The sequence below is a fragment of the Triticum urartu genome, chromosome 7 (assembly GCF_003073215.2).
Source record: "Triticum urartu cultivar G1812 chromosome 7, Tu2.1, whole genome shotgun sequence".
Taxonomy (NCBI): domain Eukaryota; kingdom Viridiplantae; phylum Streptophyta; class Magnoliopsida; order Poales; family Poaceae; genus Triticum; species Triticum urartu.
Window position 1 is genome coordinate 16,256,071 of NC_053028.1, and position 144,179 is coordinate 16,400,249.

Below are 144,179 nucleotides of genomic sequence, written 5' to 3' on the forward strand. Positions count from 1 at the left end.
TGAAAGTTGAAAGTTGGCATGGGCCAGGGACTAATGGTCATGGTATTACGAGGGCCGAACCATAAGACATGAAAGCATTTCAAATGAACTATGAAAAAGTTGAAAGTTGGGATGGTATCATAATTTCACCCACATAGCATGTTCGTGTGTTACAAAGTTGCGGGAGAAAGTCTTCACTTTTTCTTCGCTTGTGCCATTTGCTTATTGCGCCGTAACCATGGATAATCTTCATTGTTTATCAGGATGCTTGGGTCAGCCTTGACATTGAAGGGAGGAATTTCATGAAACTTTTCATAATCTTCAGACATGTCTGTCTTGCCGTCCACTCCCAGGATGTCCCTTTTTCCTGAAAGAACTATGTGGCGCTTTGGCTCATCGTATGATGTATTCGCTTCCTTATCTTTTCTTTTTCTCGGTTTGGTAGACATGTCCTTCACATAGATAACCTATGCCACATCATTGGCTAGGACGAACGGTTCGTCACTGTACCCAAGATTCTTCAGATCCACTGTTGTCATTCTGTATTGTGGGTCTACCTGTACCCCGCCGCCTAACAGATTGACCCATTTGCACTTAAACAAAGGGACCTTAAAATCAGGTCCGTAGTCAAGTTCCCATATATCCACTATGTAACCATAATATGTATCCTTTCCGCTCTCGGTTGCTGCATCAAAGCGGACACCGCTGTTTTGGTTGGTGCTCTTTTGATCTTGGGCGATCGTGTAAAATGTATTCCCATTTATCTCGTATCCTTTGTAAGTCAATACAGTCAAAGATGGTCCCCTGGACAACAAGTACAACTCATCACAAACAGTGTTGTCACCTCTGAGACGTGTTTCCAACCAACTGCTGAAAGTCCTGATGTGTTCACATGTAATCCAGTTGTCGCACTGCTCCGGGTGTTTGGAGCGCAGACTGTTCTTGTGTTCATCGACATACGGGGTCACCAAGGTAGAGTTCTATAGAACTGTGCAGTGTGCTTGAGACCAAGAATATCCGTCCCTGCATATTATTGAGTCTCTTCCAAGAGTGCCTTTTCCAGTCAGTCTCCCCTCATACCGCGATTCAGGGAGACCTATCTTGTTAAGGCCAGGAATGAAGTCAACACAAAACCCGATAATATCCTCTGTTTGATGGCCCATGGAGATGCTTCCTTCTGGCCTAGCGCGGTTACGGACATATTTCTTTAGGACTCCCATGAACCTCTCAAAGGGGAACATATTGTGTAGAAATATGGGCCCCAGGATGACAATCTCGTCGACTAGATGAACTAGGACGTGCGTCATGATATTGAAGAAGGATGATGGGAACACCAGCTCGAAACTGACAAGACATTGCGCCACATCACTCCTTAGCCTTGGTACGATTTCTGGATCGATCACCTTCTGAGAGATTGCATTGAGGAATGCACATAGCTTCACAATGGCTAATCGGACGTTTTCCGGTAGAAGCCCCCTCAATGCAACCGGAAGCAGTTGCGTCATAATCACGTGGCAGTCATGAGACTTTAGGTTCTGGAACTTTTTCTCTGGCATATTTATTATTCCCTTTATATTCGACGAGAAGCCAGTCGTGACCTTCATACTGAGCAGGCATTCAAAGAAGATTTCTTTCTCTTCTTTCGTAAGAGCGTAGCTGGCAGGACCTTTATACTGCTTCGGAGGCATGCCGTCTTTTTCGTGCAAATGTTGCAGGTCCTCCCATGCCTCAGGTGTATCTTTTGTCTTCCCATACACGCCCAAGAAGCCTAGCAGGTTCACGCAAAGGTTCTTCGTCACGTGCATCACGTCGATTGAGGAGCGGACCTCTAGGTCTTTCCAGTAGGGTAGGTCCCAAAATATAGATTTCTTCTTCCACATGGGTGCGTGTCCCTCAGCGTCATTCGGAACAGCTAGTCCACCGGGACCCTTTCCAAAGATCACGTAGTGTAAATCATTGACCATAGCAAGCACGTGATCACCGGTGCGCATGGCGGGCTTCTTCCGGTGATCTGCCTCGCCTTTGAAATGCTTGCCTTTCTTTCAACATTGATGGTTGGTCGAAAGAAATCGACGATGGCCCAGGTACACATTCTTCCTGCATTTGTCCAAGTATATACTTTCAGTGTCATCTACACAGTGCGTGCATGCGTGGTATCCTTTGTTTGTCTGTCCTGAAAGGTTACTGAGAGCGGGCCAATCGTTGATGGTCACGAACAGCAACGCCTTAAGGTTAAATTCCTCCTGTCTGTGCTCATCCCACGTACGTACACCGTTTACATTCCAAAGCTGTAAAAGTTCTTCAACTAATGGCCTTAGGTACACATCAATGTCGTTGCCGGGTTGCTTAGGGCCTTGGATGAGAACTGGCATCATAATGAACTTCCGCTTCATGCACATCCAAGGAGGAAGGTTATACATACATAGAGTCACGGGCCAGGTGTTGTGATTGCTGCTCTGCTCCCCGAAAGGATTAATGCCATCCGCGCTTAAAGCAAACCATACATTCCTTGGGTCCTTTGCAAACTCATCTCAGTACTTTCTCTCGATTTTTCTCCACTGCGACCCGTCAGCGAGTGCTCTCAACTTCCCATCTTTTTTCGGTTCTCACTGTGCCATCGCATCAACTTGGCATGCTCTTCATTTTTGAACAGACGTTTCAACCGTGGTATTATAGGAGCATACCACATCACCTTCGCAGGAACCCTCTTCCTGGGGGGCTCGCCGTCAACATCACCAGGGTCATCTCGTCTGATCTTATACCGCAATGCACCGCATACCGAGCATGCGTTCAGATCCTTGTATGCACCGCGGTAGAGGATGCAGTCATTAGGGCATGCATGTATCTTCTCCACCTCCAATCCTAGAGGGCATACGACCTTCTTTGCTGCGTATGTACTATCGGGCAATTCATTATCCTTTGGAAGCTTCTTCTTCAATATTTTCAGTAGCTTCTCAAATCCTTTGTCAGCCACAGCATTCTCTGCCTTCCACTGCAGCAATTCCAGTACGGTACCGAGCTTTGTGTTGCCATCTTCGCAATTGGGGTATAACCCTTTTTTGTGATCCTCTAACATGCGATCGAACTTCAGCTTCTCCTTTTGACTAATGCATTGCGTCCTTGCATCGACAATGACCCGGCGGAGATCATCATCATCGGGCACATCGTCTGGTTCCTCTTGATCTTCAGCAGCTTCACCCGTGGCAGCATCATTGGGCACATCGTCTGGTTCCTCTTGATCTTCACCAGCTCCCCCCGTTGCAGCATCACCGTATTCAGGGGGCACATAGTTGTCATCGTACTCTTCTTCTTCGCCGTCTTCCATCATAACCCCTATTTCTCCGTGCCTCGTCCAAACATTATAGTGTGGCATGAAACCCTTGTAAAGCAGGTGGGAGTGAAGGATTTTTCGGTTAGAGTAAGACCTCGTATTCCCACATTCAGTGCATGGACGACACATAAAACCATTCTGCTTGTTTGCCTCAGCCGCATCGAGAAACTCATGCACGCCCTTAATGTACTCGCGGGTGTGTCTGTCACCGTACATCCATTGCCGGTTCATCTGCGTGCATTATATATAATTAAGTGTCCAAATTAATAGAAGTTCATCATCACATTAAAACCAAAGTGCATACATAGTTCTCATCTAAGAACATATAGCTCTCCAGAGCATCCAATTAATTAAACCATACATTGAAACTATGTAAAACATTTCAATGCGAAAACAAATGCGATCATAATCGCAACCAAGGTAACAATTGATCCAACGGCATAATGATACCAAGCCTCGGTATGAATGGCATATTTTCTAATCTTTCTAATCTTCAAGCGCATTGCATCCATCTTGATCTTGTGATCATCGACGACATCCGCAACATGCAACTCCAATATCATCTTCTCCTCCTCAATTTTTTTTATTTTTTCCTTCAACAAATTGTTTTCTTCTTCAACTAAATTTAACCTCTCGACAATAGGGTCGGTTGGCATTTCCGATTCACATACATCCTAGATAAATAAAATCTATGTCAAGTTGGTCGGCATAATTTTCATAAACAATAAATGAACCAATAGCTATAAAGATAATATACATACCACATCCGAATCATAGACAGGACGAGGGCCGACGGGGGCGGATACCAAAACCATCGCACTATATAAGATGCAATAATAAATGTAAGAAAATGATACAAGTATCTATATAAACATACAAGTAAGAATATTTTTCCTTTCAGAAAGAAGATAAGAACAAGAGGCTCACCACGGTGGTGTCGGTGATGAGATCAGCGCGGGTGATCGACGGCGGTGAAGACGGGGATGGGGCGTGACGGACCGCTAAATCTAGACAGAGGAAAATGGAGCTTGGAGGTCGAGCTTCGAGAGGAGAAAGCTTAAGTAGTGTGGCTCGGGCATTCCATCGAACACCTCATGTGCATAGGAGGTGAGCTAGAGCACCACAAAGCCCTCTCCCCCTCGGCCAGAAAAAACAGAGCACTGTGCTCTGCTCTTGCGCGAGGGGGTATATATAGGCACCTCATTGGTCCCGGTTGGTGGCATGAACCGGGACTAAAGGGGAGCCTTTGGTCCCGGTTCAAGCCACCAACCGGGACCAATGGTGGTGGGCCAGGAGCGAGGCCCATTGGTCCCGGTTCGTCCCACCAACCGGGACCAAAAGGTCCAGTAGCAGCAACCGGGACCAATGGACCGCACGTGGCCCGGCCGGCCCCCTGGGCTCACGAACCGGGACCAATGCCCACATTGGTCCCGGTTCTAGACTGAACCGCAACTAATGGGCTGACCCGGCCTAGACCAAAGCCCTGTTTTCTACTAGTGAATTCTTCCATTTCTTTTTGTTTTTTCTTGTTGGATGATAGTCGTTGTAATTTCAGACCAGTTGATGACTTTGTTAATTTAAAGTCAGGCCCTTCTTGAGCCTTTGTTCTAAAACAAAGCGTATTATCTTTTTCTTCTGGCTATGAACTATTGGTTTAATGGGAGATATGCAGAGTATGGAGATGGTTAAGTTCAGTCAGAAAAATCATAGACTTAATATAGCATGCAAACATGTAGCTTTATTTAGACAAGTGCTTCATTCAGGAACATCTGTTCATTATTTCCATGTTGCAATTAGTACTAGGCACGCATGATGATGCATGACATTTTTATTTTGCCACTGCTACATTGATCAACTAACAGGTACCACCGGTATAGCTAGATGTCATGGTAATGCTATAGGGGGTGGTGGTGGTGCTTGGGCATTTTACAGGGATGTAGATTTTGCACATCGACGGTAGGGCGTGAAGTGACATCCTCAGGACCTCAAGTTGTGCTTCCTGATGTGGTTGGTGATGTTGTTGTTGCCTGATAGACTCTGCCACATTATGGATGGCTTGGCAGCGGAATTGCTCTAGGATCTGTGCTAGCTGCCGGCAGCATTGGGACTGCACGTTCTGGCAGCTGGTAGGCTTATGCACCGGTGTATGGGGAAATGGCGCTGTCATTGGGCTACATTGATGTTGTAGGAATGTCGCACATGGTTTTAATTGCTCCTGCAACTGTTGTTGTTGTTGTTGCCCCAGTTGTTGCTGTTGCTGGCATTGTACCGGGACGTAGATGTTGCACATAGACGGCAGGGTCTGAAGCGACATCCTCATGCTCTTAAGTTGTGCTTGCTGTTGGGGCTGCTTCCATTGTTGTTGGGGTTGTTGTTGAATGATAGCCTCTTCCACGCTCTGGATGGCCTTGCACCGGGTTTGCTCTGGGATCTGCACCAGCTGCCGACAACATTGGTGTTGCACGGTTTGGCAACTACTATGCTGCTCCCCCTGTGTTTGGGGGAATGGTGTTCTCACTGGGCTACACTGGTGTTGTACGAAAGCCACACATGGCTTCATCTGATCCAGCAACTGTTGTTGCCCCGATTGTTGGTGGTGTTGGCATTGTCCGAAGCCCTGGCTACAGATGGTTTCCAATTGGGCAATGGTGGTGGATGCTGCAAGGGCGAGGAGAGCGAGGATGAACATTGTCTTCATGGTGGCTAGCCTCAAGCTAGTTTGCTGATTGTGGTCGTCTAAAGGTTGATGGAGGGGATCTTCATGGTACATCCATACTTATAGCTGTCATGGTCTGGTTTGCTGCATTCTATTCCTATATTACTTTACAAAAGCAAATGGATGCTTTTAATCTTGGATGATCATCAAATGTACTTTTCGGCACATATCACCTGCATATGACTCATCAATCAGCACTTTACATGTCAAGCATAGTTTGGGTCACATATCTTTTTGCAAAACCCATTCTGTAATCTTGTACATGAGTTAGGTATAAACTAGCTTTTCCATTCATACACTCCATGCTTTTTAAACTGATCATCTCGTATTGTTGTGTTAGGTGGCACTACAAGTCTAATCTTGGATGATCATCAAATGTACTTTTCGACACATATCACCTGCATATGACTCATCAATCATCGCTTTACATGTCAAGCATAGTTTGGGTCGCATATCTTTTTGCAAAACCCGTTATGTAATCTTGTACATGAGTTGGGTATAAATTAGCTTTTCCATTCACACACTTCATGCTTTACTCGATTAATTGTTCCCTAGAACTTAGTATTTTGTAATGTGATATGGGTTGGTAAGATAAACATGCATTACTAGAGCACGCCATGACTCATAGGATGCTCTTTACATGTCAAGGATTGCCATGGAGCTATGCTCCGATGTTGTGAAACTGATCTTGTACAGGATGTACACATGCATCATGAGCTACAAATTTGTAATCCTCCAAGGTTGATATCTGCTGCTAAGCCCATTCCATACTCAAGCCGCCAAGCCCTTCTTTTAGTCAAAAGCAAATTCTATTGTTCACTGGGTTGGGTGGGCCTAGCATCAAGATCTTAACGTTGAATTGGTCACGATTTATACATGGGTATATATAAGATCTTTTTTAGATGCATTCAGTCATTTTGATGCTCAAGGAGAGATACCAGATGTAGTGAAATGTGAAATCTTCATGTCGGGGTAAAAGAGAAAACGTCGTGTTGAGACGAGGTCCTAACTCGCTTTGTTGAATTCGCCCAAGGACCGTTCACATAAACTTCGACGAACACATGCACACGAAAACTTTTAGTCAAGAGCACATCTCATACTCTGTGATTTCTCTTTAATTTTTTCTTAATTTTCTTGTTAAAACACTCACGCACACGCCCATTTTTTAACATAGTACAGATGCAAGCGCTCATATACACACGCATACACTCACCCCTATGAACGCACACGCGCACACCCTACTCCTATGAACACCTCCGAAAGATTGAGCCGGCATATCATTTTGAAATTTACAAAGTCATCGTAGGCACCTCATCGTCGACGGGAACGTCTCCTGCCACTGAATGCACATCGCCGGAAATCCTGAAATAAATGCGAGCACCAAGATTTGAACCCTGGTGGGTTGGGGATACCACAGTCCCTCTAACCATCCAACCACAGATTGGTTCGCATGCACACACCCATTTATATGTAGGACCAAGTTGTACACCTAGCCAGCAGACCTGACCCTAAACGCTAGACGTGCACGGACACAAACTAAACCGACGTTTTTTTTTGCATGGTAATGCGTGTCTCATTCATATAAAAAGATCAAAGTACAAATCACATAAGGACCGACATGAAAAAATTGAAAAGATAGCAAAACATCTCTGAGCTTGACACCAGCACCCGTCACCTGTCTTCGGCACCACCACATCAGCCACCAAAGAAAAGATTGACGGATCACCTCCTCACCCGAGCTCGCGACGCGGCTCCATCGCTGATATCAGCTTTGTGGACCTCCAAGGTGGCTCACCAGAAGTGAAGTCATTGCCGTTGAACGAATCAGACCCGGGCAACACCCCGGACACGTCGTCAAACACCTGATCTAGCACCCCACCAAGACTAAGGCGTCGATGGAGGAAACCATACCTGCCATCTATCAACCACGAACCCAGCACACGCTCTGTCTTCCAGATGTCGTCGACGATGCAGACCACAACCTGCATCCGCTTCTAGACTACCTCCCAAGCTCCGCACCGATGTTGGAGCAGACGTCGTCGCAACGGCGGAGCCTGACGACACATGCCCACCACAAGGATGCCGTCGTCACACCATCCTTGCTTGAACGGACTGGTTTCCCAAACCATCCCCAACCATAGTACCGGTCGCCTTGTCGTAGAACGATCATAAGAATCTTTATTCAGCGCCATCATTGCCGCTGCCAAAGCCAAGACGATGAACAACCTAAAAATGAAGCTACTTTAGTTTAAAACTATCCACACATGTGGATCCGGCGACCCCCCTCACCACTGACAACCGAGGTCGTCGGCGAAGGGAAGCTGCCGGAGGAACGCGGGGAAGAAACTCGCTGGTGGTGGCCAGGGTTTTCTAGTCACGTCCCGAGAGGAAAAACTTGTGTCGGTTGTAGTGGAGAACTAACTAAACCGAGCGTAGACTAAACATGCATGTATATGTGCATGTACTACTAGGATAGGGCTATACTACTCTTGAATAGACTCAAATTTACTTACTTAATCTAATTACATGGCAATCACTTCCATGTTAAACCAAAATCAAACACAAGTTAGTATTACTAGCATGTAGGCATTTTGGATTACTTCAACATTCACCTCCTAATCCAAACTTTTGACTAATCGACTTGGAACCAACACATCATCAAGACTGCCAATCATGCTGCCACATCTTAGCGTCCTACATGCAAACCAAATGCATGGCCTTATGCAGGAACTCAACTTAACTGGTGCACATCCATCTTCACGCTTGTCTTCGTCTTCTTATCAGTTGTGACCTTTATAATCATATGAGCATCATGCTATGTGTGTGTATAAATAACATGTATCACACCACAAACTCTACGACTCAAAGAATATACTATCCAAAAGCTCTAAAGAGCAAACATAACAAAGTTATTACAGGCTAGAGTCACATAACCAACAAACATAGAAGCACACAACTAAAGCAAATTGTGTCTTAGTAAAGAATAAGTTTAACAAACAACCTAAGAGGCTTCAAAATAAAGCAACACCCTCCCAAGATACTAGATTTCCTTTGGGACCTCCAAGCTACTTGTCGATATTTTATCTCCATGTATGAACCAACACTTGAGATCCATGATCTCCTCTGCAATGAGTTAATTAAAAGGAAGCATGAGTACTAATGTACTCGGCAAGCCTTGCATTAGAACTAGCTACATTATGCTTCAGTGTCAAGGGAAGGTATGTGGATTAGTTTCCAGAAGCGCTAGCTTTAACCTTGGCTACTCTAACCTAGGACTACAAGAAGATTGGTAGCAGAGGTAAGAGAGCACACATGAGTCCTTCATATAGCTTAATCAATACACCAACATGCATACTTCCTCGACTCGCCCATGCGGATGCAATTCAAGGTGGTAAGAGAGCACACATGAGTCCATCATGTAGCTTAATCACCACATCAATACACTAACATGCATATTTCCTCGACTAACCCATGCGGAAGCAATTAAAGATACTTAGGCTTATCTTGATAGTTTTTAAGGTAACCGTTAATGGTGTATATGATCAAGCATAGATCAGCAAGTAGTCACATAACTGCGTACATGGCTATTTGAAAAGTTTTAACCCTGCAGGGGTTGATACGGCTCAAGCGTATCTATAATTGGTTTCTTGTGTCATGCTATTTTTTTTATCATTGTTGCATAACATTGGCATCATTTTTATTATTTTATTCGACTAACCTATTAAGTGCCCAGTACTGCATGTTTTTGGAATTTGCATAGGTAATATTTTTTAGGACCAAAAAATTGTAATAAAAATCTTCTGTGAACTTTCAAGCCAAAAGAGACCTTGGGCTAGAAGCTCACCTGGAGGGGGCACCAGGCCATCGCATGGACCCATGATGCAACCTAGGGCTGGGGCGCGTAGAGCCCCTTGACCTCCTCCCTGCTGCCTCACGCCCCCCTCTCTCTACATATACTAAAAAATGCTTGAAAGGTTTTTCTGTCGTCGACACTTCTCGACCTGAAGCGATCTTCTTCAGCCCTTGTCTGGCACCCTGCCGGAGGGTCGAATTGATCCTCTTCAACCTCTCCATCATCCTGCTACTCCTATGTGATGCGATTTTATGGCCCACTCTCGTGGTTGAGCGTTTGAACCAATAGCAATATGTTTTATCTCACTCTTTTGATCAGCTTTCAATCTTGATTGTTTTCATGGGCTTGTTAATGGAGTCGAACTATGTGATGTATCCCTTCTATTCTCGTTGTAACGAATTGGATTTTGCTCATGCTATGAGTTTCTTTAAGTAGGATTGAATCTTTTGGGAATCAATGAGATTATGTGATGCATATCTAGTATAATTTCCAAGATGTCGGTACTCGCATTGGGGTGACTCTACGAATTATGATTGGAAATATGAAGATTATAAGGTGCTTGTTTAGTATAATTTCCGCAGTTGCCTGATGTGACATTGGGGCATGCCCTATGGATTAAGATCATAAACACAAAATTAGAGGTGTGCTTAGCCATACCTACGCAGCTACGCTATCTCATCTCACTTCAATCTGTTACGAACATTTTCTGAAATGCGAGGAAAATATTTTTCAAATGGTACAAAACACTTTTCCAAAACTAAGTGAAACTTTTTTACATTATATAAACATTTTTCTAAAATGTGATGAACATATTTTTGAAACACATGAACATTTTAATGTGATGAACAATTTTATGAATGATATGAATTTTTTTAAACACAAAAACAATTTTTTACATTACATAAATAATTTTAATGGTACTTAATGTTTTTTTATAAAAATATGTAGATTAATTTGAAGGTATTTATATTTTTCATTATTTGAAATATAAACAAAAATTGAAAAAAATCAACGAAAACAAGGGAGCGAAGCAAGCCAGCCGCTTCCGTTTTGGGCGGCCCGTGCTCGCTGTGGCCGAACATGTGCCCCTACTATCTCAGCCTGTACTGTGCTTGGGCTGGCCCATGGTAGCATTAAAGGCCGAGACGCTGGCCCAAACTGGAAAAAGTCCACCTCCTCTCAGACGTCTCTCCACCCCCAAAAAAAGTGAGAGACGACCACCGCCGCTCACCGACGACCAGTAGGCGGCGCCGATCCGGAGCCGACGGTTGAGGGGACGCCACCGTACGTGCGCGCATGGCTGGGAGCCGCCGCCGCCGCCGGAGAGCGCGGCCGCAGCAGGCCGCCGAAACCTCGCCGCCGCCGGCACCAGCCAGCCTCAGCTCCAGGTGAGCACGCTCGCCTCGCCCTTACCCTAACCTTGCTTGTCTCTTAGGTTTCTCAATCGGAAGCTTATTGAACAGATCTAGCCTAGTATTCCCCGTTGCTGCCTGTCCTGACTCCTGACATCCTGCGTGAAATTGTTATTGGCCACGAGATCTGTACTGTACTGTACATAGGGGAACTGGGAACTCTGAACAGTAAAATTGTTTGCAACTCGTCCAAGAAATTACACCCCAGAGTGGTTGAACACAACAATTATATACCATATACTCTGTTGTACAGAATATCATGCTGTAGGTGATCCTGATGTAGCCTGTTCTGGTTAAAGTTTAGCATATTGATATGCGTTGTTACAATCGAATGGGGAACTTAATTTACTTGTCTGTTCCTTGGCGATAGTTTGTTCTACGATGGTTTGCGGGTGGGTGGGCTGCCCCATCGCTCTCTCTTGCAATCCTATATGCGCAGCCTGAACTCTGTCAGTCTCTCTGTCTTACTGTAGTAGAAGTCCTGGCAGGATCTGTTCTCTGAATTCTTTGACAGTACCTCCCACAAGGCCGTGCAGTCCGTTTCACCCACAACCAGCCGCCCTGTAAACTTCAGATAACTGACGGAGACAAACCAACCACCACATCGAACAGCTTCAACCTCCTCTGCCTCAGAACACAGGCTTCTCTTTCTCCAGGTAGAAAGCAAGACCACTCCATTATGGTCCCTTGCTAAAGCACCAGCACGTCCCTGCCCAGTAGCCTCAACGAAGGAACCATCGGTGTTCATATTGAATTATTGATACATACATCTCACAATGGGAATAAATTTTGTTCAGCTAAACAGTCATTCTTTTTTGCTTTAGTGTGTAGTAAGAGCATATATACCGGAAATCCAATTCAACCTCCTCTGTCACATATATACCACATTTCTAATAAATTACTAGCTATATCTCTGTTATATTTGAGTTCTTTCTTCTGACCCTTGAATTTTCTCCATGACAGGGAAGTTGCTGGTGCAGCAAGGCCGTCTAAGAAAATCTGTGATGCCTCTGGATCTATTTCCTCACCCTTATCGGGATCTCATGCCTGGGAAAACCTTCTAGACAGCCTGCTCCACCAAATCATTTCGCTCATTAGCTCATTCCATGACTTCCTTGCTTTCCATGGCACCTGTCACTCATGGCACGCTGCAGCCTCTTCCTTCCCATCTGTATATACCTTCAGCTTCCCACCTCTCCACCTCAAACCAGATGTAAGCCAAGAGAGTTACAACTCTGATCGGAAATCACAGCTTGTTGATCCTGCTAAGAAAAGTTTATCTCATCGTTGTTTAGCGCCTGGAATTACTCCGCATCCCATGCGCTATCTGGGCTGCTCATATGGTTATCTTATCTTCTCTGATAGGAGACACTGCCATCTCGTCGATGTGTACACTGGCACTAAGGTGAAGCCACCAAAATTCCAATCTGAGAGCAACACTTTGATCTACCTTGGCATCCTTACGGCTCCACTGAATTCGCCCAATTCAAGTCTCATCCTTTTCTCGAGGATCTCCATGCTCCAGTGGCAGGTTGGAACAAATTCTTGGACAGAGCACCCTCATGTTGGTGAACTCATCCATCAGATTGTGCTCTTCAAAGGCCAGATGTTTGCCATGGACTTTGTTCAAAGGCTACATACCATACACATAGCACCTGAGCTCGGCATGCAGGAAGTAGCAGTTATGTGGGAACAGAGCATGCTCATAGGCCTGCATTCTAAGCCATGGTTGGTGGTCTGTGGTGACATGCTTCTCTTGGTAGATCTATCGGTAAGCATGGACCAACTGTTTGGCTTTCCTGGCACCTTTCAAGTCTTCCGCCTCGACTTCTCAGTTGAACCAGCTAAGTGGGTGAAGATGGATAAGTTGGACAATTGGGCTCTCTTCCTTACTAATGATAGGAGAAACCCTACATTTTCTTGCATGAACCCCGAAAGATGGGGAGGAAAGAGTAACTATATTTATGTTCCAACAAAATCAGAAGATTTTGATGAGCCATGGACTGCAATAGAGGTTGGACAGCCGGTGCCCAGCTCGACTCACCGCATGTCATTCAGTTCCGCAGCCACTGCCCATTGCAGTCCACTAAATAGCCTCTGGGTGCTTCCCAGTTTGGTTTACGGGGTTGACCAGTGATTGGTCATCGTTGCTTGTTGCAGTTGCAAGGCTTTTCTTAGTCTTTCACAATGCCAGTCCTGTCGATTCCTGCTTTTATATTATTCAGTTAGCCACTAGGTTCTGTGTAACTCCCATGGTTTCTTGACTTGGCAAATGTATTGTGTACAAGAATGTTTATCTATATTGTCTCCAGGAAATGATCGTCCTGCACTGGATCTATGGGGATTAATTGAATTCTTATGTAGCTGCTTGGTTGACATTAATTCTGTGACTGGACAAGAAAGCACATTCTGAATATGCGAACGCTGTTTCGAATCCGGTAACTCTTTATGTTGCTCATACATGTTTGTGGTCTTTGATCTGGTCTCTTTCCATATGTTCCTTGTGCCTCTATTATTTCTCCTTTCATGTTTTGAATTTCTTTTGATATAATGGGAGGCATACAATATAGAGTGATGGTTCATTCCAGTAAGATTCTGCTAAGATTTCTTCTACCGTACAGAACATGCAAATTCGGCCAACAGCTTTATTCAGGAGCAGATGTTTTTTATTTCCAAGTTGCTATAGTACTGGCCACACAGGATGATGTATGGCACTTTTATTTTGTCACCGCTTCATCGATCAACTGAACACTGATCTTAGCAGCCACCACCAGCACAGGTAATGGCCACAGGCATGCTGTAGGGGGGATGTGGTGCAATAATCCGAGATGTATGAGCTGCGCATCGACAGGAGGGTGAGAAGCACCGTGCTCATTATCTCAAACTGAACCTGCTGCAGAGGCTGGCCGTAACTCAACCATGTAAGAAGGTTCAGTAAGGTGAGAGGCTTTTGACATTTCATTTATCATGTAAAACATGCAACTTTATTCGGACAAAAGCTTTATTCAGAAACAGAGGTTTGTTATTTCCAAGTTGCTATAGTACTGGCCACACATGATGATGTATGACACTTTTATTTTATAGCTCTTCGTCGATCAACTAAACGGTGATCGATCTAGCTAGCACATCACAGATCTTAGCAGGCACCACCAACACAGGTAGCTGTCATGGGGATGCTGTAGATGGCGGGGGTGATGGTGCTGCACGGGGTGGTGGTGCAATATTGTGGGATGTTCACTCTGCACATCGACGGAAGGGTCTGAAGCACCATCCTCATTATCTCAACTGGAACCTGCTGCTGAGGCTGCCCGAAACTTTGCCCTTGCTGCTGCTGATGCTGGCCGAAACTTTGCCTGTGCTGCTGCCGCATGATGATCTGTGACACGCTACAGACGGCCTGGCACCGAGCCTGCTCCGAGATCTGGGCCAGCGGCTGGCAGCACTGTTGCCGCATCAACTGGCAACCGCTTGCCTGCCACATCTGTGATTGGACATATGGTGTCTGGCTGCACTGCTGCAGGAAAGCAGCGCATGTGTTCATCTGCGGCTGTGGCTGCGGCTGCGGCTGCGGCTGCTGCTGGCATTGCCCGTAGCCCTGGCTACAGGTAGTGTACAGCTGCGCAACAGCGCTTGTCGCCGTGAAGGCGAGGAGAGCGAGGATGAACATGCTCTTCATGGTGGCTGGCTATAAGCTTGCTTTGGTGTTTATGTTTGTGTGAAGGGTGATGAGGGAGGGTCTTCATGGTGCAGGCCTATTTATAGCTGCCATGGCATCATGTTGTGCATTGCATTCCTAGGTTCCTATGCTAAAGCTTTTGCGTGCTTTTCCAACTGATCATCTGGCACTTGTGTTAGGTGGCGCTACAAGTCCAATCTTGGATGGTCGTCAAATATACTTTTCAACACATATCGTGTAGATTTCAGTCAGCTTGCGCCTGACCCCGATAATCCATATGACTCGTCACTGATCACTTTACATATCAAGCGTATATCTCGATTGTTAGATATATCAGATTGGCATGTCCCGCACTCCATCTTACTGTTTTCTGAAAACTGGTTTTGTATCGTTCTACTAATTGGTAATTGGTAATACAAACGGCATCAGCAGAGCATTGATGACTCATAAATTTCCCTTTACATGTCAAGGATTGTCATGGAGCTATGCTTCGGCGTGTGAAACTGGATTTGTTGTTTTTTGTACGCCGAGTTTAATTGCTTCCTGGAACTGGTTTTGTAGTCTTGTATAAGCTGGTAGGAGATAAAATGCCATGAGTCATCAAATGAGTTTTACATGTGGGAAGTCTCTGATGTACCATTTTTGTAGCTTTGGCAAGTGAACCTAAACTTGTTTTTTTTTTTTGTAAAAGGTATGTGTTTTATGCATGTATCATGAGGAGAGTGGATTTTTTGAGCTTGAGCTCCATGGAGCTTTAAAAAAAACGAAAGTCATATTTTGAAGTTTGAAATTTTTTTCTGAAAAAAGACACATGGACCTACAGATGTATAATGCATCTTTTCAACAACAACAACAATAACAAATAAGTTGGGCTAGCTTGAGTTGAAGATCTCGCAACCAAATCATGGTTCTGACACATGGATAGCTAGCTTTCATGCACCCCTTTTCATGGCTAGTTCTTTGTTGATATTGCAGTTCTTCGGACTCCTCTCTAGTCAAGTTTGGTCTATCCCGGCCTCTTTTACATTATCAACACGCTTTAGCCGTCCTTCTGGAGGCCTACGCTGAATATGTCAAAACCATCTCAAATTGAACAAGCTTCTCTTCAATTAGTGTTACCCCAACTTCTATAGTGAATATTGCACATGTGTTAGAAATACAATGGTTTTTTCTACATCTCACACCAAAATGTATTTTGTCATGAAATTTTACAGAGATGTATACCAGTGTTCCAGTGTGTCTATTCTCTGTTCAGCCCATCAATCCCTAATCCCCAAATTATGATGTTCACTAGGATAAACTAGACCGGGATTAATGTTTGTTGTGCAGACCTAGTGTTGTGTTTTTTGTGGTTATTTGTGACATGTTATGGACTTAAATAGATGGACATAGGTGTTGAAACCTGGGGTTGTGACAGGTTTTAGTGATACCTAGATAGATACTTCATCCGTTCGGAATTAGTTGCACTCAAACGGTTGTATCTTAACGTATTTTAGTGCTAATACATCTGCTTGAGTGTCAACTAATTCCGGATGGAGGGAGCAATATTATAGAATTCGCAAAACCAGAATGGAACCCTTTGGCTCCGCCCTGATAATAATCTTGCGAACAAGGTGCTTAACCCTTTGCTATAGAATTATATCATGATATAGGTGACCATGTACTCCCTCCATTCCTAAATACTCCCTCCGTTCCTAAATATAAGTCGTTGGGGGAGTGTAAACTGAACTCCCCCAGCAACTTATATTTCGGGATAGAGGTAATATAATTAAGTGTATTTTAGAGATATCAATAAGAACTACATAAGGATATATATAGACATACTTTAGAGTATAGATTCACTCATTTTGTTTTGTATGTAGTCCATATTGAAATCTGTAAAAAGACTTATATTTAGATACATAGGGAGTAGTTCGCTAGAAAAATCATTCCTATGAAGTTTTGGCTGGACTTGTATCAAGTGTTGCTTCTCAATAGAGTTATATTCCAGTATACATATCCTTTTTTTCTGAATATTCAGTATACATATCCTTCATTCTTCTATCTTGTATCCAACCTTCCAACCAACGATGACAAAATGTGGCTAGTATGCTTGTTCAGTTTTTGGTACCCCCACGGTTTCTTGACTTGGCACCAAATGTATAGAGGACAAGAATATTAATATATGTTGTCTCCCGCCCGTGATTGTGCTGCACAATGCTCAATGGCTATGACATGTCGGCAATTAATCAGCTTCTGATGTAGCATTGGGTTTTATCGTGTGTGTTGGATAATAACTTTACGTGTGTCAACAATGTTATCAAATCCATTAATATTTTTATGAAGCTTGTTCATATGTGTATGTTCCTTGATCCAGTCTCTCTTCTTACGTATGTACCGTCCCTCTCTTCATGTTGTGAACTTTTGGTCTAATTGGTAGCCATGTAGAGTATGATGATTCTTCAATTCAGTGAGATGTGTCATAGATTTCATTTGTTTCACGGAAAATAAACCACTCCTAGAGTAGAAGGTTTTCCTAATGGTGTAACACAGTAAAATAAAATATGCGGGTGTGCCAATATTCATTCGTATATACGAAATAAAAAGACAATCATGTGGCTACAAAAAAAGTATAATTAGGAGTGAAATTATGAAAATATATCTTATGCATTTAGATATTATTCAGTTATATCTACTAGGTTTTGTAACTTCCATGGTTTCTTGACTTTGCATATATTATGCACAATAATATTTATCTATATTGTCTCCAGGAAGTGATCATCATGCACTGGCTCTACGGGGATTAATCGACTTCTTATGTAGCAGCTTCGTTGTCATCAATTCTGTGATTGAACAAGAAAGCACATACTGAATATGTCAACCTTGTTCCGAATTCGGCAACTCTTTATATTACTCATACATATTTGTGGCCATGTGCTGTTTGATTTGGTCTCTCTCCATATGTGCCTTGTGCTACTCTTTTATTTCTCCTTTCGTGTTCTAAATTTATTTGATTTAGTGGGAGGCATACAATAGGTTGATGGTATATTTCAGTCAGATGCTTCTGAGATTTCACCTATCACGCAAAACATGCAATTTTATTTGGACGACAGATTTATTCAGGAGCAGATGTTTGTTATTTCGAAATTGCAATAGTACTGGCCACACACGATGATGCGTGGAACTTGTATTTTGTCATAGCTTCATCTATCAACTGAACACTGATCGACCTTGCTAGCACAACACAGATTTTAGCAGCCACCACCAGCACACGTAGGTGCCACAGTCAGGGCTGCAGGCGGGGGGGGGGGGGGGGTGGGGGGGGGGGGGGGGGGGGGGGGGGGGGGGGGGGGAGTGATGCTGCTCCAGGAGGTGGTAAATGCAGTAATCCGGGATGTACACATTGCACATCGGTAGAAGGTTGTGAAGTACCCTACTTAGTATCTAAAACTGAATGTGTTGCGTAGGTTGATCGTAACTTTGCCATGCAACAAGGTCAATAATGTGAGATACTTTTGTGATCTCATTTATCATGCAAACATGCAATTTATTCAGACAAAAGCTTTATTGAGAAACAAAGGTTTCTTATTTCTATGTTGCAACAGTACTGGCCACACATGATGATGTATGGCACTTTTATTTTATTTTTCACCCTTCATCCATCATCTAAACTAAATGGTGATCCGTCTAGTTAGCGCATCACAGATCTTAGCAGGCACCACCAACACAGGTAGCGGCCATAGGGATGTTGTAGGGGGTCTGAGTGATGGTGCTGCATGGGGTGGTGGTGCAATATTGCGGGATGTTCACGTTGCACATCGATGGAAGGGTCTGAAGCACCATCCTCCTTATCTCAATTGGAACCTGCTGTTGAGGCTGGCCAAAACTTTGCCCTTGCTGCTGCTGAGGCTGACTGAAACTTTGCCCTTGCTGCTGCCGCACGATGACCTGGGCCACACCGCAGACGGCATGGCACCGAGCCTGCTCCGAGATCTGGGCCAGCGGTTGGCAGCACTGTTGCCGCATCAACTGGCAACCGCTTGCGTGCCACATTTGTGACTGGACATATGGTGTCGGGCTACACTGCTGCAGGAGAGCAGCGCATGTGTTCACCTGCTGCTGTGGCTGCTGCTGGCATTGCCCATAGCCCTGGCTGCATGTAGTGTCCAGCTGCGCAACGACGCTGGTCGCCGCGAGGGCAATGAGAGCGAGGATGAACATGGTCTTCATGGTGGTTGGCTACAAGCTTGCTTCGATGTTTATGTTTGTGTGAAGGGTGATGAAGGATGGTCTTCATGGTGCAGCCCTTTTATAGCTACCATGGCATCATTTTTTGCATTGCATCCCTAGCTTGCTTTGCTAAAGTTGTTGCGTGCTTTTCAAACTGATCATCCTAGACTCTTGTGTTAGGTGGCGCTACAAGTCCAATCTTGCATGATCATCAAAAAGTACTTTTCAACAGATATCGTCTAGATGCCGGATGAAGCCTGGCCTGGATGATCGATATGACTCATCACTGATCACTTTACATGTCAAGCGTATATCTGGATTGCGTCATTTTGTGAAATCGATTTTGTTATCTTGTACGAGTTGTTAAATATAAATCCGATTCGCACGTCTAGCACTCCATCTTATTGTTTCCTAAAAACTGGTTTTGTATCATTGTGTTAATTGGTGTTACAAATGGCATCCGTAGAGCGTTGAATGACTCATAAATTTCTCTTTACATGTCAAGGATTGTTATGGAACTGTGATTTTGGCTTGTGAAACTTAAGTAATTGTTTTTTGTACGCCAAGTTTCATTGTTTTCTATATTAAAAAAATTCTTTTTTGCGAGGTATATAAAAAGAGATTGCCATGGGAGCTATGCTTTGGCTTGTGAAACTGAAGTTGTTGTCTTTTGTATGCATAATTTGATTGTTTATACAAAAAAGGATTGCCATGGGAGCTATGCTTTAGCTTGTCATACTGAAGTTGTTGTCTTTTGTACGCCGAGTTAATTTGATTGTTTCCACTGACTTTGTAAAAAATTCCATGAGTCATCAAAATCGCTTTAACATGTGGTAAACTTCTTTTTACGAGGAGAGGGGGAGGGGTGTAATCATGCTGAAAGCTAGTATTACTTTTTTTGAGAGAGAGAGAGAGAGAGAAGTCTGCAAGCTCTTGATTCTTCGAAGGGTATTTGCTGCTGTGTTTTATAGAAACAAGTTGGTTTTTTTAGTGAAGGGTATTTGCTCCTTTCTAGAACATAGTGAAGGTTTTATTACTATATTTTTTTAGAGAATTTTGAGACATAGTAAAGGGTAATTGTGGGACCTCTTATCTGCCGCATTCTGCGGGAAAATGTCAAGGCTTCGCACAGGGTATTGCCTCGACTGGGCACGGATAAAATCAGAGAAAAACGCAGTGTATCAGCTCGGATTCAAGCTCACGATCGCACTCTAGTAGACACATGTAGCTAGCCACTGCGGCTGATTCATGTTCATTTGAAAAGACAACACAGATTCTTTAGAATTAGCCACATCGGCAGATCCGATTAGTTTTCCTTTTTTAAATTTCTTTAAAAAATTGAATATTTTTTTAAAAACTTCCAAACGTTTTTGAAAAAACACACACGAGAACCAAAATTTAAAACAGGAGCAATTTTGAAGTTATGGAAACTTTTTGAAAAACACGAACATGTTTTAAAATTCCGGCCAATTTTGGTAAAGAAGAACAAGTTTTTAGAAAATGTGAACAATTTTTGAATTTGTTAAAATGAAATTAAAAAGGCACATAATTTTTTGAATTTGTGAACCAATCTTGGAAAACGGGAACATTTTTAAAAATCCCGAACAGTTTTTCACAATCACGAACAAGTTTTGAAAAACAACTGAACAATTTTTGAATTTGTCAACAAATTTTCAAAAAGGAACATTTTAAATTTGTGAACATATTTTGAGAACAGGAACATTTTTCATTTGCGAAAAAAATTTGAGAACAGGAACATTTTTGAATTTGTGAACAAATTTTGAAAATTGGAACATTTTTTACGAATCACGAATTTGAACAATTTTTGGAAACACGGACATACTCAGAAATTCCAAAATAAACTTGAAAAAAATAGAAACCCGAACAAAATTTGAAACTCTAATATGTTTTGAAAACACAAACATTTTTTCATATTCCGAACAGTTTTTTGAAATTGCAAATAATGTTTGAAAACATGAACAAAATCATTGGAATTGTCGATTTTGTTTTGAGCTGTGAACATAAATTTGAAAACGGAATATTTTTTCATATGTGAGCAAAACTTTGAAACTATGAACATTGTTTGAAAATTATGAAGATATTTTCAAAACAAGAATTTTTTTCATATTCTGAATAAATATTTGGAAATTCGAAAAATATTAAAAAGAGAAATGAAACATTGCCACCTATAAATAATATTAGCCGGCAATTGCCCCAAAGTTGTAAAATATTACCCGGCAATGCCAGCTATAAATAATAATAAACGTTTCACACATGGAAATCCCCGGCCTAGGCCAGACCAGTAGGGACCTACTATACTGCGCTGTGCAATCTGGGAGAAGAAAAGCTGCGGCCCATTTGGGCCGGGCCATGTCTGGACGGGCCTGTTTTTGAAATTTCATTTTCTATATTTCTAATTTTATTTTCTGTTTTCATTGTTTTCTACTTTAATTAATTTGGGACTTCAATAAAGTTACCAAACTAAAATGTAAGATTTTGAAATAAAATATTTAATAAAACATAAAATGTTTAATTGACAAATTGCTAATTCAAAAATGTTCAAAATTTAGAAACAAATGTTCATGAAATCAGGAAATGTTCATTATTATTTTTAAAGTTCATGTATTCAAATATGTTACTTAAATTGAACAAATTTTGGCCAACTTAAAAAATGTTCATGAATGAAATAATATCCTAAAAATAAAAAACTGTTTGTGACTTACAAAGTAGTTTATTCATTCATAAAATGTTCGTTGATTTAAAAAGGAGATCATGCATTTCAAAAAATGTTCATTAAATCAGAAAATGTCATTAAATCAAAAAAAGTTCATGATTTCAAAAATTGTTCCACCAATTTCCAAAACAATGTTAGTCCTTTCTAGAAATGTGAGCCGATTCAAGACAGTTGTTAAAAAGATGTTAACCGTTTAAAAAAATGTTTGCAAATAGTATAAAATGTTCATGAATTCAAAAGGTGTTCTTTATTTTAGGAAAGGTTCGAAAATTTGAAAAATACTCATTAATTTGAAAAATGTTCATGGTTTCAAATATGTTCATGAGTTAAAAAATATGTCCGTGATTTCACGAAATTGCGAGTGTTAGGGCCCGTTCGGAAGCAGTCCACAGGCTAGCTTCCGAAAATTGCTCCGAGAAGCCGCACCGAACGCCTCCGCTTCGAGAAGCTGGCTCCGCGGAGACGAGAATTCGGCAGTGCAATAATCGCGGAGACGAGAAGCTGGGCTGGCGCAGCTTCGCAAAAAGCAGAATCGGGAGTTGCTCAAAATTACGATGCTAATGCCACTGCGAAGTATACGGAGTCGAACCGTTTCCCTCGACCCACCGGCCGACTCCTCTGCTCGTATAGAATGAACGCCCAGGCTCCTCCTCTGCTCTCGCAACCCTAGCCGCCGCCCCGTCGCCGGCGCGCCTCCGCGCCGCCGTTCGCCTCCGCCCCGCCGTCCGCCGCCGCCCCTCGGATCTACGCATCGCCCCGCAAGTCTCCGTCCATCGCCACTCGCAGCAACCGCCCAACGTCCCCGTGCTGTCGTCTCCCCATCTGCCGCCACTTCCTCCGTTGGTCGCCGCCGGCAGCTGCACGAAGGAGAGCTCCTGGACAGGCCTGGCAGCAAGATCCACTGTATGGCCGAGCAGGCCACAGCAGCCTGTTTTCGTGGGCTACCAGCCCTGCCTGCGATGCGATAGGAGGCACAGCGGGCAGCCGAACGGATCGCTCCTCCTTCGAGAAGCTGGGTCGCTCGATGAGAAGCTGGGGCCAGCGATTTTTGGAAGCTGGGGCACTTCCGAACAGGGCCTTAGTGTATCCCGGTGATGCAGCAAAATGTGATCATGGTCATTGGATAGTCTGAGTTTTTTCTCCCGTTGCAATGCGCACGCTTTTTGCTGGTAATAATAAACAAAAAATTGTAGGGTGGCTCGCCAGTGCATTGCGTCGACAATTCTACGCAACAAGCGGCAAATAGGAAATCGCGGTATTTGCTGCTTTTTTTAGGGGTAGGGTATTTGCTGCTAACTCCAGCGCCTCAAACTCCTGGGCCGGGCCGGCGTTATTATAACTGACCTGGGAAAAAAAATGACCTGTACCGTACCGTACTGCTGCGCTGCCCATCGGAGAGCTGGAAGAAACGGCGGCGCTCATGGAGGCGCCGCCACCGGAGATCGACGCGCATCCTCCTTCCTCGGCGCCGGCGACCGCTTTTTCGTCCTCGTCGCCGACGTAATACCCTCGCCTTGTACTCCTCCTTCTTTTTCTCCTGGTTATTAATTTCTTTCTGCATCTCATCTCGTTGCGTTTGCCTGCTGATGTTGTATTAGATGATAGATTCATCCACAAAATTAGTTATTACGCCCCCATATAGAACTAAATTAGGTGGATATTAGACAAAGATTGATTTTGCTATGCTTGAAGAAAAACAATCCAGATTGAGACTGCCCCTGCCCTAGATCTCCAACATTGCAGGCAAGAATAGAGGGTGTCAGTCTGACATCCCTGTATCAATATGCTAGGGAGAATCATATTTGCCTGTATCATTCTTTTTTCTCAGCCTGATTCAGTTTGACACTAGGTGCTGTCAGTCAGTATCAAGCACTCGGCACCTGACATTTATTCAGTTTGAGTAACAGGCGATTGTGGTGTATATTTCAGTGTACACAAAAATTTCTATGAAACTTCAGCAGTCCTTCTATCTATAACTTCTCAACAGCACCCTAATCATGTGCCTGCATCGCTGTCGATTTAATTCTAAGCTTCCGGGGAGTGACAACTCAAAGTGATCAGTACCTTTGTTCAGTTCAGTTTGTGATGCAAAGCGTAGTGTGGCGATATTTTTTTTATTATCTTGGTAGTTCCTGTTCTTTTTCATACAATTATGACTCGCTTCACATGCCTAACCTTTTGTCCTGAATTTGCTGCATTGAACAGGGAGCGCGCCGCCATGCGAATCAGGGCTAAGAGAACCCGCTATGCCTCTGCCTCCCCAGTCTTTGCTGCATCCAGGCCGTGTGGATGGGCAGAGCTCCCGGAAGATTTTCTCCAATCATTAGTCACTCGCCTCGGCTCCTTCCGCGACCTCCTTGCCTTCGGTGCCACCTGTCGTCCTTGGCGTGATCTATTGTCAGCACGCACGCCCTCTTTGCAGCCTCTCCTCCTCCACCCGAGTACCGACAGCCAACGATCTCCCTGGTATCACCAATGGATTGTTTTCCAGGAATGCACATGGAAATTGTCCGATCCGTGGAGATTGGCTGATTCTGCTGCCGCCTCATCCTGGCACAGTTTGCTTTCCTTGAGTGACCTCAGAAGAATGTTCTTTCTGCGCTGCTCCTACGGTCACCTCATCTTCTGCGACGAAGATGGGTTCTACATTGTTAATGCGTTCAGTGGTGCTAAGGTTGTGCCTCCTCGCCTCAAGTCAGGTAACTTCACTCGTGTTAGCTATGCTACCTTGACTGCCCCTGTTACATCTGCGGACTCGCGTCTCCTTGTCGGCAGTGGAGTCTATCTGTTCCAGTGGCGCATCGGGAGCGACTCTTGGTCAGAACACTGTCCTAAAGTTCTTCTTCTTAAGATTGAACAAATCGTGGCCTTCAAGGGTAAAACATACGCCCTAGGGTCTTTTGGATCCTTCTGCATCGTACACTTGTCACCTAGTCTCATAATTCAGAAGTTTAAACTTGTGTTTGAGGAAGATAGAACCGAAGATCTCTATTGGACAAATCAAAAAACATGGCTTGTGGCGTGCGGCGATGCACTTCTTTTGATCAAACTTGAGGCAGGAAGGAAGATATGCTCGGAGGTTGAGCCCATCCAGTTCAAGGCCTTCAAACTCAAGTCACTGGACGCCGTGAACAAGAAGGCAAGGTGGGTGAAGTTGGACAGGTTGGATAACTGGGCCATCTTTGTCAGCGCTGACGTGCGATGTGAGGCGTTGCCATGCATGAACCCGGAGAGATGGGGAGGGAAAAGCAACCACATATACTTCCCATGTTATCAGTCTGAAGAACCGTGGGCTGCAGTCAAACTATGGAAAAAATATAACGACCTTGCGAGATGTTTGCAGCTCGTGAATACTGGAATCCAGTTCCATAGATTGGAGTCAACCTGGATCCTTCCCGGCACATTTCCTCGCTCTGGTCAGCAATGATCTTAGGGCAATTGAGGATGCGGCCGGTGATTAGCTTCTGATACAGCTTTCTTGGGGGGATTCTACCATGTTACAGTTGCAGGATGGGTAGTTTACCGAATGTTCTTTTGGCTTGTCTCAGAACTTAAAAGTTTTCACTGTAAAGATCATTGATTCCGCACTATCCTTTTTTGGCGATTATAAGGGACCATATATTTAATTTCTCATCCACTACTGATTGTAGAGTTTTCTTGTACTTGGGTAACTTGATAACATGATCTGGGCTGCAACTTCCTTTCATACTAGATACCTAAGGTGTTCTTACCGCAACAGAGTATTTGTGTTGTGGTTGTTGATTGTTCATGTGATGTGCTTGAACATATAACAGTCGCACTGGGTGGAAATATGAATATTAAGAACATAGCTTAAGGAGGGTTGCAATTTTTTTAACTGAACATTTCACACCATTTTGGGATGGAGAGTTGCAAGAATCGCAGTGGGGATGCAAGTCCATAGCATTACCTATCAGCAGGTATGCGTTCAGGTTAATATATAGTGCAAAATGTTGTGCATTCGCACGCCAAGTTCAGCCAACAAACATATAAGCAACATACGCATTGAGCACAAAATTCAGAATTTGCACCAAGAAAAACCAGGCAGATAGATTGTTCAACAACCAAATAGCTCTGCATTTGTCCCTAGCTTCAGCAAACAGCTCTGCTTGCACTTTATTACCTCTGTTTTTAAAAGGAGATCAAGCCACATATAGATGTATGGAACAAACAAAGCACATAGTTAAATAAAAGCCCACACACAATGCCGAAGGGTGATAACCACCCGTATCTTTTATGCAAAATGGAAGAAATTAACAAGGTTAAGCAAAAACAACAAAACGTCAACATGTAGCACAAGTTTTTGGCTCCAGAAATGTACACTGTATAGCAAACATATTATTGCGAATCTTGATGTAACTACTCTTGGTTTTTGACATCTTTGAGCAGTATATTCAGGTGGAAGAACTCTTCCACCGGTGATTCCTCAAGAAAATGTCAGAGGAGCGGAAACTAGAACAAACCTAGAGACCCAAACATCAAATAGTCCCCAAGTGCAACCCGCGACAACCAGACAACTGCACGGTACATGGCCGCCCCTTAACTACATCCTCTCTCGGTTCACCAAGTGTCGTGGCTGGTCATTATCTTTGTCGGCGAAGAAGAATGCCCACTTCTTTAGGCCTCCATCTACCAGCTTCACATACTTTGCAGATTCAAACGAAAAGTCGATGAAGAAGGCTTCCTCATTGCCACAAAGTAGGATAAGCATGTCATCACAAGCCACTAACTCGCGGGAAAGCTTGGCTGGGTCCATATTATCACAGCAAACAACCCTTAGTGCCTCAAAGAAAAATTGGGGTGCAAAATGCATGGTGTAAAGCTTTCTAGATATCTTTGCAATGGTTCGGCCTTTGATTGCCACCATATGCATGATCATATGAAGGACGTAGCCAGGCCCCAAGCAAAAGGGGCCATGTCCTGGGGCATGGCGGTGAAACACTTCCTGAAAGGTCGCTACTATAGCGTAATGTAGCTACTTTAATTACTGTAGCTCTATGGCTTGCCTGGGGCATGGGCTGAGGCTGGTTACGCAACTGATCATATGCGCATTTAGAAAAATTGCAGGGCAACCAAGAAGGGCTCCCAACTCACCAAGCACGCAGGCAGTGCAGGTTGCTGACACCGTGAAGATATGAAGACTTTATAGTAGAGCTGGATCAATGGGCAAGGTGAAGTTCAAACCCTAGCACTAATGAGCACATCCATAATGACAAGCAATCTGCGGGGCGAGAAGATAGCATGACCATAAGAGCAACTCTAGCAGATTCGCCATATGGAGGGTGGGCGCGCAACGCGCAAACTCATAGTTGCCATATCTGAGCCTTCATATAAAATAATAAAAATATTGGTTTCCACATTCAAACACTTCGATTACCTCATAATTTAAACATTTAGCACATCAAGCAAAAATGCACATAGTTTTTGACAAGTTGCATGAACAAAAACACTACTTCACCAGCGACATATACTAATCATGTATTCCTGCCATACCCTCTTTTTGAGCTTCCTGTTTCGAATGATCAAGTCTCGCTACGACACCGAGAAATCTCGCACCACTGGATCCATTAGGTTCAGATCCAACATGATGAAATGATTATGCTCGGCTATGTGATGATCTCGCACGATCCTCTTCGATTTAGAGCCTATGTGCCTTCATCTCCTGTTGCATTTCGAGCCTACGCTTTTTTCCGAATTGCCTTTTTCTTCAATGAGCCGGAGGCCTCGAATCGATCAAATTACATATCTTGGATGGAGTCATGTTTAAAAAGCGACAATGATGCATCCTCAAGATCGACATTATTTGTCTCGGTGTATTAAGAAATGTTTCGTCATTGAGGGCCGGTCCCGACAAATTCAATAAATAATCACTAAATCATAAACATTGCACATGTACCACAATTTCCATGGCCATCTCGCATTCAAACAAACAAAAAATGAATGCAAGGTATAGAATGGCCTTCTTGACCTGGTCGTTGTTGCTGATCCGACATACGACTGGGAAGTTGCCAATTTCGTCGGCCGCCGTGATGAATCGAGGTGGGTGAGGGCCGCGGGCATCTAGTTTTCCTATCTTCTTCTTATGTCCCTTTGGTACTGGTTGGGGGAGACCCGCCGCCTTCATGTGGTCTCGTAGAACTTGCCACCTCTATGGCGGGCTTTTCGGCGACAATGTGGACAAGGTGTTGGCCTAGGTGGTGGCAGTCGGCCGTCGGAGGCATGTTAGCCACCGGAGCCGCGGGAGTCATGGAACGTGTGGGATCGGACGCGAGGGTCAAAGCACCGTCTAGCCCATTGTAGGCGGGGGCCTGGGACGTCCGGAAGAGGTGAAACACGACCCTAAAGCGAGGAGGGGAGGCGGCGGTGTGGGCAAGAAGAGCTGCGGGAGGGGGTAAATGTCGCTCGTGCCAAGCCGTTTTCTGGATGGAGCGCCCTCCAAATACCCCCTTTCGCTGTCAAATATGGTGGCTCACGAGCTGTATTCGAGGCGCGCTGCAATAATGATGCCGATCGAGGGCGGGGATAGCGACTCTGCTAGAGTGTGTTTTTTTTTGCCAAAATCGCCATAATAACTGTTATTATGATGATCGGAGCGGTGTTTTTTTCGACAGAGATTGGACCGATTTTTTTTTCCGACAAAGATCGGGGAGGTGTTGCTCTAAGAACATCTTACAGACGCCATTGTGTTCAAAATAGTTTTTTTTATCTATTGTGCTCAAAATAGTTTTTTTTTAGCGATGCGAAGGTGTACCATGGCTAGACTGGGCTGGGCCGGCGTTATAACCGGAAGAAGGAAATATCCAGGTGAAAAGAGAAAAACTGATCTGTAGTTCTGTACCGTACTGCTTTACAGGCCGCGCCGCCCATCGAAGAAGAGCTGGAAGAAACGGCGGCGCGCATGGAGGCGCCGCCGCCGGAGATCGACGCGCATCCTTCTTCCTCGGCGTCGGCTGCGGCGGCGGCTGCGTCCTCGTCCTCATCGCCTACGTAATACCCCTACCTCGTCCTGTGCTCCATCTCTCCGTCCCTCTCGTTCCCCTGCGGATGTTGCATCAGATCCGCCTTACATCTCCAAGATTAATCACACCTAGATATGGAACTGAATTGCTTGGATATTGTTAATGCATGGATAGATTCTGCTTATTCTCGAAGAAGAAAAACAGTCCAGATTGAGACTTTCCCTGCTTTAGATCTTCAACATTGCAGATAATAACAGAGGGAGAACCATATGTGCTCTGCTTTCATTTTTCAGGCAGTATCAACACTTGCCAGACATAGTATTAGTTTGAGAAATAGGCGATTGTGGTGTGTATAGTTCAGTGGACGCGAAGAATAGGGGAATTATATGAAACTCCAACAGCCGATCTATCTACCACCCGTGTAGCTTCTATGTACTTCCTCCGTTCCTAAATATTTGTCTTTCTAGAGATTTCAACAAGTGACTAGATACGGAGAAAAATGAGTGAATCTACACTTTAAAATATGTCTATATACATCCGTATGTGGTACTCCGTTTGAAATCTCTAAAAAGACAAATATTTAGGAACGGAGGGAGTAGTTGTTAATTTTATTCTGAGGAGCAACAACTTAAGGTGATAGGCGACTGTGTGTGTTTAGACTTAGTTCCTTTTGCAGGCTGGGAGGTTGCAATCCTGATGAGTAGGGGGTTCCTAGTTTCCTACATCGTTTCAGGGGCGCGGATCATTGGATCTGTCGATGTGGTGTAGGTCAGCAGCGTTATCTGTAATTTCGGTCTGGGTTTCTAGGACTCAGTGATTACTGATAATGGAGATCGGAGAGGAAACTCTCTTTTTCAACCCAAAAAAAAAAAAACTTAAGGCGATCAGTATCTTTGTTAATATTAGTGTATGATGTAATTGTAGTGACGCGATGATATTTGAACGATACACACAAATCATGTTTATTGAATCTTGGTAGCTCCAGTTCCTTTTTGTACAACTACTATACCTTGCTGCGCATGTCTAACCCTTGTCCTGAATTTTCCTTGTCGAACAGGGAGAGCGCTGTGTAAATCAGGGCGAAGAGAACATGCTATGCCTCTGCCTCATCTGGACCACGCGGATGGGCCGAGCTCCCGGACGACTTGCTCCGACCCATCATCGCTCTCCTCAGCTCGTTCCGCGACCTCCTCGCCTTTGGTTCCACCTGTCGTCCCTGGCGTGATTTCTCAGCGCACACGTCCTCTTTGTACCCTCTCCTCCTCCACCCGAGCACCGACCGCCAACGGTATCCGTGGTATGACTATGACTACTGGACCCTTTACCACGAATGCACGTGGAGATTGGCTGATCCTGCTGCCGCCTCATCCTATCCCAGCTTTCTTTCCTTGAGTGACCTCAGAGGCATGTTCTTTCTGCGCTGCTCCTACGGTCACCTCATCTTCTTCGACAGTAAGGGGTTCTACATTGTTAATGCGTTCAGTGGCGCTAAGGTTGTGTCTCCTTGCCTCAAGTCAGACAACTTCATTCACATTAGCTATGCCACCTTGACTGCCCCTGTTGCATCCGCTGACTCGCATCTCCTTGTCGGCAGCGGAGGCTATCTGTTTCAGTGGCGCGTCGGGAGCAACTCTTGGTTGGAACACTATCCTAAAGTTCCTTTTCTTAGGATTGAACAAATTGTGGCCTTCAAGGGCAAAACATACACCCTAGGGTCTTTTGGGTCCTTCTGCATCATACAATTTTCGCCCTGTCTCTTAGCTCAGAAGTTTGAAATTATGTTTGAGGAAGATAGAACTGAAGATCGCTATTGGACAAATCAAAAAACATGGCTTGTGGTGTGCGACGTGCTTCTCTTAATCAAACTTGAGGCAGTAAAATGGATAAGCTCTGAGGTTTTCCAGTTCAAGGCCTTCAAGCTCAAGTCGTTGGACGCCAAGAACAAGAAAGCAAGGTGGGCGAAGGTGGACAGGTTGAATAACTGGGCCATCTTTGTCAGCGCCGACGGGCGATGCGAGGCGTTGTCGTTCATGAACCCGGAGAGATGGGGAGGGAGGAGCAACCACATATACTTCCCAAGTTATGAGTCTGAACGACCTTGGGCTGCAGTGCAACTATGGCAAAGAGCTAACAACCATTCGACAAGTTCGTGGCTCTCGAAAACTGGAAGCCAGTACCACAGATTGGTGCCAACCTGGGTCCTCCCCGCTGCATTTCGTCGCTCCGGTCAACAATGATCTTACGGCCATCACAGGTGCGGTTGGTGATTGTCCTCTGATACAGCTTTCGTGGGAGAGTTCTACCTTGTTTGCAGTTACATGATGAGTATTTTTACTGAATGTTCTTAACTTTTTTCTAAAATTGCATTGCAAACAGAAGCTTTCGCTGTAGAGTTATTTGATTCTGCTTTTTTTGTGGGATTATAAGGGACCTTATGTTTTATTTCTCATTTACTACAAATTACAGAGTTTACTTGTACTTGGGCCACTTGATACTACACACCTAAGGTGATCTAGGTCTGACCCCAAAATGCAAATTCCTAATACCTACTCGCTAGCATCTGTGCAGTGCTCATTATTCATCAAGTTATAAGCTTGCTGCTGTTCTTCATCTTTTCATGTTGAATAAACTTGTGCTGTCTTTATTTAGTGCCATGGCAGAGCTTTTTGACTGCCATGGCAGCTGTTTTGCTTCTAATAAGTGTGCCATGGCAAAGGTTTGCATACTCACTGCACATGTGCATAATTAGCTGGTTAGGCGTCTTTCTCATCGTGTTTCGGTTAGCCAGGTCGTGGGATGGCACGATGGAGGTGGTCAGCTGGATAAGTGAGTCGGGCTTAGTCCACGCTCTGCACGGTCTTGTTCGTGGGATGGAATGAACGCCGAGGATCACTGCGAGCATTTTGTTCGGACTGTTACAGGCCATTTCCTTTGTACCATAATAAAAGGAGAAAAAGAGATACAGAAAAGCTGCAAGGGTTGTGCGCAGCGCAAAAAACCTGCTTGTGCCATTGTGTTCATTGTGTGTGAGCTGAGAATTGTTTTGTCTTTCATACTAGAAGCCTAATTAAGGTGTTTACCCTTACTTTTCATACGATTTTCTAGAACCATTTCGATCCTAATCCACCGTCAGATATCTTCCATAGAACAACTGTTCAGTTATTATCATCTTAAGACGGATTTATTTGGCAGATTACCATGTCGCTGTTTAACAATGACAGAATAAAAATCAGCAATATATATTCTGTGATTTCAGACCATTTGCATTTTTTTCCCTATGTGGCATTTCCCATCATTTGGATCCGTACAAGGCTTCAACATCTGCAAAAAGACAATCCATCTTGGTTCGAATAAATGGAATCTTGCTATGATGTCATTTTTTTTCTGTGCGTGATGAGTGATGACACCGTTGACATGTGTATGTATCTCCGCATTTGTATGTAGCTTCAGCAAACAGCTCTGCGTGCATTTCATTACCTCCGTTTGTAGAAGGAGATCGATCGAGCTGCCGATAGATGAACAAACATAGAACATAAGTAAATAAAAACCCAGGCACATCTCACCTGGTGCACACAAAAAATGCTAAAGAGTGATATGAAGACCCAACAGGCACTAAATAGTTTCAGGATGTAAACCCCTGTCTTTTTTATGCAAAATGGGAGTAATTGACAAGCTTTGGCGAAAAAAGCAACATGTAGAACAAGTTTTTGGCTCCAAGAATGTACATTGGATAGCAAACAAAGATTATTACAAATCTTGATGCACTACGTCAGAGAAGCGAAAAGAATAAGGGAGTGTTTGGTTCGGTACTTCAGCCTGCCACTCCAACCTGCGGCAAGCCGCAAGTGAGGCGGACGATTCGTCCGGCACATGTTAGGCACGAAAAAGCGCAACACAGTAGTTTGTTTTGCTATCACATACTACAGCGTGGCAGGAAGCAAACAGCTGCTGGAGATTGTTTGGCACGCGGCACATGTGGCTCGGCAACCCAAGGCGTGATCCAAACACGCCCTAAGTAACATAACAATGGAACACAAACAGCCCCCAAGTGCAGCCAGTGACAACAAGACAACTACATGGTGCAACAACATGATCTCATACCCAAGCTGCAAAAGATGTAGGATTGCGAGCAAGATGAGCATTTATCGTCGCAAAACAAGGTTCTGGCACCCACTTCTTATTTTGGTTGCCATCTTCAGGTTATGAAAATACTCAAGCATTTTCATCCAACTGGTAGACATGGCCATCAATTAGCCCCATCCCCTCTTGGTTCACGTGTCATGCCTGTTTTTGGCCAAAGAAGAATACATACTTCTTCAAGCCTCCATCTATCCCCTCACATAATTTGCAGTTTCAGTCGAAAAATCGATGGAGAAGGCATCCCCGTTACAGCCAAGTAGGAGAAGCGTGTCTTCACAAGCTACCAAATTTCCCGAAAGCATCTACCGGTCCATATAATTGGTGCAAGCAACTCTTAGTAGCTCACCATGAAAACTAGGGTGCCAAATGCACGGTATACAACTTTTGATGTACCCTCGTAATGATCCGGACTTTGAAGGCCACCATCTCTTGGATCAAATGTGCACTTACAAAATCACAGCCCAACCAAGTGGGGCTCCCAACCTCTCTTGTAGTTCGTGTGATGTCATGAGATAGTTCGAGCCGATGGTGGTTGTTCTACATTGCCAATCAATGTTTTTAGAGATAATAATAGAGGGTGTCGATCACTGATTCTCAATTTGCTAGGAAAATCATATGTGCTCTGCTTTTATTTTTCTGTCAGCATCGACACTTGCCAGATACAATATTAGTTTGAGAAATACTAGGCACAAACATTTATTTTCTATCTAGCGCATATATATAACTTCCCCATATAATTGATATCCAGTGCCTGCATTGTTGTTGATCCTATTCTGATATTCTCGGGAGCCACAACTCAATGCGATTAGTACATTTGTTCAGTTCAGTGCAAGATTAGTACCTTTGTACCTTTGTTCAGTTCAGCTCAGTGCAGGATGAGGTGGCCGCAACTCAATGCGATTAGTGTAGCGTTGATGTCCTAACGGCACGCACCAGTCATGTTTTTTAGAATCTTGGTAGCTCATCTTGGTAACTCCTGTTCATTTTTATACAGTTATATACCTTGTTTCACATGCCTAACCTTTTTTTTGAATTTTGTGTTGAGCAGGTAGAGTGCCATCGTGCAAATAATGGCCAACAGGACATGTTCTGCTTCTGTCTCCTCACTCTTTGCTTCATCTCGGCCGCAAGGATGGGAAAAGCTTCCGGACGACCTGCTCCAGCCCGTTGCCGCTCTACTACGCTCGTTTCGTGACCTCCTCGCCTTTGGTAGCACTTGTCATCCTTGGTGTGATCTCTTCTCAGCCCACAGGTCCTCTGTCCAGCCTCTGCTCCTCCACCCAATCTCCGTACCGACGGTGGACAATCTCTCTTGCCTAACTGTTGGACCTTATTCCACAAATGCACATGGAGATTGGCCGACCCTGCTGCCACCTCATCCTCTCGCAGTTTTCTTTCCTTGAGTGACCTCAGAAGCATGACCTTTCTGCGCTACTCCCATGGTCAGCTCATCTTCTACGACAACAATGGGTTCCATATTGTTAATCCATTCAGTGGCACTAAGGTTGGTCCTCCTTCCCTCCGTCAGTTCTCTTCACTTGCATCAGCTATGTCACCTTAACTGCCCCTGTTGCATCCGCTGACTCGCATCTCCTAGTCGGGGCTGGAGCCTATCTGTTCCTGTGGCGCATCGGGAGCGACTCTTGGACAAAACACAGTCCTAAAGTTGGTCGTTTTTCGATTGAACAAAATGTGGCCTTCAAGGGCAAGACATATGCCCTAGGGTCTTTCGGGTGGTTCTACATCATTCACTTGTCACCCAGTCTCATTATTCAGAAGTTTAAAGTTGTGTTTGAGGAAGATAAAACCGAAGATCTCTATTCGGCAAATGACAAGGCATGGCTAGCGGTGTGTGGTGATGCACTTCTCTTGATCAAACTTGTGGAGGCGGGAAGAGCGATGCGCTCGGAGGCCTTCCAGTTCATGGCCTTCAAGCTTGAGTCATTGGACACCATGACCAAGAAGGCAAGGTGGGTGAAGGTGAACAAGTTAGATAACTGGGCCGTCTTTATCAGCGTTGACGAGCGGTGCGAGGCGTTGCCGTGCATGAACCCGGAGGGATGGGGAGGGAGGAGCAACCACATATACTTCCCGAGTTATCAGTCTGAAAAACCTTGGGCTGCAGTGCAACTATGGCAAAAATGTTATTACCGTTCGACACAGCTCTTCGACACTGGAAGACGGTACCTGAAATTGCAGTCAACCTGGGTCTTCCCCGCGCGTTTCCTCGTTCCGGCCTGCGATGATCTTACGGCCGTGGGTGCAGTTGGTGATTAGCTTCTGATACAGCTTTGGTGGGAGGATTCTACAATGTTGCAGTCACAGGATGAGTAGTTCACTGAATGTTCGTTCCGAAACTTGCATTACAAACAGAAGTGTAGATTAAGTTATCAGATTATGTACTTTCCTCTTTTTTCTGCGGCAATTACAAGGGACCCATATGTTTTATTTCTCATTTATTACAGATTGTGGAGTTTTCTTGTACCTGGGCACTTGATAACATGGGCTAGGTCTGTAACTTCCTTTTCATACATAGATAGCTAAGAGTAATTGTACTATGGTTGTTGATTATTCACATGATGTGCTTGAGCATATGACAGTCTCATTGGGTGGAAATGTAAACATTGAGAACATAGCTTGGGCAGAGCTACAATTTTTTAACTGAACATTGTACGCTATTTTGGGCTCGAGAATTGCAAGGTCACCAAGAATTAGAGTGAGGATGCAAGTCCATAGCATCAGGTTATTATAAACTGCAAGTTCAGCCAACAAACATATAAGCAGCATATGTGCATTCAGCACAAATTTTATATTTCGCACCAACAAAAACTAGGCAGACAGAGTGTTCGACAACCAAACAGATCTGCATTTGAACATAGCTTCAGCAAACAGCTCTGCATGCATTTGATTATCTCTGTTTAAAAGAAGATCAAGCTACAAATAGATGTATGGACCAAACAAAGCACATAACTAAAATAAAAGCCCAGGCACATCTGACATGGTGCACACAAAAAATGCTGAAGAGTGATATGAAGACCCAAGAAGCTAGTATTGTTTCAAGATGCAAACCCTTATCCCTTGTATGCAAAACGGGAGTAATTAACAAGGTTCAGCAAAAACAGCAACATGTAGCACACGTTTTGCCTCCAGGAATGTACACTGGGTGGCAAACAGAGATTATTACAAATCTTGATGTACTCCTTCAAAGGAGCGGAAACTAGAAGGAACATAGCGACAAAAAGTCCCCAAGTGCAGCCAACGACAACAAGACAACTGTGCGGTGCAATGACACGATCTCATACCCAAGCTGCAAAGGATGTAGGATTGCGAGCAAGATAAGCATTGATCGTCGCAAAACAAGGTTCTGGCTCCAACTCCTCATTTTGGTTGCCATCTACTGGGTATGAAAATACTCGATAGTTTTCATCCAACTGATAGACAAGGCCACCCCTTAAACCCATTCTCTCTGGGTTCACTAAGAGTCGTGGCTGTCCAGTACATTTCGCGCCAAAGAAGAACGCCCACTTCTTCAAGCCTCCCTCTTCCACGCTCACATACTTTGCAGGTTCAGTTGAGAAGTCAATGGAGAAGACTTCCCCGTTACGACCAAGTAGGAGAAGTGTGTCTTCACAAGCCACCAAATTTCCGAAAAGCACGTACGGGTCCATATAATCTCTGCACTCAACTCTTAGTACCTCAACATGAAACTGGGGTGCCAAATGCACGGTGTATAGTTTTTGACGCATCCTCATAATGACCCGGCCTTTGAAGGACACCATCTCCTTGATTAAATGTGCATTTAGAAAATCGCAGTGCAACCAAGAGGGGCTCCCAACTCGCCAAGCGTACAGGCAGTGTGGGCTGCTGACAAATAGATATGAATCTGGTGACGCCTCTGGAGATATGAAGGTTCTGTAGCATAGTTGACTCAATGGGAAAGGTGGAGCTGCAACCGTAGTGCCAGTGAGAACGTCCATAATGACAAGAGATCTGTCGTAGCAGAAAATCGCATGACCATAAGAACATTTGACGACTGCCATTTTGTCCAAAATACTTGAAGGGGTCAAGCGACACAATGGAGTACTTGGATATACTGGATCAATGAGCTCCCATGTGTTTCCAATGTTAGAGCCAGCTGAGCTTGTCTGGTCGGCACAGTTCCGGAAAATAACAGGTGGGAAGAGCTCGCCTAAGGTAGATTTGATTGACATGAATGCGGCATACCAGCTAGGGCAGGTGGCGATGAACGCAAGAAGGTCACGAGTTGAACCCAATAGGACAATGATGGAGTGCAATAATCCATGTGGTAGGTCCGCCCAGCCTTCGGGTCCAAACATAACACGATGCACGAAGATGGGGGTGTTGGAGCTCCGGTTGATGTTTTGCATGATATCAGCTTCAAATTCTGCATTAAGGATCATGAAAGAAAAACAATTTTAGCAATGGAATTGAGTTAACTATATAATATAAATTGCTATCACTATTTTAATTCACTTGGTACTACTACAGCTATGATAATTATACAAACACGATAAAATTGTTTGTAGAAACTATAAACATAATACACAGTAGAGTTAGAGTAAAGAGTACAGTATTGCCATCGAAATATGCATCTGCATCAAGAAAATTCGATCATGATAAAATTCATCAACATTTGAAAAGAAAAGGCAAGTTCTGTATTTTTCTTTCCACCGAATGTTATTTATATGTGTTGCGCAACAGGTTTGGCTCTTGTCTCCACCTCTATTTGAAATTTCATCAATATTGAAATTCTAAGATTGTTCTACACCGATAGTGGTAAACCCTTGACCTATTTCATATTTTTCATAGTATAAACACAACAGGATCGCACATCCACCAACAACACATACACTCAGATCCCCAAATCATCCATGGCAGAGTCAGGCTAACAAGAACAAAAGTGTGATGAGCGCGTCAGAGGAGGTCGCCCCCAATGGGGGTGATGGCAGGCCATGGAAGATGATCCTAGGCAGCCTTGCGCGGTGGAGAACTCTGTCTGACCGTGGACCATGGCACCGGTCAGCGAATATATATAGTTGGCCAACCCACGAGACCATGTCCTACATGGAAATTGACTTAACCTAGATCACATCGTATACTACATATTTGTAATCAAGCTTGACTCAAACACGTGAATTCCTACTAGTACATGTACATGACTTTGGTTAGTCCCCAAAGAACTAAAGCCACGTTACATGCAAGCACCAACTACATCATGTTCCAAACAAAACAATCAAGATTATGCTAACACTAGCGTCGGCCCCTGCACCACCAATGGCTGTCATGGGTTCCCAACTCCAGCAGGAGGTGGGGAAGGTCTTGTCCATGATACTGGCAATCACTCCAAACCTGCTTGTATGTACAAATCAGAGCAAGGGGGTAGAACTCGACATCAACTTGGTTCCTTCCCTTGCCGGGGCTGAACCCGGAGGGCGGAGGTGATTCAAGGCCAGGCCTCCTCCATGAGTCCGGCAGCCCGCAAGGAAAATGAAGTGGGTGAAGTCAACCTCAGCAAGACTCCTCCCCTACCCCTGGAGCCGGTAACACGAAAGTCAAGCACCACAAAGATAAGAAATAGCCTCAAGGGTAAGCCAAGGAAGTAAGTTGATCAATCCCTGGTGAACACCGGGGCGGTGTTGGGTAAATACATGGGACGTGACGGTGAGTCTGGTAGTTAGTTTGTGGCGACACCTAGTTACAAGGGTCCTGGTCTGAACAAGAAGGCATGAGGTGAGGGTAATGGAGGTGGCATGAGCAACATAGTTGTGTTAGGCGGTTAGGAAGCTATCGGCCCATGGGTTACCGATGAATGACATGTGATAAGGAAGGCACCACTAGGAGAAATGAGTCGCCTGATCTAGAACTGTTGGGGCCTCGGGTAGTCCCGGATAGTTGAAGAGCTAGTTTGCCTCGTGCGCACATATACCACTTGATGATCGTATTAGTTCCTGAAACTCGGCAATGTGAAAAGAGTTTCAATAATCTTAGGTGGATGGTAGGCCGCCAGAATTGTATTGTGCGTGATGGTAAGGGAAAGGGTGCCTTGCGTTGTTCTCAGATGAATTAACTAAAATAAAAAGACTGCCATATGACCTGAGGTACATCGATGTCTTAATTCATGATTATTCCCGTGGCCCGAAGTGTCGGGCTACATGGTGAACCTAAGGAGTAAGGAAGACGTCACATCTGGAGTTTACTCAAAAGAATAAACCAGATGCTCATGAACACTTGTTGATGATAGGTGATTTTTATGAGACGATGTGGCAGCATGAGCACTTCTCAGTAGCTTGGATATCCGAAAGAAAAATACCAATTTCAGAGAAGCCTTGTTCTAGTGTGATCTTCATAATTGGGGCTATAAGGGGCCATCCTGGACATACGATAACAAACAGTATGGTAAAAGAAATGTGATCGTCGGGTTGAAAGTGCAATTGCATCGCCGGGTTGGTGTGATTTATTCCGAGTGTACAGTGGTACACACATGTTCCAACCACTTTCCTCTATGGCTGCAATACGGAGACAGACCAAGGTGCATAGCAACGTGAAATCCTTCCGGTATGAGTAGATATGCTAAAGAGTACCATCACTAGAGGGAACTACTGAAGTCCCTGGCCAATGACTGCACTAAGCTGGGAGTGCTGCAACAGGATGTTTAGTCCTGGACATGAAAGATTTTGGGTCCATGATAAGGAGTACTCACTGGCTGAGAAGGAATATTACAGTCACATACTGAATGCACCATTTTATTGGTTGCGGATGGTCGGGAAAGCATCTTAAGAAAGCAGGTCTTGGAAAGGAGGTTAATGCCTATCAAAATTGTTGGGGGAGCCGCGATGTCTCTAAACTAATGTTTGTTGATGACAGCCTTTTGTTCTTCAAGGCCGTACGAACAGAGGTGAGGGTAGTGAAGGACACTCCAAATCTATTTCAAAGGTGTACATGATAGCTTCTTAGCCCAGCTAAATGCTCTTTATTATTTAGTGAACACTGCCCGCCCCATGTCCAGTAAGAGATAATGGTCACTCTTGGTGTTGTGGCTTCCACTTTTGAGAGTAAATATTTGGGTTTACAAACCCCAGAAGGTAGGATGTTTGCCTCGAATTTCAGTCGATCATGGAAAGGTTCACAAAAATGTGCAAGGACTGGATTGAAAAGTATATGGCCCATGCAGCTAAAGAGGTCTTGATCAAGTAAGTGGTTCAAGCGCTTCCCACTTACTTCTTTGGATTGTTCAAATGTCCTTGGGCTGTTGTGATAAGTATGAAAAACTTATCTGGGACTTTAGGTGGGGCGATGAGTAAGGACATCACAAGTCCATTGGCTCTCGTGGTACCAACTGGTAAAACAAAAGAGAGGAGGTGTTCTAGTATTCTAGGATATGCATATGTTTAACTAAGCTCTCTTGGCAAGGCAAGGGTGGAGACTGATTCACAAGTCAGATAGTTTATGTTCCAGAGTCTTGAGATCAGAATATTATCCTCGTGTGGATATTCTGGACGTGGTCATTTCCTCATATGCATCGCCGTCTTGGAGTTAAGATACTCAAGGAAGGCATCATCTGGCGTATAGTGAATGGATGAAAAATTCAGATTCAGAGAGACAACTGGATTCTGAGACAGTATGGCCTCGGGTTGCCAAATTCGCTAGAATCTCAAGGTTGAGGTGGGTTAACCAGTTAATTGTCTCGATAAAAAATGAATGGAATATTAACCTTGTCCATAGTCTACTTTCTGACTTTTTTATGTAGAGGAGATATTTAGCATAAATCACCCTTCTACATGATGGATGACTTGCTTATAAATTGCCACCCAACTCAAATTCAGGTACAATTCCCCTGCTTCTAGCTCTTCAAGTACGACATATAATTGGAGTATTTGGGATGTGATTTGGAGAGCTAAGGTTCCAGAGAAGGTTAAAATCTTTGGCTGGAGGTTGTTATTGGCTCACTGGCTACACAATCGTGTAAATTTATAAAGGCACTGAGTATAACACCGTTTGTGCTATTTCTGGTAACAATGTGGAGCATGAATTCCAATCTCCACAGTGGCTTTGGGATGTTGGCTAGTGTCCCATCAATACTTCTTTTTTGAGGGAATTGGTGTCCCATCAATACTTAATGCCCCCCTGTCTAATGATTGCAATCAGTCTATAGTAATATACGAGTCTAGTGTTTTCCCTCAATTAAATAAAATAAACACAACTCGAAGATCAACTAATTTTTACCTTAATTTTTCTAGAAAAAATAGGGCGAGTTCTTCCCCTACCTTCTTCGATGTTGACAGCGGAGGGAGAAGTGGAGGCAACGACTACCTTCTCCGATGCCAGTCGTGGTAAGACGTGGCCATCGGAGATGGTATCCTGATTTCCTCCATCGCCAATCATCATGTTGGCTCCAGATCTGGGGGGAAAACAGACGGCTTCGACCGCGGTGACTCCAAATCTAGATGTGGTTGGTCGCCCACACCTAGGACTCCAGATCTGGACGGAAACACAGTAGTACCCCACGCGGTTGTCTCAACGCGTCGTCACCGCTCAACTGTGGACGGTTCTAGCGCAGTCGGTGTGGATGTCGAGGGGAAGGGGGAACGTGTGTGACGAGAGAGAGAGAGAGAGAGAGAGAGAGAGAGCGGGGGGGGAGAGGGGGGAGTGGCGTGTGGGTTTGTTCGTTATAGAAAAGCTTTAACAAAGTACCAAGGGGAACCTTGTCAAACTTGGAGTGATTTTTCTTGCTTTTGCAACTTTAAACCTTACTCATATGAGATGAACAAACTCTATTACTAAGAAAAGAGGGAGGGTAGATTGTGCATGCTTGTGAATCGTGCACTCGCTTTTCGACTATTGTATTTTCCCATTTGGGAAAGAGTGCAGCACCTCCTTGTTCCCATTAGAAGATTAGGTGAAGGCTTAATAAGAAATTAGGGAAGGCCCACCCTGAAATTCAATAGGAGAACGGATTAGATGGAGGTTTAATAGGAAATTAGGGAGCTCCCATCATGAAATTCTGGTTCGGACAGATTAGGTGGAGGCTTAATAGGAAGTTAGCATGGGCCCACCCAACTAATTCAAGGGGAGTTTACCTGTAGATTATTATGTGGGCTTGCATACCACAATAAGACCTCCCGTCCTCTCGTTCAAATTGCTCCGCCCTCTCCCACGTGGTGGGCCCACTTCTCACCCTGCCGGTCCCAAAAAAGCGCGTCGGCTGAGAGTTGTGTGTGTTGGTCAGTTTGCTCACTAGAGCGATCAAACGCCAGTGAGTCAATGTGAGGTGCTCCCAACTGGCAAGGAGACGAATGACACCATGCAACATGGTCCGGCCGTCCATGATTCCTGTATGCAAATAGTGAACCATTAGATGCCAATGTCCTTACCTCACTGTCACTGACCGGACACCCACGGCTCCACTCCCAGACACAGGATGTCAGCGTGAGGTACTCCATGTCCTCCTAGAAATCTTGTAGCTCTTCGCCCATATTTTTATTCCTGTTTCTCCTTGTCAACCAAGACCCCTCTACTGAATTTCCCTTTGTCTTGAGAATGACGGTTGTGACCTCTATAACAATGCAACACTCATCACCCGACCACTCCTCTTTGTCCTATCTGTCCTCCTTGCCGATGATAGCAAAGTGGACAACCCCAACGACGGTGATATCCGCTCGATGCCAAGGACAGGCACCGCATGCGAGGGAATATCTGTAATCCGACACCCACAACACAATCCATAAGGACGAGTTTTCTTCCCATCAAAACCTTCTCTCCCAGCCGAAGATGCACCCCCCCCCCCCTTGATCTATTCGTCGGCATCTGCAAAAGCAACTATCCTAATGGTCTATTAAGACTGAGTACAACGGAGCGCCATTCAGATATGCCGCCAAGAAAGGCGATGGAGAAGCTTGTTGACCATTGCGCGTGCATGGGAGGGAGAGGGGGGCAACCCAGTTTAGTAAACTGTAATAACGAGTTGTAGTGTGCATCACAATTATTGCATAAACATCCTTTGATTAATTATAAAAAGAGGATAGTTCAAAACCTCATATAAAATGCTATAAAACACACTCAAATAAGGGAAAAGCTTACCATCACCCGGCGACCCAGCGGATCGCAGCGGCAGCGTCTGCCACCTCTCCTGCATGACACGCGTCCAATGAGGGCATACCGCCAAACGCGCCTCTGCAACAGAGGCTATGTTTCTTAAACATATGCGGTGTTGCAATGGTCTACGATGAGTCATGTTTTACAACAAAACATCTGCCGAGGAAATTTTCTGCAACCAGACCTCAGTTGCAAAAAAAAAATTAGAACAAAACCGCAAAAAATTTCTGCAACAAGTCTTATGTTTCATAAATAATTCTACAACAAGCCCCGTGTTGCAGTGGTGAAGACACGCTCGCTCGCTAGATATGGCAAATCCGACGGCTCACGGCCCGGCTGATCTTTAAAGACGCGTAGCATTGCCCCTCAAATAATCAATGCACTGGTATAATCCCACTAAAAAAATACTGAAATATTTACCATAGTTTCCTTAGGGGGCGGCCCTCTCATTTAACTAGGCAGGCAAACCCAAGAAGCAAACACTCATCCTGTCTAAGTAGTCTAAGTTGAGCACAAGTAGCAAGCAAGTCGTTGTAGTATAGTGGTAAGTATTCCCGCCTGTCACGCGGGTGACCCGGGTTCGATCCCCGGCTCCGGCGAATTAATTTTGTTTTGCGGCCCACGACACTTGGGCCCGTTAATTCCCATGGCCCATCCTCTTAGGCCTGCTGAGAGCTCGCCTGGCCCGTCCGGGTCTATTTACCGTATGAACCCTGGAAAACGTAAGATGTTCGCTCTAGAGCCCTGCCAAGACATTTGCCGTCGTCAAAAAAGAATACTTTGTTGCGATGACAAGCATGGCGTGTGCTCAAGGACTGGAATCTAATCATTGTCAAATGCTTACAGTGAATACCACATTCCTTTTTTTATTTTTTTTAGGATACATACGAGTGTGTGTATCATATTAAGGACAATATAACCGAGCCTCTTCCCTGCCCTCTCACGCTTCCAACCTCCTGGTCCGTTGGATCTTGATTTCGGGTCTTTATCTGCCGTTGGATCTTCGTTTTAGGCGAGACTACCGCGACTTGGGCCGGCTGTCCGTTGAACCGCTACTCCGGTAGAAAAATCGGAGGTTTCTGGTTAACCGGGCCATCTATCCAGCCCATTTAGCCTCGTGCCCTTGAAAAAAAAGCGTAAACCACTCGCCGCAGCAAAAAAAGAAATAGCTCGCTCCCCTCCCGACCTGGAAGGAAAACGAAACCGCCGCATCGCCTCTCCATCGCCCCTCCGCATCCCCTCCACCTCATCTTGTTCTCGCGATCTTTGGGGAGAGACCCTAGCCACACTTTTGCGGCGGCGCCGCCCTTGCAATGCGCGTATGCTCCTCCACTGCAGCCATGTCCGGCGAGCCCAAGCTCGGCAAGTACATCGCCTGCATCATATACCTGAAGTCGCAGGAGGCATCGCAGACCAGGTTGAGGCGCTGAAGAGCGGCTGATCTCCGCTCATCGTGCACCTCTCCTCTCGCGAGCCCTAGGCGGAGCAGGAGATCCGTCGCTGCGGGAGGGGATCGATAGGAAGCAATCACTCATCATGGCAGATGATGTGCGCCCCTCGCCGGTGGGGATTATTGGATAGTTTTCTCTCTGTTCCGATCCTTTGCTGCCTCGGTACAGGTGCCCGATTATGTGCCACAAATCTTTCATGGCTTCGATGATTGTAAGGTCTGGTCTCCCAATTTTCCAACTCTTGCTCATCTGCTCGTTCCAGTTCGGCGTCCTTGGCACAAACAGGCATCGGCAATGATGATATTGTTAGCTCGGCCACCAGGTAGTCACGTTAGTTAAATCAAGTGCATCACAAAATATTTGTATGAAGATGGTGCTTTGCAAAATTTAAGTTTGTCTTTGTGATGCTACACTGGCAGCGATACTATATTTTTATCACACTCTACTACGGAAGTGCAGCAAAAGCATCCATCTACTCAAGGTGTAATACAAGAAGATCTAAGATGTTTGCACTGCTAATTAATTATGCATATTCGGGTGAAAAATTGTTTCTCTGGGCTCCTTATATTTTTTGTCAAATAAACTATGAACCCACACATGTTTGTTGATGTTCGACCATTAATTTTAAGTTTGGAAATGCTTATAATATGCGAGCTAACTTAAGATTGCATTAATGCTCACAAGGGATATGCGAATGCTGCTACTGAGAAATTGACCTTCTGACGTACCAAAGGCAAGTATCCCGCCTTTTCATTTTCCATCTTTCTTGTGCTATTTCCATAATTTTGTTCTTGCAATTTCCCCGTCTACGTAAATTGTGCAGACCTCATCAGTTTTGGAAACTAGCATCTTTCCATAGGTTTGTACAAAACAGGTAATTGACCTTCTGACGTACCATAGGAGTAGTAAATTGTCGTGAATGAATAAAGCATGGTAATAATCCAAAGCTTTGCAAAAACATGTTCACATATTATTTTCTTTAACATAGAGGTCACGATGATAGAGGTCCTCCTTTATTGGTACATCCTCTGGGGTTATGATTCTGCTATTGAAACACTGTATGTTGTTTTTATCTTCTATATGTCGACCGACATTTTTTTGATCAGTTTTGGTGCCTTTCTTTATGGCTGCGTTCATTTACATTGGAAATATCATGGATGCTGCTTTGTGGAGGAGATATTGCCATTAGCTTGAACAATGAGGATCTGTGTGGAATTAGGCAATCAAAGATTCACATCATATTGCAGGTATCACATGACCAAATATAATCTTTATGTTTCATATTGCATATATAATGTTTGCGATGCGTTGTTCCCATGGATATTGTTGAAGGCAGAACAAGAGTAGGCTGAGCAACGAACTGTTAAGCAAAAAATCTCGAGAGCTTAAAATTTACATGAGTGGCCATGCCACATCTTTTTCATGCCCATTTGATTTAGGAATCTCTCATCTACAAAAGATTGGGTAAGTTCCTATGAGAAAAAGAAAAAAATACATGATTATGATGGTGGTCATTTATTTTAAATGGTGCTATGCCTTGAGGCAAGTGCCCAATTTTACTCCACCATTAGCTCAAGGAAAGGTACCATCACAGTTTTTGATGGGCACATATACCAGGCTCAGTTTAAGCAATTGCAAAAGAGTGGGCCTACATTATATTTTCCTGCTTCATAGATTTAGTGAGGATGTATTCATAGGCTCATAGCCATACTCAATTCTTGTTTTTCAAATCTTATTTGATATTACGTAGGTATGGAAGGTGATGTTCTCTTTTGGATTTTCTTCGCCAACATACACCTTAGTCTTTGCTTAATATGGAGTGACTATAATTTTTTTTATCTGGGAACCTATTTCTGTATTGATTACCTTGGTTGACTGCTTTACAATTTTAAGACATTATGTTGCTTCACTGTAAAGCAAGTTGTCTTGCGTGTTCTACTTGAGTGATGATTATTTAACAACCTACTACAATTTGATAGTGCGTTGGAACATGATTTTTTGCTTAAGAAAATGTCCTTATTGTAGATTATATGTAATTAACCAGAGAAGAGCACCTCAAATTTGAGTTAGCACACCTTCGATCCAATTGATTAGATTGCACATTTGATGATGATTTTTAGCTTACAAAACTTTTCCTTCTTATTGCAGATCATATGGAACTCTTCAACCATAGAGTAACACTTAAAGTCTGAGTTAGCATACATTCAATCTAACTGACAAACAAATCTGGTGAAAGCAAGACATGTTAAAGGAGAAATGATATTGACCTTTACAGTCCACCGGGAAACGTTGGAATTGTTCATCTCCAGTTTCTATGAATAAGGTTGACATGTTTTATTAAAAACTTTCCTTTCGACCATCCAGATTTGAGGTATCTGTATCCGACTTGATCAGATTACCGCTTTCTTTTACTTAACTCCGGTAAGCTCTATTTTTGCTTGTTCATGCTATTACTATGGGCATGTTGAGAACTTATGCTACTCTACTAAGTGATGCGTCATTTTTTCTTTCATGTTGAATGATGAATTGATTCAGTTTTGAGATGGAAAATAGTGGCACTGGTAAACATAACACTTCTTTTCAATTCAGTCATCAAGTACTTGATATACTTATGGACACTTGCTACCATTATATTGCAAAACAGACACGTGCTGCAACACACCATCTTGGGTAAGTGGCTATGCTAATTTGCTGTCAGTTTGATTTGTATTTTCTGATTTTGTTCTATTCTAGATTGAATTAAACAATGATACTCCCTCCGCCCCAAATAAGTGTCTCAACTTTGTACTAACTAAGTTGTACTTAATTTGAGACACTTATTTTCAAATGGAGGGAGAGTAGTAAATTCTGTAAATGTTTTCCTTCAGATATAGTGGTTTTGAAGATTCAACATATTCCGCATGATACCAGCTAGCACACCGGCCATTTTGATACATCAACGGTTGGATGAGAAATCTACGCTATGTATTTCCGGTTTGCTCTGCTTGTATTTTATTCCAAATAATACCAGACGTATGTTCCCAAATAATGACATTGTTTGAACTAAATAACCGTTATGTTCTTTAAAATGAAATAGACATGTGCAACAATGCCTTTCTAACCTCCGATCCATATATTTGTTGAAATCACTACCAACCCATCGAACATCTTTTTTAGGGGTAAATCATAGAACATCTAAAATATAAAGATAAGAAATCAGAGAAGAGATAAGATTTGAGCTGGGGTCAATGGAACAATACAAAATATAAGTCCCCATAACGAGCCCAATGAATCTGATGGAACATTCATATTGCACTCTCACGTTGAAAATAAACTTGAACTCCATGTTTTTAGGAAAAAAATAACACTACCATATAACATTCAAAATGGACGGGCGCGGCAATGCGCGCCATCAATGATCTAGTATTAAAGAAGGAGAGGGGGGAAAGAGCCCCATCCACCGCAAATTCTTTTATTATAAAAAAACACTTGCTTTTAACTTGTGCATGTTACCTTGGTTGGTTTTACTGCCTTATATTTGAGCTAGTGTTATATTTTTAGATCAAATGAGCTAGTGTTATATGCAATGCATCCATGTCATTTTTCTCATGGTGATTGTGTCAAGATGATTCCTCATGCCAACTTTTTGGGGTTGCATAAATAGAATGTATAAAAATTTAAGTTAGACTCGTCTTCACTTGAATTTCGGCTCCAGATTCATAGTCAGACGTTATCTTTAATGTACTTACATATTTCTACCTGGATGCCTAACATCTTAACTCTTGGTTCCATCCATGGTATCCATGGTCGTGGTTGAGACTATACAACTGTCAGTGTGCATGATCAAGGTTATCACCTGCTCCGGGAGGGAGCGGTGGTGACGGCGACGGCGGCGCGTCCTCATCCCGCATTGGTGGTTACTGGATTATTGGTTCCTAGGGTGTTGATTGTAGTTTTCCTTTTTTTTTTGGGATGCTTTGTACCGCTGCTTAATTTTAATGTAGTCTGGGTCCCTTTCGCAAAAAGAAAAGAGACTATACAACTGTCATCTCCTCGTCGGGTGTTAGAGACATATGTGTATTTGGTAGTCTAGGATTTGTAATCTGTCTCTTACCTTATCTCTAGGAGAGGCGTCTTGCCCTTCAAGTATTGTACTCAATATATAGTCGTCATCGAGGCTTAATAATACATTAATCATACTAGAAGAACACCCGTGCGTTGCAACGGGGCCACATTAACTTTAAGAGTTCAATATTAATCATGTTAATAATACATTTAATATTCTCATACATATCAAGTGACACTGGCGACCTTTTTTGTCAATTTAGCAACGGGCTCTTTATACATATCAGACAACTCGCTACTACTTAAACTACAACTATGGCTACCAATATTTTTTTGTCAATTTAGCTCAGCAATAGTGCCTGGCTTAATAGACTGCTTTGCATTCACCCCCTCAGAAGACAGAGAGAACCAACTCAACATGTCAGAAGATTAACAGAAATTTCATTTGTATGGCATGAACATATAGCAGGAGCACCAACACATAGATCAGCAGAGAGCAGAGCACAGCATGCACACACTCAGGCCATCTATATCATACACACACAGCAACGCACACACGCATCACGCTGGCATACACATACAGAAAAGCAGGCACACACGCATCATGCGCATTAGCCGGTGCGACGCACGCAGAGCAAGTACGTACGCACGGAGAGCAAGCTAGCAAGCACGCACGCGTCCAACCCCGCCGCTGCATGCGCTGGCAGAAGGTGAGGCAGCAAGGGAGACTGCACATTGAAGTTGTCCATGCAAGGCTGGAGGTGCTGGGCCGGCGACGGCGGTGTCGGGACGGCGCTTGATTCGTTCCCGGTGGCGTGGAGCTTGGGGCGGCAACGCGGCGATAGCTAGTGCTCGGGGATGGGGGTTTGGGGCGGGGGCAGTCGACTCGATGACTGGCGAAGTTAACGGGCTCGGACGGCTGGAAATTTGGCGGGTGGCGGCGGCACAGCGCGAGGATGGGACAGGTGGAAAACCTAGCGGGCGTTCAACTACCAATACCCACGCCTTTTTTTAGGAGAATTGCTTGTGAAAATAACGTGCGACGACGACTTAACGAGCGGATCCCCTTAAAAAAGACATAGCGAGCAGATTCCCTTAAAACTGGTAGGAATGGATACGATTGATGACGTTGATAAATAGTGGTGAATGTTGGCCTAATTTACTATCATCATGCATGGAAACGAATCATCAAGAAAAAGAATACTTCCTATTACTACACTCGAAGCTTCCTAATCTCTGCTACCAAACAGTTTCTGCCCAAACAAGGAAGGAAAGTTATGGACGTGATTCGGAAGGAAACAAACGTTATGAAGATTAATTAATTTAGATTTGATCTTTAGAGATTGATTGTGATTGATTCTTTTACATAAAGACATTACTAAATAATTTGCGTCAGTATGGAAAGTTCTGATCCGTTCAGTTTTTTTCATTGTGTGAGACGGTGAAGTGAAAATAAACCGATAAAGTGGGGGAGGCGACGAAAAAAATCTACGACGGTTAACCTACGAAAAAAAACCGGACGAAAGTGGTGGGACGAAAAAAAACCTGGAAACGAGACTACCAACTGCTCCATTAGGAGTAGAGATTCCGCCAATCCCTCTTTATCCCTCTCTATCCCTTCTAATATGGTATCAACCTAACGGATCCAAACCCTAGCCGCCGCTGCTTCCGCCCCGCGCGCCGCCCCCGGGGCTGTCGGCCTCCATGACTGCCATCGGGGGCCGCGCCACCCGTACCTAGGGTTCATCCGCCGGTCGTGTTGATCGGCTGCCCTAGAGAGTCGTTTTTTGGAGCCCTTGCTCCAGGTTTTTCTCTCTCCGGCCGGTCATCTTGATCGACATTTTACTTTCTGGTTTTCCGATCTAAGATCGGTTTGCGTCGCCCGCCGCCGTTGACCCCCGTGCACCTCTACTCCAACACTGGCGCGACCGGCCGGCTTCTTCACCGACCCGGTGGCCTCGCGCGACAGGCGGCCCCTCACGGCCGTCGCCCGCGCGTCCGCCCGCCCGTCGCCTTGCGCAGACCATCGCCGCCCTGCTCCGACAGGGACCTCTTCATCACCACCCGCCTCTGCTGCGTCTGAACGACGGCCTTGCGGTCTGCCTCGCCGGCATCGTCCCCGACTGCGTCGGGCCGGCTGTGTCAGGCTCGTCGGCTGCCTCGAGTTCGGGCGCCGTTGCTACGTTGGTCGCTCGGGCCACGTTGCCCGGGCGCTGGCGTTGCTTTGGCAGCCCGGGTGCTGGTGCTCACGCGCTCGTCCGCACGTCGTCCAACGCCGTTCGCCGTCACCGGCTTCATCTCGGACTCCGCCGCCACCCTGCCTACACCAAGCAGCCTCCCTGACCTCGCGAGCGATCGGCTTGATCACCCGCGCTCCATCTTATTGTTTTTGTGAAATCCATTTTGTTATCTTGTACGAGTTGTTAGATATAAATCAGATTGGCATGTCCGCACTCCATCTTATTGTTTCCTGAAGACTAGTTTTGTATCATTGTATTAATTGGCAACACAAATGGCATCGGTAGAGCATTGGATGACTCATAAATTTTCCTTTACATGTCAAGGATTGTCATGGAGCTATGCTTCGGAGTGTGAAACTGAATTTTTTGTTTTTTTTTTGTATGCCAAGTTTAATTGCTTCCTGGAACTGGTTTTGTAGTCTTTTATAATCTGGTAGGAGATAAAATGCCATGAGTCATTAAATGAGTTTTACACATGCGGAAAGTCTGATTTAGCGGTTTTGTAGCTTTGGCGAGTGAAGCAAAACTTCTTGTCTTTGTAAAAGAAATATGGTTTATAGTGGATGTAAAAGATATGTGTTTTATGCATGTATCATGAGGAGGGCCAATTTTTTGAGGTTGAGCTCCATGGAGCTTGTTTTTTTGAAAAATCCGAAATCATATTTTGAAGTTTCAAAAAAAACTGAAATATACACATGAACCTGCATAAGCATACTACATCTCTATAAAATTTCATGACGAAATATGTTTTGGTCTGAGCTACACAAAACAATGATGGACTTTTATAGTGAATTGTGCATGTGCTAGAAATACATGGTTTTTTTTTTGTACAGCTCGCATCAAAACGTATTTCGTCATTAAATTTTACAGAGTATACCAGTCTTCCGGTGTGTCTAATCTTGTTCGGCTCATCAATCCCGAATCCCCAAATTATAATGTTCACTAGGATTAACTAGACCAAGGTTAATAATTTTTGTGTAGACCTAGTGATGTGTTTTTTGTAGTTATTTGTGTCATGTTATGGACTTAAATAGATGGAAATAGGTGTTGAAACCTGGGGCTGGGGCAGGTTTTAGTGATACCTAGATAGATAATATTGTAGAATTTGCACACAACTAAGCTAAATTCATGGGCAAATTTAGTTTGACTACTTTTGAAATTCATGAATATTTTGTGAATTCACGAATTTTTTGTAACTTCATGGACATTTTTTAGTTCTAATATTTTTTAAAATTCATGAATATTTCTGATTACGCAAAAAATATTGTGAACAATTTTTAAATCCATAAAACATTCAATCCAAACATTATTCAAAAATTGGAACATTTTAAAACTCAAGGATGTATTTTAAAACTGAAAACCCAAAGAATGAAAAAAGAAAACGGAAAAAAGGGTGCCCCACATTGCATCCGCCCAAAGTGTGCGACCCGCACTGCCCTACGCAAGGTCTCCATAGGAACATCTTAGAAACTCCCGAAATCACAACTTAAGGGGTATACTTTGGATTTGTTGCCCCATCTCCTGTGATGCTGCCAATGGCGCAACGTATGTGTGCCATATGTCACAATCTGCGAGTTTTTGTGGGATTTCATCTCATCCACGGAAGTGGTGGGGGGTTAATTTGTCCTTTTGTGTTCATTTTTTTAAAACAAAATATTTCTCGAACTATGCATCCAAATTACGAACGGATTTCACAATGTTCGCGTTGAGATCTTCAAACCACATGTTGATAGGTTCTAATATTTTTTAGTAAATTTGTGCTTCCAACTACATTACCATGTGCTCACAGCGTGAACTAACTCGTACTCCAACTTAGTAATAACGTGTGCCCCTCAACTTTATGATCCCAACTAGTACTAACATTTGTGCTCTCAACCCACTAATTTGTGCTCCAAATGTGAACTAACCAGTGCTCCTACCGTGGATTTGGATCCTCTGACTAGGGAAGAGAAGTCAGGGCAGTACCCGACTTCCCTTCGCTAGATTTCCATAAATAGCAACTTAACACAATGATTATGTGCAGTGGTTATCTACAGTAATATGTGAATCTACAGTGATGAGTGAACAATGCCAGCTCTCTGACTTTCTTTCCATGTTTTACACACATAGGGTACTATAGCCCCCTGACTTGCCTCCTGTATGTATGTTAGAGGATCTGTCTCCCTTAACGCGAGGCACAACCAGTGCTCCTATGTGAAGCACACATATGCTTCCATCACAAACTAATTTGTGCTCGCACCTAATACTAACTCGTGATCCACCTATTTCTAACCCTTGCTTTCGCACAAAGTGCATATGTGCCCCACGTGGAGACCACACATGAACTCCATAAAAAAAATGAGAAAATGGAAACCCCCCAAAAAAGAAATGCGAAAAGACCAGGAAAACTAAAAAAACATAAAGAAAAAAAACTCTCGTGCAGGATGCATTCTATGTGCGACACATGGCGATAGGTTTATCAGGCGCATGATGACAACTTGAAGCACCACTTGGCGACCGCGTGCTCTCACAACCCACAGAAGTGCCCCCACATGGGAACCCTTAATTAGTTGCTCCCAGAAACACGGGAGCACCTATAAGATGCATTAAGCGGCAAACAATCGGCCTCCCACACAGGGAAGCGCCTTGATTGGGCCAGCCCATTGCGCATTGTAGCGGCTCGGCTACTTTAGCTAGCCCGACTATTGTATCGAGCCGGCTGCTATAGCGTTGTTTTTTTAAGTTCCTTTTTGTTTTCATAAGTTTTTAGGAAAAAAATTCTTAGTGTGAATATTTTTTGAAATTTGCGAACATTTGTTGGAAACGCAAATGATTTTGAAATTTTGAAAATGGTTTTTGAAAAAATAAAAATGTTGTATAATTACAAATATATTTTAAAAAAGAAAAAATGAATTTGTTGAAACTTTTTTTGAAAACATGAACATCTGGTAATTCTGAATAGGTTTTTTAAAATGCAAAACCATATAATTCACAAACCTGTTTTGAAAAACAATAAAAACAAATATTTCTAAAAAAAGCGAACACTTCTTAATTTTTTGAACCAGTGAAGGAAAATAAAAAATTCCATGAATAAAACAACGAAAAAATGGATAAAAAAGAAAAGAAAAGAAACCGGAACCTTTTAGTGGGCTTTCCCGGACAGAAAACCTTCTAGAAGGTTCCTAAAACTGGGATTGGTGGAAGCCTATAATTTCACGGTTTTTTAGCGGTTAATTTTGCGTTAAATGGGCGAAGCGTCCACATAGGATTTATCATCGTGTCCAAAATAGTCGGAACTGGGCCAGGCCGTCATTATAACCGGAAGAGTTAAAAAATATTGAAAAGAAAAAACCCAGATCTGCGCCGTACTGCTGCTCATCTGAGAGGTGGAAGAAACGGCGGCGCGCATGGAGGAGCAGCCGCGGGAGACCGACGCGCATCCTTCTTCCTCGGCGGCAGCCGCCGCTGGGTCCTCGTCCTCGTCGCCGACGTAATATCCCCAAGCCCTACCTCGTCCTGTACTCCTCCATCTCCCTTTCTTTCCCCCCCGTCTTGTTTTTCTGGTTAATTTCGTTCGTGGAAAGAGTAGACAGATTTCAGGGCGCATGCTTCTTTCTGCATCCCGTCGCCTCTCCGTTCACCTGTGGATGTTGCATCAGATCCACCTATATCTGTAACATTAGTCATACTGTACCTCGATATGGAACTATATTTGGTTGATATAATTATTAAGGCGAAGATTGATTCTGCTTATTGTCAAAGGGAAACAGTCCAGATTGAAACTGTCCCTGCTTTATTAGATCTCCAACATCGCAGATAAAGAACAGATTTGACAACTAGGTGCTGTCACTGATTTGCCATGCCTGTATCAATGTGCTAGGAGAATCATATTTCCCTTGCCTGTCATTTTTTTTTTGGCTGATTCAGTTTGACAACTAGGTGCTGTCAGTCAGCATCAAGCACTCGGCACCTGCCAGATATTATTAGTTTGAGAAACCGGTGATTCTGGTGTGCACTTCAGTAGGCCCAAAGATTTATATGAAACTTCAGCTACCTGTATTTACCGTGTATAACTTCTCCGTAGAACTGAAATTCAGTGCCTGCGTCGTTGTTGATCTTATTCTGAGCTTCTCAGGGGCAACAACTCAGTATAACTATAATATGTATCTTTGTTTAGCTCAGGTTATGTTTCCTAGAATCTTGGTAGCTCCTGTTCTTTTTCATACAATTATATCTAGCTTCGCATGACTAAACTTTGTCCTGAATTTGTTGTGTCAAACAGGGAGAGCGCCACCATGCGAATCAGGGCTAAGAGAACCTGCTATGCCTCTGCCTCCTCTGTCTTCGCCGCATCCGGGCCACGAGGATGGGCAGAGCTCCCCGAAGATTTGCTCCAATGTGTCGTTGCTCTCCTCGGCTCCTCCCGCGACCTCCTCGCCTTCGGTGCCACCTGTCGTCCTTGGCGTGATCTCTTGTCGGTATGCACGTGCTCTTTGCAGCCTCTCCTCCTACACCCGAGTGCCGACAGCAAACTATCTCCCCAGTTTAACCGCTGGACGACCTTGCAAGGATGCACGTGGAGATTGGCTGTTCCTGCTGGCACCTCATCCTATCCCAGTTTGCTTTCCTTGAGTGACCTCAGAGGCATGTTCTTTCTTCGCTACTCCTACGGCCACCTCATCTTCTGCGACGATGATGGGTTCTACATTGTTAATACGTTCAGCGGCGCTAAGGTTGTGCCTCCTTGCCTCAAGTCAGATCACTTCACCAGCATCAGCTATGCCACCTTGACTGCCCCGGTTGCATCCGATGACTCGCATCTCCTTGTTGGCAGTGGAGCCTATCTGTTCCAGTGGCGCATCGGGAGCGACTCTTGGTTGGAACACTATCCTAAAGTTAATTTTCTTAAGATTGAACAAGTCGTGGCCCTGAAGGGCAAAACATATGCACTAGGGTCTTTCGGGTCCTTCTGCATTGTACAATTCTTACCCAGTCTCTTAATTCAGAAGTTTGAAGTTATACTTGAGGAAGATAAAACCAAAGATCTTTATTGGACAAATAAAAAAACATGGCTTGTTGCGTGCGGTGACGTGCTTCTTTTGATCAAACTTGAGGCAGCAAGAAAGACATTCTCGGAGGTCATCCAGTTCAAGGCCTTCAAGCTTGAGTCGTTGGACGCCGCGACCAAGAAGGCGAGGTGGGTGAAGGTGGACAGGTTGGATAACTGGGCCATCTTTGTCAGCGCGGACGTGCGATGCGAGGCATTGCCATGCATGAACCCAGAGAGATGGGGAGGCAGAAGCAACCACATATACTTCCCAAGTTATCAGCCTGAACAGCCTTGGGCTGCAGTCCAACTATGGCAAAAACGTAACGACCCTTCAACACGTTCGCAGCTCGAGGACACTGGAAACCGGTACCGCAGATTGGAGTCAACCTGGGTCCTTCCCGGCATGTTTTCTCGATCTGGTCGGTGATGATCTTTGGGGCAATCGTGCATGCGTCTGGTAATTAGATTCTCATACAACTTCTGTGGGAGAATTCTACCATGTTGCAGTTGCAGGACGAGTAGTTGACTGAATGTTCTTGACTTGTTTTCCAAAGTTACTCAAACTCTGCTTTTGCTTGTGTGGTGATTACAAGGGACCCTTGTTATATTTCATTTCTCATCTACTAGAATTGTAGAGATTTTTTGTAATTGGGCCACTTGATAACATGGGCTAGGCCTGCAACTATCTTTCATACTAGACACCTAAGGTGTTCATCTGGCCTGGGGCTAGGCCCAAAATGCAAACTCATACTGCCTACCAGCTAGCATCTCTGCTCACTATTCATTCAGTAAGCTATAAGCCTACTGTCATTCTTCATCTTTCCATACTACTAGAAACCTATACTGTTTATCCTTGTCTTTGTAAGATTTTACAGAACCATTTCGATCCTAATCCGCCATCGGAGATCAACTGTTGACCAACTATACAGATCTTCCATCTTAAAAAAAATGTTTGTTTGGACCGATTTCCAAAAGCATTACTAGGAAACCACCCAAAATATCTCAAAGTAAAAAAATAAGAATCTACTAGCACATCTCTTTTTCCATGTGGATGCGATCACTTTGATGACCCCTTTATCCTTTAGGTCCAAAGAAAATATGCTAGTTGCCAATATGGAAAAACAGAACACACATATATACACCATGTTGATGTTTAACAATGACAGGAATAAAGACTGGTCTAGCTCATCACCATCATCTTTTTGTGCTTTCAAACCTTTTGCTTTCCCTGTCTAGCCCCATCATTCGAATCCCCACAAGGCCTCAACATCTTGATGGCATCAAGGGAGAGAAAAAGACACACATCCACACCACAGGCATGGCGGGCACGGCGTCTATATGGGACTCATGTTAGACTTTAGGCTTTGAATCTTCTTGGCTTTGGGTGCCGATGAATCAATGCGACCGGCAGGTGCGGCACCCATGTCGCCATAGATTGGACAAGTTTCACAAACACCTTGATGAAAAAGGATTGGCAGACAACAATTTCTTCGAGTTTCTTGCACCAACTAGTATCCTGAAATTTTGATCTGCTTGGGAGAGGTGGGTGATTTACTCGTACTTCAATAGTATGTAGATATGTATATAGCTTCTCATCGTCATTCGGCCGCTGAGAAGTTCACTTCTTAATTTCTCTTGTGGTGGTAGATAAAAAGTTTTAGCTACCAGCATATGACATCCACTCAACATCTCTTTATGTAAATGTAAAGTAAATAAAGGAGCTACTTATCCGAATGAAAAGGCTTTTGGGGGGTCACATCTGGTGAGAAAACAATCCTTCCTAGACGGCAACAAGACAAACTTCACAACCGAATGGTTGGAAAACCTCCAAAGGGCCATAGAATTTGTGTTCCAATCCCCACACATGAAAAGGATATGTATGAGCAGTTGAAGACGGATCAGAATTTGGAACACACGAATAGATTTGACTTTGCGCAGCCTTGTCACCTCAGCTTTTTTTAATTTTCCTGTGTCAACTTTCTTATCTACAGAAGATATGGCTGCTGCTTGTGCTTGCATAATCTATCTTGGATCAGGTACATGGATTTTTGCTGGGGATGTCATTCCCTCCTTTCTGTACATGATGACAGCGTTGACACTTGCAGTTCTAGACAAGAAGATGTCATGTGTACTTTCTCCTAGGACTATTCACATTGAAAGCATACAGGTTGTACAACAACCCTAAAAATTTCAACCATATTCATTTACTCCATTCCAACAAGTAATCATTACTGCAAGAGAAAACTTGGTATGCTACAGTCCAATAACTGGTCACAATCTGCAAGAAGTGGGAAAGAAGAACATATCAGTGCCTAGTATAATGATTTTGAATGACCACTATATTTTCTTCTAATTCCATGTGTTTTGAAATCATTACAGACACAATGAGATGGAATTATTCATCATGACAACTCCAATAACTAATACACATAAAAATTACTTTCTTGCACATCAGTGGTCAAAGTTTTACAAAACTGAAGCACATATTCTTAAACAGCATCCAAAAAAGAGCAGAGAGGGCAGCGCAACAACAAATGCTAGTGATAAAATAAGAAAAAGGAAAGAGCTGTTCTTGTTGATCCATGTAAAATTGCAACTTATAAAGAGCCGAGAGGGCAGCGCAACAACATGTTATTTTCCTGAATCTACGGCGTCACTGAATTCTTGAGACATACTCATGCTGCTTGTTAAGTATGTTGTGGTAGTAGTGGATCTACACCAACTTGGGCACTCGGAATTAGGGGCTTTGTGCTTTGTGGTCAGGTGTCCTGTCGGGTCCATATATGTCTGCATTATCCCCCAAATGCCGGCTGTCACGGGTGCACAGCCGTATGCATCAAGTGATCAAAGAAAATGCAGGCCATCTCCTTCACTTGGTTAGTGGTCGCAGCATCTTGAAAGCTAGGCTTGTTGAACGCTTTGCATATACTAGTACAACCTGACAACGCTTGTGGTTGGGGCCACTTAATTTAATTGGGTCGACGAAAGTACACGATTAACTCCTAGCTATGTCGATGTTCTAATCAACTTGATGAGAGGGAAGGGGTGCCGACTAATAAAAATTACTCGTGTGTATCGTGTTTTGACCACTTAAAATTCAGGCTTCGAACAGCAACTAGCTAGGTCAGCAATATGCGCATTGTGTTACGAAACACTGACAAACACATCTTATAGCAGTGATTTTTTTTCAAGCGTTACTTTCAAAACTGGGTACAAAGTACATATATGACAATAAAAGTCCATGCATGCATGAACAATGAAAATGCACTCTACACTCCCAAACACAGGGTGCACATATATTCAGATAAACGGGTCTCTGGATCAAAGGACGACTTGGTTAAAATCGGCATCCAAGATAGTGCATTGTGTTGTGCCCTTTTTTCTCCATCCCTTTTTGTTTTTCAACAATATAGAGGAGAAAATATGTCGAGCGGTGAATAGGTCCTGCCACTAGTACGTACTACCACACTAATCAGTGAACGGGACAGCTTAGGATCTGGTGAGTGCGAATCTCAACTTGTTTTCTTTTTCTTTTTCCACTATAGTAGTACCTCTTTTCCTTTGTTGGGCGTTCAAAAAGAGTTGGCGCGCGCTCTTCGCTTTGATCCTGTTTTCTCCTTCTTTTCTCCGCTTCTCCTTTTTTCGTGGCGTTCAGCACCACTTTGCGCCCTTTGTGCAGTACAATTAGCCTGATCTGATGAATCTCAAGTACATCATCATCGTAAAGTAATATCCGAGCAGGGCCAGCTCTTTGGGCGATTCAGACAAAGCCTTGACTGTACTTGCCATCATCCTTAAGAACTGTAGCACCAGCATAATCACTCTCTCATTAGCACGTAGTTGAGTGCACGGTAAAACCTGACGAAGACAAGACAGGTGTCTTCCATTGGAATTGTATATGTCGTGCTACTACAAAATATCAAGTGTGCCCGTCCTGTAGATTAAGTAATGGTGGGAATTCAACTGCTACCGCTCCTAGGTTTTGTTGTGGAGCAGAGCAGGTAAGGTGGACAAGAGAAGACCCCGGGAGGGACAGACGTCAGTAGTAGTAGCAGCAGCAGCAGTAGTTAAAACAGCTAAGCTAAGCTGCTGCTAATTGGTACCCATGGTAGTAGTTCAAACGGCTAGCTAATCACTCTCACACCCGGACACACCTCTGTGCACTGCATATGAGTATATGACCGTTGGACCGGAGAGGGTGTACGTAACGGCTAGCTAGGTCCAAGAACCGTGGAGAGAGATTGAAAGTGGTCAGGGGGGAAGACAAGGGCTGAGCTATCGATGCATGCCCAGTTTCAGCTCCATCCCTCTTTTCTTGTCACGGCCTACTACATCTTTTTTACCATATATAGTACATATAAGTGATTAATTATTAAGGTGCTAGCAGTGCGAACTAGAGGCTAATCAAGGGCCGAATTTCACGGTGCCCTTATGCATCGATAACCGTGCTGGCTGCAACGGTAAGAAAGAAAAAATAAAATAAAGGGACAGGGAGTGGATGCCTGCAAGGCCCTCTTGTCGTTAGCTTGCCGCTTGTGCGGGACGCAGGCACCCGGCCGCACATGCACATGCCAACAATCATGCCTGGCACTGGCACTCGAGTTGAGATTTCTCCCATTTCATTTCACTTTGAGGGAGGGAGGAGAAGAGCACCGGAGGGAGCATTCATCAATCAAAGGGGAAACATGGGGTGATGGAGCACCACACCACGCCACGCCACGGAAAATAGCACGGTGCACCGAGGGTGCATATGACCCTGCCTGCCTGCTTGAGTCTTCACGTTTCCAAGTGTTTTTTACAGAAAAAAAAAATCTACTGTGTGTACTGTACTAAGCAGCGACGGTTGATATGGATCGGAGGAGAGAGCAATATGCAAGATGTAAATTATCTTTCTTCTTTTGTGAATTAAGATGTAAATTATCTGATGAGATGGCTATTGCGCCTGCAAGATTCCATCAACAATATATGTGTAAACTCGCCTTGTGTTTTTTTTTCTTTCCTTAGAGTTGTACATACGTATGTAGGAGAGGGACATGCATGAACCCACGCCGGCCTAGCTAAGCCAGGATATGCGCGTCAATGTTCGTGTGTGGGTGTGATGTGATGCCATGCTATGCGCTATGCCAACATCATAAGCATTTCCTATCTACACTCCGCTAATGGTAGGTCATCCCTCGGAGCCTGAGGTGAGCCCAGCCCAGAAATAATCATACATTCATGCTCACAATTTGCAGGGCTTGACGGTGACATGCATCGCTAGAGACAAGACCTGCACTGCAGGCTACTTGGGTTTTCTATGGAGACTTCTTGTTTATGTCCAAGTCGTTTTTCCGACGTGTTGGGTTAATATTGGATGGGATACATCATGCATATATACCCGAAAGTGAGAGGGGATTCGAATGTACTTAAAGCGAATACGAATACATGGGTAATTATGTGTACCAAAGCTGCACGTGCTACTTTATTTACGCAAGCTACACAAGTTGCTCATAGGGATAGGGTATGTGTGTGTGCATTCATAGGGATGAGTGTATGCGCGTGTTTATAAGCGCTTGCGACTGTACTGTGTTCAAAAAAAAAAAGCTTCACGCAACCCTCAAGTGAATTTCACCCCAAGTGTACATAAATGCTAGCCAATTAAAAAACTATCCTCGCGGTTGACTAGTGAAATCGTGAAAACGAGATTCAAAAATATGAATTTCAATTCCGATGCTTTTAAAAGACAAAATTTAAGCACCAAATTTTTTTCCCTCTCATGACACAGAATTGTCCTTTTTCCCAAGACCATCTACATGGATACATGCGTATGTAACCTTTTGCGCGATTATTTTTTACATTAAAAAGCATCATCAGTTTCACTCCGGGCGCATACGCTCTTGAGAGCCAATTTGAATACCCGCATTCGACCCTGATAACTTATTTTTCAACGAGATGATTAAGAACACACATATGACTTTGCCTAAGGATAAGTCTCCCGATAAAAGAATCATCTCTTTTTACGTAAACCGTCCACACAAGTCCATGTAAGCATCGACAACGAAGAATAAGGAAAATTGCGCCAATTTATTTAATCTCGACAAAAAATAAATATGAGCATTGGCACTTAGAACTTACGTCCTGCTGTCCATAGGGCTTGTAGTTTAGTCTTTGTAAACACATCATGCAGTTCAAAGTCCAACCAGCCATCAACAACAACAATAATTAATCAATTGAATTTAATCGAGTTATTGGGTAGGGGAAAAGTCGCACTTCTAGACACCCAACATGCAATTAGTCTTCTCCAATACGTCCCATAAAATTTTCTCCTTCACGCTTAGATGATTCAATGATTTTATCATTAGGAAATGCGTGGATAACCACTCTCACTTGCAACAGGCCATAGCATAAGTTTCTTGACTGTGGACTTGGGCCAAAGAGACGTGCTTATCAAAGAAAAATATATGTGATGACATGATAATGACCAGGTCTAGATGCTCTTTCAACCTCAAAGTTGCATGTGTAAAGGAGTCAGCTCATCTAGATACAACCAAAGAAACAACATTTCAAATGTGTTGTACGAATTCAAGAAAGCACTAAATGCGAGAAGAACAATTGATAAATAACCGCACATAATCGTCGTTTGGCGTATGCAAACGAGCTTAGCAAAAAAATAATTGACTTGTTTGTGCTCCCTCTAGTGTAATTTTCTCCGTGTCTTTTTGCTCTCGGGTCTGCGTGTTACACGTCACCTCTTACAATAATTGACACAACTTGAACACTAATGACACCATCACTGTATCTGAGTTGACAATAGCATGGACAAAAGAAATATCAGTACTAAAGCATATCATTGTTCATATAAGCTAACCACAATTAATACGACTTGATGTGTACGTCGAGACTGCTGGACATGGACAGCTCCATGGACCTCCATATACGTCTGCTTCTTGGCCTACCATCACCATTTATTCCCTCTTTATTTTCCATGTTCTTGACTCTTCCATATATATTTCTCTGTATAATCGCCGCAATTTGTTATTTTGCAGCTTTTTTATGCTACTTTGTCGATTAGGATGAGCCCTCCATTGACTTTTTGATGATGGTTAGTTGATGAGGCAGAGAGATTCTCATGGAGCAGGTGAAGGCAAGAACACAAGAAAAAGGATCAACTTATTCTAATGGAAGAAAAGTTTATCCTCCTCCCAACCCAACAAACTCTGAAAGATCAAGTAATAATAGTCACTTAATTTTGTCATGATGTTGTTCCTTTTTTGCAGGTAATATGGTGTACAAATGGTGCAGTGTGTCAGGGTCAAAAGGCAAAAGAGAAAACGAACAGAGCTTTCTTCAAGTACATGGTAATATTAGTAGTTATTTATCTCAGCCCTTGTAGTGATGCTTGTTTCTTGGTGGTTAAACATATGGGGTGCAAGTACACTAGAGCATTTGTTATACAGTATGTGTTATGCAATAATCAACTGACATACCAAAAGTAAAAAGTAAAAAAGAAATAAGATTACAGCACATGTTGTTGAGAACTTGAAATGCAAACCCAGATGCACCCACCCTTTGGCAAGAGTAGAAGGTCATTAGCATCAACAATTTGCAAGGGGCACCAGACAGAGACTCATCATTTGGCAAAACACAGATGTCAGTCATTAGCTTGGCATGATGTAAGAAAATGGCCATGATGTGCCCTGATAAAGATGTGTTTTCATGCAAAGTTTAGTGCAGTGCCTTGATAATGACATGTCCTGTGTTTGCAAGGTGCCATATGTTTTCATTTCTTCTTCAACCATAATGCTTTCATACAAAACCAATGGAAAAACACTCATCCAAGTTTCCAGAATGACAGATTTGCATATATGGCTTCGCCACAATGGTATACTAGAGTGAAAGAAGCACCAGGCAGATTGCAATCACATTTTCGACATAATCACAAAGCATGACTGCTTGAGAAGAACTTTCAGGGGGCGGGGCGATGAACAAAGAAAGAACCATATGAGATCATGCATCAGTTACAATTGTCTGTCTTCCAAGCAAAAGAATTTAACAACACATTAACAGAGCTGCTAGCACACTCCCTCTACGAACCACTATGTCAACATCATCATAATCATCATGCATCAAAGGGGCAGAGCACCGGATTAACAGTGTCACTGAGACATGAACAAGAAAGAAAAAACAAGAAGAAAAAAAAAGAACAAATCATACCCTTCTCACAAGCACAACCCACCACAACAACAAATGGCGGCAAGCAATCTTTCTTTCCAGCCCCATGTAATCAATCATACCCTCCCCCTGGACTCGCCGGAGTCGGCGACGGCGCTCATGCCCTCGCCTTTCTCGCCCATCCTCTTGTCGTCCTCCATGCCCTTGAGATGCCCGGCGGCCTTGAGCGCCCCGATGTTGCTGACATTGCCGAAGATGAGCACGATGATGCCGAGGAAGCTGCCCAGGAACGCAGCAGCGAAGGACCCTCCTGCACGCCCAGGACCAGCAGACGCGACGGCGAAGCCGATCATGGCGCCCATGCAGCGGACGTAGGCGTACCAGATGGCAAACGCACCCTCCTTGCCCGGCGGTGAGGCGTCGAGCAGCAGAATGCGGCCGAACGAGTAGAGGATGCCGTTGGCCGTGCTCTGGACAAGGGCGATGATGATGATGTGGGCGGCCCTCCACCTGTGGCTCTTGAAGTAGAACCCGGCGCCGGAGACGAAGAGGGCGATGATGAACCCGAGCAGCTGCATGCGGACGGCGTCGGCGCGGATGATGATCTGGATCGGGTGGAGCAGCGGCAGCGAGATGAGCGGGAACAGGAAGTAGAGGATCCACAGCGCAAGCACGAGGACCGGCTTGATGCAGACGCCGCCAATGGCGTAGAGCGTGCCACTGGTGAAGATGCACATTGTGGCGAAAGATGACAGGAACACTGCCACCAAGCTTCCGATGGCCTGTGGGTAGCGGCCAATGGTCATGCTGTACTTGAGCTTGCTGATGAAGTTCGGCTCGAATGCGGTGGTGGGTGACGAGCTGCTGGGCCTGTTGGTGAAGAGGCCATGGCAGATGCCGATGAACCAGATGAGGCCACTGAAGATGGAGACGACCCAGAGGCCGGTGAGCTGGTCAGTGCGCCTCAGCATGTGGTACATGAACGCAGCCATGAGGGCCGCGCCGATGCCGCCGATGGCGGTGCAGTAGAGGCTGAGCTGGCTGGCAGCAGCGCGGCGGCGCAGGACAAGGTGCTTGCCCGAGTCGTGAGCGGCGAGGCCACGGATCATCAGCCCGAGGTTGCGGGTGTGCACCGCCTCGGCGATGATGATGGACGCGGCGATGAAGAGGATGTAGAACAGGAACACCCAGACCGTCTTGAAGAAGCCGGTGAGCAGGCAGAAGAAGGAGCCGAACGACGTCGCGGCGATGAGGATGAGCGACTGGTACTGGCCCCTGTCGAGGTGGTGCGCAACCTGGGTGAGGAGCGGCGCCACGAGGAGGATGCCGATCGCCCACGAGAGGGCGCTCCAGCCCAGGGGCGACATGTGGGAGCTAGAGATCTCAATGGAGTACCTGGTCAGCCTCTGGTACCTGGCCACATTTCACAAACTTGGTGTGAGCAATTTGATGACATGAACATGCAGTACAAGCAAACATGGCATGACTGAATTTTGCATAGTAAAAACTTGCAAGTAAATAAGAACAATAATGCTGAGAAGATAAAACATGCACATTTCAACATAGTTAAAAGTGAAATTTACAGTGGTACCATACACTTTCCATGGGTAGATGCAATGCAAGATGAACTCATTACACAAGGTGAAAAACAATTGTGAGTTGGGGCGTCAATGTTGACACATTTATGTATCAACAACATCTTGTTTGCCCCCATCAAGGGGCAGTTAGTTGGCCCTATGCAATTCAAGCATCTACACCCACCTACCAGTTGGCTGGACCTGCAGTTAGCCAGCCATCACCTAAAAAAATTTGCAGGTAAAAAGCAAAGAGCTTGTGCATAATTACAAGCGTTATCACCCTCTTTTCCTGTTCAAAAGGGCATAAAGGGGGAGAAGACCAGGCCCAAGAGAAGGGGGGCAAAAGCATGGGCATGCTTTCGAGCACTCATTTCCTTGGTCCTATCAAAAGTGGGACAAAAGCAATGCAGTACTCACTAGATCTATCCATCACCCTAGAAAAAATGCACTCCCAGTAGTACATGGCTACTGCTATTTTTCTCCTACCTAGGAAAAACATCACTCATTCCAAATGAAAATCGGTGCTGCTCAGTACTGGCATTTTGAACTTTGAAATGAAATACAGTATAGTAGAAGTAGTATGGGGTAGTAGTATCTTGTCTGTGTACTATCTGAAGCAGAGCATGGAAGCAAGTTTTGGTTCAGAGACCGAATTTAATGGGATACACAGGCATGCCCATAAATTTCACACTTATGGCCTCCCCTGCCTGCTTGCAGTACCATTCATGTTTTTCTACTGCTGCTCCTACTACAATCCCAACGTTACAAAAAGATTCATCCAAATGGGTTTTATTTTCAGAGACACCCTTGGGGAATCTCTTGTTTGACCTTATCCCCCCAAGAGAAATCATGTGACCCTCAGCAGGGCAGGGCTAACTGACAAAATATGGTGCAGTTTTTAATATGTGTAGGTAGATATATATAGGCAGAGAGAAAAATCCTGGGGAAATAATATTTAGCTGGAAAGAAAAAGAAATAAAGGGAAAAAATGAGGATATGGGATGTTGGATGTGGCCTCATGACACTGAGCTATCTGCATCTAGGACCAAAAAACAGTGGCCATCTTTTGGAGCCTTGCACCAAGAATCTCTTATCTGCTTGCTACTGATAATAATGGAGATGCAAGCGAGGTAGCATGGAATCTCTGAGGTATCACGACGCATCCTATCATTTCTCCTATCTCCTAGGTATTTTCGTCGCATATACGCCGCAATATACGCACCCACGCACACCCCAACAGACAGGGAAAATCATATATCTGTACTTGCACACAGTAGCAGAAAGATGATAAATAAATCTGAAAAATGGGTAAAAACAAATACTGAATAATAGTGCGCTACAGACGAGATCACGGGATGCATCAGGAGAAACTGCCAAAGCAAATTGAAATCCGCAAGGCAAGGGAGGGCCTGGGCGACGGGGGAGCACCATGCTTCCTCGTTTGCAGACAAAAACAAGAACCTTTTTTATTTTGGGCAGACACTTGGGTAAGATAAGAACAAGCTCTCGAGGAAAATAGTGGTAGCACTCCAAGAAAAATCAATGGCGCACAGCCCTAAAACTGAAGGGAAGATTACTACTTCCCATAAAAAACATGGAGGACTTTTTTTCTTGCTTGCTTGTGAGCAAATCTGGCTCGAACTTGTGTGAAAGAGGAACAGGGGAGGGAAAATACAGGAAGAAGAATACAAATCTGCAAGTCTTGTGTGGAGGAGGGGAGCTGAAAGAAACCTCGCCGAGAAACTGGACAGGGTCCCCCAAATCTGGCCCAAAACCCCTCTAAAAACCACAAGAAACAGCCAAGAACTTGAAATAAACAGGGGAGAGAACCCAAAAAAATCAAAACTTTGGGAGAGAAGTAGGGAGGGAGTGGGGAGTGGGATGTTGTTCTTCTTACATGGACATCTCGTGGACGGAGCAGGAGGCGCCCTTGACGGTGTACTTGGCCTCGGGGGTGAAGTCGGAGGAGGGGAAGGCGACCTGGGTGACGATGGCCGGGAAGAGCACCGGCAGCAGCAGGTGGGTGATGAAGAAGGAGCAGAAGCCGTAGAGGTACCACCCCACAAGCTCCACCATGGCCGGCGGCTCCTCGGGCATCACGTACGCCGGGGCCGCCGGCTGCCGGTACGCCTCGCGCACCACCTGGATCTCCCGCGTCGTCTCCTCCGCCGCCGGCGGCTGGGCCCCGTTGCCGCCCTTGCCCCCGTTCCCGCCGCCGTTCTTGGCCATGGGGGGCGCGGCGACCGGGGGCGGGGCCACGGCCGCCTTCTCCTTGGGCGCCGCCGCCGACGCCTTCTCCTTGTCCTCCTTCTGCAGCGCCTCCCTCATGCTGCTCCGCGGCTGCGGCAATGGCTGCTCCGACATTGCTCCCGCCCTCCTCCTCCTCCTTTAAGCGGCCGCAGCAGGGGCTCCGCTCCAACGGCCGGCTAGCTAGCTACCGTTGAGAGCGAGCGAGCGAGCGGCGGCTGCAGCTACCAGCGGGCGTGCGTGATGTGCGTGATGAGAGAGAGCGGCTGCGGGAAGGTGAGTGGTTCTTTTGAGGCCGGCCTGCTCCTCTCTCTCTCTCTCTCTCTCTTCTTGGGTTGAGAAGTAGAGGTAGAGAGAGAAATGGGGAGGGGAAAAGGTGGCGGATTTGAAAGCCGGGGATGCAATGGGGTTTTGGGTGTAGAGAGAGAGAGAGTGGTGTGCGTTGCCATTGGAGCCAGCCATGGCGGGGCTGGTTTTATGGGGGCGTGGGGTTTCTGCTACGGGGACCAAACCCAACCCAACCCATGGGCGGGCTGCACCACTGCTTGCTTGGAGGCGGGTGAGTTGGCCGCCGGGCCGTCGACGGCGACGTGCGGCGGCACGGCGCGGCGCGTATCAATGAACATGTGACTTCGGTGTACCTACAAGTGTACCAACTGATGGATTTTGTTTCCATCTTCTTCTTTTTGTTTATTTACTGTGCATTTTCGTGTAATTTGCTGGTGCGGAAGGCGTGAAAGCGGAGTGAATCGCAATGCTGATGGTAGAGCATTCTATGATGGCGACCACGGATGGCTGGCAAAGGGTGTATACAAATTTGGAGCCATGTAATGTACAGGTAATGGATACAAGATTAGGGTTGGTTGGGCTTTGTAGTTATCTAACAAACCCGGCGAAGCGGGTAGGGAAAACAAGGTGAAAAGTGTGAGTTGTCGAGGATATCCCTTCCTTTACATCCATATTTCTTACAGGGAAAATGGACAAATGTAAAGTGCAGCTCAATGTGTTTCATTGACCGGGCAATCACGGGTGAATTAATCTTTACCATAATATGTTTTCCAATAATCTATCAAACCACCTTTCGCGGTACTAACTAACGATAACAGAGTGCCATAAGCCATCAGATGGCTGGCAAAGAAAAACATATTCCCTTTGTCCCACGGTATAAGATGTTTTTTCAAACTGTTTTAGCTTGCAAAAACATCTTATATTTCCAAACTGAGCTAGCAAAAGGGTGTATACAAGTTTAGAGCCATATAATGCACAGGTAATGGGTACAAGATTAGGGTTGGTTGGGCTTTGTAGTTATCTAACAAACCAGGCTAAGCGTGTAGAAAAAACAAGGTGAAAAGTATGAGTTGTCGAGGATATCCCTTCCCTTGCATCCATATTTCTTATGAGGAAAATGGACAGGTCTAAAGTGCAGCTCAATGTGTTTCATTGACCGGGCAATCACGAGTGAATTAATCTTTATCGTAGTATGTTTTCAAGTAATCTATCAAACCACCTTTCGCGGTACTAACTAACGATAATAGAGTGCCATAAACCATCACATGGCTAGCAAAGAAAAACATATTCCCTTTGTCCCACGGTATAATATGTTTTTTCCAAACTGTTTTAGCTTGCAAAAACATCTTATATTGTGGGATGTAGGGAGTGCGTATTTTGGGTTGTTGAGAATATCTGCTGCATCTCTACTTTGTGTGAGAAAATATTTAAGAAAATGGCGTAAGAGTGCAGCTTAATACAACTCGGTAATCAGAAGGTCATAGATGACTTGATCTTTACCGTAATATATCACATCAGTCGTTTTAGCATGACTGATGTGAACAAATATTTCGAGTATATATTTGGGGTATGCATATAAGAAGTGTGGATGCATAACCTAAAAACACGGCGCCACTTCTCGATTTCGTACGAAAAAAAGAATGAAAAGGTATTACAATGTGGCTTAATATATTTCACGGGTTAGACGGTAGCAGATAGACTAATCTTTACCGTTGCAACATGGCACCTATGAACATATTTCAAGATAGTGTGTTTGATGGTAACCTAAATGCTCTTAGCAAATAAAAAAGACCCTACAGATAAAGAATTCCAAACAATATGTCGTATCACGGGCTGTGGTATGTTGATGTGGATTTACCCGTTTGGAAATTTTTAGAAGGCAATGATAAATTGGCATGGCGCACAACACATCCAAGATTTTAGTAGCTGCGGACCACGCGATAGACGGATCCATCCAATTACTCCCTCTATTCCAAAATATAGTGCGTCCGCGCTTTCCGATGTCGAACTTTGACCACAAATTTAACGAACGAGACCGACTGCGGCGGGAGAAAAAAATTACATAATTAAAAACTTTTCTTTCGAATACAAATTCACTGATATAATTTTTGCTCCTACCGCAATGGGTCTTGATAGTTAAATTTACGGTCAAAGTTGAAGCACGGAGATAGAGGAAGCACTACATTATGAAATGGAGGGAGTAGTAAGTTTCTTACTTGAGCATACCACAAGCAGCAAGGAGACGATTGTAACAAAACGATTTGTCTTGCCAATAGGCAGTTGACAGGGAAGCGATGGCTTGGTAGCTGGAGGCCTGTGGCGGGGGACCCATAGCAGTTCCCACCCGGCCAAGAAAGAGGGGGAGTCGACTCGATTGGCCTTTTTAACCTTGGATGCCCTAGCCGGGCTACGCTCCATTCTCACACACAGTATATAATTTTCACTTTGCCCTGCCCTGCCCCCTAGGCCAGAAGTGCCTGCATCTCCGGGACTGCATCGCCTTGCCTGCCTCTTGACATCAGGATGGAAAAAACTCGTTGCTGCCCCTGTCTTGTTCCTCTGCTCATCCGTCCATGTGGCTCTTGCGATGTCCGTCGGCCCATGGCTCCTCCGTGGGACGGAACGGGACGGGATTATTAGCTTGATGATAGGGTTCCATTCCGTTCCATTGCGGTGACGGTAACAGCCTCAACTAGCAGTGTGTGTGTGTGTGTGTGTGTGTGTTTTCTTTTATTGCAAGTCACTTTCATGCCGTTTTTCTCTCAGAGGTTGCTTGCGTGCTGAAAATTGCAGTCTCTTTGATAAGAAAACGCATGATGCTGCATGCGTTAACAACTAGTGTGGGATGATGCTCCCGGCTGACGTCCGCCGCGGCTGATGGACGGGTGCGATCACCGGCGCGTCACCCCCGGCCGGACCCGGACGTACGTGTACGGGCTTGGGTAATTTCTTTCTTTCTTTCTTTCTTTCCCGTGACGGCGACGCGCAGAGCCCGAGGCAGGCCGTAGATTTTATTTGAGGTTATCTTTCACGTGGGTGAAAAAAAGATAGATTAAACTGGTTGCACCGGCTGGCTGGCTGGTTCGGGCCTACCATGTGTGCGCGGTGTGCCTGTGTTGCATGGCCGGCCGTTGGCCCTGGCCCGGCGCCGCAGCCTGCTTGCCTGCGCTGCCCGGCTCACACGCACATGGACGGGCTGGCTGGCTGGGACACGAAACGCACGCTGTGGATGTAGACCGGGGGTACTTGGAGCAAGGGAAATACTGCTGCTGCCTCCTCCCGCCGCTAACGCTAGGGTTTTGTGTTGTGGGTGCGTGTGAGGACCAGCGGCTCAAGAGATGCATCGCAGCAAAAAAATTGAGGGGCCTGCTTCTCGCTGGCTGCAAACTAAACCGGCTTTGCCTCATCTTAGCAGCAGAAACCGTAGAATGATTGTGGCCATGTGGTTCATCTATCATCATACTAGTTCATTCCTTTGAATCCCATAAATCATTAAGCTAACAGTAAAGAATCGGAATTTCTTTTTAAATTCAATAAATATCAATTATTTTGACCTAATTAAGTTTGGCTTTTACATTAATTTGAATTTTTCAAAAAAATTGAGTTTACGGATATTTGGATGCTCACCAGAAATTCATCCGAAAGACAAAAAAAAAATATCGTCGTTCCACCTCAAAGTGGCATGGGTTGTCATGGAGATGCACCAACTAAGCTATCAAAGTTCAGTTTTGCTAGAACTTATCTAGATGAGATATAATTTGGTCTCATTCACCTTTTATAGCCACTGGATGTGATGCTATAAGATGCGTGTGTGCTGACATGGGTTGTATCTGTTTTTGTTTTCAAGGTAAATGAGATCAAATTATATCTCATCTAAATGAGTTCTAGGCATTCTCATCAAAGTTTTGAAAAGATACACTAGGCTATCGAAGTGTTCGAAAGATAAACCTAAGCTATCACAGCACCATATAGGTTTATTTTTACCTGAGCCCCACAAGGCGCTCGACTTGTATCAGCATCGCTAGTTGATGATCTCGAGTTGAACCAAAACCGAGTATGACTAGCAGTGGACACGTCCGGATGAGCTCATCGCTGGGATGACAAGCGTGTCAAGTGGTGCAAGGAGCTAGCAGTTGCACACACAAATCAAATGGTGATGGAAGATCGTGTCGTGGATGGCGGCGAGCTAGGAGGGCATGTCGACGCCCCGCCTGGTCCTGTTACAATTTTTCCCTTTGTTATAGGAGGCCACATTACTATTGGCGTGCATAGAACCATAGATGTTTTTCTTTTTCACTTCCATTCGCACTTGACCATAGATGCTGAACTTGCCGAAGGGGCCTAAGCGCCTGTCGGTGGAAGGCTTGCTTGGGGTAAGTGTTGTCACGTTGCGATCTCGGAGTCTCTTACCATATTGTTGTACGCATAGTTACCGGGAAAAAAAAAAGAATGCAACCCATTAAGGCCCTGAGATTAATACTCCACACCTTTATTAAAAGTGGCATGTATATGCCATTGTCAAACGAAAAAACGTGACATATGCCCGCATTATCCTTATAGTGAGAAAATTAGATTAATCACAAAGTTGGAACACATCAACCAAGCTGTTTTCACCGGAGCCCCACACACATGATGCTCAAAGCTAAATCGTATCTTTTCCCGGTCGATCTGGAGTGAGTCGAGCCAAGAACTAGTTAAACTAGCAGCTCACGATGCTGGAGCTATTCATGCATGGAGCCCTACACCAATGGGAAGTGCATGCGGTGGTACACGTACCCTTAAACCGACCATCCAGCTCAACCAAGTTAATGGCATGCACACATGTATGCATGCACGTATGGACAAAGGCAACACATGGGGTGTATCGAACTGCCATGTAACACCGGTATTAGAGAGTGGTCTCGTTCCTAGTGGAGCCAAAGCCGAGTTTAACTGGCAGGTCACGAGGTGTTCGTCCAGCTCAATCTAATTAATGGCACGCATGCATGGACAAAATGATACAGCCTCACTCTCACTCGCCACTACGGGAGAAGGAACGACAAGGCATGCAGCAGAGGCCATATGCATCAGTATCACTCCCCATAACTCAATCGAGATTCATCTAGGAGTAACGTGCATGGGCAGGGGAGGGCAAATCACCCGCCCCTATCCACATAATTATCCACACCAAGCAAAACCAACACAAATAGTACACCCAAAGTAAAGTAGCCATGTGTTCCTCCATGCAATATCTTCATTATTTATTTGTTGAGTGTTCAAAGTGCCTTATCTATTTTTATTTGGATGAGTGTCCAAAGTGGTTTCTTTGCTGGCCGGCCTCGCAGGTAGGTCGAGTAGTCTAGGAGTGGGTCTCTAGGACACCTACCATCCAACAGGGCAGCGCACACACACACACAAAATCAGAGTAACGGTTAGGGTTAGGGATGGGGTGCAATGATGCAGACATGCCCCGCCCAGCCCTGCACTGTAGCTTTTGCCGTTGGGGTTGGTCTTGGGGTTGGGCTTGGCGGGCGGGTCTTTTGACTTGGAAGCTGGACTGGAGGCGGACAAAAAGTCCTTTTGCGCCCTGGCAACTTACCATTATTTGCAGGGTACCGCTAACTGCAAATCATATAGGGCGCCCCAACACACAGCTGTTCCCGCTGTTCCCCAGGACCCCAAGCCGACCCTAGCAAACCGAAGCTAAGCTGGTTAACAAGGAAGAAAAATATGAGGCGGACAACGCATCTTCCCTGCACCGCATTGCGGCCGTCGTCTCCCTCTCCCTCTGCACTGCATGCAGCGGCAGCTGGCGTCTCCCCTCTCCATGGACCAGGACAGGCAGGGAGGTGTAGAGGTTACTGTACTACTGATTACAGGAATCTTGAGAGTGATTAGACAATGTCAGTGGTTTCTCTATCCCTCTGTAAGCTCGTTGGCTCGTTTGGTAATGCGATACTAATGTATTGGCGGTGCATGTGGGAGTTCTCTTCTTCCTCCTCCTGAGTCCTGAGCTAGCTAGGCTATGCTCGCTGGAGTGAGATATTTTTTGTGCAGTGTGCAGGTAGGTGCAGGTCAGGGGGGGTCACCACGTAGAGTACCTCGTCGTCGGCTACCCAGCTCGACATTGTTTGGTTGGAGAAGCATTACATTTACGTGGTGGCTGGCTGGCAATCATGGCTGCTAGCTCATGCTGCCTGTGTGCGTGCCCATCTCCCCGCTGGAACCAACCCAACCCAACCCCCGAGCTACAGTAGTACTAAACCACACTTCTGCATTCAGATGGCTTCAGTCTCTAACAGTTTCGCGCCGAAAGAGCCACCGAATGATTTGATTGCCTTTAGAATCTCCAATGAAGCCACCTGAAAACGTTTGCTCCCGACGCCGTCGATCGGAAGGCGCGAAGTTGCGTCGAAATTCCTGCGTTCCCAACGAGGCTGGACACACATCTTTTTTTTTTAGGGTAATCTTGTGGGGAAGGGGTATGTATGATTTGAACTGACACCCGAGAAGCTGGGTGATATGGACTGAGCATTGGGGCCACCCCCGGCGTGTACTACGTGTACAATTATTGTGAAAAATACATGGCAGAGGAGATAAGGAAACATGAATGAATACCTGGGATATTGTTTTGTTCCTTTCCAACGGCCATAACGGGCAGGAGCAAGACGTTACTCCAGCCGCAAGTACGCAACGTGCAATGCCCAGTCCAGCTGGTCCTATCTATATCTATATCTCTCTCTGAATTTACATCCTTTTTCTGAAAGAATAAGCTAGTGAAATAAGGTCTTTTTCAGCATGATAGATATCCTCGGCCGGGATATGATTGATATGATTGTGCGCCGTGCAAATAATTCGATAACCACGTTGTGTACCTCTGCATCAGTGGCATGCAAGAGCTATTTTTTAGGAGAGATCATGGCAAACGCATTGCGAGTGTCATCGGCGATACGCGCAAAGTGTAACAAGGAAGGACTTTGTTAAGCACGTTGTAAAACTACTAACACCTATGACGATGCTCCAGATGTTCAAATCGATTTTGGTGAAAGTGCATTGTGAAGTTAACACCTGGCCAATTGTAAGAAGAAGAATGACACATTGTAAATCATCAGTGCCGGTGACCATATGGTGTGCCGAGTGCAAAATACTAAATAAATTGTTGTTAGGCACATGCAAGCGTACATCTGAGGTGTGCCAAGTGCCAAAAAAGAAAGATTTTATCGAGCTGTTTTGGCATTAGCAGCACTGCAGCAGTAAGCTGCAAGGTTTGTAACGTGGCAGCCCCAACCTAGCACGCGCGCGCAGGTTGCTGTCTGGTCGATGTTTTACCTTAGAAGGTACCCCACCGGGCTTTGGATTTGATAATCCGATGCACTTGCTTTATCACCATTTCCACCCAGGTGTCACATTGTTTTTGGCAATTAAGGATGCATGAACGAACGGTAATGTCACGATCATTCCGCTCGCGCGTTGCTTGGACGATTGTCCCTTTGTCCGGAAATACTTGTCATCAAAATAAATAAAAGGAGATGTATCTAGATGTATTTTAATTCTAGATACATCTTTTTTTGTTTATTTTGATGACAAGTATTTTCGGACGAAGGGAGTACCTGTCAAGACAATCGCCCAAGCAACGCGCGAGCGGAATGATTGTGTACGAGTACTCTTTAACTGAAAGGAAAAAAATAAAGGAAAGGAAAGGAAGCAGAAGCTGGTGGATCCAATGGGAGGCCGATGATTGAGTGATGTACGACTGGCGTCGCCGGGTGATACGACGGGACGACGAGGTGTCCACACTAGACTCCAGTACACTGGCGCTGCCACACCTTCTTAAGACAGGCCTAGACGACACGCTAGTACCGTGTGTGTGCCCACGATTTCGATTTCGATTCAATTCCTGTAGCAGCAGTCTAGTAGCCAAATCCTTGAGTACGTAGTACATACACAGAGGCAACTTGGAAACAGAAATTTCTCAAGATGAGGAGGAGGGGAAAACATCCCAAACATTTGTGGGGAAATCAAAACACATGATTTGAAGGCAGAAGAGCGGAAGGGAGACCATGAAAAGAAGAAGAAGCAGATTGGATGTGCTTTGGCTCATTGATTACTACTGCTACTAGTAGTGCATTTTCTTTTGCGTTTTCTACTGACAGTGACAGTAGAGTATCGCAGTGGTAGTATCCTAGGCGCAGTGGCATAGTACGATACTAGTAGGTGTATTGTTAAGCAAGCGTTGGTATCGTATGAATACGGGAGTGGGCACGCACGCACGCACCAAATAGTAGGCAGATTTGTTTGAGCCGGAGGAGGACGAGAGAGAGGGGCGTGCCTAGAGTAGACCAGTGCCAGAGATCGTATGGCTGGCTGCACCACACAACTCAGCGTGCAGTGCAGGTGCCAGTGAGGCAGGGAGAGGAGAAACAAGGAAAGATAAAATACAGCTTTGCGTCCATGCACGCAGGCATTTGGGTCGAGTCGAGGCGAGGAGGGCAGCATTGATGGCTGCCCGTTGCCGTCGCCGTTGGCCTCTCCCCTGCTGTCTTCTCCTCACGACACAGTTTACCGGTCTGAATTTCTTGGTGAACAAAGGTTCAGGCACATAGCCACGGGAGCAGCGTTCGTTCGTGTACCGACAGTCAGTGGTCTTGTATACGCTAGGTACTTAAGTGCAGCCTTCGTCAACTGACAGTAATCTAGTCCTACTATCCGATAGGCAAGGTCTCACTGACTGTCAACGCTGCTACTACTAGTGCTTGAGTCGTGCACTAATCGGTAATCATGCAGCCATGCAGGTGCACGACGGGAAACCTGGTCGGTCGACGCGATGGAGCGACCTCACACGCACGGGCACACACCCGCATACGCGCTGCAGCAGTGATCGGTTGGTCGGTCCAGCTGGGCTGCCGAGTATCCGATGAGACCAACTATACCAGTAGCAGTGCTCGCTCAGTTCCCCGGACGCACGCGCGCGCGCTCTGCAGGCGTCGCCTGCCATGGTCAAAGAGGAGAGGGGAGCCTTTGCCGCTTTTGCTCCACCAGGATTCAGATATCAGAAGAGCCCATGCCATGCCATGCCATGCATGCACACCCTGCTCAACGCCGCCCGGCCGGTTCGGCGAGACCATATTAGAAAGAGAAATAAAGATGGCAAGGAGATACCGACGGCCACTCCGACGCACCAACCCAAATCGACCGCCTCTGACTGTCTGTTTGGACCGGAACGGATAGACGGTACACCCAACGCGTGACCGCATTTGCAAAAAAACGTCTGTTTGTCGTCTGGCCCGTTCCAATTTTTGACGCCTGGTTTACGTCCACGTGAACATCGAACGGACACGCACGACAGCCGCCTCGGATCCACTTGGCAGTCAGCCACCCAAATCTCACCGTCCACATTGACTGCGCACGGGCGGGAGCCCCCACCTGGCAGCCACCCCGGCCGAGCGGTCGCCATCCTTAGTGTGGAAGCCATGGACCGGTGGGAGTCCACACTTCCACTTCCCCACTCCGCCGATATGTGCCTCCTTAAACCCCGACATCCAAAACCTAGCCCGCCGCTCCTCCACCTCCTCCGGCGGCCACCATGGGATGATAGGCGAAAGGGGTTCGCCAAAAGCTTTGATGGAATCGATGTTGTACTTTACACCCTCCATCAACTTTTTGCCCCAGGCCTCGCTTTCTCCTGCTGTCTGTAGAAACAGATTTGCTCGATCTGGAGGGTTGAAAGAAGAAAGATCGATTCGTTAATATATCTTCAAATAAAAAACATGTGATGATCACTAGATGCATGCTTATATAAATATACCTCGCCGGTAGTCTTTGTTATTTCAAGATCAACATTGTCGATGTCATCATAATCATAATCATAGTTCAGGACTTCATTAGCTCGGTCGTCCTGATCGAATATCTTATCATCACCCTCTCCGGTATTGTTCAGATATTGGGAGCCGTCATCTGCTTCATTCAGATCATCTGCCCTGGTAGGGCTGCGTATGATCTCGAACATGGCCTCTTCTCCCTCTCTGCCGGTATTGTCCACCATATCTTTTATTTAACACTAATCCAGAAGAAATATAAAACAATTTAGTATTCAAATTACAATGCATGGATGCAATCAATAAGGAAAAACCGAATCATACAGTACATAATATGCATCGTCTCGAATAATATATAATCTCGAATACATCTTCTCGAATAATATATAATCTCGAATACATCGTCTCGAATAATATATAATCTCGAATACATCATCTCGAATAATCACTGTCTAGGTAGATAATAAATATCGAATACTACACAAGAATCACGTGGACACCCAAAGAGAAGGAACCATCACAGGATCATATCTCCGGTCATCTGCCCAAAGAACCTGCCAGGTATTGGAGAAGCTGACGTCCATAGCAGCCATATAGCGATGGACGTGCTCGTCCTCCTCCCTGACACGGCGACGCACCACCTTCGGCGGGGCCGGCTCCCTCTGCACCGAACGTGGCCCACGTGAACGCCACCAAAGGAGATCAGGGTCGACGACCGGGTTCCTCACCAAGCGGCGAGCCCCTGAAGGTAGCACCTCCCAGTGCCAGCCCGGCAGAGCCCAGTCCCGGACATGGGTCCTCTGAAGCAGGACGTCGTCGCGAACGGGTCGACGGCGAGGATGCAGGCCGGGCATCATCAAGAAAAAATACTATATGCCGCGAAAGTAACATTTTTTAAATTATTGGATTGTGATTTCTTATATACAAATTTAAAAAATGCCATCATACTAATTAAGCAATTCTACATGCAATTTCATACTAATTAAGCATCTAACACTAAAAACAGAAAAAACAACTTCTATACATCCATTAAAAAACAGAAAAACAACATTATATAAAAAAATCCATACTAATTAAAAACTAATTATATCCATCTAACATGCATTCATACATATATACTAGTGAAAAAATAATAATCTAAAACATGTAAACTAATTAAACATACAAAAATACGTATATACTAATTAACTTTGTGTGTGTGTGTGTGTTCATCATGCTTGTGTGTGTGTGTATGGGCTCGGGGAGGGGCGGCGCCCATGGTGGCCGTCGGGGGCTAGGGAGAGGGGATAGAGGGGGGAGAGCTCACAGCGGGGCGACGGTGCTTCGATGGGGAAACAGAGGGAGAATGAAAGTTTTTCAAGTGCTGCTTATATAGAAGGCACCTTTAGTACTGGTTGGAGACACCAACCAGTACTAAAGGTCTGTTTTGGCCAGGCGAAGCGGCGGGAACCGCACCCCTTTAGTACCGAGTGGTGGCACCAACCGGTACTAAAGGCCCTCTCCTTTAGTACCGGTTGGAGCCACGACCCGGTATTAAAGGGGGTGCGCTGGCGCAGGTGCGGTGCGGCAATTTAGTCCCACCTCGCTAGCCGAGGGGCGTCCGCACTGGTTTATAGGCCCTAGTGCGGCAGCTCCCTCGAGCTCCTCTCCAAAGCAGGTCTACTGGGCCTATCTGTTCTCTGCTGTCCTGTGGGCCTACTGGGCCTTTGCGGGCCTGCATCCGGGCACAATAACACGTTGGGTTTCTAGTCGTATGCAGGCCGCTCTGGCCCAGTAGGCGGGCTTTTTTATTTTCTTATTTTTTGCTTTATTTATTTTTGAGTTGTTTTTTGCTGTATTTAGAGTTTCTTTGTGAATATTTTTGCTTTAGGTACAAAAAATTACTAACTTTCTGTTAGTGCTGGTAGTTTTCAAATTTGAATAGTTTAAAATTTTAATTATTTGAAATTTGTGTGAATCACTAGTTTGTGAATAACTTAACTTTGAAAATAGATTTTTCAATGATTCTTTTTTCATATGTTTAATATTAGTGTGTTTTATCATTATATTCAATTTGGTAATGCTTAGGTTATTTAAAAAGTAAAATGCCTTTGTAACAGATGAGTTTTCGTCCGAAACCCTGATACTTCGAAAGAGATTGTCTATTTTGTACACGAAGTGCATCCAGTTTTTGCAGTAACCCTCTCTACTTTTTTGCACATGCTATGTGGGTGAAATTATGATACCATGCCAACTTTCAACCTTTTCTGAGTTCATTTGAAGTGCTTTTCAATTTTAGGGTCATTTAGCTGAAAAAATCAGTAAATGCATGAAAGAATTTGTTTGCACATAAAATTTCTTCGCGTTTGAAATGCCAAAACACATAACTACCCTAACTATTACAGATATTCCCTCCTAGGTGTGAAACACAGAAGAAAGTGATGATAGTGAAGCCGATCACATCCCAGATCTTTGGGTGTGAAACTTTTTCTTCGCGTGTGTCCCTTTGCACCGTAGCCATGGAAAATCTTCATCATTTAATGGGATGCTCGGGTCAATATTCACTGTGAATGAAGCAATTTCATCAAAGTTTTCATAATCTTCTGACATGTATGTCTTGTCATCCACTCTCACGATGTTCCTCTTCCCAGAAAGAACTATGTGGTGCTTTGGCTCATCGTATGATGCATTCGCTTCCTTATATTTTCTTTTTCTCGGCTTGATAGACATGTCCTTCACATAGAAAACCTGTACCACATCATTGGCTAGGACGAATGGTTCGTCTACATATGCAAGATTGTTGAGATCCACTGTTGTCATTCCGTACTGCGGGTCTTCTGTTACCCCGCCTCGTGTCATATTGACCCATTTGCACCGAAACAAAGGGACCTTCAAACCACGTCCATAGTCAAGTTCCCGTATGTCCTCTATGTAACCATAATATGTTTCCTTTCCCATCTTGGTTGTTGCATCAAAGCGGACACCACTGTTTTGGTTGGTGCTCTTCTTATCTTGGGCGATCGTGTAAAATGTATTACCATTTATCTCGTACCCTTTGGAAGTCATTATATTAGAAGATGGTAACTGGGACAGCGAGTACATGTCATCTTCAATAGAGGTGTCATGCATGATACGTGTCTGCAACCAGCCGGTGAAACTCCTGGTCTGTTCACGTGTAATCCAATCATCAGACCGCTCCGGGTGTTTGGAGCGTAGAAAATTCTTGTGTTCGTCCATATACGGAGCCACCAAGGCGGAATTCTGTAGAACTGTCTAGTGTGCTTCAGTGAGAGAATGTCCGTCCATACATATTATTTGATTCCCTCCTAGCATGCCTTTTCCATCCAGTCTGCCCTTATGCCGCGATTCAGGAACACCAATCGGCTTAAGGTCAGGAATAAAGTCAATACAAAACTCAATGACCTCCTCATTTTCATGGTCCTTGGAGATGCTTCCTTCTGGCCTAGCACGGTTATGAACATATTTCTTTAAGACTCCCATGAACCTCTCAAAGGGGAACATATTGTGTAGAAATACAAGACCCAAAATGTTAATCTCTTCACATAGGTGAACTAGGACATGCGTCATGATGTTGAAGAAGGATGGTGGGAACACCAACTCGAAACTGACAAGACATTGCACCAAATCATTCTCTAACCTTGGTATGATTTCTGGATCGATTACCTTCTGAGAGATTGCATTGAGGAATGCACATAGCTTCACAATGGCTAATCGAACATTATCCGGTAGAAGCCCCCTCAATGCAACCGGAAGCAGTTGCGTCATAATCACGTGGCAGTCATGAGACTTTAGGTTCTGGAAATTTTTCTCTGCCATGTTTATTACTTCCTTTATATTCGACGAGAAGCCAGACGGTACCCTAATACTGAGCAGGTATTCAAAGAAGATTTCCTTCTCTTCTTTGGTAAGAGCGTAGCTGGCATGACCTTGATGTATGCCATCTTTTCCGTGCATACGTTGTTGGTCCTCCCGTGCCTCAGGTGTATCTTTTGTCTTCCCATACACGCCCAAGAAGCCAAGCAGGGTCACGCAAAGATTCTTCGTCATGTGCATCACGTCGATTGCGGAGCGGACCTCTAGGTCTTTCCAATAGGGCAGGTCCCAGAATATAGATTTCTTCTTCCACATGGGTGCGGGTCCGTTAGCGTCATTCGGAACAGGTTATCCGCCAGGACCCTTTCCAAAGACTACCTTCAAATCCTTGACCATATCATGTACATCAGCACCAGTACGGTGGCGAGGCTTCGTCCGGTGATCCGCCTCACCTTTGAAATGCTTGCCTTTCTTTCTTACGGGATGCCTGCTCGGAAGAAATCGACGATGTCCCAGGTACACATTCTTCCTACAATTATCCAAATATATACTGTTGGTATCATCCAAACAGTGCGTGCATGCGCAGTATACCTTGTTTGTCTGTCTCGAAAGGTTATTAAGAGCAGGCCAATCATTGATGGTCATGAACAACAACGCCTTTAGGTCAAATTCTTCCCCCATGTGCTCATCCCATGCACGTACACCTGTTCCATTCCACAGCTGTAAGAGTTCTTCAACTAATGGCCTTAGGTACACATCAATGTCGTTGTCGGTTGCTTAGGGCCTTGGATGAGCACTGGCATCATAATGAACTTCCGCTTCATGCACAACCAAGGAGGAAGGTTATACAAACATAGAGTCACATGCCAGGTGCTATGGTTGCTGTTCTGCTCCCCAAAAAGATTAATGCCATCTGCGCTTAGACCAAACCATACGTTCCTTGCGTCACCTGCAAACTCCTTCCCGTACTTTCTCTTGATTTTTCTCCTCTTTGACCCGTCAGCGGGTACTCTCAACTTTCCGTCTTTCTTATGGTATTCTCTATGCCATCGCATCGCCTTGGCATGTTCTTTGTTTTCGAACAAACGTTTCAACCGTGGTATTATAGAAGCATACCACATCACCTTGGCAGGAATCTTCTTCCTGGGGCGCTCGCCCTCGACATCACCAGGGGCATCGCGGCTGATCTTATAGCGCAATGCACCGCATACCGGACAAGCGTTCAAATCCTCGTACTGATCACCGCGGTAGAGGATGCAGTCATTAGGGCATGCATGTATCTTCTGCACCTCTAACCCTAGAGGACAGACAGCCTTCTTTGCTTCGTACGTACTCTCGGGCAATTCGTTGTCCTTTGGAAGCATATTCTTTATCATTACCAGCAACTTTCCAAATCCCTTGTCAGATACACTATTCTTTGCCTTCCATTGCAGCAATTCCAGTGTGGTGCCCAACTTTTTTTGTCAGCTTCACAATTCGGGTACAACAATTTCTTGTAATCCTCTAACATGCACTGCAAATTCTTCTTCTCCAAATCACTTGTGCAGTTTCTCTGTACATCGGCAATGGCCCGACCTAGATCATCAGCGGGATCATCTGATGCCTCTTCTTCAGCTTCTTCCCGCATTGTCGGCTCAGCTTCTTCCCCCATTGTTGTATCATCGTATTCAGGGAACCCATCATGGCCAGGATAGCTGTCGTCGTCCTCTTCTTCTTCATTGTCTTCCATCATAACCCCTCTTTCTCCATGCTTGGTCCAAACATTATAGTGGGACATGAAACCGGACTTAAACAGGTGGACGTGAATGGTTCTTGACTTAGAGTAATTGTTATCATTCTTACAGCCAGCACATGGACTAGGCATAAAACCATCCGCCCGCTTGTTTGCCTCAGCCGCAAGAAGAAAAGTTTGCATGCCATTAATGAACTCAGGAGAGCATCGGTCATCGTACATCCATTGTCGGCTCATCTTCATTACACAACACCGAAAAGACCAAATTAATACAAGTTCATACATAAAGTTCATACAATACTTAAATGCAACAAGCAAATAACTCTCTAGATAAATAATTTAAATGCAACAACAAATGCGATCAAGATCGCAACTAAGGTAACAATTGATCCAACAGCATAATGATACCAAGCCTCACTACGAATGGCATATTTTCTAATCTTTCTAATCTTCAAGTGCATTTTCTCCATCTTAATCTTGTGATCATTGACGACATCGGCAACATGCAACTCCAATTCCATCTCCCCCCCCCTCAATTCTTTTCAATTTTTCCTTCAAATCCTCGTTTTCTCTTTCAACTAAATTTAACCTCTCGACAATAGGGTCGGTTGGAATTTCCGGTTCAACTACCTCCTACATACAAATATCTATGTCAACTTGATGGGCATAATTTTTCATAAACACGAAATGCAACAAATAGTTTTAAAAGAGAATATACCACATCCGAATCATAACCCGGACGAGGGCCGACGGGGACGGATATCAAAACCATGGCACTATGTATAACAAACAATGTACGGGTAAGATAATTATACGAGTAACTATATATCCAAATCACACAAACATCAACTTTTTATATAAAACATTCATGAACAAGAGGCTCACCACAAGGAGGTGCCAGCGACGGGACGTTGTGGGTGATCGACGGTGGTTACGGCGGAGATTTAGAAGACACTAAGTAAACCACACCTACATATGCAAACTAAGTGTTATTTTTGACCTCAAATTGCATATAAATCAAATACTAGCACATATATATAATTCCTCCCAAATTACTAAACTCACAAATCAATCACTATATAAAGCATTGCAAGAGCTAATCTAGCAATGAGAGATGAAAGGACAAAGTTGCAAACCTTTGTGATCATTTGAATGGATGGGGGCCTTCAAATCTTGACAAATTTTGGGCAAAATGTGTGATGAGCTTGAGAGGAAGAGGGTAAGAACAGATAGGAGAGGGGAAAGGGGAAGAATTGAGCGAGCAGGTGGACGAAGGGTTTATGTAGGAGAACCTTCAGCACCGGTTCGTGCCACAAACCGGTACTAAAGGTGCTGGAGGGGCCCCAGACTGACAACATCCTGCCACCACTCACTTTAGTACCAGTTTGTGGCACGAACCGGCGCTAAAGGTTCGCCACGAACCGGTACTAATGAGAGCGGTCGGCTAGCCGTTGGAAGCGTCACTAATGCACACATTAGTGCCGGCTCAAAATCAAACCGGCACTAATGTGCTTCACATTTGACCCATTTTCTACTAGTGTGATGTACATTAGCGAGAGGGCCCAGAGATACCTCTCCGACAATCGGAGTGACAAATCCTAATCTCGATCTATGCCAACTCAACAAACACCATCGGAGACACCTGTAGAGCACCTTTATAATCACCCAGTTACGTTGTGACGTTTGGTAGCACACAAAGTGTTCCTCCGGTATTTGGGAGTTGCATGATCTCATAGTCATAGGAACATGTATAAGTTATGGAGAAAGCAATATCAACAAACTAAACGATCATCATGCTAAGCTAACGGATGGGTCAAGTCAATCACATCATTTTCTAATGATATGATCCCATTAATCAAATGACAACTCATGTCTATGGTTAGGAAACATAACCATCATTGATTCAACAAGCTAGTCAAGTAGAGGCAAACTAGTGACACTCTGTTTGTCTATGTATTCAGACATGTACTAAGTTTCCGGTTAATACAATTCTAGCATGAATAATAAACATTTATCATGATATAAGGAAATATGAATAACAACTTTATTATTGCCTTTAGTGCATATTTCCTTCAGGTTTCACTAGAGGCTTCTATCAAGATAGCAAATAATACGATGGGTGAACAAATTACTGTCGAGCAATTGATAGAAAAGTGCAAAGTTATGACGATATCTAAGGCAATGATTATGAAATATAGGCATCACGTCCGTGTCAAGTAGACCGAAACGATTCCGCATCTACTACTATTACTCCACACATCGACCGACTCCTGCTTGCATCTAGAGTATTAAGTTCATGAAGAACAGAGTAACACATTAAGTAAGATGACATGATGTAGAGGAATTAAATCAAGCAAGATGGCACTAAAAACAGATCTGATGAGAAAACATCGAACGAAAAACGGGGCAAATAAAACGGCAAATTTTCGTGAAGTGGGGGAAATGAAAACGAGAGGCAAATGGCAAATAATGTAAATTGCAAGGAAATGTGATTTGTGATTAGGAACCTAGTAGATGTTGATGATGTCTTCTCGGCAACAGTGCCAGAAAGTCCTTTTGATGCGGCTTGAACTACGTTGGTATTTCCCCAAACAAGGAAGGATGATCCAACACAGCTATGGTAGGTATTTTCCTCAGTGATGACACCAAGGTTATCGAAACAGCAAGAGAACCACGCAACACTACGTGAACGGCACCTGCACACAAAGAACAAATACTTGCAACCCGACATAAAAGAGGGGTTGTCAATCCCTTCTGGGTAAAAGATAGGTAAAATTACAGTAGATTGGATAAATAGATCTCGCGAGAACACAAGATAAAATAAATAATAATAAATTACAGCAAGGTATTTTTGGGTTTTTGGATTAATAGATCCGAAAATAAAAGCAAATAAAAATAGATCTCGAAGGCAAATATGATAAAGACGAGACCCGGGGGGCCGTAGATTTCACTAGTGGCTTCTCTCGAGAAAAATAGCATACGGTGGGTAAACAAATTACGGTTGGGCAATTGATAGAACTTCAAATAATTATGACGATATCCAGGCAATGATCATTATACAGGCATCACGTCCAAGATTAGTAGACCGACTCCTGCCTGCATCTATTACTAGTACTCGACACATCGACCGCTATCCAGCATGCATCTAGTGTCACTACAAGAAATATGTCAACTTGTGACCACCACTATTGGTCACTGAAAGGTCACAAATTTTCATTTGCGACCTTTTTGTGACCAAAAACAGAAGGTCAAAAGCTGGCGGTCATAAACTGACTATAGCGACCTTTCTTCTGGAATGGTCGAAGACGTTTACGACCAAAATACGTCTACTGTGGCGTTTTGGTCACTAGCAACCTCCCCAGGCCACGTAGGCATCCAGCGTGGCAATCTGACGTGGCACAAGATTCAGTCCGGTCCAATTGGGTGTTTTACATGGGCCGAGCCCATTAATTCAGCCTATTTGTGTTTTTTTTGTCAATTTTTGGTTGGGTTCATGGGCCAAACCCAATATTGCATCCTTTTTTATTGTTGGGCCGTGGCCTTTTTAATCCATCGATTTTCTAGTTTCAGCCATATATATTGGAGCTGGGCCCACTAGTCAGACAAGCCCCACATATCATAATCTCATACATTGGTCCCACACATTAGATATTTCAACATTGCTCAGATATTTCAACATTGTTCAGATTACTTTGGTAAGTGGATCCCACTAATCAGGTTTCCATTTCACACATTTTTAAATCACTATTTCAAACAAAACAGAAGAAACGTAATTTATCAAATAACCCTAAATTTTTTACAATGTTACAATCTCTACAGCCTATTACAGTCAAACAGAACAAACAAATCTCTAGCATCACGGCTTTGCACTTGGCTTCATGGCTTTGCACTTCAAATTTGTCCTGGCGCTCCTGTAAAAGAGTGAACACAAAGACTAACAGCATTAGTGTACTGCTACTGAGGTCAGAACCAAACAAATGCAATGGCAAGAGTAATGCAAAGACTACCCACTAGTATGTTCCAACTTCACCTTTCCCGTCCTGAATTTCAATACTAGAAAGGGCAAATAAAACAACATACTTACATAGTGAAATGTGTGATTTTACAAATCTTATAGAATAATTTGTATAAATTATCCATTTAATATGGGCTTCATGAAGATGGGTAGAAAAAGAAGGTACTTCAACCACTTTGCACAACAAGATCACAAGCAAGTCTAAGTAAACACAAGTTTAATTTGCTGCATAATCATTGACAAGTCACACAAAATTTCAGTAAACTGTAGATGCTCAAAATTTCAGTAAACTTTGCATAAATATTACTGCTGCTGGTCAGTAATTGTTTCTTAAAAGTGAAAAAGAAATAGAATTTCATGGCAAACTGCTTGTAGTTTACACTATGCAAAAAATGGCATTCAACATCTAATTCAAATTCAATGAAGTTTTACTGAATGTACAGTTTCACCATAGACCAGTTTATACAACCCCAAGGTCAGAAGTTTACCTTAAATACAACCCCAAATGAACCAGTTCCAACAGTGACCTACCAGCATAAGAGTTGACAATAAGATTTCTCATTTTGAAATATGCAAGAAACTAAGTTCAGTTTGCAAGGAAGCAAATTCAGTTCAGTTTGCTTGCTTGCAACCAAACTGTACAATTTTGCAAGCAAAAATACTGTACTAGTACTGAAACAGGAACAAATCGAGCATCAGATCCCACGCAGATCGGGAATACAGCAATACAGTATCAAAAATAAACTACTAGAATACATAGAAATTCCATGCAGATGAGTAATTCCATAATACAGTTTCTTTTTTTTGAAGAGTTGCATATCACAATAAAAACAGATACAATGTTTAATTGCCCTAGGCAAGAACAGTATAATAAAGAACACATAACATACAAGGCATGGATCTATCTAGCAAACCGTTTTAAGAACAAATCACATCAAGAAATGGACAGTAAAGGCAATCATTTTAGAAGGCTTGGACTTCATACACAAGTTGATCATGGAACTAACAGAATTTAGCTTATGCAGGGCAAACATAAATAACAGAGTTTAGCTTATACACAAGTCAATGCTGCTTCACTTAAACTGAGAAGCAAAAACTAGAGTACAAAATAGTAACCAAAACAGTTACGTATATGGTATATCCCTAGTATTGTTATATGTTAAAAAACTGTCAAACAGGACCTGTTAGGCTATTCCATTGTTTTCCAATTGGTTCCAACAAAGTGCTGCGATGTATGTGTCTTAATATAACTCCTAAGAAATGTTCACAACCTGAATTAACTACACTTTTTCTCATTGAAGTGAACACAGCAACAGTTTAATCAACAACCCCATACTTTACTATAGAATGTTTCTTCTGAATGCATAGCTTAAAGGCGGGGCGGGGCTGAGAATCATCATAACAGGATATGTATAAATATATGTAGAGAGAGAGAGATCACCTTAACAATAGATGGTGGGCATCCTCGCCGGATCGGAGCAGCTTGTCCCTGGCCCTCCCCACGGGATGGTACCAAACTGCACACACACCAAGCAAGAGAGCACGCATCAGATCATATGAGAAAATGAACAAAAAATAGAGAGGAGGAGAGGGGTCACCTTGGCAACAGATGAACAAACTTTGGTCCTTTGGCTCTGTCCTCGCCGGATTGAAGCATCTTGTCCTTTGGCCCTGTCCACACACCAAGCAAACTGCAGAAAAAACACGCAATGGAAAACTGAAGATCACAGTGTATGGAAAACTGAAGATCATAGTGATGATAACATACAAACAAAGGATCTTTGTCCCATCAAGTTTTAAGACAAAAAAAAGAGCAAAACCAACAATGCTACAAATCAGAGATTACAGGAACAACAACAGAAGGTTGTTTAACAAGTTTGAACGGCCACTATATATAGCACAATGTATGTAATGTAAAATTTCTGGATGAACAAGCTTTAATGGCTACAATATTTCTTTGATTGCAAATACTTTTTTGTTGTTCTTGGTAATTGCTACAGTATTTCTGGATGAACAGAACAGGTTCAGTTGGTAGGATAAAAATAGCAGAGTGTAACAATACCATGACGGTGCATGACTAGAAATACCATGACAGAGGTAATTATGGGGGAAACCCAGAACAGAAATGTGTATGGCTAGAAATAAAGCAGCAAGTGTTGAATGTACTAGCAAGGAAGCGTTAGTGGTGGTACCTCTTCTTGCAGCGTGATGAAGAACGGTGTCGCCGTAGTCCTCTTCCTAGGTGAGATCGGCGCCATGGTCGAGGAGGTACCTGAGGGCGGGCAGGTTGTTGCCGTCCACGGCGTGCTCCAGGGGCGTCTTCTTGCCTGTCACATCCCATCCCAGGCAGCAGCATGCACACACACGATCCATTAGGCACATACTACTAGTACAGTTGATTGACCAAGTAATGTAATGCTGCGTCGCGTCGATCGATCTTGGGGATGCGAAGAAGGAAGTGGATTTAGTGCTTACTTGGGGAGGAATCCCACATGTTGACGTCCATCCTGACGGTCTCGACGAGGTAGCGGCAGGTGGCGAGCCACGCTCGAGTGTTTGCGGTGGAGGCGGTGGTGTCGGAGGAGGAGGCTTCCTCTGCCGGTGCGTGGCCGCCGCAGCCACTCTCGAGTGGATCTGGATCCTCCCTCGCCAGTCGCCAGGGAGAGGAGGAGAGGTTAGGGGCCGCCGGCGATGGGGTCGAGGGCGGAGGCCACCGGGGATGGGAGACCACGGAAGTCGTCGGTGGGGCTGGCTGGGGAGAGGAGGTCGGCGGTGTTTGGTGGATTAGGGAATCGAGGCCGAGGGGAGGAAGACAGAAGAGGTGCGGGTAGCCCGCCACTTGCGGCGACGCTGGTGCCCGCCGCCACCGGTCGCCCGCCACTTGGACGAGACCCGCGGGTCGAGGCCCGCGTCGTCGGGGAGCAGCGCGAGGGGCGCGGCCCCGCAGGCGGAGAGGGAGCAAGGGCGCGAGCGGGCGGAGGGATTCGAAGGTGGCTGCGGCAGGGGATGGCCGTGACATCGTGGCTGCGGCAGGGGACGGGGCGGCGGCGGAGGACGGGGCGCTTGGGTTGGATCTGGATCGGGGAGAAGGGGAAAGAGAGAGGCGGCGGAGAGGGGAAGAGAGAGGCAGGCGCGGGCTGCTAGGGTTTGGATTGGGCTACTGAGAGGTGGACGGTCAGATCATCTAGAACAGACGGTTCAGATCGGCTAAGGGAGGTGATCCGTGGGATGAGCCCTGATTGGCTCAGAAAATTTATGGTTTAAAATAGTTTCTAAGTACTAAAACTATGGGTATTTTGTGAAGCAACTATCAAAATATTTTGCAAAACGGCACAACTAAAATTTTCTCTCAAGTTAGTCCACATTTTTTGGATGATCACCAATTTGCATGCATTTTTATCTTTCTATCTATTTTTAATCATTTTTCGAGTGCCCAAAATGAGTTTTTTTTGTAAAGGACCTACCAAATAATTGTTTCAAAATTGGACCAAATCAATTTTATAAAATACTAGACCATATTTAATGCACAATTGACAAAATGGTTGGGTGTAAAAAGTTTTGATCCACCTCTCGCGAAAAAGACAAATTTCCGCCGATTCAGCTGGAAGCGGGTCAAATTTGAACTGCAGCTGCCTCATAGTTTGCTATTTATTTTTTTCAAAAATCATTTCTAGGTACATAAGTATCTATTTAATCAGAGAAACACCAAAAAATTCCAAGATTCAACCACTAGCTAGGAACGGTCATTCCCGTCGTTTTGACCGCATTTTGAAACGGACATAAAAATTTCAAAAAAAAATCAAAAAATTGGGAAACCTTCGCATTGTGTCATCATATGTGGCAAAGTTCCTAGGAAAAATAACAAACTTGTAATACGACAATTATTTTAAAAAAGTGTTCTCAGAAACGAGCTATCATGTGTGGAGATCAATGGCTTTCAAGCCAAATGATCAATCTTATGGCCACATTCATGGCATAGTTTGTTCAAATGATCTCATATTGTGCACAAGGGTGCATATTGGAATGGCAAACAATGTTGCCTAAGGAAGTTTTCATTTTCTTTGGACGAAAAAACCATTTTCCATTTTTCGAGTGCCCAAAAGGAGGTTTTTTGGTGAAGGAACTACCAAATAATTGTTGCAAAATTGGACCAAATCAATTTTATAAAATACTAGGCCATATTTAATGCACAATTGACAAAATGGTTGTGTGTAAAAAGTTTTGATCCACCTCTCGTGAAAAAGACAAATTTTCGCTGATTCAGTTGGAAGCGGGTCAAATTTGAACTGCAGCTGCCTCATAGTTTGCTATTTATTTTTTTTAAAAATCATTTCTAGGTACATAAGTATCTTTTTAATTAGAGAAACACCAACAAAATTCCAAGATTCAACCACTAGCTAGGAACGGTCATTCCCGCCGTTTTGACCGCATTTTGAAACGGGCATAAAAAAATTCAAAAAAATCAAAAAATTGGGAAACCTTCGCATTGTGTCATCATATGTGGCCAAGTTCCTAGGAAAAATAACAAACTTGTAATATGGCAATTATTTTAAAAAAGTGTTCTCAGAAACGAGCTGTCATGTGTGGAGATCAATGGCCTTCAAGCCAAATGATCAATCTTATGGCCACATTCATGGCATAGTTTGTTCAAATGATCTCATATTGTGCACAAGAGTGCATATTGGAATGGCAAACAATGTTACCTAAGGAAGTTTTCATTTTCGTTGGACGAAAAAACCATTTTCCATTTTTCGAGTGCCCGAAAGGAGGTTTTTTTGTGAAGGAACTACCAAATAATTGTTGCAAAATTGGACCAAATCATTTTTATAAAATACCAGGACATATTTTATGCACAAGTGACAAAATGGTTGGGTGTAAAATTTTTTTATCCACCTCTCGTGAAAAAGACAAATTTCCGCCGATTCAGCTGGAAGCGGGTCAAATTTGAACTGCAGCTGCCTCATAGTTTGCTATTTATTTTTTCCAAAAATCATTTCTAGTTACATAAGGACCTATTTAATCATAAATACATGGTTTGGTGGCGATACGTCGAGGTTTGGGCGGCGGCCGAGGGCCCCAACTCTAGAGCGCGTAAACTCGCATGCCCGCCGCGTGGTCACCGCGCGACCGTGACGTTGCCATTTGTTCTGCGTGGCCTAGGCATGTCTAGTGGGTTGGGCACTCCCCAAGTTGGTGCTAGGAAGAAAATTACAACATAATATTCTCATGAGGAGACCGATCGATCCTCAAACATGAATTAGCACCCAAGTGTTTGATTAGCGGTACGGGAAATGTACATGGCTAATGGGCGTGAGTTTTGGCTGAGGATGGTCAGTTACTAAGAAGACCGTGTTCAAAAATTTTCAGCTCAAAAGGAGGAGCCTAGGTGGTACTTGCTTTGCAAACTACCACACTGGACATAACTACGAATGTTGAAGCTCGGCTCAAAATAATGAATGTATTGAGCTAGCATTTGGTGGAGGATGATTATTTGGGCATAGGAAAGCACTGTAGAAAATGGATACTATTTGGACATGCCAATGTGGTACTTCCTTCACAAACTGTTGTTCTGAACAGAATAGGAAAATGAATATTTTTGAATTATTTTTGAACTAGGAAAGGAAGGTTTTTACATATTTGACGAAAATATGACCCAAAGAATTTATGAGATTTTTTTTTGGGAATTTTGGGAATGACAGAAATATAGGTTGCTTCACAACCTAGGGCAAAAACTGCCACATGGACATGACACATAGGCAAAACTGATGAGATGGCGCCTAGTCATCGCAACCCACCACAATTTACAAGGCTATGACCATCTATATTGGTCGTTAACAACTAGAAATAAGGCAGACTAGCGCTGTTTGCTTTATGACCATTTCGTGTAAGGAAATTATGACCTTTCTGATCAAAATGGTCGCAATGGTTTAGGGTTTGGAGCCCCCAGACAGCTTTTGACCAATTGGTCTAAAATGGTCATAAATCTATGACCAATTCTTCGAGGGTCACTGACAGAAGGTCATAAGTTGACATATTTCTTGTAGTGTGTATTAAGTTTATGGAGAAACGGAGTAATGCAATAAGAACGATGACATGATGTAGACAAGATCTACTCATATAGAAATAGACCCCATCTTGTTATCCTTAATAGCAACGATACATACGTGTCATTTCCCCTTCTGTCACTAGGATTGAGCACCGTAAGATCAAACCCATCACAAAGCACCTCTTCCCATGGCAAGAAAAACCGATCTAGTCGGCCTAACTAAACCAAAGATTCGAAGAAGAAATACGAGGCTATAAGTAATCATGAATATAAGAGATCAAAAGACTCAAATAACTTTCATGGATAAAAACATAGATCTGATCATAAACTCAAAGTTCATCGGATCCCAACAAACACACCGCAAAAAGAGTTACATCAAATAGATCTCCAAGAGACCATTGTATTGAGAATAAAAAGAGAGAGGAAGCCATCTAGCTACTAACTACGGACCCATAGGTCTACAATGAACTACTCACGCATCATCGTAGAGGCACCAATGAGGATGATGAACCGCTTCGTGATGGTGTCTAGATTGGATCTGTGGTTTCTGGAACTTGCGGCGGCTGGAATTGTGTTTCGTCAACTGCCCTAGGGTTTTTGGAATATTGGGGTATTTATAAAGCAAAGAGGCAGTGCGGGAGGCCACCGAGGTGGGCACAACCCACCAGGACGCACCTGGGTCCCCAGGCGCGCCTAGGTGGGTTGTGCTCCCCTTAGGGCACCCCTCTGGTACTTCTTTGGCCCATCATGCGTCTTCTGGCATAGAAAAATTCTCCAAAAAGTTTTCCTGCGTTTGGACTCTGTTTGGTATTGATTTTCCGCGAAGTAAAAAAAAAAAATAGCAACTGGCACTGGGCACTATGTCAATAGGTTAGTCCAAAAAAATGATATAAAGTTGCTATAAAATGATTGTAAAACATCCAAGAATGATAATATAACAACATGGAACAATAAAAAATTATAGATACATTGGAGACGTATCAGCATCCTATTCTGCACAACTCCAAATGTCCTGAAACTTTACAGAGAATTGTTTTGGAATATAAAAATAATACTGGGCGAAGAAGCAACAGAAGGGGACCAACTAGGAGGCCACAAGCCTGGGGGGGGGGGGGGGGGGGCGTGCCTCCAGGGCTTGTGGGCCCCCTCGTCATCGTCCAGTGCCTATCTTCTGGTATATGGAGGGTTTTGACGTAGAAAAAATCATAAGGAAGCTTTCGGCACGAGGCGCCGCCGCCTCGAGGCGAAACCTGGACAGAAGCAATTTAGGGCTCTGGCAGAGCTATTCTGCCGGGGAAACGTACCTCCTGGAGGGGGAATCGAAGCCATCGTCATCACCAATGATCCGCTCATCGAGGGAGGGTCAATCTTCATCAGCATCTTCACTAACACCATCTCCTCTCAAACCCTAGTTCATCTCTTGTATTCAATCTTTGTCTCAAAACCTCATATTGGTACCTGTGGGTTGCTAGTAGTGTTGATTACTCCTCGTAATTGATGCTAGTTGGTTTATTTGGTGGAAGATCATATGTTCAGATCCTTAATGATATTTATTACCCCTCTTATCTTGAGCATGAAGATGCTTTATGAGTAGTTACGTTTGTTCCTGAGGACATGGGAGAAGTCTTGTTATAAGTAATCATGTTAATTTGATATTCGTTTGGTATTTTGATGAGATGTATATTGTTTTTCCTCTAGTGGTGTTATGTGAACGTCGACTACATGACACTTCATCATGGTTTGGGCCTAGGGGAAGGCATTGGGGAGTAATAAGTAGATGACGGGTTGCTAGAATGATAGAAGCTTAAACCCTAGTTTATGCGTTGCTTCGTAAGGGGCTGCTTTGGATCCACATGTTTCATACTATGGTTAGATTTATCTTAATTCTTCTTTTGTAGTTGCGGATTCTTGTGAGAGGGGTTAATCATTAGTGTGAGGCTTGTCCAAGTAAGGACAGCACCCAAGCGCCGGTCCATCCACATATCAAATTATCAATGTGACGATTGCGAATCACATGAGAATGATGAAAACTAGCTTGACAATAATTCTCATGTGTCCTCGGAAGCGCTTTTATTTATATGAGAGTTCGCCAAGGCTTATCCTTTGCTATCAAAAGGACTGGGCCACCTTGCCGCCCTTTGCTACACTTGTTACTCGTTACCCGTTACGAATTATCTTACTACCAAACTATCTGTTACCGATAATTTCAGTGCCTGCAGAAAATACCTTGTTGAAAACCGCTTGTCATTTCCTTCTACTCCTCATTGGGTTCGACACCCTTACTTAACAAAAGGACTACGATTTATCCCCTATACTTGTGGGTCATCACGGGTATGCGGATCATAACATGTAATAGGTGCATATAACTTGCAAGATAGGATCAAGAACTTAAATATATTCATGAAAACATAAAGGGTTCAGATATGAAATCATGACACTCGGGTCTTAGTGACAAGCATTAAGCATAGCAAAGTAATAGCAACATCAATCTCAGAACATAATGGATACTAGGGATCAAGCCGTAACAAATTGACTCGATTACATGACAAATCTCATCCAACTCCATCACCGTCCAGGAAGCCTATGAAGGAATTGCTCTCTCCTGGCGGTGAGCATCATGAAATTGGTGATGAAGAAGGGTTGGTGATGATGATGGTGATGAATCCCCCTCTCTAGAGCCCCGAACGGACTCCAGATCAGCCCTCCCGATGAAGAACATGAGGTGAAGGCAGCTCTATATCATAAAACGCGATTAAACTTTTTCTCTTATTTTTTCTTGGGGAAAAGGAATTTATAGGCCTGAGATTAGGGTCAGCGGAGCCACGCCGGCTCCACATGGTAACAGGACGCGCCCAGGGGGTGGTCGCGCCCTATTGCTGTTGGGGAACGTAGTAATTTCAAAAGTTTTCCTACGCACACGCAAGATCATGGTGATGCATAGCAACGAGAGGGGAGAGTGTTGTCTACGTACCCTCGTAGACCGAAGCGGAAGCGTTGATGCAACATAGAAGAAGTAGTCGTACGTCTTCCCGGTTCAACCGATCCAAGCACCGTTACTCCGGCACCTCCGAGTTCTTGGCACACGTTCAGCTCGATGACGCACCCCGAGCTCCGATCCAGCAAAGCTTCGGGGAGGAGTTCCGTCAGCACGACGGCGTGGTGACGATGATGATGTTCTACCGGCGCAGGGCTTCGCCTAAGCACTGCAATGATATGACCGAGGTGGAATATGGTGGAGGGGGGCACCGCACACGGCTAAGGAACGATCACGAAGATCAACTTTTTTGTGTCCATGAGGTGCTCCCTGCCCCCGTATATAAAGGAGTGGAGGAGGGGAGGGCCGGCCCTCTCTATGGCGCGCCCTAGGGGAGTCCTACTCCCACCGGGAGTAGGATTCCCCCTTTCCTAGTCCAACTAGGAGTCCTTCCATGTAGTAGGAGTAGGAGACAAGGAAGGGGAAGGGAGAAGGGAAAGAAGGAGGGGGCGCGGCCCCTCCCCCTAGTCCAATTCGGACTAGGCCTTGGGGGGGCGCGCGGCCTGCCCTAGGCAGCCCCTCTCTCTTTCCCGTATGGCCCAATAAGGCCCAATACTTCTCCCGGCGAATTCCCGTAACTCTCCGGTACTCCGAAAAATACCCGAACCACTCGGAACCTTTCCGATATCCGAATATAGTCGTCCAATATATCGATCTTTACGTCTCGACCATTTCGAGACTCCTCGTCATGTCCCCGATCCCATCCGGGACTCCGAACTCCTTCGGTACATCAAAACTCATAAACTCATAATATAACTGTCATCGAAACCTTAAGCGTGCGGACCCTACGGTTCGAGAACAATGTAGACATGACCAAGACACGTCTCCGGTCAATAACCAATAGCGGAACCTGGATGCTCATATTGGTTCCTACATATTCTATGAAGATCTTTATCGGTCAGATTGCATAACAACATACGTTGTTCCCTTTGTCATCGGTATGTTACTTGCCCGAGATTCGATTGTCGGTATCCAATACCTAGTTCAATCTCGTTACCGGCAAGTCTCTTTACTCGTTCCGTAATACATCATCTCGCAACTAACTCATTAGCTGCAATGCTTGCAAGGCTTAAGTGATGTGCATTACCGAGAGGGCCCAGAGATACCTCTCCGACAATCGGAGTGACAAATCCTAATCTCGAAATACGCCAACCCAACATGTACCTTTGGAGACACCTGTAGAGCACCTTTATAATCACCCAGTTACGTTGTGACGTTTGGTAGCACACAAAGTGTTTCTCCGGTAAACGGGAGTTGCATAATCTCATAGTCATAGGAACATGTATAAGTCATGAAGAAAGCAATAGCAACATACTAAACGATCGGGTGCTAAGCTAATGGAATGGGTCATGTCAATCAGATCATTCAACTAATGATGTGATCCCGTTAATCAAATAACAACTCTTTGTCCATGGTTAGGAAACATAACCATCTTTGATTAACGAGCTAGTCAAGTAGAGGCATACTAGTGACACTCTGTTTGTCTATGTATTCACACATGTATTATGTTTCCGGTTAATACAATTCTAGCATGAATAATAAACATTTATCATGATATAAGGAAATAAATAATAACTTTATTATTGCCTTTAGGGCATATTTCCTTCAATTGCCCTTTGGGCATCTGGTGGCCCCCCTCCGATGGATCTTCGCTCCAGTATTTTATACATATATTCCATAAAAATTCTCCAAAAGGTTTCGTCCAATTTTGAGAACTTATATTTCTACATAAAAAGCAACACCATGGTAGTTCTGCTGAAAACACCGTTAGTCCGAGTTAGTTTCATTCAAATCATGAAATGACAGTCCAAAAAAGCGCAAACGTGTTTGGAAAGGTAGATACGACGGAGACATATCATGACCTTGAAAGAATCAACAAAGATCGCACGGTGATCACTAAAAGATTACAACACTTCCGAAAGAAAAATCAGTTCAGGGAAAAGGATCTAGCTCCTCTGGCAAGTCAAAGTCCTTGCCAAAACCCACTGGAGAGTACCCCCTGCTCAAAGTGCAAGAAACCATGACATTTCATCTTGGACTGTCCTCTCTGGGAAGCTGAGATACGAGCTAGTTGAAGATTTGATTCGGGAAACAACAACCATGGTAAAAGGAAGAGTAAGAACTACGATTGGGATGACGATAAGAAATCCAAGAAGTTTTTCAAGATGAAGGACAGTTCCTCTGAGTCCTCATCAAGATCTTCTTCACGGAATCCGTCCAAGTCTTTGTGCAACCGCAAGAATACCTCTCGCAAGGCCAAAGCGTACATCGGCAAGGAAATGAACTCTGACGAAGAAGAATCATTTGACTCCGAAGAAGTTGCTGAATCTGATGATGATTCGGACTCTGGAATGGCGGGCATAGCCCGCGCCACTGCTCCAACCTCGAACTTCTTCGAGAACTATTCGTGCGACAATGAGTCTCCAGCATTCTGCTTCATGGCCAAAGCTTCAAAAGAAAAGGTATCCTCCAAACATCACAAGGTTTACACCAGTGATCAATTTTTTTTTCTGATGAGGACGATCATGCCAAGCTAATCAAAATTGCTAAGAAGCAGCAAAACTCTCTCGAGAAAATTGAGAAAACTCTCAGGAAATCCGAAGGATTGTTGGTTGAGGAGATGGAAAAAAATCAGTCTCTGACTGAAGAGCACTCTGCACTCACATCTCGAATGAAAGAACTGATTAATCGTCGCGATTTTCTCTTGGTCGACCATGAGGGACTGACCTGTGACTATCTGAAAAGGAAACCGGAACTCGAGTGGCTGAGAGAGGCTCATGATAATTTAACCAGGGAAAATTCTCTTCTCACCGAACAAGTCAGGGAGAAAACTGAAGTGTTCATACCACCTTGCTTGAAGTGCCTTGAACGAAATAAGGTTAAATCAAATGCTGAATCTTCTGTGAATGCTAACTCCTTGGCCGAGAAAAATGGTTCCGTGTCTAATGAAAATGCTAGGTTGAAGGATTTTCTTCGGACAAGAATGTTCAAAAGTCTCAAAGAGCATAAAACCCTGTGTGATGCTTTGAAGAAACCCATTCTTCACAAGAATCCCAGGAAAGAGGGATTGAGTTTTAAAAGGTTTGGGTGCCAAAACGTCTTGCATATTTAGAAACACACGTAGTGAATGGTTTGAAATCCGGAGAGGTGTCGCCGAGCAGTCTTGGCTGTTTTTCCTCCAGCTGCTTTGGTTCCTTGATTCTCACTGTAAGCAGTGCACTAGCTAGTGTGCCATTTTCTCACTGTTGTCAGAGGTAAAGTGCAATATTTTCCTTTTCGTTGTGGTGACAGTAGAGTAGTAGGCAAATTGTTTCAGTGGCTTGATAGTATCGTAGACCCAGCGGCTTGGTATGGCATGATAGTATACGGGCGTGGGAACCAAATACTGTACTAGTAGAGTAAATAAATTGTTTGCGCAAGAGGAGTGAGAGGGCGCGATCCAGAGTAGGGCAGGGCAGAGCAGAGCAGAGTAGCCACACACAACACGCACAGAGTGCAGCTGTGCAGGTGCCAGTAAGGCAGAGAGAGGGAAATGAGTAGGCTTTTGATGCAGGGTATGCACGCATGGAGTCGAGCCGAGGAAGGGAATATTAACGGGCCGGCCATTGCCGCTGGCCACCCCTCCCCTCCTCCCTCTCGTGGTCTGGTCTGCTCTGCCCCGGTAAGAAGATGCAGAGGTTACTCCGTCGGGCTCGGCCGTTGGTTAGTACTAGTAATTTCGTACTCCATCCAGGTAGCATCTCTCTGGTATAAAAAAGCACGTGTAGTGCCACTAACCTACGATCTAGCTAGTACTGTACTATCTACTAGTATCCGGCAGTGGACTCTGTAGATGAAGAAGAGTCTCTGCTACTCTGCTCTTTTTAGGGAGCGTATGAATGAGTACAACACCCCCGCATTACGGCAGGCGTAATACAGCAGTATGTCTGTAGCACAGTATAAGCCAACCTTATGAGTGAGTACTCGCTTCGGCCGAGCGCAGAAGACGGCCAAAATTTAAGAATTTGAAAGGCCAGGAATCTCGACTGGGTCCAGCCGGCCGGCCCCCACCTCCACCGGCCTTGTCTTGCTCGTATCCTGTATGTATATGTACTTGTCAGAAAAGCTATTGCACTGCGCCGCGCCGGAACGGAGGGAGACCTGGACCTGCCCACGGCACACGGGCGCGCAGTGCAGCAGGGGGCGTCGGGCATCCAATGCACGGACCGACGGACACCTCGCCGCGCCGCTGCTGGTCTAGACTAGCCGTGTATATATAGTAATGCTAGTATTTTTTTACCTACTCTACTCTACTCTACTCTACTGGTGGAACGGAATCACCCGAGCTGAGTGGAGAGTATCCGATGAATGCAAACTACGGCATCCGATGAATGAATGAACCATCCACTGCCTGGCTGCCTGGGTGGGTGTTTGTATGTTTTTTTTATGGGAGGAGCAGAGAAAGTTGCCCTCTGCGCTCTGGCTCGGGGAATCTGGGTTCGACCGTTCGTCCTCACGGTCAAAGGTGCCGCCGAACCGAGCCGCACCGCTTTCAGCCCAGCCAGCAGTCATCACATGCACGGCCGGAGAGAGAGCCCATACGCGCGCCCGGCGACGACGATCGAGATTAGAAACAGAGCACCGGAGGAGCAGTAAACAAAACGAACATCAGCATCGCAGGCCTATCCTGCATATCGAGCTAGCTACGTGGACTGGCCAGTGAGTGGAGAACCCATTGCCATTGGGTTCCCATCAGCCCCTCTGCAGGACAGGTGCACGCGCGCTCTCTAACATTCAGAGATCCGTCGGTCCATCCTTGCCAAGGCAACGACGTACTACAATGCTACTCCATCTCCAGCCTCTGCGCGGGTATGGCCGAGGACCAAGGCCACGTCGCCCCCCCGTGGGAGAGCAACGCACGCACGCACGATCAACCTCTCCAACACCTCCACATTATTCAGGATTTGTTTTGCTTTGTTTCGTTTTGAGAAAGGTTTCGTTACTCTCTTGAAGACGTCGGATGTGCATTATTTGACATCAAAGCTTTGGAAGACATGAGATGGGACTCAGCATTGGGGCCACGCCTATGCGTGTACGTATGTGTATGATTATTGCGGGGAAATATGAGAAGAGCAGGAAACATGACTGCACAGGATATTGTTTGACCGTTCCCAACGGCCATAACGGGCACACGACGTTATTCCATAGCTCAAGTACACAACGTGTAATGTCCAGCTGGGGACCTCTTCGATTTCAAAGAAAAAAAATTAACAACGAAATAAGCAAATTAATGTGTCTCTTTGTACATAGGAGCTCCTTTCATACAAAGAAATTTCATAGGATTTGGATCCTTAGGAATTTTTCTTACGATGGTCGTTTGATTCATAGAATTGAAATCTTTGAGAATTCTTCCATACGATTCATTTGTACTATATTTTGGAGAATTTTTTTTTCATCCACTCATTTTTTGTAGGATTCCTTTTTTTTATGTGCTACACTCTTCAGAATCCTGTAAAGTGCAAGAGGGCATGACCCTATTCCCGCGTCTTTCCTATTCTTGTATTTTGGGAATCTTGCGAATCAAAGACCTGAATGTGCACCAAGAATTTGTTAAGCACGTTGCAAGTTTACATCAGTTAACCCTAAGACCAACATACTACAATTCCGAGAACACATCTGGACGTATCCGTGGTCCGACTGTGCACCTCAAACGTCCGGACACATTTCAAATGGAATTCAAACAAAAAGGATCATTTTCATGCAAACCAGATGGTTTTCATTTAAACTGGACCAAATTCATTACATTTTCAACACATTTCATTAAAAAAGTGCCCCGAAGTTAACCTAATCAAAATCATGCTGACGTCGTGCTCCAACCTCTCCAACACCTCCACGGCTTGGATGCATGGATGGGATTCTCTCACCTTCTCCATCCAGATTATTCTGGATTTGTGGTTTTTGTTTTGTTCAGAAAGGTACGATCTGTGGTTTCATTACTCTCTTGAAGACTTCGGATATGCATTATTTGACATCAAAGGTTTGGAAGACCTGATATGGACTGGGCATTGGGACCACGCCGGCCCTGTGTGTGTAGTACGTATGTGTACAATTATTATTGTGAGGAGGAAATACGAGAAGAGGAGGAAACATGAATAAGTGCACCGGGTATTGTTTGTCCATTTCCAACGGCTACAACTGACACACCACACATTATTCCAAACCTCAAGTGAACAGCGTGTAAGGCCAACTTCACCGCATGACCCTATCCTGTCCGGCCCCGTCCGTTTGGAGTAAAACGGACAAAGGAGGCGGCCCAGCGCACGACGGCCCGGACCCATCTTGTCCGTTTTGTGTCCGGGCCGACCCATTTCGAACGCAAACTTGCGCCGGGTTTGGGTCGCGGCGGACAACAAACAGACGCGCGCTCGTCCGCGTCGGGGCCGCGTGGCAGGCAGCCACCTACCTCCCACCCGCCCACATCAATGCGCACGAGCGGGCGGCCCCACCTGTCATCCGCACGTCGAGCGGTCGCCGTCCTTCTTTAAGTGGGAAGCATGGACGGGTCGTCGTCCACACTGCCCCACGCCACCCCGCGGCCTCCTCGAAACCGACAGCGGCGACCACGTCCCAAAACCCTAGCCTAGACCTCACCGGCCGGCCGCCCGCAGCCATGGGCCTCTGGAACTACGGCCGCAAAGGCAGGCACGACCGTGAGGCCGGCTCCTCATCGGGACGCCGCCGCGGCTCGGTGAAGAAGGAGGATCCCGCCGCGCCATCGCCACCAAGCCGGGCCCCCGCGCCGCCCGCCTTCTCCATCGCGCCCACGTCCGCCAACGAGCGCGACCGGCATTACGTCCGGGCGTCGGTCTGCCGCCGCTATTGGGAGACGAGGACGCCGCTCCCCTGGAGCGACGCCCATCTCCCCAATGTCTGGCACCTCTCCGCCGACCGGGTCCCCATCCCGTCGGTCCCGAAGAGCGGCCCTGCGCGCGCCGAGGAGATCGAGCGCCGCCGCCGCCTCCTCCCCGACGACCTTTTCTATGACGCCACGCCCTCGACTCCCCGCTGTGGGACACCTGGTTTCGTGACGAGCACGACACCAGGCGCGCCTCCTTCTTCGCCGGCACCTCGACCGGGCCGCGGCGGCCACGGGAGCGCGCCCAGGAGCGCGGGCGTAGGCGGGTCCGCGGCGTCACGCCCACACCGTCGCCGTCTCCGTCGCCCCCTCCACCTCCTCGCATGACAGACTAGGAGGAGGCCCGTCTCCTGCAGCGTGTCATGGACGACTCCATGTACACGCACGACGAGCGGCAGTGGGACGGCCTGGAGGAGGCTATGGCCCTCTCTGCCGCCGGGGACGTCGCCTTCCCCGTCGAGGAGGAGAGGAGGGACGACCCGCCGGCCGCGTTCCAGCAGCTGCTGGGCCAGGAGTGGGGCTGGTCCTGCACTGCTCCGGAGATGGCCGCCGGCGTGGGCGTGAACTGGTGCCCCACTCTGCCGCGGTCACCGGAGCGGGAGGCCTCGCCACGGGAGGAGGTGGTGCAGGCACCTCCGGCCGTCCAGCCGGCCCCCATCCACCATGCACCTCCGGCCCACCTCTGGACGCCGCCGGACTATGTCGACCTCGTCAGCGACGACGACGACACCGGCGGCCACTGAAGACGGCGACGGCCACGGCACCGACGGGCGCGGCAGGAGCGCGCGGGAGGAGTTTTTTTTATTTTCTTATTATGTTAATTATGAATCTGGGCCTTTTAAGTGGCCGTTGAAACTAGGCCGTTTTCTGGCCAACCCATATATATGTTTGATGTTTTTTTAAAATGCGTTTATTTGCTTTTTTAGTTATTTAATTATTATTTTTAATCCCGTCCACCCCGGACACGATTTGGGGTGCGGCCGCGCGGTGGGCGCACGCACGACCCAATGGACACAGCCGGACACGGGCGTACCCATCGGCGCCTCAAAGGGACAGATTCGGACCAATCCGGACGTCCGTTTGGGGTCGCGCGGTGGAGTTGGCCTAACGTCCATCTGGGGACCTCTTTGATTTCAAAGAAGAAGAAAATTAACAAGCAAACTAACATGTCTCTTTCCACATGAATATGCTCAGGACATTATTCTGAACCGAGAATTTGTTAAGCACGTTGCATGTGTACATCAGTTATGTGCCAAGCGTAGATAGCAACAAACAACAGTGTTTTCTCTTATACTCAAGCTTTGGATTTGCATGCTAAGAGCATCTGTGGCCGGCCGTCTCAAAACCCTCTCAAAGGCCAGGGCGGGTAGACCGGTCACAAAAAACCGACCCAAAACCGGACGCATCAAACCATCCTCAAACGCCAGGGCTGACCGGTGACCCTCATATCCAGCCCAAATGTAGTGCCGATATGAGATGGCCCGGGCATGCCTAGACGCGTCTACACATCGCCCGGCCCACCTCTGGCCCACCCCCATCGAACAAGATCCCCATCTAGAATCAAACTCCCTCAGTTCACCCCGCCCCGCTCCCCTTTGCTCCAATCCGTCAACTCCCGAGCGCCGGCGACCATGTCCAGCACCGATAGCCACTCCGAACGGCTCCAACATCTGACTTCGCGATGGTGCTGGAGACAAGGACGAGTTGGCAGTCCGCATCGCGCTGGAGCGCTCGCGGGTGGACACGGGTGGCAGCTCTGACTCATGTGTGACACCGGCGTTGGACCTTCCCACCCCGCGCGCAGATCTCCAAGGGCAGCTCAATCGGCGTCGAGTGTCCGTTGGCCTCCTCCACCTCCGGCCGCTGCTCCGCGCGGGAGCGATGGGTTCAAGTGCCCGCTCCGCCGACGTCGCGGATGCGCACTCCGAATAGGAGGTGCCCGCCGCCCCCCGCGAGAGGCAGAGGGCAAGAGAGATGGGGGATGCGTCGGACACGGCTATGCAGTGCTCCCGCCGACGCTGCGTTATGCCGGCTGTGCCCGATTAGGATGAGCGTCTCCTGTAGTGGGTGTACCACCGGTCACTTACAACAGCAGACACGGACGCTCGGCGGCACCGAAGGATCAACGCCAAGGCGCTCTGGCTCAGCATTGAGTAGTCCGAGCGGGAGGCTACGAAGGTAGCAGTGAAGGTGGCGAGTGTTGGGGAACGTAGCATGCAATTTCAAAAATTTCCTACGATCACACAAGATCTATCTCGTGTCATTGAGTAGTCCGAGCGGGAGAGAATGTGTCCACGTACCTCGTAGACCGAAAGCGGAAGCGTTAGGTTAACGCAGTTGATGTAGTCGAACGTCTTCACGATCCAACCGATCCAAATACCGAACGTACGACACCTCCGTGTTCAGCACACGTTCAGCTCGATGACGTCCCTCGAACTCTCGATCCAATAGAGGGTCAAGGAAGAGTTCCGTCAGCACGACGGCGTGGTGACGGTGATGGTGATGTGATCCGCGTAGGCCTTCACCTAAGCACTATGACACTATGACCGGATGAGTAAACTTTGGAGGGGGGCCCCGCACACGGCTAAGAGAACAATTGATGTGCCTTTTGGGGTACCCCCGCCCCCGTATATAAAGGAGGGGAGGACGAGGTGGCCGACCCTAGGGGTGGCGCGCCATGGGGGGGAGTCCTACTAGGACTCCACTCCTAGTTGGATTCGGCCCCCCTTTCCTTCCAACGGAGAGGGGAAAGGGGAAAGAGGGGAGAGGGAGAAGGAAAGGGGGGGGGGCACCCCCACCCGTTGTCCAATTCGGATTGGGCAGGGTGGAGGCGCGTGCCTCCTCTTGTGGCCTTCCTCCCTCTCTCCACTATGGCCCATGAGGCCCATTAACTTTCCCGGGGGAGGGGGGGGGGGTTCCGGTAATCTCCCGGTACTTCAAAAAATTCCCGAACCTCTTCGGAACCATTCCGGTGTCCGTATATAACCTTCCAATATATGGATCTTTACCTCTCGACCATTTCGAGACTCCTCGTCATGTCCGTGATCTCATCCGGGACTCCGAACAAACTTCGATCACCAAAACACATAACTCATAATACAAATTGTCATCGAACGTTAAGCGTGCGGACCCTAGAGGTTCGAGAACTATGAAGACATGACCGAGACACATCTCCGGTCAATAACCAATAGCGGAACCTGGATGCTCATATTGGTACCTACATATTCTGCGAAGATCTTTATCGGTCAAACCGCATAACAACATACGTCATTCCCTTTGTCATCGGTATGTTACTTGCTCGAGATTCGATCATCGGTATCATCATACCTAGTTCAATCTCGTTCCCGGCAAGTATCTTTACTCGTTCCGTAATGCATCATCCCACAACTAACTCATTAGTCACATTGCTTGCAAGGCTTATAGTGATGTGCATTACCGAGAGGGCCCAGAGATACCTCTCCGATACACGGAGTGACAAATCCTTATCTTGATCTATGCCAACCCAAAAAACACCTATGGAGACACCTGTAGAGCATCTTTATAATCACCAAGTTACGCTGTGACGTTTGATAGCACACACAAGGCGTTCCTCCGGTATTCGGGAGTTGCATAATCTCATAGTCAGAGGAATATGTATAAGTCATGAAGAAAGCAATAGCAATAAAACTAAACGATCATAATGCTAAGCTAACAGATGGGTCTTGTCCATCACATCATTCTCTAATGATGTGATCCCGTTCATCAAATGACAGCACTTGTCTATGGTCAGCAAACTTAACCATCTTTGATTAACGAGCTAGTCAAGTAGAGGCATACTAGGGACATTCTGTTTGTCTATGTACTCACACATGTACTAAGTTTCCGGTTAATACAATTCTAGCATGAATAATAAACATTTATCATGATATAAGCAAATATAAATAACAACTTTATTATTGCCTCTAGGGCATACTGTTATGGCATATCTTTCTCAAGGTAGTTTTGGTGATTGATGACAACATGTTTGCGGACTAATCTTGTGCTTTGAATAATTCACAGATTCTCCCCTGGCACGAGACGTTTCCTTCCCTTCGGAGTGTATTTCAAGATGGTGTAGCTCTTTCGTTTCTTTCTCGGTGGACTAGTTGCGTAGAGGGCACCGTACTATCAAGAGGGGGTCCGTTGGGGTATTGCATGGGTGGAATCAACACGTACACATCAGCTTTTCACCCTCTGAGCTTTTCCATTCCATTATAGAGATCTCTCCTCTCTTCCTTGTCCTATCTGGGTCCAAGCGGTAGTACCGCGCAACCCAGCGGTAGTACCGCTGAGGAGCCACAAGCGGCAGTACCGCTCCACAGCGGTAGTACCGCCCGTGGCTCCACAGCAGTAGTACCGCTGGGGTGCCTGGCACCTCCGCCTCGTCCTCAGCCCCTTTGGAGAGATTCTCTCTCTCTCTCTCTCTCTCTCTCTCTCTCTCTCTCTTCTGTGCCCTAGCGGTAGTACCGCACTACAAGCGGTAGTACGGCCGAAGGGTCACAAGCGGCAGTACCGCTCCACGGCAGTAGTACCGCCCGTGACCCCGCTGCCGTAGTACCGCTGGGCTGTGTGGCTCCTACCGCCTCGACTCGAGGGGTCTTTTTATTGTGTCGGGTTTTGCGGCACTAGTTGCGGTTGTAGAGGCGGTAGTACCGTTCCAGGAGCGGTAGTACCGCCCCTACCACCGCGGCATCTCGCATTGTGTGAGGGCGTGAGGAGAATACGGTGGCCCTAGTGGCTTCTTGGGGAGCATTGTGCCTCCACACCGCTCCAACGGAGACGTACTTCCCTTCAAAGGGAAGGAACTTCGGTAACACATCCTCGTCTTCACCGGATCCACTCTTGGTTATCTCCTACCTTTACTTGTGCAAGCTCTTTAGTGTTACTTCTCTTGCTTGCTTGTTTGCTTGTTGATATTGCATCATATAGGTTGCTCACCTAGTTGCACATCTAGACAACCGACTTTGATGCAAAGTTTAATTTGATAAAGAAAAGTTAAAAAATTGGTAGTTGCCTATTCACCCCCCTCTAGTCAAACATATCGATCCTTTCAATTGGTATCAGAGCCTCATCTCTTTATTAAGGACTTTACCGTCCAAAGAGTATGGTTGATACCGTAGACGGTGTGGAGGAACACTCCGGTGTGAATCCGATCTCGTCTACGGGAGATGGGGGAACCTCGGTCTCTCGTGAGGAGTTCAATGTGGCCTTGGAGACATTGAAAACCTCCATGATGACCGAAGTTGAAAGCATGTTTACTAAATTTCTTAAGGGGCTTAAACTATCCACCGCACCGTTGAAAGTGGGTGACCCCGCCAACAAGGTGACGAATGCTATCCCCGACAAGGGGGAAGCTAGTAGTGAAAAGGCTCCTTCTTCTAGTGGTAAGAATGGCACCGGCATCTTTGCCCATGTGGAACCACCACTTGTTTATGGTGGACCGGTTCCTTCCACTCATTTGAATCATGCCGGTCCTCCCCCTAAGATTGTGAAAAATGAGGATTTTGATTCTTGGGTTTACCGCTTTAAACGTCATTTAAATCATGTGAACACTAACCTTTGGAGAATCATTGAAGAAGGTTTCTATCCACATGATCCAAGCAACTTCACCCCTCGAGAAGCCACGGACAATCAATTCAATGAGAATGCTCTCTTCATCATTCAAGATGCAATTCCACCCGAAGACCTACCTCATCTTCGTCCCTTCGCCTTGGCCAAAGATGCATGGCATTGTGTTGTCTCTCTCTACCGGGGAAGCGCAAGCATTCAACGCTCCAACTATGATGTGGTACAAGATGAGGCCGATGAGTTTGCAATGAAAGAAGATGAAGAACCTCGTGAGCTTTATCGGAGAGTAACCAAACTCGCGGTCTCACTACGAGATCACGGGAGCAAGGGCACGGATGACAATTGGATCAAGCGCAAATTCCTCAAGGCAATGATGCCCTATCACAAGGCCATGTCCTCCGTCATTCGTCAAAGACTGGACTTCCACACTTTGACCTCAAGCGAAGTGTTGGATGAGTTTGTGGCCATGAACATTTTGGACAAGACCGTCGACAATGCGGTGCTCCGTTCTCAACGGGCAAAGAAGCCTAACCTTGCATTGAAGGCCAAGCTCACCGTTGAAGAAGAAGAAGAGGAGAGCAACCCCGAAGACACGAAGTATGCATATGATGAACACATGGCACTTGCTTCAAGGCAATTTTGGAGCAAGAAAAACTCGAGGCCAAACTTTAGCAAAAACAACTCGAGTGGCACGAGGGGCAAGCAACGTGTAAGGACTTGCTACAATTGCTGCAACGTGAGTCATTTTGTTGCGGAATGCCCGTATGAGAAGAGGGAAGACAACGGTGGCAAGCTCATCCGAAAGGACAAGGCCAAGTCGTTCCCCAACAAGAACAACTTCACCAAGAAGACTCCTCCCAAGGCATTGGTTGTACAAGAAGAGTACAATGAGGATGATGACGATGATGAAGATGATGAGTCGGTTGCCATGGCCTCCGTTGCCATTGCGACGACTTCACGGGTGTCTCTCTTCGACTCACCCAATGAGAGCATCACCGCCAAGTGCCTCATGGCTAAAGCCACCAACAAGGTAACCCCCAATATCAAAACTACCATCATTAATCATCCTTCTCCGACGGATAGCATTAATGAACTTGAGGGAGCTAATGTGGAGGCTAACGAGTTTGAGGCCTTTATGGGCAAACTCAAGGGAAAATCCAAGAAGCACTTTGTTGCTCTCTTGGAACAACTTGGTGAAGCCAATGACATGATCGAGGCTCACGAAGACACCATCACTAAGATGGAAGGGCATAGTCGTGACTCAGCCCTAGCGGATCTTGTTACTCTTGGGTGTTTGAGCACCCTAGACGGTTGAGGTCACCACGGAGCCATAGTCTATTGTGGTGAAGCTTCGTGGTTTTGTTGGGAGCCTCCGATTAAGTTGTGGAGATTGCCCCAACCTTGTTTGTAAAGGTTCGGTCGCTGCCTTCAAGGGCACCAATAGTGGAATCACGGCATCTCGCATTGTGTGAGGGCGTGAGGAGAATACGGTGGCCCTAGTGGCTTCTTGGGGAGCATTGTGCCTCCACACCGCTCCAACGGAGACGTACTTCCCTTCAAAGGGAAGGAACTTCGGTAACACATCCTCGTCTTCACCGGATCCACTCTTGGTTATCTCCTACCTTTACTTGTGCAAGCTCTTTAGTGTTACTTCTCTTGTTTGCTTGTTTGCTTGTTGATATTGCATCATATAGGTTGCTCACCTAGTTGCACATCTAGACAACCGACTTTGATGCAAAGTTGAATTTGATAAAGAAAAGTTTAAAAATTGGTAGTTGCCTATTCACCCCCCCTCTAGTCAACCATATCGATCCTTTCACATACTTTCTTCAGCGAGGGTGGCCAAGCTCGAGCGTAAGCAGGACCGCATCGTCCGACGCTTGAAGGGCTACATCGTCATCCCCACTTCCTCCTCCGACAACTCCGACGACAACCCACCTCCTGCCACGGACGCCTATAGCAGCATCGTCGACCAGACGGGCAAAGGGCGGGCGAGGAAGTGGTGAAGCTCTGCCATCATCTCCGTTTATATAATCTAGCTCGTAGTACTATCTATTTAGAATTTGCCGGCCATTGAACTGTGATTAACTTGTGGTGATGTTTACATGTGAATTATGTTCGTTTGCTATCAGTTTATATGTTTATTTCCAGTTGAATTTGTCTGTTTGATGATCTATGTAGTACGTTGCATGATTTTATGTGGATACATGGTGCTGGATATGAGATACATGGCTATACATGCCCCGATTTGGGGACTACCCGGTAACTGTCCGTGGATCCGCCTGGGCGCGCCCGTGGACGTATAAGGTGGCGGATTTGACAAGTCCGGTTGTAAATGCTCTAAGGGAATCTCCAACGCGGAGCCCACAAAATGGAAACAGTATCAATCCGCGAACGGCTTGGACGTGTCCGTGGACATGGATATGGAAGGTGGCCATCCAACTGCGTACCTTAAACGTTCGGACACATTTCAAATGGAATTGGAACAAATTGGACCATTTTCATACAAACAGGGTGATTTTCATTTAAACCGGACTACATTCATTATATTTTTAACATATTTCATTAAACAAAAGGGTCCAGAAGTTAACCTAGTCAAAATCTCACCAGTGTTCGTGCTCCAAGTCCTTTTGTTCCCTATGTCTAGCATCTTGGTTGGCCATGAGCTTGTTGCCCATCGACGAAGTTCGGGTCCTCTCTGGCCTTGGACGCTACGGCCTCCGCGCTCATGAACTCATTGTAGATTTGTCCCTCCGCCAATCAATGATGCGCAAGGAGGGTGAGGTTGTAGCGTTGCTCCTCCTGTGCCAGCCTGAATGCCCACATTGGTGGCGCGGGCTGCTTCTCCGGCATGATGTTGTTGAAGTGCGCATGCACCTTCTCCATGGTGAAGCCGGCATGGACCGGCGGGAGCAGGGGTGCTGGCTCGTCGTCGGACGCCTCCACCATCTTGTCATCGGCCAGCCGGGTTCTATCCGTCGCGCATGACGAGCTAGCCAGCCAGCCTCAAGGCTGTCCAACTGGTGCTTCTGCTCCATCAAGAAGCTCTTCCACATTGCTCTAGAGCTCGTGGTCATGGCGGTGGTGGTGCACGAAGGAGGAACAAAAGCAGGCGTGATACTGTGCGGATCATGCTGGGTGTGGCCACGTATAAATAGTGGGCACCGACTAGGCCAACCAGCGGGCTGTTTCAATGCAGGCGCCAGAGTAGATTTCTTGTCAGTCGCACATGTTTACACTACTAGGGAAAACCTTATACACCGAAGTTTATCAGTAGCGCGGTTTAAAAATGGGCGCTACTGCTAATTAGTAGTAGCGAGGGGTATAAAACCGCACTACTACTAAGTTGATAGTAGTAGCGAGGGGTATAAACCCGCGCTGCTACTAAATGGTCTCCAACAATGCCCACGGGATAGGCCATAGTAGTAGCGAGGGGTATAAAACCGGCGCTACTACTAAATAAGTAGTAGTAGGACAGGTAAGGCCCCCACGCTACTACTAAGTGTGTCCACCCCTGCCCGATCCACACTCCCACCCCACCAACCGTCCCACACCACCCACCCCTCGTCTGTCTCAAAAAAAAACACGCAACCCGATCCATATCCCCAACCTCCTCTCCTCTCCCAACCCACTCGCCGCCGGCCTCCCTTCGACCTCCTCTCCTCCGTCCGTCTGCCCGCATGCCCCCCGCCGCGTGCGCCACGCCGGCAGCCGCACGCCCGCCGCTCCCCGTCTCGCGCCGCTGCCCGCCCCGCCAGCTCCTCCTCCGCTATGGCATGTCGCTGCACCGCGGCCTCCTCCCCCGCGGCATCGGCGTCGGCGTGGGACTGGACCCGCTGGAGCCGGCACTTCGCGGAGATGGACCAAGGCCAAGGCCAAGCGCATGAGCCCTGATAGCACCACCACCAGCATTGGCTCCTCCACTGCGCCCCCACGCATCCCCATGCCTCCGCCACCCGTGACCCTCTCTGTCTCCATCTCCGGTGAGCAGGGCAGAGCAGAGAACCCCCTTCCTTGCTTCCTTTCTTGCTAGGGTTTCGCTGGATTCGGGCGGGGATCACTTGCTTGTTCTTCCTAGCCTAGCCTAGGGTTGTTGAATACTGATTCAGTAAGAGCTTGCTAGTAGCTAGGGTTTCGCTGGACCCCTTAATCTCTCAATTACTTTTGTTCTGGTCCTTATTAATCCCATTATGTAAGAACCCATGCTCGCTTAGTTATCCATCCATTCACTACCTGCTACATCCATTTAATCTGTGCTCCTTTGCTAATTTGATACCAATCCTAGCCCTCTATAGTTTAGTTTTTGCTCAACTAAAGAAACTAGGCAGACATGCTATACATGCTCTGCTCCAAGGCAATTGCTTCTGTCGCCGGACGTTACCACAAGGAATGCTCTGTAGAAAATGTGTTAGCTTCACTGAAAATGTGTTTCCCAGGATCTGATGCATGTGTGTGTTCGCGTGGTTGTGTGCAGGCAGTTGAAGGAAGGGGGCGGGCCATGGAGAAGCTGCTAGGTGCGGGCTCCGACCCTGAAGCCATGGATGGAAGGTACCTCTATTGCCCATCTCCTTTGTCTCTTCTTCTTTTGCTGCTGCAGAGCAACCCATATAGTGATATGGGTGCTCAATAGCCTCCGACCCTGGTTATTCTCTATGTAACAATTCATATCAGTAATTCTATCTATGACATCTATATTAAGTTCAACGTTTATGCTTTGTGGAAGTATGTATTTACTCTATTTTGAAGTTGTTGCAGTAGTTGTTTTTGTAAAATATTTGATGACTAGGAAATGATGCTCTCATAGACAATAACTAGCTTGTCAAATATTTGAGTAGATTTAGTGATTAGATCTTACGCAAGAGTAGGTTCATGTATATGTGCTGATTCAACTATATTAAAAGTGTTAGCCAAATTTTATTTCGTGGAATGAACACTTGAATTTAGCTCAACATACTGGATGTTCTATCATCTTACTCCTTAGGTTTACAAACTAGTTGATGATGGTTTCCTTTGTCATGTTGCTCTTGGAAGTCCATAGTCTGAAACGGTTTGTGAATGTAGTTAGCATTTCGATCTTATTCATGTGGTACTCAAGAATAAGAAGTTGCAAGTCTGTTACAATCCCTTGCTGTATGTTTATTGAAGGGGTCAGATCCTCGTGAATGTTCCACATGTGACATCCAGCACGCTTCCATGCCATGGACCCTTGACGAACGAAGGCCGAGGAAGGCCACTGCATCTATGCTCGGCCGCGAGAAGATGACATGGATCTCGTCTGCCCGCTCATCCGCTTGTAAGGTCACATCTATCTTCTCTGCTCCCTACTCTGAAAACTGAACCCCTTTCTTCTCTGTACATTTGATAGGTTGCAATTTGTCATTTCAACTGGATAGATGGTTGTAAACGTTTCGTCCTGCACTATACTTCTTGCTCAATTGTTGTTAGTGCTTAGGTTGTACTAGTAGCCGCGGCACAAGTACAAGAAGGGTTTCAGATTTCTCACTTGTGCAAAGAATAAGTTCAGTCAATCTAATATTGATACTTACAGTGTAAACCCCTATGTAATTTCGGTGAATTCCCTTTGTAATCTTAGTGCTTGCAATGTAAAAGTGCAGTGTAAGATAGACTAATAAAAGACCGAAACTACCACTTCAGTAATTATAGTGTAATTTAATGTGCATTTTGCCCAATGATGTGTATTCCTTATCTTTATGGTCGCCTGAATTTAAAGTGGTGTTGGACTGTAATTTTCAGTAGTGTGTCACTTCTAGTTTACCTAAATATTTTTGCATTCTTGTTAGTTTTGTGCCCCATTCTAAAGAAATTCAGTAAACGTGTACGTCCGATTATGTAAATACAATATTTTACAAACCATTTAGATACAACAACATGATCTTTGTTTTCTTTTCCACAAGAAGCTAATTTGCCTTACATGAAGGGGCGCATCCTCTTCATCTTGCAGGTGTGACTCATGTCCTCGCATTCTTACTTCACCTTCATTTCCATCAGCTTTTTGATCCTGAAATTTTAAGATAAATTGCAAGTACTTAGTATCATGTTCTTAAACAAAGCTATTGTTTTTTGCTTGAATGTTAGTGTTTTCTCTAACCTATGTATAGTGTCAACAAAGATCTAAATTACCACATGGAGATGCATTTTTTGGCGGCATCTTACATCACAGTAATTTACAACAATGATAGGTTTACAATGTCTTTTTTATAGCAACTATAATGCATAGCTGCAGATTTTCTCGAATGCACATCTATATTTTGTATGCATGACAGATTCTATCTTCGGTAGTGTTATCTATCTAGTCTGATTTATACACTGCATTCCTAAGCTAAAATATATTTTGTAACTTAAATATATAGTCCAAGTTTCATTGAGTTATTTGTCACTTTTTAATTGAATATCTTTTTGTAACTGAAATATCTATGTACTTACAGTGCATATCTAATAAGGCCCTTCCCAGCGAGACCTAAGTTTAACCGAATATCTTTTTTGTCGATTGTCATAGGTTTTTATGCCCCATGTATTTAACTGAATATCTTTTATGTCCTGATGCCTCATGTATTTATAGTAGTAATGTTCTAATTTAGTGTTTCTTGAACATGCTCAGGGACTCAGGGCAATGGATAAAATCTAGATGCTAAGTTGACTTTTTTCCTGCGGATTTGGTTATCGTGAAGAGATGCACATAGGGTTAATTGCTACAGATACTGAAAACTTTGAAACTAGTGACGGCGACGACCATGATCGTAATCACAAGCACCGAAGATCACTGCCATGTTCCGGCACTTTAGTGTTATCTCAATCGCTGCATTGAAATAGTATGATCTATTACTTCACATTTTCTGTACAATGAGGACAACTGTCACATTGTGCCAATATATGTGTAGCCTTGAAAGGTGTTCTCTAAGTGTTGTTACTATTGATGATTTGAGTTGCAATTAACGTTCTTCACAATACGCTCCAAAATCCTATCTGAGTGTTGGATTTGAGTTGCTTGCCTAGACTATTTTCTGTGCTGCAGCATTTTTTATTTTTATTTTTTTAATCCCTAATTAGTTACTAGTAGGGTGGGAATAAATGGTACGCTACTAGTATCTAGAATGCTAGTAGCGCCTGGTATTCTAGACACGCTACTATTATTTCGTTAGTAGTAGTGTTGGTTTCCAATAGTAGTAGCGCGCACACGAGAAGCGCGCTATAGCTATTAGCAGTAGCGAGCTTCCATTAAGCGCGTTGCTGCTACACTTGTGTAGCAGTAGCGCTGGTGAGCACGCGCTACTGCTACGTGTTAGCTGTAGCGCCTTATTAGTAGCGCCGGTCCCCGTGCTACTGATACATCTAAAACCCGTGCTGCTGCTAGCCTTTTTTCTAGTAGTGTTAATATCAGTAAGTGGACGGATGGGCAGCCAGTTTGAATGTCATAGATAGCCACCCCGTCTCATCCAGGAACGTCTCTCCGGCATTGAAGAAGCATGGAGACCGGAATGCGCTGGAGACGGTGCTCTTGGCCGGCCCGCTACTTCAATGTCGGCAAACCTCTCGTGTTCACTCTGGGCTAAATGCGGCGCCGGGAGCGAAGGTGCAGACGCGGGAGATTTTTATTGATGATACCGAGTGTTGGGCACATACACGGTGGAGCTCCGAATGCACGCAAACCACTTGGTTTGTGAGATTTTTTTTCTTTTGCGAAATTTCACACAACTAGACGAGTCCAAACCGCTGGGGTACTGCGTTGGACGACAGAGTTCATTCGGACAGCTTAGTCCGAATGTTTACGGGCGTTTTCAAGGTCCGTATTGGAGATGACATAATCTAAGCCAGTCACTTTATTACCATTTTCCCCGGCTACCACTGCTTTTGACATCTAAGGATGATGGCAAAGTCACACCCATTGCACTCGCGAGCTTTCTCGGGGATAGATATACTAGGAATACTCACCATCTCTTTTAACTGAAAGGAAAACGGAAAGAAGAAACGAAGGACAAATAACCTGATCCTTGTGAAGTGATTGAGCGATGTACTGGTGATACGACCTGACGACATGTACACTACAGTCTATATTGCACTGCACCACAATGTATCTGGTGCATCCACATTTGTGGTGCTACTGGTGCACGGATGCTATAGAACATTTTTAAAAATCTGAAAGAAAATCTAACATATTGACACAATATTAGTGTATGTTGTCACACAATTTCATATCAAAATTTAAAATATTAATTTCGTGACACCCTACATTGATGTATGTGAATGTGCTAACTTTTTTTCATAAATTTTGAACATTTAAATTGCGCAACATGAGTTCGGTGCACCAATAGCATCACAAGAACCGGCGCGTATTCTCCCTATTCGGCAAGCCTAGCTAGTGTGTCCAGGCCCCCAGATTTCAATCTAATCCTAGTTACCGTACCACTCCTGTTCCCTTGCAGGCAGGGGCAGGCCCACCTCAATTCAAGGGTATTCAGTTGAATACCCGTTATTTTTGTCGAAAAACTAAGTAAATATAGTGTATATCATATGTATATACAAGATTGCTGTTCGCTCGCACCATCCACGGCATGGCCCATAGGCCCAAATCCCTTCAGGTTGCACCGTGCACAGGGGCGGACGCACGTTACAGGTTGTGAGGGCAGCTGCAACCATCGTCGAAAGTTTAGCATGATTTGACATTAGTTCGATTTTTTTTTAAGATCTGACCCATTTCAGGACGCCAATAACAATGGCGTTTTGGTTACATTGGACACGCCACGGTCTCCGGTGTCTGCTCATGGCCCACTTTCTGATCTTTTTTTTACTGCCCGACGTGGCAAATGGAAGACGCAATCAACCATGACGTTTAGGTCTGAAACGTTAAGGCATACACGCACGTATAATTCCTGTGGGGTGGCTTGCTCACTCGCGCATGCCATGCATGGCGCACGCATGCATGCCCACACTGGCACGCATCACTCTCATCACATGTGGATTGATGGATCGATCATATACTGATGGATGGAAGCACCTCATGCGTGCACGTACGTGCCACCCCATCAGTTGCTCCGACGAGCAACCAACATCATCCATCTTCCTTTCATGTCGAACAAGTCCCGTTGGGATAGATGTATGTGCCAAACGCCACACAAAAACTCGAATCTTTGATGGAATCTTTGCCTTCCACAATTGTGTCTAAGAGTCCTTGTCAGTTGTAATGTTGGAATGACCCGGCCGGTGCTCCAGCCAATCTCCCCTCTGTGTTTTGATCGCACAAATCATTCTATATGCTGATCTTACATAGAATATCCCATGCTTATCATAGTGCCACACCCAGAAATCCTCTTGTAACCGCGTGCTGAGTGGTATATTAAGGATAACCTCAACATCATCCGCAATAAAATGTTCAGTAAGTGCATGCTTGTTCCATGACCGTGTGACAAGGTTAATAAGATCCGAGACCAACATCGGAGGGTTTGCCGAACAGGCACACATGGGTCTTAGTTTATAATCCCTTGGGATCCAGTTCATACCAAATATTTGTATTTGCGCCTGACCCAATTCTCGTAATAAGACCCAGTGCTAGGATGTCCCGGCTCTCCAGAAGATAACACCATACCTGGGAGGGGGCCGATCCTAGAGTGGCATGTAGGAGATCGGTGTTTGGGTAATATCGAGCTTTTAAAACTCGAGCACTGAGGGACTCCGGATGCTGCAATAACCTCCAAGCTTGGCGAGCAAGTAAAGCCAGGTTGAATAACTCGACATCTCGAAAACCCAAGCCCCCCATAAACTTTGGTTTTGACATTGTTTTCCATGACACCCACGCTGTCTTTCTCTGGCCATTCTTACTCCCCCACTAGAATTTCCGAATCAGACTATCGATGTGCTCACATAAGCCACGAGGTAACTTGAAACATGCCATCGTGTATCACTACTAGGGAAAACCTTATACACAGAGGTATAGCAGTAGCGTTGGTCAAAACTCGGCGCTAGCGCTACTTAGTAGTAGCGCTTGTTACAAAACCACGCTACAACCATTGTTTTAGCAGTAGCGCTCTCCACAGAAAAGCGCTACTACTAAAATTCCCTCACTAATGCCGGTAGGCTAGGAATAGTAGTAGCGGTTCACCCAGAAGCACGCTGCTGCTAAAAACTTTGTAGCAGCGCGTTTATGCTGTAGAGCGCTACTGCTATGAAAAAGGAAATAAATAGAAAAATAAGTAGAAAAGTAAATGAAAATGAAAAAATAGAAAAAGGAGAAATGAAAAAAAGAAAATGTAAAGAAAACAAAAGAAAAAAAATAAAACAGAAAGGAATAGCTGTAGCACATTTCTCTGAAACACGCTATAGCTATCTTAGCTGTAGCGCGTTTTGGCAAAACGCACTACTGCTAGTTTGACTCAAATCCCGGCAGCCCGGACTCAAAATTTCGCTAAGTCCTTTCCCCCCTCTCTACTCCCGGCCCCCCTGTCCCCCAACTGCTCCATCGCCGCCGTCGCCCTGCTGCCTTCGACCACACTGCCACCGCCCGAGGCCGCCTTCGACCACACCGCCGCCGCCCGCCGCCTTCGACCACATCGCCGCCGCCCGAGGCCGCCCTCGACCTCACAGCCGCCGCCCGAGGCCATCGTCGAGCTCACCGCCGCCGCCCTCGACCTCACCGCCGCCGCCCGAGCCAGAGCCTGCCCTCGCCGCCGACCGTAAGGCTCTGCCTCTCTTGTCCCCTACCCTCCTCTCTCTCTCTCTGCTAGGGCAATTCATATATATGTTGATACTGTGTTCATATGAACCCTAGGTGTTCATATGAACCCTAGATTTTTTATGGCAGTAGGCATTTTATAGCATTTAGGAAAAATGATTAGCAATTTTTTTAGGAAATTAGCTAGGGCAATTTTTATGAAAATGCCTAAATAGTAATTCCATTTAGCTTTAAACTAATAGAGGGTATATAAATAATAGTAGCATTTAGATTTAAATTAACAGAGGCTATAAACAAAAAACACTTAGCTATAAAAAAATATTTGGACTACGGACCTGAATTTGTTCCAAATTTCATTCAAATGAAATTTGAATTATTTGGACTATGGACCTGAATATTTTTGAAGAAATTGGGTGTAGGTACTAAGGTCTTGCTGTGGAAATTTTGATGAGGTCAGAAGGGTCGGAGAAAATGGAGTTCCTAGACTTTTAGCTTTAGACAAAAAACAAAAGTATTTAGCTATAAATAAAAAACAGTAGCTATGGCATTTAGCTATAAACAAAAAACAGAATTGTTTTTCTTTTCAAAAACTTGGTCAAACTAATTGTTGCTATGTAAACACAGAACAAGACTGTTTTTATATGATATATGTCATTGATGTTCATTTGCATATTCCATTATTGTTGATTATATCTTTTCATTGAAGTGGCCATGTTATATGCAAATTCCTCAATAGTGTTTGCTCATGTTATATCTTTTCATTGAAGTTGTTCGATTGTGCCCAAGTGGCTTTGTTGTTTCCAGGGAATGATGCTGAGTGGCCTATGTTTTGCCGGAATGTTGATTCATTTCTGTTCCGGCAAATTTCAGGTTCTCGATTTGTCCACTTTTTAGCAAAGGTCATGCAGAAATTTTTCGTGAATTTCAGCATGACTTGTGCTACAAACTAGGACATATCAAGTGCCCGGGATTTGCCGCACCAGGAAGGAGTCAACATTCCTGCAAAACAATAGGCCTTTTTAATGTCATTATTCATTTTATTAGGTCTAGAATTAATTGACTAGATTTAATCATAGGAAACATGGCTAGCAACGATGAAGGACAGGGTTCTGGTGATTGCGACGACGTCTATCAGGCGGCAGGCGATTTTTTTAGCCTTGTCGACGATCAACCGATGTTGTTGCTGGGCCCACCGGTGGCATCGGGGACTGAGACCGACACGCAGACCGGTGCTGAGACTGAGACCGGCGCTGAGACTCAGACCGGCATCGAGACCGGCGCTGAGACTGAGACCGGCGCTGCCTCGGGGAGCGGAGCCGGTGTAGAACCGAAATCAAAGAGGCAACAGCTTCCTAACAAACTCAGGACTACTAGACTGGTGGTCACAGAGGTGGACGACGGCAATTTTGAGCGAAAGGCGCCCGAGCAAGCGCGTCAATGCTACGGCAATCAAATAGGCTGCATCGTACGAACAACCGCCACCATCAACGATGAGAAACTATAGAAGATAGAAAATATGAGGAGCTCCCTCCTAAAGAAGTTTCACCAGATATTCTTGTTCCCGGGCCGGAATGAGAAGGATTATGAAGATCCAGATGAGGACCTGGCAATGAAGAAGATAAACAAACACGCCATGACCAAGTTTAGCGACGTGTTGGCCGCCTGGAAAAATCGAGTGAAAGCAAAGATCATCGACAAGAAGGAACCCTACTCCAAGATTGTAAAGGATAATCCGACAATCACGGAAGAGCAGTTTCAAATATTCAAGGAGGCTTGCGAGGCCGAAGCTGTCAAAAAAAGTCTAAGTACATGAAGGCGCTTCAAGAGAGGAACATTGGGAGCCACCACCTCGGAAGCCGTGGTTACGGCGGAAAGAGGTCCAAATGGACCAAGGAGGACGTGGAAGCCGCGAGTCTGGGCATCCCAGACCCCTTGGCGGATTTCACCGTCTCGCAGGAGCGTGACGTCCTCAGGGCCCAGCACCGTTGGGACCCAGTGAAGAAGGTTTACGAGACAAAACCGGTCATTACGGAGTTCATGAGACTGCTGGTAATTTTAGTTTCTGATCAATTCGACTGCCCAAGTTAGTCATATTTGTAAACGATCCTTGTGCCTTTTGCAGAGAGAGCAACACCGGATTGCGGCCGAAAGCGACTTGCCGTCTGAGGCATTGGCGAGGCCCAAGTGGGACACTCCATTCAACCGGGCGTTGAACATATTGAAACGACAACCGGTGGATACTCGACCGTCGTATGGACGCGTGCATGGTGTCGGAGACGGCGCCACATGGAAGAAGTACTACCGTGAGACCACGGAGGAGAGAAAGTAAAGATTGAGGTTAACTGAAGAAAACATCGACAAGAAGATTGAGATTGCGGTTGAGAAGAAATCATCTCAGACAGTCGCAACAGCGGTAGCTGCCGCAAAACAGGTGGTTGCAGATTTGTCTACTTCCTTGGTGACGGGCGTGTTCACCTGGACAAGGCAAAATCCAGATAAAAATGCAGAGGATTTTCCCCTTGCTGATTTTTTGGGGAGCAGCTCGACTAGCGTTGCACCAGCACCTGCTCCCACACCGGCTCCCACACCAGACGTGCTCGGTGGTGCTTCGTCTTTGGCTGAGCTCGACGCCCTCACGGTATCTGTCACACCGACCCCCTTCAATATAAATGTATAATCTCCCGTTTTTGTTGCCTTTCGAATGTCTCACGTCGCAGACTTTTCTTTGCAGGCCGACGAAACCCCGTGCACCATATTGTACACCATCGGCGACCAAAAGGTGGACGTGGGGAAGGCGACGATAATGGAGCCGAAGGAACCATTGTTCCACAGCCGGCCGATCCACCCGAACGTCTTTAAGGTTTCCGTGGCCAGTGTCAAACCGGGCCACGAGAATTTGCCTCCTCCAATACTAGTGGGGGATGACGATGAGACGTCCGCGGCGGCTTGGTGATTGTTCCAATGGGTGGTTCCTGTTGTGGCCAAAGAGTCTGCTTCGTCTGGAGGCGGCCGGGAGCACACCCACGAGCACGCAGCCTCAGCAAGGTATGAACATCAACACCCCACCTACCCAATTAGCGTCGGGTGTCGGGTTGGGTGATAGCGGATGGGGTAAGGAGGAGGCTCCATTAGTCGCTGATGACGTCGGCATGGATGAGGATGAGGACGACGATAGTGCTGAACAGTATGTCTATACTGGCGCCTCCTCAGGGTTTGAGCATCATGAGTCGGTGCCTGAATTGCCGTCTCAACATATTATGGACGACCTTCCGGTAGTAAAGAAGTCTAGGAAGAGAGCGAGGAAAGGCAAAAAAGCTGATTCTATGATCCAGCCGCGTCAGCAACCTCGGCTTCAGGACTGTATAGATATCCCCGATGCGGATAAATGGCATATCCCCGGTCAACCAATCCTATCTGCAACAGCGCTACGAGTCAGATTCGGCGATCTAAGGAGACTTCATGATGATGTGCTGCGGGTAGAGAAAGGCCTCATCGCCTCGAAAGATCCAGGATACCCACTCTACATGATTAACGTTCCGTGGCAAATGTGTACGTCGACAGCTTCCCCATGGATAAGTTCTCCCTTCGATTTGATTACATATTCGACATGTTTCATGTGAAGAAGCTAGATTTTACGTTTGTCCGCCTTTATGCCTTGCACATGAACTACATCATCGGGGTTGAGCAGATATCTCATATCTGTGTCGCTGGCCCGTACTACATGCACGAGGGCTTCTTGGGAGTCTGCGCAAAGCATCGTGAATACGCGAGGGATTACATCGTCAGTTTCATGCTCGCCAATAAGGACAAGGAGGCGATTCTCGTGCCTTATCATCCCGTGTAAGTCATCCGCGCTGCTATCCTTCCTTCGATTTCAATCATTCATTTGCACGGTGGAGGCTAATTAATTTGAGGTGTACTTATTTTGCGCAGCAGCGGGCGCGCCGTCCTCATCATCCTCTAGCCCCGATTCTCCCATGCTCTTTACTTGGACTCGTCGAAGAACATTCACAAAAAGGATTACACCCATATCAAGGATGTTCTCGACAGTGCTATGTTTTACTACCAAGCAAGGGGTGGAGAGGTCAGGGACAAGAAGAGAAGGGGCGGCAGGGTCGCCTTCGGCCATAAGACCGACTTCTGCTGCATCCAGCAACCGAACGATTCTCTTAATGATGGATTCTATGTCCTACACCACATGCTGGAGTACAGACGGGATCACCAGAACCTTCGCATGTCACCTAGATCCGGCGATGCCCATATTCTGCAATGGGCAAAGGACATAGGAGATATCGAGGATCATCGACTTCGAGCTGAGTTCTATAACATCCAACGCGAACTTGCCCAAATCATCATGAAGGAGGTCGTCGGAAAAACAGGGATGTTCTACGGAGAAGGACAAATGTCGCGGGAAGACGTCCGAACATGGATAGCCTCTCTGCGTCTCGACATGAAGCCTTTCACTAAGCTCGAGGACTATCTCCCTGAGTTGAATGGATGGAAACGACATGTTGGAGTGATTGTCGATATATGACAATGTGTCCGTTTAGTCCATACTTTCTTTATGACAAAAATTTGAGTTATGCACGGCGAAACTTTATTTGTGATGTAATTAAACCGTCCTCCTCCTCGACTAGCGAAAATCACTCTAGTTAGGGCATTTTGGGGTACGATGAACTTTGTTATTTATGCTTATGCTATGTTATTTCTATTTTTGCCAAGTCTGTCTCTTTCTGTTGCTCAATTATATATGTTGCATATCATCGACTCATATGACGATGCAGGTGCATAGATTATAGATGGCGAAGAAGTGCTACGCTAGGAGTATATATACGACAAGTGGCCGGAGTGGCAGGCCCAGGTGTACCGGTTTCCGGTTTCCGAGCGACAGGCAGTAGTTAGTTTAGGTTCACACTAATGCGAGAGAGGGATACGAACTCATGTACTCAAAGTGATAGCTCTTCTTGCGTATATCATTGTTTAGACGGATGACGATGTATTTGCAAGTAATCGAGACTTGTATCGCTATTTTCGAGATGATGACGAGAGACCACTTTGTATTGGACGATGATTATGATGATGACATGATTTGATGAGACTAATTGTATGCATATGCTATGATTACATTTGTATGTGTATGATATGCTAAAGATTATTGTATAAAGCCTATTCAAATACAAAACAAATATGCAGGGGAAAAACTAATAAAACTAGTAGTAGCGAGGGGGAAAAATTTAGCAGTAGTGCCGCCTTACCAGTAGCGCTTCCCAGTAAACAGCACTGCAGATAATATCAACATCGCCCTTTTCTAAAGAGCGCTACAACTATTCATGTATAGCAGTAGCGTGGGACAACAGGCGCTACTACTATACGTTAGTTGTAGCGCCTTATTAGTAGCGCCGGTCCCCGCGCTACTGAGAGGCCCAAAAGCCGCGCTGTTGCTAGGCTTTTCCCTAGTAGTGTATGTCGGAATGGCTTGGGCCACAGACTTTATAAGGACTTCTTTTCCTCCAGCAGATAAACACTTTTCCATCCACCCCTGCACTCGTTTTCAGATTCTGTCCTTTAAGTATTTGAAAGAGCCTTCTTTAGCTCTCCCCACATCCGAGGGAAAACTCAGATATTTCTCTGTTAAAGACTCATTGTGCACATCTAGAATTTTCTTGATCGTATCTTTGGTGGAATCAGGTACACCCTTGTTGAAAAAATTGAGCTTTTTTCCACATTAATCCTTTGACCAGAGGCATTACAGTAAACTCTGAGCAGCTCGTTAACACGTGTGGCTGAGGCATCATTAGCCTCAAAGAAGAGTAGGCGGTCGTCTGCAAAATGGAGATGATTGACCAAAGGAGCATTGGGAGCAACCACAATCCCCCGAACACCATTTTAAGACTTCAACATACATGAAAGCCCTTCAGCAGCAAGCAAAAATAAGTATGGCAAGATATGATCCCCCCCACAAACCACGCGAAGGCCTGAAAACATCCAGACTACCGCCACTAAACAAAACAAAGAAGGAGACCGAAGTCACACACCTCATAACCGTGTCCGTGAATCTGGGGCTGAATCCCATTTTTATCATAACTACTTGTAAGTAGGGCCACTCCAAACGATCACATGCCTTCATCATGTCTAGCTTGAGCGTGCAAAATCTATTCCCTTTCACCTTCCTGGTTTTCATGTAGTGCAGACATTCATAAGCCGTGATGAAATTGTCCATAATGAGACGTCCAGGGACAAAAGCAGACTGCTCTTCAGAGATGATGTCAGGGACAATTGATTTCAGCCGGTTTGCTAAGACATTCGAAGCGATCTTGTAGATCATATTACAAAGGCTTATAAGCCGAAACCGTCCTAAAACTTTTGGACTAGATATCTTGGGAATCAAAACGATGAACGTGTTATTTATCTCCTCCAGGGAATCAACTCCATCAAGCACTCGGATGGTCAACCTTGTAACATCATCACCACACAAATCCCAATGTTTCTGAAAAAATGCGCGGGAAATCCGTCTGGCCTGGAGCCTTAGTCGGAAACATTTGAAAAAGAGCTTCTTTTACCTCTTCTCTGCTATAACTTTCAATGAGACGGGCATTCATGTTGTCATCCACCCGTTTAGGTATATGTGACAAGACTTCCTCCGTACCAATCGTACCTTCAGAAGCATACAAATTTTTATAGAAATCCGTAGCCATTCCGGCCAGCTCACTTGGGTCCGTACACGCTCGTGCCATCATTCCGATCTAGTTGCACTATCCTGTTCTTCGCTCGGCGGGCACTAGCTTTCCTCTAAAAAAACTTTGTGTTACTGTCTCCCTCAGCCAGCCACATCTTTTTTGAGCGTATACCTGTGTGTATACCTGTGTGTCCCCACTAGGCCCAATGCCATGCCCCCACTCAGCCCATTTTCTCATGTATTTTGAGGAGCCCATGGGGCCTATCTAGCTCTCAAGAATCAGCCCACCAAAGAATAAGAATTGCTGCAGCCCACAGGATGACACATTTCACACATCGCATACTTCACGTACACACCTTGCTCTAAAAAAAAAACTTCACGTACACACCCCCACACAACCACGCAGGATGCGGAAGCCCTGGCGGCCACCACACCTCGCCGCTCACTGGTCGTGCAGTCCTCGGCTTGGCGCCGACAATTACAACTTGCCATCGACTGTGCCTCCTGGCCTTGCACGAAGGCGCCACAGCACATTTGCATCTCTAAATCCTGATCATGCAATTCCCTCATTTTAATTAACATCAAGGTAGCCATGTAAGGCATACATGTTCTTCTTTTTTCATTTTTTGTGCAATTTTTATCGTAGAAATCATGCTTGTCTCACCGAGTTATATATATAATTTACCGATTGGGGTGATTAGGCCAGTTGGAACAATTCTCCTTTTCAAACGTATAAATTTTACTGTAGAATGTAACATTTTACTGACGAGTAAAATAGGCTAGTGCAATTCAGTTCGGATGATATATTAACATTTCCTAGTTCCTACCAGAACCGCAGTTCATCTTAATGTAGCAATTCATGTAACGTTTTCACCTTTTTGCACAGTGAGAGGTTTTTCAAAAGGAAAAGATATATGAATTAGTTGATTTGAACACTCCTTCTAGAGTTCTGTTCAAAAGGAAAGGACTGCATATTACAATCTCAATCAGCATGAGGGTATAAGAAGAAAATACTTTGTGGGGGGCTCGTGAGCCTTGTCCTATAACGTATAAACCAAGGATGATTAGGAAGATAAATCTGCATTTTAATGGCGATTAGTATGATCACTACATGGTAATTGTGTAGACTACAATGAGGCAGACGACATTGCACTGTATTGTACCGTATGATAGGGGTGAAAGATTGCCCTGGGGGGAAACATAAGATAATGAGCTAAACCTCTTTGTTCTCTGATACCTACATCCTTCAATATTTTCATTCTCTCTTGGTTTTACATTGTTTCTTTTTTCTTGCAGGTTCTTTGTAGATTGTTAGAACAATGTGTCAGTGTTCTCTTTTGCAACTTCAAAAAAAGATATTTTCAAATTGATGTAAGTCATTTTGTCTCAAATAGTTAGTTTTCTTTCAGTTTTGAATGAAATTGGCTACAATGTGAGAAATGAAGTGATTATGCCAGGTTTTGTTAGTATATGCCTATACATTCTTGCCCCCTCTCAAATTTTTTCCTGGATCCGCCCCTGACCGTGCACACGCAGAAGCCATGCACAAATCGCTGGTTCAGTTACCTTCGGCAAAAGGAAATCATATTGATCCAGGAGACGAACCGGCGGCGCCCTTCGCCTATTCTCCAAATACTGTTCGCAAGCAAGCCCGCTAGGCCGTAGAGCTGATTGCCATCGGCCATCGCATGTTTGCACGCACGGTGGCAGGCACTGGCGGCCGGCACATGTTCGCATGCACGGGCGGCAGGCGTGACACGACGCATCATCCAGATTCCAGTGGCACGAAATCCATCTCTTGCTTCCTCTGGTACTGATCTTCGCATGCATCGGTCTTCAATTTTAAGCCCTAGGTTCATCTAGCAGTATGTATGATCTATTCATCGAAATTAGATGTGTTCATCTGTCGTAATACATCGTGAGTTTTAAAATTGGTATTTGGAGTAGCTCCTCCCATGTCAATTCTTAGCTAAACTAAATCCATCTTGCTAATTAGATGTTGGTTATTGATTTCTCTTTGTATCTCATGATTCTTAGCTTGTTTTTAATTAATAGAGTTTGTTGAAGAGAATACCCTCTAACAGACTAGGAAGCCAAAAGTGCTAATAGAATCAGTTTTATAGGCCAAAACAAGGCTTTGGCTTTCAAAAAACTGCCTTTGAAATTTTGAATACACACCCTCGAAATCCAGGATTGCTGTATAGTCTATAGGTTACACGAAACTCATAGGTTACATAGCTAAGGATATGCATGCGCAAAAGGAAAACAAACATTTGCAGGATCAAAACCGTAGTCCCGAGGAACCAATCAAAGGGGTAAAGGACTAAAGTCAGGAGGGGGAGGGGAGAAAGATGCAAACAAGAGCAGAGATACCTCAAAAAAGAAAAGGAGACCGTTTCGAAAAGAAAAGAAATTCAGTTATCTCATACTCTTTGCGCTTTTCCTTGACCCTAATTGGCCTTTCATAGACCCTCATTTTATTCCTTGATTCTTTACAGGTACTATTAGTATCTTTTTTTTGCTAGTAGTGTATTATCCCAGACCCAGTGGCAGATAATATGAGCATCTTGTTGTTAAGTATTAGTATAAGGGAATGGAACGGAAAATTCATAGATGATCAAGAAAAAAAACCGATGCAGCTGGCCCGACCCACTAGGAGAGAGGCGCAGCTAATCACTTCGTTGTTTTATTACCCTAAAAAATGTGCTAATCCATTCCTTATCTCCCAGACAGCGCCGCCGTCTCTCCTTCCATCGTTCTTCTTCCAGTCTTCAATCCGTTTCTTCCCATTTGACCCATGCGCCCAAATGAAGAAGCAGATTAAATAATTTTTTTCTGTGTTCTTCTAGCTATCTACTAAGTGGCCCACAAGGCGAAGGCCTACGACGGCGGCGACGACAAGCCGACCTCACGCACCAGACCATATTCGGCTGCGTGTTGAGACTTTGACGGCAACGCTCAGGGCTGTATCGCGCTTCGATTACTGCGAGGCAGCGGCGTAGGCAGGCAGTAGGGCTCATGAGTTTTCAGGTTGCAGAGGCTACACACCATCCATGTAACTGTTTTAACAATTGAACCCCGTCTAACTAATTTTTTTTGTTCTAATGAAGTGATCATTAACTTTTTATTTCATTTTTAGTACACCTGCAGGCAGGAGATAGCTTGATTGCCTAGTGTTTCTTGAGTTTCGATGAATGGGCTTAATTTTTTTCTAATTTACTCCAAAATTGAGTTGAGGAGTCAGGACTTCAGAATTCAGGCGTTATCTCTCCTTATAGAAATGTTGCCTAAATGATGACTGATGCAGTTTGTTGGAGCCCATGGCATATAATTACATATAAATCATGTATTAGTATCTTATTTGAAAACACGAATTCACATTTCTAATGTTTGTACTTTTATAATGATTTTGGTTGTATATAATACTCCATTCGGTCCTTTTTACTATACATATAAGAATTGTCTAAAGTCAAACTTCGTAAAGTTTGACCATATTTATATGAAAAAATATTAATATCTACATTTCTAAATTTATACAATATGAAAATTAAAGTCATGACGCATCTAATGTTGTTGATTTCGCATTATGAATGCTAGTATATTTTTCTATAAACTTGGTCAAAGTTTACGAGGTTTGACTTCAGACAAATCTTATATGCGAACTAAAAAGGACCGGAGGGAGTATATAGACGTGCAAATATTTCTTTTAACCCTATTATAGACATTGGGCCCACTATACTCTATCGCACCAGGGGCCCTCGAAATGCCAGGACCGGCCCTCCCTTTGATTCATGTGATTTCCACGGGATTTTTATAGATCGCGACCCTGAGAATTCTCTGCTCTGGTAGGCGTTTGATTTGCAGAAATTCATTTCGTAGGAATTATTCCCGTGGAACTTTTCCTGGTCTTTTTCATAGGAAATTTTCCATGAGGATTGACCTATTTGAAACATAATCCTATTATTTTCCAATGCTGTCATTCAACACCCACTTGTACCAATTCCTATGTTGTTCAATTCCATATGACTCAAGTGAGCAGGGCATAGCAATCCTCCATTTTGCCCGTCCTACCAATCAAAGGAGTCCTAAGAAAATTGATTTAGCAATAGGTACTATACTAGAGTATGGCCAGGGGCGAGCCACACTGGCACGCATACGCAGCACGAGTGCAGGTGCTAATAACGCAGTACGTACGTACGATCCCAGCAAAATACAGAAAAAGGAAACGCAGGATGGGCCATGCCGTTGGCTGGCATCTGGATGGATAACCAAGAAGGACGACAAGAATCGGGATGCACATACGTACTGGGCCTTCAATCCAGCTACGGGAGTCGCAGCGCTGCGCGTGGCCTATCCTATCCTTCTACTCATCCGGGAATGCACTCCGTCAGAGCTACACTACACATGTGCACTGATGCGTCATGCAGATGGTTTTTTTCACCTTATTGAACTGGCGTCGTGGTTACGCAGGTGTCGTGGTTACGCAGGTCAAATCTCACGCCAAACTAACCATTTACGAGCCAGTCGCAGCATTGATGTCAGTCCAGTGACTGCACACATATTTATTCCCAAATTCAGGGCAAGAATTATGGAACGGAGGTAGCACGGATGCCTGCACTGGGCTTGGAATCCGGACCGAATGCACCAAGGGATCAGCATTCGTTCTCGTGGAGGAAGAGCGTCGACACCTTAACTTAATTCCGTGCGCGTTTGGCAGTTAAATTTTCATCAAAAGCATGGAAAACAAGAGCGTGTGTTCCCAGAGGAAGGCGCATGCATGCATGCAGGCCTGCTGTCCGTGTGTCTGGGGCTCTGGGCATGGTGTGGCCTGTGGGTAGATTCGTTGGCTGGTTTGGTTGCCACGCCCACGCCACGGTCTTTCAGTCATCAGTCAAAAGATCCAGCACCAGTACACATCAGATATCCGCAGAGGGGAAGCCCATACGTTGCGTACAACCTTGATGCGAGGGAAAAAGAGACCGGATGCACCAGACCAGAGCATCTACCAGAGTCCACAAAGTCTTTGCCCTTGGCGTACCACGCCATGCCGTAGCACGCAGGGCGCAGGGGAATGGATCCATCCCGCCAGTTGAGTTTTTGCCCACTGGGTCTCCATCCCTCCAGCAGGTGCACGCGTGCGAGCTCAGGAGTCGGACACCCAGACGTGAGGGATGGCCTCCCCAGTTTCTCCATCCATCCAGCCCCCGCCAGGATAGGATACCCATTTTCTTCCTTTTCCATTTCGCAATCCATACTTTATTTTATTTTAAAAACCGCAAGGTTCCATCTTACATCAATTTTTCTTACAATCACCTCTTCGTCCATCCTTTCACCCTCCGTTGATTTTCTTTTCCGGGTTTTCATTCTCTTCTGGTTTCGTCAAGCCAATCTTTGATAACCCAATAAACAGACCAATCTACGGTATACTCCCTCCATCCGGTGAAGAGTGTACATTTGGCTTTAAAATTTATGCACAAAAGAGTGTACTTCTATCTTCCCAATGCACATTAAAATAGAAAAAAAATGTTTCTCTCTCATCACATGATAATGAAGACCAATAACATTTTACACATGGTCTTCTTAATTTCTAAATGCACTTAGCTCACTGAGGGTTGGGTAGTTAAAAAGAAAATAGATGATGGCTTGGATCTTTTCAATGCATTTTTTACTTCACTTCATAATTTGTCCTAAAAAAATTATATGTACACTTTCACCGGACGGAGGGAGTAGCAAAAGTTTCACAATCCATTAACAAATTGTTTCTTAGACTAAGACCTTATACCTGTCAGACATTTTTGGTAACGCAATAAATAGCAGTTAATCTCTTATCTTTGGTATCCAATAAAGCAGATCAATCATGAGCACATATCACATATCTTGTCCTCACACTTGTGCCTCACCATCGCCGCAGGTACCGCACTGCGGCAGAGCGGCTCACCCAACCCAACGCGCGTGGGTGCAAGACATCCGAGGTGCCCTGGGGCTGGTGGCTCTGGTGCAGTATGTTGAGCTTTGGCCACGTCTTTCACACTTCCGACTGAGTGAAGTCTGTTTAAAATCTTGAAGTTGTATCGATGATCGAAATCAAACACTGAACTTTAAATCCCTAAAATCAGCACCCTGTATTTACTAATCCCGATCAATTTCAACCCTATATCTGTTTGCCACACTAGGAACAATAAAATCCTAGCCAGGATCACTAACTTCTCTCACCTGCTGTATGGGCCTACATGTCTTCTTCGTCCTCTTCCCCGCTTTATGCCTTTATGCGAATCCGTCAAAGAAGAAATCCCAAACTGAATCAGACTAAAAAAGCACTATGAAGTACGAACAAATAATACTAGGACAGCCCCCGCAAATATGAAAAATAAAAATACTACTAAGACACATCGGCATGGATCAGCAACGAACTGACTAATACAGTTTGCTTAGCATTCACGCCTCGACGAAAACTACACGAAACAAAGCTAGCACATTAGCCACAGTAGCGCACGGTCGCTGCTGTCTCATCCCCAGCCATCTCTGGGAGCTGCTAACGCTTGGCATGCAGCGCATGGCCGACGCTCCTACCAACGTTGTTCGACATCGTCGCAGGCTCCCGGCAGGACGTGACTCCGACGCCACACAGCTACCGGGACCCCAACGAGGCACCGGGCGCTGAAGCGGCCGTCAGAAGCGCGCGAGCGAGACCTCGAACATCTTACTCGTCTCCGATGCGTTGCTGCTACTACAGAAGGACCTCCCGTAGCACCAAAATTCTGTCAAACACTTGGTGTGCGTGCAGCCGTGCACTCTCCTACAGGTCACCTTGCCTCCAAGCTCGCTCCGACCACCCCTGTAGCTCCGCGCGACTCGCCTCCCGCTTCCCTGAGCTACATTCATCCTCTCTCCATCGATTTCTTCCTCCACTGCTCGCGCTAGGCGGCTGCTCTACCGTGAGAGCACAGGAGGTGCAGCGTGGACGACGCGCATGATGACCAGACGTCATGCCTCTCGCTCTTCTTTTCCATGCGCTAGCCATGGACTTTCCTGCTGCCCAGCCCATCCTCCGGTGCAGGGGTGTCCCAGCACAAGGTACACCAGCTACCAAGCCTGCCGAACGGCATGCCACAGTTTTTGGGAGTGAGACAGAGACGCTATAGGAGAGAAGGTAAATATGACATGTGGGCCCATGTAGTCAGTGAGAGTAAAGCAGGATCCCGGCCGGGGTTGTTACTTTCCTACTGTGTCAAACCGGTCTATACGGGTCCAAGGTTGAGATTGACCGGGATCAATGAGTGCGGGTTACCAATTTCAGGGATTCAGAGTTCAAGGTTCAATTCCGACTAACCGTATGAATTCAGGATTTAAAATAGACTTTACTGGCGGTGGAGCTGGACCACGTCGGGCGCATGCACGGCAAGATCATGCTACCTCGCCCTCTTTCATGATTCCACCCCCGACCCCAATTGGCGGCTTAGCTGGCAAACTTGGCCTCGGCTACGCATTAAGGGCACGTACAATGGTTGATAAGATAGTCTTATCTTAAGTCTTGCATATAATTTGGAGATAATAAAAAAACATGTCTACATTAGGTCATTTCTTAGCCTTATATTCAATAACTAGGTATTCCTAAAAACACGACGAGACATATTTTGCTAAGAGATTATCTCTTGTCCTCTCTTAAATAAAAGAAGACAAGCTTTTTCTTAAGATTTCTATCTTCGCAGCTTGGATAAAACCATCATTTATGTTACGTGCCATTTCTAAGATAGAACCATTATACATGCCCTAAGATATTCATGTGGCTTGCCCTCTTGGGAAGATGTTGGACGGCGAACCACCTGGCGTGTCGGGGGTGTAAGACATATGATTTGGGAACTGCTCGACACCCTAAATCGGGGTGTGGCTATCTCATTATATAGAGGTACCCAAGGGGTATAATACAATGTTACAGTATATTACAGAGGGTACGTATATACAGTCTAACACCCTCCCTCAATCTTAACTATGGCCTGAAGTACAAAGCAAGTTAAGATTGCGCCTACAGCCTACAAACTGTGGTTGTGGAAGAGGCTTCGTGAAGATATCAGCAAGTTGATCCTTTGACGAGATGAACTTGATACAAAGTAGCTTCTGTGCAACACGTTCCCGAACAAAGTGATGATCCACCTCAATGTGTTTTGTCCGAGTATGAAACACCGGGTTAGAAGAGAGATATGTAGCACCGATGTTGCCACACCACAGAACCGGAGAATGAGCTTGAGGGACACGCAACTCTCTCAATAGAGACTGTACCCATATAATCTCAGCAGTCGCATCAGCGATAGCTTTGTACTCAGCCTCAGTACTACTGCGAGACATTGTTGCTTGCTTATGAGCATTCCAGGCGATCAAGTTAGGACCGAGGAAGACCGCATAACCCCCCGTGGATCGCCTGTCATCAGGACTACCGGCCCAATCTGCATCAGAAAAAGTTGAGAGCTCATACGAAGGTGCAGGCTGAAGAAGCAAACCATAGGAGGCAGTGAGACTGACATAGCGCAAAATACGCTTCACAGCCGACCAACGAGACGTCCTGGGTGCATTCAGAAATTGACACACACGGTTGACTGCATAGGAGATATCAGGCCTGGTAATAGTAAGGTATTACAGACCACCAACAAGGCTGCGATACTCAGTAGCATCATCAGATGAGAGAAAGAGAGTCACCATCAAGAGCAGACAACCGATCAGTGGGAGACATCGGAGTGATAGCATGTTTGCATTTGAGCATTCCAGCACGGCGCAACAAGTCCAAGGAGTACTTTCTCTGAGTGAGAGTCAACCCAGCGAAGGACCGTCCACGGCGCCCTGGAACCCGTCCACGGTCTGAACCTTCAGGGAGAAGCGTTCTCTGCCGCCGTGTGCCCCGCACTCGAGCCTTCCGAGCCTCTCCTGGATGACGTGGACTTGCGCGTTGTACGGCGATACCACGCCTACGGCGAGCTTTTGTCCCGAGCGAACCGACTCTGCACAAAAGCAAATCAAGATCATCAATCGAGCCATGTCATCGATGATAGATAGAAGGTAAACCTATTTCATGAATGTACTACTAGTAACTGATAAAATTACAGCACCATTGAACAATCTCTCCACGATCCGGGTCACGGCGGCTGCCTCGGCCGTGTTGCTCAGGCTCATGCCATGCTCGCCCGAGCTCTCGGTCCTGCCTTTGATGTCGATGAACGAGTAAGGGCCGTACATTGGGCCAGCCAGGAGCTTCCTCTCGTAATCCCTTTCGAGGATGTTGGGGCCATCTATCACCTTGCCGAGGTAAAACCTCGAGAGGGGGAACTTGCTTATCTCCGGGTGCATCCTGTACTGCACGTCAAGGAGGTGCCTAGGATGTCCAAGGGATATAAGCCTCTCGAAGAGGCTTCTCTCGAAGTCGGCGTCCACGCTGACCTGCAAGGTACAATAGAGTTGAAAACATTACAAGACTGACTGTGTCACGTAAAAGAAAGAGAAAAAGGAGAGATCATGTTCGCATAGGGAAAGTTGGCAAGAAAGATCACCTTTCTTTTGACTAGGGCCGGTAACTGGGATTCGTCGCCGATGAGGACAGCGCGACGGACACCGGTCCGCAGAGGCATCGAGAGCTCACTCTCCCTCAGCTGCTCCGCCTCATCAACGACAAGAAGGTCGATTGGCTTAAGTTCCCCAAGTTTCCTGCCATGGCTCAGCTGGGACGAGGTACAAGCGGTGCAAAGTATGATTTTAGCATTGTTCAGTATGTACTTTTCGAATTTGTTGTAAGATGTTGGGACGTGAAAGTGGTCGTGCAATTGCTTCAGCTTGTCGATGCACACGGCTCTTGCTTCCAGAAACTCAGGCCAACCCACCGGGTTCTTGAAGAAGAGCTTTCGCATCAGTCGTTCCAGGTCGGACCGCAGGGAGTGAATTGCAAAAAACCACCACATTGAAGCCTAGGGTTGCAGAAAAGACTCTTCTATGTTTTTGTGCCAGAAAACACTGATTTCACGCCTAATCATTTGCAGAAAACACCAAACCTTCTGTTGGGGCATTTTAAGCACTATTATGATAGGTGGGGCCCGATTTTGGGGACGTGGCGTCACGGCCGCGAGCTCACACCGTCTAACGGTGCTACAGTGGGAACGGACGCGCCGTCTCGGTCAAAACGGCACGGGTCCCTTATCCACTTCATTCTCCCCCTTTCACCACTCCTCTCCTCTGTCTCTATTTCTCCCCGTGTTCCATGGCGACAGCGAGCCCTGACGACGGCGGTGGAGTGGATGCCGCCGGCGGGGGAGTGGATGGAGGCTACAGCGGAGGGTTGCTTCACGGCGGCAAATCGAACGAAGTGGAGGAGGTGTGCGGCAGCTCAAACCCCCCGAAGAGGAGAGCACCGTCGCCGTCGCTTGAGTACCGCGCCGCCGGCGCTTTTGCCCGTGTTGTGCATGCTACTCCGACGGGTAGCCATCAATGGGCTTCTCCATTTGGCGGCGTTGAGTAAGTTCTCCCCCTCCTTCTGGGTTAGGGATCAATTTCTAGGGTTAGGGTTAGGGATCAATTTCTCATAGTTCAATAGTTAGTCTTCGATTTGAATGAACTGTAGGTCAATATTGTTTGTAGTCTAACCTCTGATATGTATCCTATCAGTTAGATGAATTTGCTCCTGTGTATGAAGTTAACTGAATTTTCTCAGTGTACACAAGTTTTTCAGTTGACTGAATATTGTTTAGTGTCAATAGTTTGTAAAGGCCCAGAATTTGCTCCTGTGTATGAAGCGTCTGAAGTTAACTGGATTAGGGTAGTGTATGAAGTTAAATGGATTTGCTTCACTGTATGACATTAACTGAATATTGTTTAGTGTCAATAGTTAACTGAATTCTATTAGCGTATGAAGTTAACTGGATTAGGGTAGTGTATGAAGTTAAATGGATTTGCTTCACTGTATGAACTTAACTGAATTTTTTAGTGTTTAAAAGATTTCAGTTAACTGAATATGTGGCAGTTTCACCTAGTAATTTGTAATATTTCAGTTAACTGAATATGCACTTCTTTGCTTTGTAGTTTGTGTGATGATGTGTGGGAAGTTAAGCTCCACTTTCATGACAGGTACAATTTGGAAAGGACCATGTGTGTTTCAGACATAACATTTCTGAATCTAATAGCACTAATAGAGACAGCAGGCTATGGAGAGGATGACTACATGTACTTTGTTAGGGATGCTGGCTTGGGAGTAGCTGGTTTGGAAGAGAACTGTGATGATGACAAGGTTGATGAGATGCTAGACCACATTGCCAACATAGATCAGACCATAGTTAATCTGACAGTAGTTAGGGGTAGTGAGCCCAGACCTGGAGATTTAAACATAGGTCATGTTTGTGAGCAGCAGGTCCCTATAGATAGTGTTGGAGAGAGGACTGTGTATGAGGTCAGTGATGAAGGTGTGGTGTACAGGTCACCATCCAAAAAAACAAGGAGAGTTGCACAAGTTGATGAGCAGGATGGACATCCAATACAGTTTTACTCCAGAGAGCAGAGCACACATCTGATTATGCAGAAAGATATAGATATGGATCAAGGAAATGCAGGAGATGTTGATTTGGAGCAAGAGGAGTTGGAAAGAAGTATGGAGCTTAAGAGCAGGAATAAAATACAGAGGTATAAGAAGCATAAGAAGAGTGTTGAGAGGGTGGAGGCAATTAAAAGAAAACTTCCTGTTTTACTAACTGAAGATGACTCTGACTTGGAGCAAGATGAGGATTTCATGGCTAGGATGGCTGAGATGAGGAGGCAAAGACAGGACCCATTTTTACACTTTGAAGGTGACACTGATGTTGAAGAACCTTATGAGCTAGAAGAAGAGGTAGTGCATGAGGAACATGGAGAGGATGAGGAAATTGAAGAAGGGGTGGTACCACAAGGGGAAAAGAGGAAGAAGTTGAAAGTAAGAAAGGGGCCAACTAGTTGATCACATGCAAGTTTGGAGCAACAATTTGAGGGTGTTTGGGTGCCATCATCTCATGAGGATCCAAATCATGGTGATTTGAAGGAGGAGGATGATGGGGCAGTACCCCTAGCTTTTGTGCTTGGCAATAAGAGTAGGGCCAAAAAACCCAAACCAAGAATCTTGTATGATGAGGATAGAGAGAGCCCAGAGATGCAGTTTGTAAAAAAGCTTTGTTTTGAAAGTGCTTACCAATTTAGAAGGGCACTTCTCACATTCCACATAGCTCAAAACAGAAACTATGTGTTTCATAGGAACTGCAATGACAGAATCATAGCTATTTGCAAACATGAAGATTGCCATTTTTTCATTGCAGCTTCTGTGTTGGCAAATGAGAGAACATTTTGCATTAGAAAGGCAATTTTTTTGCACACATATCCAGCTGTAGCAGAGAGCACCAAGGTGACTACCAAGTGGGTCACACATCAGGTGTTAGAAGCAATAAGAACAGACTTGAACACACCAATAACTACAATAATGCAAAACCTGAAGAGAAAGTATGGAGTTGAGATTAGCACTCATATGGCCTACAGGGCTAAGAACAAAGCAGTTGAGATGGTGCAAGGAGATCAGAGGGGTCAGTATACCAGAATCAGGATTACTTGCAGGCTGTCTTGGACACAAATCCAGGTAGTAGGTGCATTGTCACTACTAAGTTCTTAAAGGAGTATCCAAGCAAAAATCCAAGGTTCCATGGTCTGTTCATCTGTTTGAATGCTTGCAAGGAAGGATTTCTGAATGGATGTAGACCATTCATAGGTGATTACTTTACTTTCTTTACTTTGCCTTGTTTGAATGCCTTGTTTCTAACTTGTGTTGTGTGCCAATGCATGTGTGGATGGATGCTTCATCAAGCTGTCTACTGGCCAACAAATCCTGGCTGCCACAGGAAGGGATGGGAATAATAACATATATCCCATTGCTTCTGCAGTTGTGGACAAAGAAGACACAAACAGTTGGACTTGGTTTCTATTTGAACTGAAGATAGCAATTGGTGGAGAATCAGGGAGATTTGGTTATTACACCATAATCTCTGATAGACAGAAGGTAATTCCCATGTTTAGTTGTATTTTATAATATACATTGCTTCATAATTCCTTATTTCATAATTGCATAGTTCACAATTGCTTAGTTCATAATTGCATAGTTCACAATTGCTTAATTAGTTGTTGGTCATATACATTGCTTAGTTGTGATTATGGTGATTTCTCCAAACAGGGCCTTCTTAAAGCTGCAAACAATGTATTCCCCAACTGCCCACATAGATTCTACCTTAGACACATCTATCAAAACTTCCAGACTGCTGGTTTTAGGGGGTCAGAATTAAAGAAGTACATGGATAAAGCTAGTTACTCTTATACTGAACATGACCATCTTGCTGCAATGGATGCTCTTAAAAATGAGTGCAAGGCTGCTTGGGCTTGGCTTAACAAAGTTCCTAGAGCTACTTGGGCTAGATTTGCAATGGACTTCAATTGCAAAACTGACCTAGTTGTCAACAATATTAGTGAGGTCTTTAACAAGATGATATTAGATGTGAGGGGCAAACCAATAAAGAGCATGATAGATGGAATCAGGACTAAGTTGATGGTTAGGTTCAATGGCAATAGGACTAAGACAGAGGTAGCCAAGTGGGATATATGCCCAACATATGCTGAGTTGCTTGAAGAAGCAAAGAAAAAATCTAGGAACTGTCAAGCATTGATGGCTGGGCCAAATATCTACCAAGTGACAAGCAATGGGAGAACTTATTCAGTTAACCTGCAGCATAGGACATGTGGGTGCATGAAATGGGACATGACTGCTATCCCATGCAATCATGCAGTATCAGCTATCACCAAAGCCAAACTGAGGCCTAAAGACTTTGTACATGACTTTTTCAAAAAGCCAATGTATCTGGCATCATACAACCCCATCATATTCCCTGTATCAGGACAAGATCTGTGGACCAAGACCAATAGCAGAGACATAGAACCTCCAGTGTTCAAGGATAAGCCAGGGAAGAAGCAAACCAAGAGGAGAAGGAGCCAGTTTGAGCCACCAGCACCCAAAGATACATCTAGGATGGCTTCAATTACATGCAACAACTGCCAGCTTGTAGGTCACAGATACACATCATGCAAACAACCTCTAAAACCAGGGTTAGCATTGAGAAAGAACAAGCATCAGGTTTGTACAAGCACTAGGTTCAGCCAGATTTTGTTTTCTAACACTTGAATATATTAACTTGCTACAATTCTTATATGCAGTCTAACATCACAGAGGAGGGTAGCACACAAGGAAGCAAGGCACAAACAGCACCACGGGGATCAACAAGTGCAGCACCAAGGGGAACTTCTTCAACAGCTCCAGCACCAAGGGCAGCTTCTTCAACTGCAGGTGCAGCAACAAGGGCAGCCAGCTCAACTCCTGCCAGGAGAGCTTCTTCAGCTATAGCAAGTAGGAGAGGTTCAATAGCTGCAGCATCCACATCAGCGCCATTCTTGCCACCAAGACAGAGAAAGCAACCCAGCAGGCTGAAAGACTATTTCTATGCTTCTGGGAACTGATGTTGAACCTTGATGATGATGTGATCTAGCTAAACTAGTAATTGCTAAGATCTATTTTGGCAACAACTTGTGGTACTGTAATCTGGCTGAACTAGTATTTGCTATGTTGTTGGATCTGGTTTCATGATGATGTGATATGGTACTGTAATCTATGGACCTATGAATCTATATGATGCAATGTACTTAAGCCTCTCTACTTCTGTTAAGTTAGCTTGTTATTATGGCCATTACAATGTTCACTAGTAATTGTTATATGATGCACTGTTAGCTTGTTGGATTGTTTAGGCCATTGCAATGTTCAATTTGGCTTGTTGGATCAAATCATCGATATGTCGACAAGATGAGGCTCAAGGTGACACCTAGGGTCAAATCATCGATATGTCGACAAGATGAGGCTCAAGGTGAACCCTAGGGTCAAATCATCGATATGTTGACAAGATGAGGCTCAAGGTGAACCCTAGGGTCAAATCATCAATATATCGACAAGATGAGGCTCAAGGTGACACCCTAGGGTCAAATCATCGATATATTGACAAGATGAGGCTCAAGGTCAACCCTAGGGTCAAATTATCGATATATCGACAAGATGAGGCTCAAGGTGACCCCTAGGGTCAAATCATCGATATATCGACAAGATGAGGCTCAAGGTGACACCTAGGGTCATCGATATATCGACAAGATGAGGCTCAAGGTCACCCCTAGGGTCAAATCATCTATATATCGACAAGATGAGGCTCAAGGTAACCCCTAGGGTCAAATCATCGATATGTCGACAAGATGAGGCTCAAGGTGACACCTAGGGTCAAATCATCGATATATCAACAAGATGAGGCTCAAGGTGAACCCTAGGGTCAAATGATCGATATATCGACAAGATGAGGCTCAAGGTGACACCCTAGGGTCAAATCATCGATATATCGACAAGATGAGTCTCAAGGTAAACCTTAGGGTCAAATCATCGATATATCGACAAGATGAGGCTCAAGGTAAACCCTAGGGTCAAATCATCGATATATCGACAAGATGAGGCTCAAGATAACCCCTAGGGTCAAATCATCGATATGTCGACAAGATGAGGCTTAAGGTGACACATAGGGTCAAATCATCGATATATCGACAAGATGAGGCTCAAGGTAAACCCTAGGGTCAAATCATCGATATATCGACAAGATGAGGCTCAAGGTAAACCCTAGGGTCAAATCATCGATATATCGACAAGATGAGGCTCAAGGTGACACCCTAGGGTCAAATCATCGATATATCGACAAGATGAGGCTCAAGGTGACACCCTAGGGTCAAATCATCGATATATCGACAAGATGAGGCTCAAGGTAAACCCTGAAGGAAATATGCCCTAGAGGCGATAATAAAGTTATTATTTATTTCCTTATATCATGATAAATGTTTATTATTCATTGTTTATTATTCATGATAGAATTGTATTAACCGGAAACATAATACATGTGTGAATACATAGACAAACAGAGTGTCACTAGTATGCCTCTACTTGACTAGCTCGTTAATCAAAGATGGTTATGTTTCCTAACCATAAACAAAGAGTTGTTATTTGATTAACGAGATCACATCATTAGGTGAATGATCTGATTGACATGACCCATTTCATTAGCTTAGCACCCGATCGTTTAGTATGTTGCTATTGCTTTCTTCATGACTTATACATGTTCCTATGACTATGAGATTATGCAACTCCCGTTTGCTGGAGGAACACTTTGTGTGCTACCAAACGTCACAACGTAAATGGGTGATTATAAAGGTGCTCTACAGGTGTCTCCAAAGGTAGATGTTGGGTTGGCGTATTTTGAGATTAGGATTTGTCACTCCGATTGTCGGAGAGATATCTCTGGGCCCTCTCGGTAATGCACATCACATAAGCCTTGCAAGCATTGCAACTAATGAGTTAGTTGCGGGATGATGCATTACAGAACGAGTAAAGAGACTTGCCGGTAACGAGATTGAACTAGGTATTGGATACCGACGATCGAATCTCGGGCAAGTAACATACCGATGACAAAGGGAACAACGTATGTTGTTATGCGGTCTGACCGATAAAGATCTTCGTAGAATATGTAGGAGCCAATATGGGCATCCAGGTCCCGCTATTGGTTATTGACCGGAGATGTTCTCAGTCATGTCTACATTGTTCTCGAACCGTAGGGTCCGCACGCTTAACGTTACGATGACAGTTATTATGAGTTTATGCATTTTGATGTACCGAAGTTAGTTCGGAGTCCCGGATGTGATCACGGACATGACGAGGAGTCTCGAAATGGTCGAGACATAAAGATTGATATATTGGATGGCTATATTCGGACACCGGAAGTTTCCGGGTGATTTCGGAGAAAACCGGAGTGCCGGAGGGGTTACCGGAACCCCCCGGGGAAGTAATGGGCCTTATTGGGCCTGAGGGGAGAGAGAGGGCAGCAGCCCAGGAGGTGGCGCGCCCCCCCTCATGGGGAGTCCGAATTGGACTAGGAGGGGGGCGCGGCCCCTCTTTCCCTCTCCCTCTCCCTCTCTTTCCTTCCCCCTCTCTTTCCTAGTTGGACTAGGAAAGGGGAGTCCTACTCCCACTAGGAGGAGGACTCCCCCCCCCTTGGCGCGCCCCATAGGGCCGGCCGGCCTCCCCCTTGCTCCTTTATATACGGGGGCAGGGGGCACCCTAGACACACAAGTTGATCTTCGTGATCGTTCCTTAGCCGTGTGCGGTGCCCCCCTCCACCATATTCCACCTCGGTCATATCGTTGCAGTGCTTAGGCGAAGCCCTGCGTCGGTAGAACATCATCATCGTCACCACGCCGTTGTGCTGACGAAACTCATCCCCGAAGCTTTGCTGGATCGGAGCCCGGGGAGCGTCATCGAGCTGTACGTGTGCCAAGAACTCGGAGGTGCCGGAGTAACGGTGCTTGGATCGGTCGGATCGGAAGACGTACGACTACTTCCTCTACGTTGCGTCAACGCTTCCAGTTGCGGTCTACGGTACGTACACAACACTCTCCCCTCTCGTTGCTATGCATCACCATGATCTTGCGTGTGCGTAGGAAATTTTTTGAAATTACTAATTACTGCGTTCCCCAACAGTGGCATCCGAGCCTAGGTTTTATATGTTGATGTTATATGCACGAGTAGAACACAAGTGAGTTGTGGGTGATATAAGTCATACTGCCTACCAGCATG

General features: G+C 45.3%; 8 protein-coding genes and 2 pseudogenes across 8 annotated transcripts; 5 read left to right on the forward strand and 5 right to left on the reverse strand.

Moving 5' to 3' along the window:
* Positions 1-5,068: 5,068 nt before the first annotated feature.
* On the reverse strand, positions 5,069-6,076 carry LOC125519702 (avenin-like b6). The gene has a single exon (XM_048684434.1). The coding sequence runs from the start codon at positions 6,006-6,008 to the stop codon at positions 5,166-5,168; it is 843 nt and encodes a 280-aa protein (XP_048540391.1). The 5' UTR covers positions 6,009-6,076; the 3' UTR covers positions 5,069-5,165.
* Positions 6,077-11,057: 4,981 nt separating this feature from the next.
* Positions 11,058-13,733, forward strand: LOC125519701. Its single transcript, XM_048684433.1, has 2 exons — positions 11,058-11,267; positions 12,255-13,733. The coding sequence occupies exons 1-2, from the start codon at positions 11,176-11,178 to the stop codon at positions 13,426-13,428; spliced, it is 1,266 nt and encodes a 421-aa protein (XP_048540390.1). The 5' UTR covers positions 11,058-11,175; the 3' UTR covers positions 13,429-13,733.
* A 519-nt stretch (positions 13,734-14,252) lies between these two features.
* Positions 14,253-15,032, reverse strand: LOC125519703 (avenin-like a2). The gene has a single exon (XM_048684435.1). It carries the CDS (start codon positions 14,965-14,967, stop codon positions 14,428-14,430), a length of 540 nt encoding a protein of 179 aa, XP_048540392.1. The 5' UTR covers positions 14,968-15,032; the 3' UTR covers positions 14,253-14,427.
* Positions 15,033-18,472: 3,440 nt separating this feature from the next.
* LOC125522762 (avenin-like a5) lies at positions 18,473-19,242 on the reverse strand. Its single transcript, XM_048687796.1, has one exon. It carries the CDS (start codon positions 19,174-19,176, stop codon positions 18,655-18,657), a length of 522 nt encoding a protein of 173 aa, XP_048543753.1. The 5' UTR covers positions 19,177-19,242; the 3' UTR covers positions 18,473-18,654.
* A 4,001-nt stretch (positions 19,243-23,243) lies between these two features.
* On the forward strand, positions 23,244-25,636 carry LOC125521138. The gene is made up of 2 exons (XM_048686187.1): positions 23,244-23,410; positions 24,116-25,636. The coding sequence occupies exons 1-2, from the start codon at positions 23,331-23,333 to the stop codon at positions 25,335-25,337; spliced, it is 1,302 nt and encodes a 433-aa protein (XP_048542144.1). The 5' UTR covers positions 23,244-23,330; the 3' UTR covers positions 25,338-25,636.
* A 3,117-nt stretch (positions 25,637-28,753) lies between these two features.
* Positions 28,754-31,984, forward strand: LOC125521476 (annotated as a pseudogene).
* Positions 31,985-32,913: 929 nt separating this feature from the next.
* On the forward strand, positions 32,914-35,304 carry LOC125518147 (annotated as a pseudogene).
* A 766-nt stretch (positions 35,305-36,070) lies between these two features.
* LOC125524608 lies at positions 36,071-41,659 on the reverse strand. The gene is made up of 2 exons (XM_048689650.1): positions 41,313-41,659; positions 36,071-37,432 (listed from the first exon to the last, which is right to left on the reverse strand). The coding sequence occupies exons 1-2, from the start codon at positions 41,431-41,433 to the stop codon at positions 36,324-36,326; spliced, it is 1,230 nt and encodes a 409-aa protein (XP_048545607.1). The 5' UTR covers positions 41,434-41,659; the 3' UTR covers positions 36,071-36,323.
* A 12,552-nt stretch (positions 41,660-54,211) lies between these two features.
* LOC125522745 (putative F-box protein At3g25750) lies at positions 54,212-56,666 on the forward strand. The gene is made up of 2 exons (XM_048687777.1): positions 54,212-54,344; positions 55,137-56,666. Exons 1-2 carry the CDS (start codon positions 54,262-54,264, stop codon positions 56,329-56,331), a joined length of 1,278 nt encoding a protein of 425 aa, XP_048543734.1. The 5' UTR covers positions 54,212-54,261; the 3' UTR covers positions 56,332-56,666.
* Positions 56,667-63,865: 7,199 nt separating this feature from the next.
* On the reverse strand, positions 63,866-68,323 carry LOC125524859. Its single transcript, XM_048689885.1, has 2 exons — positions 67,530-68,323; positions 63,866-65,468 (listed from the first exon to the last, which is right to left on the reverse strand). Exons 1-2 carry the CDS (start codon positions 67,994-67,996, stop codon positions 64,172-64,174), a joined length of 1,764 nt encoding a protein of 587 aa, XP_048545842.1. The 5' UTR covers positions 67,997-68,323; the 3' UTR covers positions 63,866-64,171.
* Positions 68,324-144,179: the final 75,856 nt, after the last annotated feature.

What these genes read in the sequence shown, in the direction of transcription:
- LOC125519702 (XM_048684434.1), bottom strand. Translation starts at nt 6,008, where the DNA reads ATGAAGACAATGTTCATCCTCGCTCTCCTCGCCCTTGCAGCATCCACC.
- LOC125519701 (XM_048684433.1), top strand. Translation starts at nt 11,176, where the DNA reads ATGGCTGGGAGCCGCCGCCGCCGCCGGAGAGCGCGGCCGCAGCAGGCC. An exon ending in CCAGCCAGCCTCAGCTCCAG is followed by an intron (nt 11,268 to 12,254) that starts GTGAGCACGCTC and finishes TCTCCATGACAG; the next exon opens with GGAAGTTGCTGGTGCAGCAA.
- LOC125519703 (XM_048684435.1), bottom strand. Translation starts at nt 14,967, where the DNA reads ATGAAGAGCATGTTCATCCTCGCTCTCCTCGCCTTCACGGCGACAAGC.
- LOC125522762 (XM_048687796.1), bottom strand. Translation starts at nt 19,176, where the DNA reads ATGAAGACCATGTTCATCCTCGCTCTCATTGCCCTCGCGGCGACCAGC.
- LOC125521138 (XM_048686187.1), top strand. Translation starts at nt 23,331, where the DNA reads ATGGAGGCGCCGCCACCGGAGATCGACGCGCATCCTCCTTCCTCGGCG. An exon ending in TTTTCGTCCTCGTCGCCGAC is followed by an intron (nt 23,411 to 24,115) that starts GTAATACCCTCG and finishes TGCATTGAACAG; the next exon opens with GGAGCGCGCCGCCATGCGAA.
- LOC125524608 (XM_048689650.1), bottom strand. Translation starts at nt 41,433, where the DNA reads ATGATGATTGGCGATGGAGGAAATCAGGATACCATCTCCGATGGCCAC. An exon ending in CGCTGTCAACATCGAAGAAG is followed by an intron (nt 37,433 to 41,312) that starts GTAGGGGAAGAA and finishes TCCTTAATGCAG; the next exon opens with AATTTGAAGCTGATATCATG.
- LOC125522745 (XM_048687777.1), top strand. Translation starts at nt 54,262, where the DNA reads ATGGAGGAGCAGCCGCGGGAGACCGACGCGCATCCTTCTTCCTCGGCG. An exon ending in TCCTCGTCCTCGTCGCCGAC is followed by an intron (nt 54,345 to 55,136) that starts GTAATATCCCCA and finishes TGTGTCAAACAG; the next exon opens with GGAGAGCGCCACCATGCGAA.
- LOC125524859 (XM_048689885.1), bottom strand. Translation starts at nt 67,996, where the DNA reads ATGTCGGAGCAGCCATTGCCGCAGCCGCGGAGCAGCATGAGGGAGGCG. An exon ending in TCCGTCCACGAGATGTCCAT is followed by an intron (nt 65,469 to 67,529) that starts GTAAGAAGAACA and finishes AAATGTGGCCAG; the next exon opens with GTACCAGAGGCTGACCAGGT.